At 39.3% G+C, this 144179-nt stretch overlaps 1 protein-coding gene and 1 pseudogene across 6 annotated transcripts; both read right to left on the bottom strand.

Annotated features, from left to right (window-relative positions):
- Positions 1-28716: 28716 nt before the first annotated feature.
- Positions 28717-120623, bottom strand: TAB3 (TGF-beta activated kinase 1 (MAP3K7) binding protein 3). 6 transcript variants are annotated; one of them, XM_047715522.1, is made up of 11 exons: positions 120111-120622; positions 86451-86553; positions 80204-80280; positions 79845-79962; positions 59705-59896; positions 54223-55678; positions 53207-53367; positions 47364-47457; positions 44435-44518; positions 37333-37434; positions 28717-32947 (listed from the first exon to the last, which is right to left on the bottom strand). In XM_047715522.1, exons 5-11 carry the CDS (start codon positions 59804-59806, stop codon positions 32799-32801), a joined length of 2148 nt encoding a protein of 715 aa, XP_047571478.1. In that variant the 5' UTR covers positions 59807-59896; positions 79845-79962; positions 80204-80280; positions 86451-86553; positions 120111-120622; the 3' UTR covers positions 28717-32798. The 6 variants fall into 6 exon arrangements, with proteins under 6 accessions (XP_047571478.1, XP_047571477.1, XP_047571481.1 ...); XM_047715521.1 differs by having other exon boundaries at positions 79848-79962; positions 120111-120621; XM_047715525.1 differs by lacking the exon at positions 37333-37434 and having other exon boundaries at positions 79848-79962.
- Positions 83173-83992, bottom strand: LOC125091527 (B-cell CLL/lymphoma 7 protein family member C-like; annotated as a pseudogene).
- Positions 120624-144179: the final 23556 nt, after the last annotated feature.

Here is a 144179-nt window from a genome sequence, read left to right as displayed (position 1 = left end):
GAAACCTCCTTAAATGCTGTTAAGAGGAAAACAGCTGAAATTTAAACATGGAAAATGACTGTCTGTCCCTGGATTTGAAGCAGGAGAAGTAAGGGTCACTTGTCAAGGGACAGCAAGGGGGCTGGTAGAGTAAGGATGTATGTAGAGGAACAGGAGAAAGTTAACAGGTGGCTGAAACTTACACTATACATCAGGCACTCTATCCTTCAGTCCCAGATGAGTAACTCGGCAGATGGAAGAGTTTCATTTTTATGGGAAACAATTTTTATCAGTTTTTTATACAAAGTATCTCACATTTAATGAAGTATTAAGAAATGTGAAAACATTACTATCATAATAATGCTATCAGTCCCAGAAATGCCCAGATGTTGGAATTATCAGAAATGGATTAAGGTAATTATGATTAACATGTTAAATAAGAAGTAAGCAACATGAGGGAATAAATAATGCTTTTCAATAAAGAGACAGAAATTTTCAAAAGCACTGAATGGAAATGCTATGATTAAAAAAAGCTCAGGGGCGCCTGGGTGGCTCAGTGGGTTAAGCCGCTGCCTTCGGCTCAGGTCATGATCTCAGGGTCTTGGGATCGAGCCCCGCATCGGGCTCTGTGCTCAGCAGGGAGCCTGCTTCCTCCTCTTTCTCTGCCTGCCTCTCTTCCTGCTTGTGATCTCTGTCAAATAAATGAATAAAATCTTTAAAGAAAAAAAAAAGCTCATATTAGGCATTAAATTTATTTTGGGGGGCTTTCAAGAGAACTGTAAATAGCAGATAAAGATCAATGAATGCATACATTTTAGACAAATGTGGAAGAATTTATCTCCAGCAGACCTGCTAAATAAAGTCTGTTAAAAGAATTTTAGACTGAAGAGAAAAGATGCGATATAGAAAACTAATTCTGGGGGCACCTGGGTGGTTCAGTGGGTTAAGTCTCTGCCTTCGGCTCAGGTCATGATCTCAGGGTCCTGGGATCTGGCCCCGCATCAGGCTCTCTGCTCAGCAGGGAGCCTGCTTCCTCCCACTCTCTCTGCCTGCCTCTCTGCCTACTTGGGATCTCTGTCAAATAAATAAATAAAATCTTAAAAAAAAAAGAAAACTAATTCTGAATAGATAGCAATGCCTGGAACAATAAATATATGGTAAATACAACAATCTAAAAAAAAAAAAAACTAAAAACCTCTTCATAAATTCGTAGCTGGCCTCATTAATAGCCTTCCTCCAGTCTTTAATTAGGCAAAGAAAGTCAGTAAAGATAAGCAGATTGGAAGAGTTGTACCATTTTGACTTAATTGATATTCTATAACATCACACCAAATATTGGTAAATACACATTTCTCTCAAATGTACTGGAAATACTCAGTGATAAAAGCCATATGCTGAGCCATAAAATAGGTCACATTTTGTTAGAATTTGTACAGAATTTGTTCTGTACTACAGGAGTATTCAATTCTAAGTCACTAAGTAGTATAAATCTAGAAAATTTCCACATGCTTGAAGATTATACAATCTATTTCTAATAGATCATGGGTCTAAAAATAAACTCAATAATTGATGAAAACACAACTTATTAAAAGTTGTCTCATAAGCTAATCAGTGCTTAGATTTATAACATTAAATGCAATAAAGAAAAAGGAAAAAGGAGTCCACTCTAGGACATAAACTTCCACATTAGTTGAGGAACGCCTAGCCGGTTCAGTGGGTGGAGCATGTGACACTTGTGAGTTCAAACCCCATAATGGCTGTTGAGATTACTTAAAAAAAAAAAAAATCTTAAAGAAGCTAGTTGAACAAAATAATCCCAAAGTCAAAGTTGTCAACATTAAAAAACCTCTTCTACATGTTTAATTTATTCCATTAAATTTAAAGGAGAAATATTATATGCTAAATGCAAAAGATGTGGCGAATGCACTTGAGAAAATGCAATATGCATTCATGATAAAATTGCTCAGTAAATTAAGAATACTAGTAAATTTTCTCAACCTCAAAAATTAAATCTCAAAAACAAAATTGAAACCAAAAGCTATGGCTGATACCACAATTAATGCTGAAATACAGACCACCTTATGCATGATCAGGAACAAGTCAACATGTTTCAGTCTTACCAGGGAAATTAAACAGTGTATCCAAGATCATATAGCTAGTTCAGTAAGTCAATAGTCCTCAAGTCAAATTATACCAGAAAATAATATTTGAATAGCTAAGAAAATAAGAACCAGAGTGGTATTTTGAAAATAAGATATTACAAGAACCAAACAACAACCACCACAATAAGCCACATAAGGAATAATCCTTTAAGGCTCTCATTCTCATGTTTTCCATATATATATAGATAAATACACACATACACACACACACACGTATCTCCAACTCTTGTCAATATCAATATTATCTGAGGTTTTCCAAAATTAAATGCAGCAGCTGATCTCCATTTTCAGTGTGATATCTCTACTATCAGGAAACTATGGTACATATGTGGGGTTTCTAATTCATCTGTAATGCTTTCTCAGAATTTTCAGTCACTGAAGAGAGGTGATTTCACAGTCTTGGCTTCAAAGAGGACCATAAAAATCGTTGTTGATCCATTTATTACAGTATGTTGTACTCTTTTAGAAATTGCTTAAGAAATTAAATGATATATTTCAAACTGCAATACTTGGAGAAAATAAGGAAACAATGTAACTCATAATGAAATTAAGTTTGGGGATATTATACAGATTTATAGATTATGGCTTTATATAAGACAATCAGATGGTTATTGGTAGCACATAAACATGAAAACTTTCTTATGTTGAGTAGTAACACTGTCATCTTTTAGTCACATAAAGCAAATATTTTCCCAACTCTGTTACATCTCTAACTTATAATAATTATTTGTTTCCATGCCTCCTTTCATATTCTTTTGTCCACTCCCAAGGAAAACTCATAGGGGACTGTTCTCTACTTGGCCTCAGAGCTGAACACAGTTTCTAACTCAATATAGGAGTTTTGAATTTAATTAAATTGGATTTTAAGGATAAAGCAGACATTCCTAAATTCTAGAGAGAGCAGAACAGGACTCTTAGGATCAAAGGTAAAAACATGGACCAACTAGAAAAGCCAATGCATGGGAAGGATTTGGACATGATAGTGTTTAAAGAAAAAAAACTCTGAAAAACACTGTAGTACCCAATTACAGAAAACAAAAACAAAACAAAAACAATTTGTTCAGCACAATGGAATATTTTAGTAGTGAAAACATAATGTTAACCTTTTGCACAACAACTATTTATATACACATAAATCCGTTATTCATTCTGAAGAAAAATTTGGAAAAAAATTGACTTAAATATCTATATAGATGTCTCCTTCTGCTGTTGAAAGCATGATTATTTTGATATTGCATGGAGTAAATCCTCAGGGGTTACTCAACAATCTTCAAGTGAACTATTACATTTTGGATTATAGGGGATAGGGGCAAATTACCTTCTCTTAGAATGGAACAATAGTATAGTAACTTGTAAATGGATTTAAGTAGCAATGGTGCAGCACTGAAGACTTATATAAAAGTTTCAAGTATGGATCAATATTTTTTGAAACTAAAAGGTAATATGTTGCCTCTTAAATTCTATGAAGTCTTACTTTTGTTAGTCTTAACCAGAAATATCAGTATTCAAAGCATAGACTGTACATTTCCAAATGTTGACATTAATTAGGCTGAAGACATTTTTTCACTGACAGGCTTGAACTTTTTGGATAACCATGAAATTAAATTTCATTAATATAAAGCAGAGTGAAATTATTTCCTTCTTGGAGAACTAATGAATTTTATAAATTTCCTTTAAAAGTTTTTATTAATAATACCAACCATCCACATACCCACCTTTTTACTAAAATCATTCTATAATGTAAGAAGTCTGAGGTTAGAACTGTGTTTTTATTTTTGTCTGATAGATACATACATACTATAGTAATAGGTAATCTCCAAAAAAGTCAATATAGAACACAAGAAGGGCTATTCATTTAGTATTCCTTAATCGGAAGAAAAATTCTCATGCATAGAAATCAATACAATTTAAGTTTAGCCCCTGCATATACTAGTACCATATTAACAAAATTAAACACTAATTTTGGCAAGAAAAGTGAAAGTTATATTTATTTGGTCACTTAATGAATCAAAAATTTTACACATCTACCATTTGTTCTTAAAGTCATGGTGAATGGGTGTGGTGCATAAACAATGAATCTTGGAACACTGAAAAAAAAACTAAAAAAAAAAAGTTTTTGTCCTCTAAAAGATTTTAATCTATATAAGGATATCAGAGGATATGTAAATCTTGGAGGTGAAAACAAATGAAAATAAAATCAATCGTCAGAATGTGTGATGCAGAGCAGAAGGAAACGTTAGTATTTCCTTTGTATCTTAAATGTCACAATACAAATCAGGAAGCCAGATGCAGTGATATTTTCTAAAATTCAAGGTGATCCACATGCTTTTTATGATTACACATAGTCTGGTTTCTGGATTTATTGTCTTCTCAAACTAATGAAGAAGTTAATAATAGTATTTCTTTGAGGAATGTTTTAATTTCTTGTATTGCTATTTGTGACTAATATAAGTATAAACCAGGTAAAATTACATAGTTAATGCATAATAAATTTCAAAATAATTAAGTGTAATAAAAAATACTAGCTGTATTATCCAAAGTCCTAGGTTTTTCTTCATCTTTTCTCGGAGCTAGAAAATTACTATAATTTTGAGTCTAGAAATTTGGTCTAACTTACATTATGAAGATCAGATGTGCCCAGTGTGATAGCACTTTTTAATGACAAAAAATGCACAGTGTACATAAAATATTGGGAAGGTTATATTTTCTATAGAGAAGTAACAGTTTTAATGGTTCTTTGTCCCTCATCCTGTATTACACAACTTCTTTTCTGCTGCAGAAATCAAGCAAATTCTCCATGAATTACAAAAATAACATTTATTTTTAACTCATGTTATGTGAACTCTGCTGGATGGTTGTAGCTCAGATAGTTGGTTCAATTTTTCTAGGCTCTGTTAATTTGACCAATTTATAGGAAATTTGAAATGGGATGCCCATATGAAAATATTCCTGGGCGCCTGGGTGGCTCAGTGGGTTAAGCCGCTGCCTTCGGCTCAGGTCATGATCTCAGGGTCCTGGGATCGAGCCCCACATTGGGCTCTGTGCTCAGCAGGGAGCCTGCTTCCTCCTCTCTCTCTGCCTGCCTCTCTGCCTGCTTGTGATCTCTCTCTGTCAAATAAATAAATAAATAAAATCTTTAAAAAAAAAAAGAAAATATTCCCTAAGAACTATATTAATGCACGTATATTATGAGTGAATTTTTATAAACATGCTTCCTTTTGTATTCTCTTTGCCCAAGAGAGCACTGTAAGTAGCAAAATGTTATTCACTGTCCTTCTCAAACTAATCTCTTATGATTTTATAAAGAAACAGTCACAAATTTCCATGCTGATTGTTTTAGAAAATGTGTTTTCTTTCAGTGAGTCCCTGATCACCAACAGTTAGACTCCTTTTTGAATTCAACTTCTTATAGTCATTAATAAGATGAAATTAGTAATATATCCCCTGCAGTATTAACATTCTGTCTCAAACTTGTTCTCCCAAAGCAGCTTCACTAGGTGTATTTTCTACCTCCTGCTTTAACCAGGTTAACAATTTTCACTTCGCCAAAACAAACTGTGGACCACTATTTTTTCAGTTTTCTTTAACAATAAAATTTATAAGCCTCTAGTCAGGTTACCAGATTTAAAAAAATTACAAGAGAGGACACAAATTACAAATATCAGAAGTTGGAAAGTGACCATCACTACTGATCCCATGAACATTGCAACATTAGTAAATGAATATTAACAACTCCATGCCCACAAATTTGATAACTTGATGAAATAAAACATTCCCTCAAAGTCAATATATAAAGAAACTCACACAAGAAGATGTAGAATCTGAATAGATCTCTACTAAAACAAATTCAGTGATTTACAACCTTCCTAAATGAAATTACCTGTTTCAGGTGGCTTCACTAGTGAATTCTGACAAACATTTCAATACTGATACCAGTTCTCTACAATCTACCCAAAAATAGCTATCAAACCCTTCCTAAGTCATCCCGTGAGGTCAGTATTACTCCAATAACAAAACTGGATGGCAACATGAAAAAAAAAAAAAACTACAAACCAAGATGTTTCATGAAAACAGATATAAAAGCCTACAACAAAACATTAGTAAATAAAATCCAATTGTCTGAAAACAATTATACACCATGAACAAGTGGGAGGGATTCCAGGTATATAAGGCTGCATCAACATTTTAAAATTAATTATTATCATCCATCACAACATGTTAGACATGAAAAATTGTATTGATACAGAAGCATTATTTGAAAAATGCAAAACAATTAATGATTAAAAAAACAAAAAACTTCCAACTAGAAATAGAGGGGAAAGTGATCAAGTTGATTTAAATTAAAATTAATATCCTATTTAGTGGTGAGAAATCAGATAATTTCTTCCTAAGTTCATCAACAAGGCAAGGTGATCTCCTTTTGCTACCCTTACTAAGCATTATACTGGAAGTCCTTGCTAACATAGTAAGAAAAAAAAAGTACATAAAAGGTGCTCAAGTTGAGAAGAAAAATAAAGGGCAAATGAAAGCACATGAGAAGCTGTTCAACATCTTAGGGCATTAGGGAATTGCAAATTAAAACAACAAGATACCATTGTGCATCTAGAATGATTAAAACCCAAGACACTGAGAAAACCAAAATACCGATGAGAATGTGGAGCAACAGAAACTCTCATTCATTGCTTGCATGAGAGAAAATGGTCTAACAGCTTACATGTAGAAAACAGTTTGGAAGTTTTTTGGTTTTTTTTTTTTTTTACAAAGTTCATCACAGTCTTATCACAATATCCATTAGTTACTATTCTAAATATTTACTCAAATGAATTGAAAACTTATGTTCACACAAAAAGCTGCACATAAAGGTTCTATCACTTCATGCATAATTATAAAATACGGGAAACAACCAAAATGTCAAACATTAGGTGAACAGATAAATTGGTACATCCTAACAATAGAAAATTATTCAGCAATAAAAAGAAACAAACCATCAAGTTTTAAAAAAAAAAGGAGAAACCCTAAATGTTTATTATGGAGAAGCCTGTCCAAAAAGACTACATACAATATCATTCCAACTAAATGACATTCTTAAAAGACAAATATATGGAGATAGTAAAAAGATAAGTGGTTGCTGGGGATTAGGGCTAAGAGTTAAAGATAAGTAGATAAAGCACAGGAAATTATAGGGTAGAAAATGTTCTGTAGCACATTGTAATGAAATATATATATATTATCCTATACATTTATCAAAACTTCCATAATACACAACACAAAGAGTGAACTCTAACATAAACTATGTACCTCAAGAAATGATAGCATATCAGTAAAGATTCAATTTTAACAAAGGGATCACACTAATGCAGGAAATTACTAACATAGGAAACTGTGGAGGAAGAGGATATGCACCAAATTTGCAGTTTCTGCTTCATTTTTCTAGAACCCAAAACTAGTCAAAAATATAATCTATTAATTTAAAAAAAAAAAAACCCTCATTTCCAGTCCCAGCTCCACATATAAAGAACTTGGAAATTCCCACTAAGTTAACAAACAAAAACACTAAACAGACTGAAAAATCAGTAACTCTTCACGGCTAAGAGAAGAGGACACAGGCAAGCAAATCAACTGCCCCCAACACTGGAGAGACAAACACAGGAAGACACAGGAATTATGACTTATCGCAGTAGAGACTCCAGCAGAAACCACCACAAGGAGAACTAGGGTAGGAAAACCCGAAGTGCAGTTGCTGAGTTTCTAGAAGCTCGACACAAACAACTCTTAACAGTTAAATACTCCTGGGAAGAAGAGTCATAAAATGGCCGCCACCAGATTTACCTTCAGGAGCTTGACCAGGTTTCCTCAATAAATAATGGAGAAAACTTATCCCACATGTGTTTTTGTCAGGGGCCGGGAAATATTTGAAGTTGGTAAATGTTACATAATTATTGAGGATGAAATGCTCATGGTTTTTGGAAGTTATTATACTATTCCTTCTACTTTAGTGAATGTTTGAAATTTTTCACAGTAATAAAAACAATGATAGAAAGCTAAAAAATTTTTCAATAAGAAAAAGAACTAACCAGAGCAAACTGATTTCCCCTTAAAGCCTGCCATCAAGGAAAACTAACCTGCTGGGGTGTTAGAAGATGTTCACCTGCTGAAAGAAAAATAACCAAGTCCAGCCAGTCTAATTTTCCATGGGAAAGAAGGGAAAAAGCCAAGCATAGACCATTCTAGCCATCCTGTACCACCTAAAGGAAAGGGAAAAAAGCAAACAAAACAAAACTGAGAAATGCTTATGAAGTTCATAGTTCAGAAGAGACATACATTAACTAAAAGACTCACTAAAATACCATGAGGCTTAATCATAGGACTATAGAATACTTCCCCTCTCCTCATACCTCATACTGCAACACCAAAGGTCTATTTATTTTTTTAAAAGATTTTATTTATTTATTTGACACACAAAGAGAGAATACAAGCGAGCAGAGCAGCAAGCAGAGGGAGAGGGAGAATCAGGCTCTCCACAGAACAGGGAGCCCCATGTGGGGCTCGACCCCAGGACCCTGGCATCATGACCTGAGCTGAAGGAAACCCCTTGACCCACTGAGCCACCCAGGCCCTGCAAAAGTCTATTTATAGCTGGTCTATTTGCCCAGTACATCATGTCTAGCTACCAGAAAAAAACAAAGCATACCAAAAGGGCAAAGAACACAATTTGAAGAGACAGAGCAAGCACCAGAAACAGACATGGTAAGGCTACTGGAATTATCAGACCAGGAATTTAAAACAACTGTAATTAATATTCTAAGGGTTATAATGGATGGAGCAGATAGCATGCAAGAATACATGGGCCATGTGAGCAGAGAAATGGAAATCCTAAGAACCCCAAAGAAATGTTAGAGATAGAAAACACTGATAGAAGTGAAGAACACCATTGATGGGCTTGTTAGTAGACTGGACACAGCTGAGGAAAAAAATCTCTGCCCTTGAGAATATCTCAATAGGAGCCTCCGAACCTGAGGGGGAAAAAATACCCCTCAAAACAGACACAGTATAATCAGTACCAATAGCATCATGTAGCTCAGTATTGCCTACTAATAAATTCTGTAATTTCCAAAAATTTGATGGAAAAGTTGTCCTCAACATACACACTGAAAAGGAAAGCTATTCAATTTGTTAATTTATAAGATGTTTTACTTGTTTTATTAAAACTGAATACTGAAATGCAACAGATGCAAACATAAAACAATCTTTGTTGTCTTAAAGATGGTGGTAAAGTACAAAAAAAGAAAGAAAACAGGAACTATTGGCCAATGGTGCATGTTTACTACATAATAACTTCATATTTTCAGTGGAACTAAAATTCTAGACAACCATAAAAAGAATGTGTGTGTGTGTGGTTTTTTTTTTTTTTAGATTTGATTTATTGGACAGGGAGAGACAGAGACAGTCAGAGAAGGAACACAAGCAGGAGGAGTGGGAAAGGGAGAAGTAGACTCCCCGCTGAGCAGGGAGTCCAATGCAGGGCTTCATCCCAGGACCCTGGGATCATGACCTGAGCAGAAGACAGACGCTTAATCAACTGAACCACCCAGGCACCCCTGTGTGTGGTTTTCTGTTGGTAGTAAAACATGTTAATTTACTGTTCAAAGGATGGGAAAATAACTTACGAATTTGGAATTGGGAAGAGATATTTATAGTTTAAATTTAAAAAATCACTATAAAAGAAATTTTCATAGAAAAATATAAAATATAAGCATATTAAAATCACTTATTTAAAAGAAGAGACTATTAGAATAGAATGAAAGAGGAAACCTGTCATATACAGAATATAATAAATATATTTAAGGCAAAATATTTTCAAAATTTTAAAATCAAAAGAATGTAAAAATATTTATTAACCAAATGAGAGGTGAATGGGGGAGAAATTTGATTATATAATACAAAATAGAATTAAGACATAAATCTTGACATTCAGTACTGCTTAATATTAACTGCAAAGTGAGGTTTGAGCAAGTTATATAGTAAGCAAATTATATCTCAATAAAACTGTTTAATAAGAAAGTTTCTTTTTGACATGACCATTAGAGGTAGCAAAGAAGAGCATTTCTTGACATCCAGCCACAGGCTGGCAATTGAAAGCCTACATAAATGTAACACAGTGTTTCCATTTTTCTCCCTATTCTTTTTTTTTTTTAAGATTTATATATTTATTTTAAAAGGAGAGAGAGAGAACACAAGTAGGGAGAGTAGCAGGGGGAAAGGGAGAGAGAGAATCTCAGACTCCAAGCCGAGTATGGAGACTGACTCAGGCCTCCCTCCCAAGATTCTGAGGTCATGACCAGAGCCAAAATCAAGAGTCACATGCTTAACCCGTTGAGCCACCAGGGTGCCCCCACTCCATTCTTCTTTAGCATCATGGGACTTCTTTTTCTCCAACTCAGGTTAAATGGGGAAGGATTTACGGTGCCTTTGAAGAGAGGCAGCCACCTGAGCTGGGATTCATTACCATTGTCATCTGGAGATTCTGTATCAACAGTATTTAAGAACAACAGTGCCAATTTCATTCTGATTTTCATCCTGTTCTTTATCCACCACCTGAACAGCTGACTCACCTAAACCATTTTTTTCCCATTTCTCTCATTATCATTTTTATGTTTCTGTTAGCCTTCTTTGTTCTTTGGAATGGCTTCTCATTACTAAAGCAATGCATGGCAGATATGTTAGCAAGAGGTTGTTTCCTATGTGGTTTATCGCCCCCTGAACATGAGGTTGAAATAAGGTGGCCCAGGCAGAAGGAACTGCCTATATCACAAGGTATATGGTTGAATGAACCAGAGGCACATTATTTTGTCTGGGTGATTGCTTGTTGTCATAAAATCAATCTGACCTTGCTTGTACATGTAACATTTTAAGGGCTTCAGGGGATATTTCATTATTTAAAGAAGGCAAGACAGTCAAGTGGTAAAATTTTCAGCATAAACTTGCTCAATTCATGACTTCATTCGTTCCAAATTGGTCAACTCAATTACATCTAAATTCTGGAGAATTTTATGTATGTTGAATTCTGCTGGGACTCAGCCAGAATAGTCCATTCTGTTCAATTATGTCTACCACGAAATTGTAAGTCTCTCGATCATTTAACTAACACATCTGAGAGAAAGAAGATTTATCAGGGACTTGCTAATATTTTCAAACAAAGTGTCACACTCCTTTGAACTATATTGACAGGCTTCTGTGGTGGCCTCTCTCCTGTGTCATGTACCTGGGACTATGGCTAGTGACTAATGACCATATCTGAATAAAATCATAACTGATTACAGTATTTCTCAAATTCCCAACAGAACCTTCCTTGTACAATAACCACTTTTTCAATTGTCTGTTTTACCTACTATGATTGACTCTTTTCTTATGTTTTCAGCAATTCTACTTACACTAAAAATCAATTAAGTATTAACCCAGTTATAGTCTTTCTCGGTCTCCTCTCAATTGCCCTTTCCTTATGAATTTATTTTGCCATCTCAACAGGAGTCAAAACTTTTCACTCATAAATAATAAGCAAGCAAACAAACAAATCTCTACCGCAGAAGTTTTGCTGCTTCGTACAAAGAGTGGGTCAGCAACTGTCCTGGCATTGAAACCTGATCTCTTTCTTCCCTTGACCTTGCCTGACCACGAAGTACCCTTGCCATACTGAGTTGTAGGTCTGAAAGTCAATCCTTCCTTTTCAAGATGCCAGCCTGTAAGATCTACAGTGATTAAATTGCAGCAGTGGCCTTGGGTTCTGATTGATAATCAAACTCATAAAGCACAATAGCCTCCACAAAGCACCAAGTTCATTAGCTTTCATGAAGGTTAAAGATCAGGGAACAGCATGCACAGTGGCTGAAGAGCAATTGTCTCTTGACTCTCAGAACCAGCTTCTGAATATTCCCTAAATTCCGTAATAAGATTATGGCTGAGATTTGATATTGGATTTTTTTTTTAAGATTTGTATTTATTTATTTATTTATTTCCGTGTGCACGCGTGAGAGAGAGAGAGAGAGTGAGCGCACAAGCCAGGGAAGAGGGAGAGGAAAACGGAGAAGCAGACTCCCTGTTCAGCAGGGAGCCTAACTCAGGGCTCCATCCAAGGACCCTGGGATCATCACCTGAGTGAAAGGCAGACGCTTAACCAACTGAGCTACCCAGGAGCCCCTGATATTGGATTAAGTAACATGGAGGCTGACCGGTTACATTGACAAAAAAGTTATAGTGTTATCATGGGGCAAAAATCTGATTAAAGAGGGCTAATGAGAAATAGAGGAGGCATTATAGGCAGAAACTATAGATAACACTGTCAATGAGATGAACAACAGAGGAATGGGCAGAGACTTGAAGCAAAGGTCAAGTCAGAAATGGCTTTCAAATGGAAACATTTGCTGATGGTAATAAACTAGTAGAGTAGGAAAAATAAAATATGCAGAAGGAAGAGGGAAGCATTGCTAGAATGTTGTACTTGTGTAGGCAAGAAGTGAGTACTGCACATTGTTGGAGTACTCGGAACATTTCCAGATTGTTCTCATGTATCATTATGCTACTTACTGTCATTGCAGGCTTCAGAAGAGATAAATATATGCTAGCAACTCTTTGCTTCATTGTTACTATTGTTGGTTCCTTTTTGAATATTTAGTGTTATAATTTCTTATTGAAATGCTTTAGGGTGAATTTTAATTCCGAGAAATGGGGAAATCAACTAATTGTGTCCCCATTCCATTGTCCTATGAAGAAATATTTCCCAAGATTTTAATTGCTCAGAGGAAACTAACAAAATAAAAATCAGTGTAAAGGATCCACACATAGCTGAGATTTTCTAGGCATTTAGGCAGGAAAAAAAATTGTAGCTCACACAGCAATGGCATTGTAATCAATGATTTCTGCTGAACTCTTTGCAGAGTGTTCACTGGGATTCCAGGTGTGTTTAATATGCAGGAGATGGAGCCAATCAGACAAAGAAGGAGAAGGCTTTGCAAATAGGAGGAATGCTCTTCTCTGTTCCAGTTTGCAGTCCCCACTGTACTGATTGTGTTGATAGAGTGTTATTTCTCCCATTTGTTCTTACCTTTATTGCTGATGACTTTAATATATTTTTAGGAGTCAAGCATCCAAGGATAACCAGAGAGATGTAGCTCATCTCATGCATTACTAGGATGACAGCAGAGATATTATTAGCTGAAAATCTGCTCTCTCAGTACAAGACCAATTGTATTGGGTATTAAAGAGTGCACATATTGCATGGAGTACTGGGTGTGGTGCATAAACAATGAATCTTGGAACACTGAAAAAAATAAAAATAAAGATGTTACAAAAATAAATAAATAAAATTAAAAAGATTAAAAAATAAAAATAAATGAAAAATAAAGCAACGCAAAACAAAACAAAAAACATGGAAGCCATTATTTTCCTTTTCTATTATTTGCTTACCAGCAGTCTTGTTCTTGCCACTAATCAGATTTCCTTAAGGCCAAAGCTATGTAATAAATAAATTTAAATAAATATTTAAATCAAAATTTCTTTATTTAAATTTATTTAAATAAATTTATTTAAATAAATATCTATTTAAATAAAAAAGAAGCAGCCATATTTCTTTTTTTATAATTTTCTTTTATTTTTTATTAACATATAATGTATTATTTGCCCCAGGGGTACAGATCTGTGAATTGTCAGGCTTACACACTTCACAGCACTCACCAGAGCACATATCCTCCCCAGTGTCCATAACTCAACCACCCTCTCCATACCCCCTCCCCCCAGCAACCCTCAGTTTGTTTTGTGAGATTAAGAATCTCTTATGGTTTTTCTCCCTCCCAAACCCATCTTGTTTCATTTTTTCCTTCCCCTCCCCCATACCCCCCACATTGACTCTCAAATTGCTCATCTCAGGGAGATCATATGACAATTGTCTTTCTCTGATTAACTTATTTCACCTAGCATAATACTCTCTAGTTCCATCCACATCATTGCAAATGTCAAGATTTCTTTTCTTTTGATGGCTGCATAGTATTCCATTGTGTGTGTGTGTGTGTGTGTGTGTGTGTGTGTGTGTGTGTATCACTTCTTCTTTATCCATTTATCTGTCGATGGACATCTAGGTTCTTTCCATAGTTTGGCTATTGTAGACATCGCTGCTATAAACATTCAGGTGCACGTGCCCGTTCAGATCATTACATTTTTATCTTTAGGGCAAATACCCAGTAGTGTGATTGCTGGGTGATAGGTTAGCTCTATTTTCAACTTTTTGAGGATCCTCCATGCTGTTTTCCAGAGTGGCTGCACCAGCTTGCATTCCCACCAACAGTGTAGGAGAGTTCCCCTTTCTCTGCATCCTCACCAGCATCTGTCTTTTCCTGACTTGTTATTTTTAGCCATTATGACTGGTGTGAGGTGGTAGCTCATTGTAGTTTTGATTTGTATTTCCCTGACGCCTAATGATATGCAGCACTTTTTCATGTGTCTTTTGGCCATCTGCATGTCTTCTTTGCAGAAATGTCTGTTCATGTCCTCTGCCCATTTCTTGACTGGATTATTTGTTCTTTGGGTGTTGAGTTTGGTAAGTTCTTTGTAGATTTTGGGTACTAGCCCTTTATCTGATATGTCATTTGCAAATATCTTCTCCCATTCTGTCAGTTGTCTTTTGGTTTTGTTAACTGTTTCCTTTGCTGTGCAAAAGCTTTTGATCTTGATGAACTCCCAGTAGTTCATTTTTGCCCTTGCTTTCCTTGCCTTTGGTGATGTTTCTAGGAAGAAGTTGCTGCAGCAGAGGTCTAAGAGGTTGCTGCCTGTGTTCTCCTCAAGGATTTGGATGGATTCCTTTCTCACATTGAGGTCTTTCATCCATTTTGAGTCTATTTTCGTGTGTGGTGTAAGGAAATGGTCCAGTTTCATTTTCCTGCATGTGGCTGTCCAATTTTCCCAACACCATTTGTTGAAGACACTATCTTTTTTCCACTGGACATTCTTTCCTGCCTTGTCAAAGATTAGTTGACCATAGATTTGAGGGTCCATTTCTGGATTCTCTATTCTGTTCCATTGATCTGTGTGTCTGTTTTTTGCCAGTACCATACTGTCTTGATGATGACAGCTTTGTAATAGAGCTTGAAGTCTGGAATTGTGATGCCACCAACTTTGGCGTTCTTTTTCAACATTCCTCTGGCTATTCGAGGTCTTTTCTGGTTCCATATAAATTTTAGGATTATTTGCTCCATTTCTTTGAAATAAAAATGGATGAGATTTTGATAGGGATTGCACTAAAAATGTAGATTGCATAAAAAATGTAGATAAAAATATGTAGGTAGCATAGACATTTTCACAATATTTGTTCTTCCAATCCATGAGCATGGAACATTTTTCCATTTCTTTGTATCTTCCTCAATTTCTTTCATGAGTACTTTATAGTTTTCTGAGAACTGATTCCTTACCTTGTTGGTGAGGTTTATTCCTAGGTATCTTATGGTTTTGGGTGCAGTTGTAAATGGGATCAACTCTTTAATTTCTCTTTCTTCTGTCTTGCTGCTGGTGTATAGAAATGTAACTGATTTCTGTGCATTGATTTTATATCCTGATACCTTACTGAATTCCTGTACAAGTTCTAGCAGTTTTAGAGCAGAGTCTTTTGGGTTTTCCACATAAAGTATCATATCATCTGCAAAGAATGATTGACTTCTTCTTTGCTGATTCGGATGCCTTTAATTTCTTTTTGTTGTCTGATTGCTGAGGCTAGGACTTCTAGTACTATGTTGAATAGCAGTGGCAATAATGGACATCCCTGCCGTGTTCCTGAACTTAGCGGACAAACTCTCAGTTTTCCCCATTGAGAATTATATTTGCAATAGGTTTTTCATAGATGGCTTTGATGATATTGAGTTATGTTCCCTCTATCCCTAAACTTTGAGGAGTTTTGATCAAGAAGGGATGCTGTACTTTGTCAAATGCATTTTCAGCATCTATTGAAAGTATCATATGGTTCTTGTCTTTTCTTTTATTTATGTATTGTATCACATTGATTGATTTGCAGATGTTGAACCAACCTTGCAGCCCTGGAATAAATCCCACTTGGCTGTGGCGAATAATCCTTTTAATGTACTGTTGGATCCTATTGGCTAGTATTTTGGTGAGAATTTTGCAAGTGTGTTCATCAAGGATATTGGTCTGTAATTCTCTTTTTTGATGGGGTCTTTGTCTGGCTTTGAGATCAAGGTAATGCTGGCCTCATAAAATGAGTTTGGAAGTTTTCCTTCCATTTCTATTTTTTGGAGCAGTTTCAGGAGAATAGGAACTAATTCTTCTTTAAATGTTTGGTAGAATTCCCCTGGGAAGCCATCTGGCCCTGGGCTCTTGTTTGTTGGGAGATTTTTAATGACTGCTTCAATCTCCTTACTGGTTATGGGTGTCTTCAGGTTTTCTATTTCTTCCTGGTTCAGTTTTGGTAGTTTATACGTGTCTGGGAATGCATCCATTTCTTCCAGATTGTCCAATTTGCTGGCGTATAGTTGCTCATAATATGTTCTTATAATTGTTTGTATTTCTTTGGTGTTGGTTGTGATCTCTCTGCTTTCATTCATGATTTTATTTATTTGGGTACTTTCTCTTTTCTCTGTGATTAGTCTGGCCAGGGGCTTATCAATCTTATTAATTCCTTCAAAGAACCAGCTCCTAATTTCATTGATTTGTTCTACTGTTCTTTTGGTTTCTATTTCATTGATTTCTGCTCTGATCTTTATGATTTCCCTTCTCCTCCTGGGTTTAGGCTTTCTTTGCTGTTCTTTCTCCAGCTCCTTTAGGTGTAGGGTTAGGTTGTGTACTTGAGACCTTTCTTGTTTCTTGAGAAAGTCTTGTACTGCTATATATTTTCCTCTCAGGACTGCCTTTGCTGTGTCCCACAGATTTTGAACCATTGTGTTTTCAATATCATTTGTTTCCATGAATTTTTTCAATTCTTCTTTAATTTCCTGGTTGACCCATTCATTCTTTAGAAGGATGCTGTTTAGTCTCCATGTATTTGGGTTCTTTCCAAATTTCCTCTTGTGATTGAGTTCTAGCTTCAGAGCATTGTGGTCTGAAAATATGCAGGGAATGATCCCAATCTTTTGGTACCAGTTGAGACCTGATTTGTGATCCAGGATGTGATCTATTCTGGAGAATGTTCCATGTGCACTAGAATGTGTATTCTGTTGCTTTGGGATGGAATGTTCTGAATGTATCTGTGATGTCCATCTGGTCCAGTGTGTCATTCAAGGCCTTGATTTCCTTGTTGATTTTTTGCTTGGATGATCTGTCCATTTCAGTGAGGGGGGGGTGTTAAAGTCCCCTACTAGTATTGTATCATTGTCAATGTGTTTCTTTGATTTTGTTATTAATTGGTTTATATAGTTGGCTGCTCCCATGTGAGGGGCATAGATATTTAAAATTGTTAGATCTTCTTGTTGGACAGACCCTTTGAGTATGATATAGTGTCCTTCCTCATCTCTTATTATAGTCTTTGGCTTAAAATCTAATTGATCTGATATAAGGATTGCCACCCCAGCTTTCTTCAATGTCCATTAGCATGGTAAATTGTTTTCCACCCCCTCACTTTAAATCCGGATGTGTCTTTGGGTCTAAAATGAGTTTCTTGTATGCAGCATATTGATAGGTTTTGTTTTTTTTTAATCCATTCTGATACCCTGTGTCTTTTGATTGGGGCATTTAGCCCATTTACTTTCAGGGTAACTTTTTTTTTTAAAGGTTTTATTTATTTATTTGACAGAGATCGCAAGCAGGCAGAGGCAGGCAGAGAGAGAGGAGAAAGCAGACTCCCCAAAGAGAGCCGGATGCGGGGCTTGATCCCAGGACCCTGGGATCATGACCTGAGCCGAAGGCAGAGGCTTTAACCACTGAGCCCCTCAGGGCTAACTTTTGAAAGATATAAATTTAGTTCTGTTGTATTGCCTGTAAGGTGACTCTTATTGTATATTGTCTCTGTTCCTTTCTGGTCTACTAGTTTTAGGCTCTCTCTTTGCTTAGAGGATCCTTTACAATATTTCCAGTAGGGGTAGTTTGGTGTTTGCAAATTCTTTTAGTTTTTGTTTGTCCTGGAAGCTTTTAATCTCTCCTTCTATTTTCAATGAGAGCCTAGCTGGATAGAGTATTCTTGGCTGCATGTTTTTCTCATTTAGTGCTCTGAATATATCATGCCAGTTCTTTCTGGCCTGCCAGGTCTCTGGATCAGGGTTCTGCCAATCTAATATTTTTACCATTGTATGTTGTAGACTTCTTGTCCCGAGCTGCTCTCAGGATTTTCTCTTTTTCATTAAGACTCGTAAGTTTTACAATTAGATAACAGTGTGGACCTATTTGTATTGATTTTGTGGGGGGGGGGTCTCTGCCTCCTGGATTTTGATGTTTGTTCTCTTTGCCATATTAGGGAAATTCTCTACAATAATTCGCTGCAATATACCTTCTTCTTCTTTTGGAATCCCAATTATTCTAATGTTGTTTCATCTTTTGGTATCACTTATCTCTTGAATTCTCCCCTTGTGGTCCAGTAGTTGTTTGTCTCTCTTTTGCTCAGCTTCTTTATTCTCTATAATTTGGTCTTCTATATCATTATTTCTCTCTTCTGCCTCATTTATCTGAGCAGTAAGAGTCTCCATTTTTTATTGTACCTCATTGATAGCTTTTTTGATTTCAGCTCAGTTAGATTTTCATTCTTTTATTCCCCCAGAAAGGGCTTTTATTTCCCCAGATAGGGTTTCTCTAATATCTTCCACGAATTTTTCAAGCCCAGCTAGCACCTTGAGAATCATGATTCTGAACTCCAGATATGACATATTACCAATGTCCATATTGATTAGGTCCCTAGCCTTCAGTACTGCCTCTTGTTCTTTTTTTTGTGGTGAGTTTTTCTGCCTTGTCATTTTGTCCAGATAAGAATATATGAAGGAGAGAATAAAATACTAAAAGGGTGGCAAAGACACCAGAAAAATGTATGCTAACCAAATCAGAAGAGACCCCAAATCAGGGGGGAAGAAAGGGGGTAGAAAAAATTGTTTTTTAATTAAAAAAAATCAAACAAATATATATATATATATATATATGTATATACATATATATATATCAGACTGGTGAATAGAACAGAGCCACCCACTTGATTTTGGGAGTATTTTGGTCTCTTAGAAAAAACTACTTTCCAAAATATTAAAGAAAGAAAAACATTATATATATATATATATATATATATATATATATATATATACACACACACACAACAATAAGGGTAAACACGATGAAGGGATGAAATATGACTGTAAAGATGAAAATTTTAAAAATAGTCTAAAAATGGAATTGATAAGTTGGTTAGAAAAAGAAAGAAAAAGAAAGTGGAGAGAATTTGTTCAGGCTGGAGACTAGAACAAAGTACTGTGCAAGTAAGTATTGTTACCCTTACTATTTTCTTCACTTCCATTTGTATGGTACACATTTTTCTAACCTTGTACTTTCAGTCTATGTGTCCTTAGGTATGTGGTAAGTCTCTTGTAACCAATATGTATATGAATTTTTTTATATGTTCAGTTTTTTTATTGGAGTATTTAGTCCCTTTACATTTAAAGTAATTGTTGGGGTGCCTGGGTGGCTCAGTTAAGCACCCAGCTCTTGGTTTCAGCTCAGGTCATGATCTCAGGGTCATGAGATTGAGCCCTGTGTCAGGAGTTGTGCCTGCTTGAGATTCTCTCTCTTCTGCTTACTCTGCCTTCCCTCCACCAACTCACTTGCTCTCTTTGTGTCTCAAAAAAATAAATGTAGACTTAAAAAATAATTATTGATAGGTTTTCCTTATTGCCATTTTGTTAATTATTTTTCTGAGGGGTGTGTGTGTGTGTGTGTGTGTGTGAGTTCCACACCCAGTGTTGGGCTTGAACTCATGACCCCAAGATCCAGAGTCATATGCTGTACTAACTGAGCCAGCCAGGTGCCCCTTTCTGGTTGTTTTTATAGTTCTTCTCTGCTAGTTTTTTTTTTCCTCTTGCTCTCTTCCCTTGTAGTTTGGTAGCTCTCTGTATTGCTATGTTTAGATTCATTTCTCTTCTTTTGTATGTATTGCAGGAGTTTGATTGTGGTTACCACTAGGGTCATATAATATCTTATATGTATAACACCCTGTATTAAGTTGACAGTCACTTACATTTGAACATGTTCTAAAAACACTACATTTTTAGACCCCTCTCCTCATTTTATGTAGATGGTATCATATTTTATATCTTTTTCTTTTGTGTATTCCTTGACCAGGTTTTGTAGTTAACACTGATTTTGCTATTTTGGTAGTTTATCCTCCACATTAGTTTTATAAGTGATTAATCTACTACTTTTACTGTATCTTTGCTTTTATCTGTGAAATTCTTTCCTTTCACAATTCTTTTCTTGTTATGGACTCTTAGTTCCACTTAAAGAATTTCCTTTAATATTTCTTGTAAGGCTGGACTAGTGGAGATAAACTACTTCAAATCTTTTTTTTTTTTTTTTTTGGTCTGGGAAATTTTTTATCTCTCTTTCAATTGGGAATGATAGCCTTGCTGGGAAAAGTATTCTTGGTTATAGGTATTTTCCTTTCAACACTTTGAATATATCCTGTGACTCCCTTCTGGCCTGCAAAGTTTTTGCTGAAATATCAGCTTATAGCCTTATGGGATTTCCCCTGTATGTAACTGAATTTTCATTTTCTCTTTCTACTTGTAAAGTTCTATCTTTATCATTTTTTTTTTGCCATTTTAATTATTGTGTCTTGGTGTGAATCTCCTTGGATTGATGCTGTTGAGGGCTCTCCCTGCCTCTTTGATCAGGTTGTGCTTTTCCTTCCCCAGAGATTAGTAAACTTTTCGGCTATTTTTTCTTCAAATAAGTTTTCTGCCCTCTTCTCTCTCCTCTTTCTGGGACCTCTATATTACAAATGTTATATGCTTGATGTTGCTGAGTTCATTTAACCTATTGCCATTTTTTATTCTTCTTTCCCCATTTGCTCTTTAGCTTGGTTGATTTCCATTACTTGGTCTTCCAGATTGCTGATCTCTTTTTCTGCATCCTCTAATTTGCTATTAATTATTTTCAGTGTATTTTTTATTTCATTTATTGAATTCTTCATCTCTGGTTCTTTTTTATACTTTCTATCTCCTAGTTGAAGTTCTCACTGAAGTCTCCTACCCTTTTCTCAAGTCCACTAAGTATCTTGATGACCATAACTCTGAACTTTATTGAGCATATCGTTTATCTCCATTCCATTTAGGTGTTCCACTCTGATTTTGCCTTGTTCTTTTATTTTGTAGAGATTCCTCTCTCTATTTTGTCTTAGTTTCTGTGTTGGTTTCTTGAAAGTAGTGGCCTCATGTAGTGGAAGTCCTGTGGCACCCTGTAGTAGAGTCCTGCCACCGCCCCCCTCTCGGTCACCAGATTTAGGTGCTCCAAGGGGTATTCACTCTGTGGGCTACATCAACACTAGTGTTGGAGCCAAGCCATGGGTTATCTTTAGCTGAGCCAGCTGCAATGAGCTCCTTTGCCTGCTGTGGGTACACAGGGCAGGGTTTGATCCCTGAACTATTGAGAGGTCTGAGGCCACTGTGCGCTCTTTGGTGGGCAGGACTGACAGTCAACCAAGATGCCTGTAACTAGCCTCTGGGCCATAACTGCAGGTGCACCCAAGATCAGGGTTTGCTTCCTGTGCAACCAGCTAAGAGACAATGTTGCTGAGACTTGGGTGTAGGGTTATCCCCACCTCCCCCCAGGGCAGGAGTCACTTTGGAGTGGCACTGCCTGTGGGGTGCAGCAAGGCAGAAGCTGCTCTGGGCGGTGGGGACAATCACCTGCTCTGGCAGGTGGGTTGGATGGAGGGAGTCTTCAGGGGAATCCTGGGGCAGGGCATGTGTTGCTAGAAAGACAGATGGGAGAGCTCTCTAGGCCGGGGAAGTGGAGGAGAATTGGTGTCCACCAGCTTTTTTCTCCCTGGGGACATCTGAAGATCCCTGCCCCTCTAGCACATGTTCTAAGATGAGTCACTAAACCTTCACAAGTACCCCGAGACAGTTTCAGCCCACAGCATATATGCTGTGTCTTGGGTGGAGTTATTTATTCAGACTCTTGAAGGGCAGGGTCTCCATTTCCTATTTGTCTACCTGTTCTCCTAGGAGGGAGCCCACTGGTGTTCAAAGCTCCCAAAATTAAACCCAAGAGGTTTTCAAAGCAAGCAGTCTCGTCTTCCCAGTGTGGGTCCCCAGTACAAGGGGTGCCCAGTGTGGGATCTCATCTTCCTGTTTCTGTGGACTTGCAGCGTTTCTCCTGTCTGTGGTTAGTCTTACCTGGGATTTGGTTCCCAGCTGCATCTCTCTGCCTTCCAGTTTTCTTGAGACAGTCTGCCAGTCTTCAGGTCATTTTCAGAGTTAGGGGCATGGACATATCTGTTCGCTTCACTGTGTCCATGGGATGAGATGAGCTTAGGATCCTCCTACTCTGGCATCTTCCCCCTTTGTCCAGGCTTTCTTATTGAGGAGATCAACAGTTTCTGTTGAGTTGAAGTTCTTCTACAGATAACCACCCAGTCATGATTTTCTTCTGTATGTTTTCTTAAGTGTGTGTGACGGGAAAACAAGAGGCTGCAAATGCGTGTTCATGGATATGACCCAATAAGACTTTCCTCCAACGTTCCTATGACCAGGATAGTTCAGTGTGCTGGCTTCTCTCTGCTGTGTGTCCCTGCATGAATTTTGAGATTGCCAGAAGTTGTAAATTGTAAATCACATACCTCATATTGGTAGTGGTTTTCCCACCAGAACGCTTGTGATTATGGATGAATAAGCAGCATTTTTGTGCAGACTTTATCACATAATGCATTTTGGTATGGCTTCTCACTTGTAGGGCTCAGTACCTGAGTTCTCAGCGGGTTGCGTGGGTGAACAGTTTTCCACTCACGTGACAGCTGTAAGGTTTGACTCCTGTATGTATTCTCGCAGACCTTCTCCAGCACTGGGCTTGTATAAACACTTTCCCGTAGGAGTTATACAGCCTGGCCTTGGAATACGGGTATCTGACCTTTCAAAACTTTGTGATACACCAATCGGCTTTTACAAAAGATCTACATTCATACGTATTTTTGATAACCAAAAGAAACCCGAAGAGGACTACTTTTTACCAAAAAAGGCAGAGAACAAAAGGTGTTCAGCAGCATCCAACCCTTTAAGCGGTGAGAGTGGCCCCACCCAGCGGCCGGCTCTGGGAACTGCACTGAGCGTCTCGGCATCAAGCTGTGCGAGCATCTGTGCTTCGTCCTGACTTGTGTGTGTGCGCGTATCTCCTAGCCACATGTGTCCTAAGGTGTCAGACAAACCCTAAAAGAGGTTATTTTGGGGGTCCAGGAGTGCTCAAAAAATGTCTCCTGTAAATGAATGGTGCCTGTTCCTTTCCTTTACGCCCTCTCAGTTTACACAAGCTTTGAAAAGGAATGCTCTGCTTCTGGACAGCCAGGGAACCTCGAGCTCTGATCCAGCTCTTCCCTGCAGCTCTCTACCTCACCAGGATTCTTTTTTTTTTTTTTTTTAAATATTTATTTATTTATTGGAGAGAGAGAGAGAGAGAAAGAAAGGGAGAGAGCATGAGAGGGGTAAGGGTCAGAGGGAGAAGCAGACTCCCTGCTGAGCAGGGAGCCTGATGTGGGACTCGATCCCTGGATGCCAGGATCATGACCTGAGCTGAAGGCAGATGCTCAACCAACTGAGCCACCCAGGTGCCCCCCTCACCAGGATTCTTGACACTGGCTGTATATTACATACAGCATGTTCTTTCAGCGAATAGCTGAGCTGTAATTTTCCACATTTCTCTTTCATTGTTTGAGCTGGCAAAAAGACATCCTGTGCTGGCAATGTATTTCATAGAGGTCTGAAGTGTCATTTCTTTGTGCAACTTGTTCTCTTACAGGTGTAGACACTTTATTTGCATGTAGAAATTTTTCAACAGATACATTCTTTTATTTATTTTTTTAAAAAAGATTTTAATTACTTATTTGACAGAGATCCCAAGTAGGCAGAGAGGCAGGCAGAGAGAGAGGGGGAAGCAGGCTCCCTGCTGAGCGGAGAGCCTGATGCGGGGCTCCATCCTAGGACCCTGGGATCATGACCTGAGCAGAAGGCAGAGGCTTTACCCCACTGAGCCACCCAGGTGCCCAGATACATTCTTTTAAACACAGAGTACTGTCTTACTCTGCTTCGTTTTCTGGGAATTGAAAGCATTTTTCGTGTCTGATAACAACATTTTTGCCAATGCCCCTTGTTAAGGATTTGCCTGAACTAAATCTGATTTTATTCTTAATTCCAGTTTTTGATCAAAAGTTATTTAGAAGAGTTTTTTCATTTTCTTTCTGGTGGCTTGATTTGTTTTTAGATTTAATGTTTCACAGTCAGAAAAATGTGGCCCATAAAATTGCTTTAAAAATTGCAGTTTTCCGGGTTTTTTTATTTTTGTAAATGTTTGGTAAACTTTTGAAAGAAGATTTAGGTCATGTGAGATATATAATTTTATTACATGGAGGTTTCAGTAAGCTGATTCTAATACTATTTGTCTGTTTTTACATTTCACACTCAGAATTCTGTTCAAGTTTAACATAAATGCTGGAGAATTCTGGTGTCACTTTTGTTTTTCTTTGTAGGTACTATTTTTTTAACCCTCCCACCATGTTCTATTTGTTGCTTCTCTCCCATTTGCTGTGTCATTTCTTTTTTTTTAATATTTTATTTATTTATTTGACAGACAGAGATCACAAGTAGGCAGAGAGGCAGGCAGAGAGGGGCGGGGGAAGCAGGCTCCCCGCTGAGCAGAGAGCCCGATGCGGGGCTCGATCCCAGGAACCTGAGATCACGACCTGAGCCGAAGGCAGAGGCTTTAACCCACTGAGCCACCCAGGCGCCCAAAACAGCCTCTTTTTTTTTTAAAGATTTTACTTATTTATTTGTCAGAGAGAGAGAGAGAGAGTGAGCACAGGCAGACAGAGTGGCAGGCAGAGGCAGAGGGAGAAGCAGGCTCCCCACAGAACAAGGAGCCCGATGTGGGACTCGATCCCAGGACGCTGGAATCATGACCTGAGCCGAAGGCAGCTGCTTAACCAACTGAGCCACCCGGGCGTCCCTGCATTTTAGGATTTTGTAAAAAACAGTTTTCATTGGAAGGAAACTGTTTTTGATCTGATTGATCCTTTCTGAAAGATAGCCCATTGCTATAAATTTTGTTTGGAATTAAAATTAGAAATAAAGTTTTCTGCACTGGTTCTGTAGGATGAGGTCCTTCTTTAAGAATGCTAAATCTTTCCATGAGTGTACTGATTTTTAAGGAGTCTTTAAAAAGATGATTTGGATCCCAGTGCTCAGAACTTGTAATCCTTAATGAAAAAGAAAGCTAAAGCTTTGTACTTTTTTCTGTGGATTTTCTTCAATGAAAAAAATCCTTGATGACAGAGCATAGGAAAGACAAGCAAGTTGCATGTACTGTGAAGCCTTGGTTTTTAGCCACTTGGTAAGCAAGCAACCATGAGTACTGCTTTAGGTATTTCCTGGACAGTTGAAAGTTGTTCCCTGGAATCCTCAGCTAGGCGATTCAAATTTTTCCTCTAGGTTCGTTGTAGCTGGAAGTTACTTGGTGCATCACACTCCTTATCTCAGTGGCCAAACTACTCCCTTAAATGCTTTGCTTATGTAATGAAACCCATGGCGGCAGTGAGACAAAAACAAAAGCTTCTGTATCAGTGCTTCCTGTCCAGCACACGTACCCTTGCATTTGTCTGCTGCCCTGAACTTGGGGGGCTTCAAAGCCTTTTGTGGGGAGTCCCATAGATGTGCTGTGCAGGTTTTCCTTGATGAGCTTCATTGGTGACTGCAGTTGTGGCCTGGCTGATCCTGGTTGCTACTGCCTTCAGTATGTCCCCATCTGTAATGGTCATTTCTGACCCCCGGAACATCATTTCCTGTTCTCCAACCATTAAAGATGTTTCCATTAGTTACTTTAGAACTTGGGAAGAGAAACTCAAATCGTAATCTTAAAATAGGAGTTCCCCTTCCACACCTGACCGTTAGATTCCTTGCCACAGTGTATAGGGAATGCGAGTGATTTCAATTATGCATAACCCAAAGATCTTTGTTTGAATTAAACCTAACCTACCCAGGGCAGACTATTCTTAGTGATTTAAAAGAAATCAAAATTGGAGGATGGGATTTTTAAAAGGCTATAAAAGTTAGTGGTTCTTGACCGCTGCAATAGTACTTCCTGAAAACCAGCTGGGTCCCCAAGAGAATCAAGGTACAAATAAGTCAAAACCAAGCAAAGTAATATAGAATAATGAGCACTTTGTTTCCAAACTACAACGCAAAACTTGAGGAAGCCAGGCTGTGTGAAAAGCACCTGATTTCCCCCACACTCTGTATTTCTTAACCACCAAAATGTCAAGAAAGGGTGGCCAGAAACATATCCATCAAATTCCAAGAGGCAGGAAAAGTGAGGTTGTCTGCCTGAGAGGAGAACCTGGAACTGGTGAACCATAACATCACCCACATACTCTATATCTCATTAAAACTTTTGAAACCCCTATCACAAAACATGGCCCGGGCAGCATCCTAGGAAAAGCCCAAGAGACCAAATTTAAGTAAAAAGTCTTTGGAGGAATGCAGGTGGGAGACAAACACCCTGCACCCAACAGTGAGCCAGACTTCTGTGGGAAACTGAGCTACTCAATACCTAGAGAGAAATTATGATAAAGATTGTGGGATTACAGGGAGATCATGTAGTTCTCACAGATGCCTCTTAACTACAAAAATGAGCACCATAATCAGTATTGTGTTAACAGATTTGATGTCATCTTCTATTTCAAAATCCATTATTGGAAAGGGACAACCTAGAATGTGGGAAATAAGAAAGGGAGCAGGGGAGTAAGAAAAATAGTCCACCTACTGTTTTTTAAAATTGTCTTGGATTTTCTGTGCATTACTTTACTTACTGTAAGACGTGGTGGGGAGGTAACCAAAGAGTAATGAGGGAAAGTTTATGATTTAAGGTAGAGAGAAAACACTTGTGCAGTTTCAAGATGTAAGGGACAACAAGTATTCTACTCAGATCCTAATTGAGAACTCTTGTTATTAAAAAAAAAAAAAAAAAAAAAGAGGCTACTTGGAAAATTTAACACAGGATATAGGATAGTATTTCGTAAGGTGCAATAAGAACATTTGGCGCTTTGGTTTAAAAAAAAAAAGTTGATAGGGCGCCTGGGTGGCTCAGTGGGTTAAGCCTCTGCCTTCAGCTCAGGTCATGATCTCAGGGTCCTGGGATCAAGCCCTGCATCCGGCTCTCTGCTCATCGGGGAGCCTGCTTCCCACCCCCACTCTGCCTGCCTCTCTGCCTAATTGTGATCTGTCAAATAAATAAATAATATCTTTTTTTTTTTAAAGTTGATAGATGATTGCTTTGATGCCTGGGATTTGTTTCATTTGAAAATAATCACGGGGAGGGAAGCCTGGGTGGCTCAGTCGTTAAGCATCCGCCTTTGGCTCAGATCATGATCCCAGGGTCCTGGGATTGAGCCCCACATCAAGTTCCCTGCTCAGCGGGAGGCCTGCTTCTCCCTCTCCTGCTCCCCCTGCTTGTGTTCCCTCTCTCCCTGTGTCTGTCAAATAAATAAAACCTTTTAAAAAACAAAAATAATGGGGGGGATCATAACGTAGATGAAATGCAATTGCTTACATAGGGATAATTTTGGAAGCTGGATAATGAGCAAATGAAGGATCATTCTACAATTCTTCTGTATTGGGGTGTGTGCATTAATTTTCATATAATATAAAAAGTAGTAGAAATTGTTTTGACTCCAAATATGCTTACTCACTGAAAAGGCTTCCTACTAGAATTCATCTGTGCTGATTGCTGTGCAAATGTTGGAAGGTGGACTATGACTCTAGCAAGAGGAGGGTCAAGGGCACTGGTGCCCTGCACAGGTGTAAATCTGCCGTGTGGAACTTCTGGGTCCCCAAAACGTAATAGTCTAATGTGGACTGGAAACCTTACAGAGACCATAGTCATTCACCGCGTATGTTGTATGTTTTATGTATCATAGACTATATTGCTATAATAAAGCATGCTAGAGAAAAGTATGGAGAAAAGGATAAGATGAAACACATTTGTAGTCCTGTATTGTTTTTAGCACAGTCCACACATAAGTGGACCTGTGCAGTTCAAACCCATATTGTTCAAGGGTCAACTGTAGCTACAAATGATGAAAAAACTAAGAAGAAAAGTACTCAATATTTAAGTTCCTAACCTAGTCCACCATTTTCATAAAATTTGCTTATCTATCCTCATGCCCAGGCTTTAAAGTTAATGTACACTTAATACCCCAAATCTAAAATTACGACGTGATCTAACAGAGGAACAGAAATATGGAAGATTGGTTTTTGAGACCGCATATTTCAGTCTAGAAAACTAGGTGTTGGACTAGTTTGATACAATAAATCATTTCTAACTACACAGAAAAGATGCAGAATGTAGTGTTTGTTTTTAGTTTATTAATTTATTTTGCAGGAATCTTCGACTTTCCGAGTATGTACTGTTTGGAAGTACGATGCATGCATAGCCTTTTAAGATGCCTTTGTACAATTTCACCTCAAAATAATGATTCACAGCATACACAGAAATCTAGAAGAAACATGGTATTTACAAGATTTAATAAGGTCTTGCTGTTTTAATGAAGAAACTGATCAATTCTTTTACAGTAGGGAAACATGGACATCGGGTGTCATTATAAATAAGAATTCAGAATTGTTCAGTCTCAAAGCAACTTTTCATGGCTTTAGAAACTAATATTGGGTCACCATCCTATTAATCTCTGAATGCCCAAGCCATGCAAAGTCTACTTGTATTAAATATTTGGGGATGCAAATAATAAAGAAAAAAATGCAGGTCTAGTGAATGTGAAAACACCATCAGAATTAACTTTTACAGTAAGAAAATACTGTTAATTCTTTTGAAAAGATACAGTAGTGGTGCAACAGACAGTGCCCAATTTATTCTGATTTTTTATAGTAACATTTCAATGGTCATTTTTCTTGCTCGATCGATATACACACACTGTAACATGGATTCATTCCAAGTCTGAACAGTGGTTACAATAGCAAAATAAATCAAATTTAACTATGAAGGGACATCTTCACATTCCAGGATACATCACTGATATTTTCAAAGGACAAATTTTCTATGCCTTATATCCTTGCTTTTTGTTTATACTGTCAAAGACATTACAGTTACCTTGTAAAATACTATAGAAAACGGAGTTGCCACAGAAAATTGGATACGAACCCTTGGTAACCAGGACAAAACAATGACAAAATTTACGGAAACAATAATTTTCTTAATAATTAAAAAGTACTAAAATCGAGACCAGCTCCTTAAAAATTAAACTGCTCATCACACTTCCCATTTCGTTCAGGGAAATAAACAAATTAGCAAGACTTTCCCCACCATCTGTTATATTCTCTAAAACTACCTTTTCTACAATGCAGTTCTTTAGTTTCTTTAAAGCCCCCTGCCTCTTTGCTCTCACATACAAGGTCATTATATCTGACAATGCGGAGAAAGTTTCTGGCTCTTCCATTCCCACTTTAAACTCCTCAGACCTACTCCAAAAGTTAAGGGGCAATGTACTTTTAACAAAACAGCAAACGTGCTTTCTAAAAACCCAGTTTACAAAACCATGAAATAATGTAACGTGTATCATCAGGCCTATGTGTTACCAGGTATATCAAACTAGGCGTGTTATAAGAAACCATACTTTTCACTAGAAAAACGAGTGCACCAACGGACCCCGAGAGCCAAAGTAGGGCAGCAGACAGGCACCTTCTCTCCTCCCACTCTGACGCAACTGCGTGTGCATGTCCATCTGACCAGGAGATCCTTTTGAAAAGACACCTAGAAGTGGACTGAATTCTTGTTTAAAGCGGTCACGGGCAAGAAGTATATACAGGGAACATGGTTAAACTGACCACATTTGTCAGCGTTAAGACAATTTTGCCTACTTGAAAAACTGAATATAGCCTATGTTGGCATATGAAACTTGTGCACAACCAGAAATGAACACAGACGAAATGACTTTAAAACCCAGCTCTGATGTCTCCTACCCCACCCTCTACACCTGAGAGACTGGTTGATTCTTTTTCCTGGCAGGTGAAAAGAATGATTTACTAGATAGATCACCAAAGGACTGGAACCATGCATCTATTGCGTGACAACAGCTTATTAACCAGGATGTGTGTTCATGCAGTAGTTGTAAAGTCACCTACAGGGTTTTAATAAAGCATCCGACTGTTTGCATACATGCTACTTTCATTCTCAACGGACATGTCCCAAGTTAACTGCTGCCCCTTCAGCAGATCTAAGAATACTGGTAAACCTTTAGCTAGAACACCAAGCAGTATATATATTTTTCCCCGAAATTGTTATCTAATACCGTGGGGGGGTTGATCGTCCCTAAAGAGATACGAAAACCACACAAAGGCAAAGGCATTGGCATATTACAGAATAGCAGGACTGAGAGATGGCTACTGGAGACGGACAGATACCAGTGTCACAGATACCTTTAAAGAATGCAGTTTTCAGGTCAATTCTTTTAAGCCCATCTGTTTTCTCACCATTATTTTCACAGTTTTGCCACAGTTTTATGAGAGATGTTTTATCAGTGTCATAACATAGCCATGCATATTTTTGTGAGACAAGTGGATTTGGCGGGGGGGGGATTTTCCACATAGGAAAAGAACATTTTCAAAGCTGTAGGTCAAGTGTGAAATTAGATGATTTTGATGGAAAATGATGATGGGTTATTAAGCCTTTGGTTTCATTATACTATTAAGTGCAGCTTGTTTTTCCAGGTCTGCCAGATAGCACTTCTAAAGTAGAATACAGTGACAGCTACAAGAGCGTGTGTGTGTGTGAGAGAGAGAGAGAGAGAGACAGACAGACAGAGAGAGTGTGTGAGTATGAGAGTAGCGGGGCACACAGTATGGGAGAATGGATGTTCCTCAAAAACTCTGGTAAAATCCTTTAGGATTACAAACATTACTAGTTTTATTGCTATATTTATTTTATATTCACCAAAATAACAGGAAGATTCCAAAATCCAATTCTGAGCTAGGAAGGAAATTCAACAGTGACAGAGACCTTAATTAAATGACCTATTAATAATTTTCCAGTGGTGCACCCTAGTGAGTCACATGACTTTATATCTCTTCAGTTATTCATACTTTAAAGCTGGGGTTTCATAAACAAGGAGTGCTTTAGTATCACCTGAACTACTTGAACAAACTCAGTATTATCTCGGAATACAATATGTTAAATTGAAACAGTTCTTAGTTTTAAAGTCCTTTGTATTCACCCTTCTCTTAAAATCCTGTTTCTCGACTAGCCTTCTCTTCCTCCCAGGTAATGCAGTGTACAACTTTATGATCTTGGCCAACTGTAATTTCCCTCACACCGGCTTACTAACATGTGCAAATCAATCCATACTGAACAGCTAATGTTGATTTTTTTTTTCAGCTAAGTAAGGATTCTGGCACAAAACACTGTGCTGTAAACATCGTGAATTCATCACAAAATTGGAAGGAGGATAAAAAAGTCCTATGGACTGCAAACATTTCTTACAGAACCACAGATGAGCTCAAGATTTCCGAATGGATTTTGGAATGGATTTACATTTGGCATACATTCACTGTGCTATTGGCAAAGCGCAGTTTTACAAGAAGGTCATTCATAAAATTCATAAAATCGTACTGGTAAGGACTTGTTATTTTTAAGGCCAGTGGCCCAATAAAAGCATGCAGTAACTTAAAAATTGTATCTACTATGTGGCATAATTAGGTCTTAGTTACCAGTGTTGATTTAGCTTGATGAATTATTGTACAAGTAAAAGGGATCTTCTCATCTGATTGTACTTCTGAATGAAAGGCACGATATGCCTCATTCTTTGACTGCTACAAATCACATTTTAAGCCACTTGTGTTTGTGTGTTTGAAATTACCTCTGAAAAAAGCAGCAATTACACATACCCTTATTACTTTGCGCCCCCCCCAAGTCATATTCTGAGTGCTTTCTCCTGTCCTTCTCTTCAGTAGGAAACAACGGGAAGAAGCATAGGGAACCTTGGTTTTCCAGAGAGCTGTGACCAGGTTAAGTCTGCTCTGAGAATTCACAGTTTGTCTGCATAAACTGTAACATGTCACACCATGATTTAAAGTTCTAGTTTATAAAGTAAGGGCCACTCAGCAGTAACTTTAACAACTGGGATTCCACAGAAGAGCTGTTGACTTCTCTGTGTATATTCTTTCAGGAGTGAATCCTTTCCCAGTTCCCAGTTTCAAGTATCCCTTTCTATCTCACTCTGCAATGAGTTAAGAAAGGAAAAAATGAAAACCCAAAACAAAGAGAACTCCCCATTTTTCTTGAATGAGCACGAGCCCTACAGGGGCGCTGCTCCTCCCCCAGTGGAATCGGAAATGAAAAGGCCGGGCAGATGCACACACTCCCAAGGCTCCTTTTCTTCTAGTGGGTACTCCCAGTTTCTCTCTCAGGTCGATGCAGACTCTTGGGCGTTCAAGTGTACCGTGGCATCTCGCACTGCTCACAGCGGTTCAGCGCAGGGTGGTTTAGGAAGGTGCAGCTATCACAATTCCACGGGGCCCCCTCATAGTCTTCATCACGGGGTTGTGTCCGAGGACTCTGTTTGGAGCCAGTCAGATGCTCTGAGGGAAGTTAGGATCAAGAGAAAAAAGAGATTGAATTCTTCCAAGTATAATCCAAACTGAAAAATTACCAAAAAAAAAAAAAAAAAAAAAAAAGAAAAAAAAAAAAGGTAGTTTCCTACTTGACCTAAGATAAAAGCCAATGAATGTCCGTAGCTACTAGAACAGGAAGTTCATGATACAAATTGTACTTGGTTTAAGAAGATAAACTGAAGTCCAGGATCGACTACCATTCCTCATTCAGTATTCATAGATAGTGGTTATGCTGTACGGTAGTCAAATGGACAGAGAACTATCCCCCAGCATGTGAAATTCTGCCCCCTCCCTTTCCCCCCTCACTTCAGCGCCCCCACTTCACAGCCCCTTGTAGTAGTGGCCATACTGTATTCAACATGTTCTGGGATGTCTGCCTCCTTCTGGGAGACCTGCAGCTTTACAGTATGCATATGTTAGTTAATAATAAGGGTTCACGACAGAGATGGTTCCTAACAAAGTTGCTCAAAATGGTTAAAAGAGAGAGACTTTACAGTTTTTCGTAAAAGCCAAATTCATTCCATGTGACTCTTTTTTTAAAAAGATTTTATTTATGGATTTGACAGAGATCACAAGTAGGCAGAGAGAGAGGAGGAAGCAGGCTCCCTGCTGAGCAGAGAGCCTGATGTGGGGCTCGATCCCAGGCCCCTGGGACCATGACCTGAGCTGAAGGCAGAGGCTTAACCCACTGAACCACCCAGGCACCCCTGAAAGACTCTTTTTTATTCTCAAATTTCTCCTATCTTTCTGGCTTACAAGGTTCTTCAGGTAGTTTTTTTAAAAGTCTATTATCTGGCAATATAAAATGCTCACAACCTTAGGTGGGTCCTCAGGACTTTTTTTTTTTAAGATTTTATTTACTAGAAAAAGAGCTCATGAGCCAGTGGGGGCAGAGGGAGAAGGAGAAGCACAGCGCCTGAGCCCTGCAAGATCCCAGGACCCTGGGATCATGACCTGAGCCAGAGCAGGCACTTAACCATTTGAGCCACCCAGTAACCCTGGTCCTCAGTTGTGTGTGTGTGTGTGTGTGTTTTACATTAGCCACCATACAGTTCTCATCATTAGTTTTTGATGTAGAGTTCCATGATTCATTGTTTACATATAACACCCAGTGCTCCATGCAATCGGTACCCATCACCAGGCTCATCCACTCCCCACCCCCTCCCTTCTAAAACCCTCCATTTGTTTCCCGGAGTCCATCGCCTCTCATGGTTGTTCTCCCACTACGATTTCTCTCCCTTCATTTTTCCCTTCTCCTAATGTCCTCAGGACTTTCTTTAAAAATACCTGAAACTTGGGAAGCCTGGGTGGCTCAGTCGGTTAAGTGTCTGCCTTTGGTTGGGTCATGATCCCAGGGTACCGGGATCGAGCCGAGCATCAGGGTCCCTGCTCAGCGGGGGGTATGCTTCTGCCTCTTCCTCTGCTCATGTACTCTCTTCATCAAATAAATAAATAAAATTTAAAAAAATACTTGAAACTTTGATTCCTCCTAGATCCTCATCTCTCAGCCTTGAGCTCAAAAAAGGCTCTTTGCTTCGGGAGTTAATCTGTAAATCCTGCTTTTGTGGATTAGCCCCTACTGCAGGTGGCAGCAGTGACTATGAAGGGAAAGATATCTGGGTAGAATTCCCCCCTGGAATCCAGATCATGGCCAGAGGCTGGGAAAATCTACCTGTTAAACCAGTGGAAATCATCACTGTGAACTGTAAATGAGATTAAGATCTAAGGTAGGCAACCTATCTAAGCAGGTCACAGAAGGAACTAAGATGGAAGGATTTAATCAGTTACCATTTGGGGCTAAGTCTATCTTCCACTGGAAATTAATGAGCTCACTTGTGGTTAGCAATTTGTATTTCATGACAAATGGCTGGTGTGAACGTTCTCCAAGAGGTAGAGAGAACTGAGCTTTAGACCTCGAACCTTACAACAGGCAATAATAAGACTCAGGCTGGGGGCGCCTGAGTGGCTCAGTGGGTTAAGTCTCGGCCTTCAGCTCAGGTCATGATCTCAGGGTCCTGGGAACAAGCCCCACATCGGGCTCTCTGCTCAACAGGGCTCTCTCTCTCTCTGCCTTCTGTTCTGCCTACTTGTGATCTCTCTCTGTCAAATAAATAAATAAAATCTTAAAGAAACAGTAAGACTCAGGCTGAAAAAGGAAGGAGATGTTAGCTTTACAACAAAATAGAAAACCACTGGGTCCATCAACCTATTCCTAGAACTATAAAAAGGAGAATGGGTTTGTTTATATGACCTTCACTGGCCATCTGAGTGGCCATTACCACCCACCTTGTATCTTTTGGCTCATGACTCCAAAACACAGAGACTTGGTAGTTTTCTTTTTTGTACAATATGGAAGAATAAAAAGCACATTTAATTGCTATAGCCTTCTGTTAGAGGAAAAATGTTCTGCACGCCATTTCCAGAAAAGGTCCTCTCTCATATGGTACTCTTTGGTTTTCAGGGCATTTTGTTCTCCAAAAAGGTAAACACTTAAACCATATTGCTGTTGGCTTTTAATAAACAGGCTCTGAAAACTCACTTTTATACTTTCCCAGAGCAGGCAACTTTTTACTTCATGAAGTATAATTCCAAACCTAGCCTAAAATGTTATTTTCTAAAGTCTATAAATAACTGCACAACCTCTTTTAGCATAACTAATACAGAATACTTGGGGCTCCTCTTCATAGTCTAATACTGTACACAAAGTAAAAATAATTTCCCTTCTATCCTTTGAGTTCTTGCCTGAGACCCTCCTGTAATAAAAGACAGACTAACAAGAAAAGAAACCAAGTTCATTAACATATGTACCTCACACAGACAGGGCAGAGACCTAGAAAACCTAACTTAAAATACCATCTACAGCTAAAGACAAAAGAAAGGTGTTGGGGGGAGGGCAGGGGAAGCCAATCAGGGAAGGTTACCTGACTGTTGCCTAGGTTACCTTCTCCACTGATCCACTTCTCTTTTGATTTAGTCACTAGGCTCTCTGGTAGGGGCAGGCAGACACATCTAGGTGGAGATTGCTTTTATCACTGTAGATGTTCCTTACAAAAGGGTAACTTCTACTCTGTTGTCAGAGCTTCTCCTGCCTTTGAAGTTTCTCAGAGTAATCCTTTTGGAAAAGAGGCATGTTTGGCGGTGGCATATTTTTCCCTTCAGTACCGTAATGATTTAATTTGGAATCAAGTCACTCTGAAGAAACTTATCAAAAGAATTTTAAAGGCACCTAATTTAGAATTATTGTGGGTAAGACGCTGCTCATTTCATCACAGGAAATACTGTTTAAATAGAAGTATTTAAAACCCAAAAGACATTTTAGATGTCCGTTTTCATTTGATTTACATTTGTAAAATCCTGTCTTTTTATGGACTGTTTCAAAAGAAAAATATTTCAGGTCTCATAGAAAAATTAATATGCATATGTATACACAAATGAAAAGTGAAATCAATATGTTTTTCCTTTAAGACTAATTATTTTTAGGGGTGCTTGGCAGGCTCAGTCAGAAAAGCATGCCGCTCTTGATCTCGGGGTCATTAGTTAAAGCCCCACATTGGGTGTAGAGATTCCTAAAAAAAATAATAATAATAAACTTTAAAAAAATACTACTTTTAAATGGGTTAATAGGCCAGATTTCCATAAAAATAACCATCCTCAAAAATATCACAAATCAAGTTTCACCAATATTGTTTATCTTACACAGCCATACTTGTATAAACCCAAACATAGACAGTATTTTTAGAATGCTTATTTCAACGGAATCCCAGGGTAAAATTCAAGAAGTATTAGAAAATTACAGTGAGAAGTTATAAAAGCCAGAACTTTCAAGTTATTTCCTTAATTACTTGGCCTTGCTTTCTAGACGCTATTATTAGAGCAATCTGTCCGATATGGTAACTGCCGGCCAACTGAAATGTGACCACTGTGAACTAAGATGTGCTCTAAGTGTAAAATGTACACCAGATTTCAAAGATATTGTATGAAATCAAGAATGTAAAATATCTCGCTAGTTTATATTGACTTCATATTGAAATAATACTTGGCATATACTAGATTAAATATTTTAAGTATTTGCCTTGTATTTTATTTCTGTTGGGCAGCACAGCCTTAGAAACTCAGCAGAGAGAATAGTTTTTTTTTTTAAGTAATCTCTGCACCCAACGTGAGCCTTGAACTCAAAATCCCAAGGTGAAGAGTCGCAAGCTCCACCAACTGAGCCATCCAGGCGCTTGGAGAGAGTAATTTTTTTATAAAGGGAGGGGGGGGGGGAAGGTGGACTTTACTTGTGGTTAACTACATGGGCGAACACGTGTCTTTGGACTTTGTGCACAAAATCCGGACACACAAGTACAAACCCTCAGCAGCTGCTGCCTGGGTGTCATGGACGTCTGCCTGTACTTTGGAGGTCACGCTAATTCTTCGGGCTTTCCTCTCAATTGTGCAAGGGTCTGACGAATCTGCATGAAAAGAAGCAAAGCCAGGAGAAAAGGGATTAAAGCCATCCATGAGAAGAGTGGACAGGCTCCCAAGGCTCTCCCATGGCACGTGGACGGTTGTGTGTTTGTCCTTTCTATTGCTTCATATTATCTTTAGTTCTCCTGTGAAGGTAAGTGCCATATTTAATATCACCTTTACAACCTATACAGAACAGTGCTCTTAGAACTTCTTCCATCCTCTACAATTACTTGGACGCAATGCCTAATTTCACCAGTTTCCCCCCTTCCTAGTGCAAACTCAGTGACGGTAATTAAATGTCAATGTAAGGGCAAAATGTGGAAGACGATACTTCAGCAACTGCCTTAGTAAGCAACAGTTATGAGAAAACCATGGGTTGAAAGTACACGATGTATAAGGCTAGCCAAAGAATCCATTAAATAATATAAAACTATAGTACATCATAATTAAAGAGTAGGATTAGCAATAACTGAAAAAAATCAGAACTCAAAATAATGAATTTATTTCTATTAATTTATATATGGTTAGTAAGAAGTCCTTTCTTTGTATTAAGACTTGGTATCATTTGCTCTTCAGAACCAAAGAAAGATCTTCTATTTTCTGATTAGTTCTGAGCCCATATAAGCAATCCTCTAATACAATCCGCCTTTGGAAATCACTGCTCCAGAATTCTAAGCTTGGTACCTAGGTACGTAAACACACCATTATCAGAGTAAACAAAAGCAGAGTAAATGGTCTCCTTAGGCTCCAAAGAATAGTGTCAAGTTCTATTTCTTAAATTTGTAAAGCACTTTCATAGTGTCACATACTTTACTCTCACAGACTCTTAGAACAGCCCTTTAAAATACACCAACTACTGGACTGATCACCTTTCTGGTGCACAGACTAGATCTGAACAAGGTCTGGAAGCCAAAACAACCCAGACATCAAGTTGTTGGACACCAAGGTCAATGCTCTCACCATTGTGTTACCAATGACAGCTTGGGGAGGCCTTGCTGGGTCAGCCGAGGAACTAACATGCACACTGCATTGCTTCAATACGAAGTTCGGTCCAAAAAGGTTTCTGGGTCTCCCTCTTTTTCCTTCTGTTTCTTTTTCTTACTCTCCCCTTTTCATTACCATACTTCAGACAAACATCCACATTCCACTTGGATTTGCAGTATACGTCTGTAATAACTCCAAGACATTTATTCTAACCAATAAATCAATCCTACCTGTTATTTATACTTTATCTTAAGTGATACTACAAGAAAATCTACATTAAACTACATTAACTTTTTTTAAGAAGAGGCCAATTTAGTTTAAAAATCTGCAAATGCTTAGAAGAAAACAAATTTGACTTCATAGAGAAAATCAAATAGCTTTTAGAAATGTAATGAAAAGCCTTCTTAAGGAATTGTAGCATTAAGTTCTATTCATAAATAATACTATTTTATACTCTCACCAACAGTATATAGAATGAAGGCTCAATTACATTGCTATGGTAGAGATTCATTTATACTTAAGATGTTAGTTCTCCACTCTACTCAAAACTGTTTATGTAGGGGCACCTGGGTGGCTCAGTGGGTTAAGCCTCTGCCTTCAGCTCAGGTCATGATCTCGGGGTCCTGGGATCGAGTCCCGCATCGGGCTCTCTGCTCAGCGGAGAGCCTGCTTCCTCCTCTATCTCTCTCTCTCTGCCTGCCTCTCTGCCTACTTGTGATCTCTTTCTGTGAAATAAATAAATAAAATCTTAAAAAAAAACTTTATCATATGATAGTTGTCTTTCTCCGATTGACTTATTTCGCTAAGCATGATACCCTCTAGTTCCATCCACGTCGTCGCAAATGGCAAGATTTCATTTCTTTTGATGGCTGCATAGTATTCCATTGTGTATATATACCACATCTTCTTTATCCATTCGTCTGTTGATGGACATCTAGGTTCTTTCCATAGTTTGGCTATTGTAGACATTGCTGCTATAAACATTCGGGTGCACTGTTTATATAGAAGATAAGCTACTTGGGGCAGGAGTCATGTCTCAACTTTGTAGCATCAAGCGTCTATGTACATAATCCATCTACACACTGAGCATTTGCTCTAAAATTTAAAAGTTGATTGCAACTGGAATTTAATTACAGCTAACTCTGAAGGACTAACCAATTATCAGCTTTAGCAAAATTTGTTTGAATTCAAAGTGCCTTTTTTTTTTTTGTATAAAACTATCTGTAGAGAGGGGCGCCTGGGTGGCTCAGTGGGTTAAATCCTCTGCCTTCAGCTCGGGTCATGATCCCAGGGTCCTGGGATCGAGCCCCACATCCGGCTCTCCGCTTGGTGGGGAGTCTGCTTCCCCCTCTCTCTCTCTGCCTGCCTCTCTGCCTACTTGTGATCTCTCTCTCTGTCAAATAAATAATAAAATCTTAAAAAAAAAAAAAAAAAAACTATCTGTAGAGAGCCCGATGAAGCTTGACATTACAGCATCCTAATGATGCAAACAAACCCTGTACTATTCCTAGCTGAGCTGAACACCAGCTCTCTATCTCAAACACGTGGTGCTGGTCTCAAAGACAGCAGGCAGAGTGACTGTCTGCCACACTGCTCTCTCCACTGCTAGAACATGGATTATATGGGCTCCTGGCAGCTGATCTATTCCATTACCTAAAAAAATTTTCCTTTTACTACTTTGTGAGTTTTCAAGGTAAAACTTATACAATGAAATACACAAACCATGTGTTGCCATATGGAGTTCTGACAAATGCATATATACCTGAATAATCCAAATCCTGATCCAGACATTATCATTAGCCTATAAAATCCTCCCATGCCCATTCCCAGTTAATCCCCAACCTCTACTCCCAGAGATAACAGCTGTCTTGTTTTTTTTGACAGAAATACAGCTTATGAAATGCATGTAAACAATCATACAGAACACATTCTTTGGTGTTTTTCTTTCAGCATTATGTCCTTGAGGTTGGCCCATGTTGAGTTTAAAATAGCTGATTTGCACCGCTCAGTGTATCAGTTTGCTTATCCATTCATCTGTTGATGGCCCCTTGGTATGTTCCCAAATTTTTGGTTATTTTGAATAAAAATGCTATGAATCTTCTAACACAAGTCATTTTGTGGACACAGGCTTTAAATTCTTTTGGATAAATTTTTAGAAGGAGAACTGATGAGCTACAGGGCAAGTGAATGAATGTTTGGTTTTGTAAGAAATGGTCACACCATCTTAAACTTTTACCAGAAATGTGTAAGAATTCCACCGTTCTATATCCTCATTAATGTTTCAAGCCATCGGCTATTCAGGAATCTCAGGATTTTAATTTGCATTTTCTTAATGTCTATTCAAGTTGAGTGTTTTCATGTGCTTATTGGCCATTTACATATATATTTCTTTGTCAAGTGTCGACTCAAATGTTTCAACCTTTTAAAAACTGGATTGTCCTTTTATTAGACCGTCCTTTTATTCCTGTGTTACAAAAGTTCTTTACACATTCTAAAGACCAGTTTTTGTTTTGTTTTGTTTTGACCATATATGTTTTCAAATATTTTTCCCCAGCCCCTGGCTTTCCTTTACACTTTCTTAACAGTGCCTCTTGATGAGCAGAAGAGCTAAATTTTAATGAAGGCTAAGGTACCAACTGTTCTGGATTCCAAAAATTCTAAGCTAAACCCAAGTTGCAAGGATATTTTATATTTTGCTCTGGAAGTTCTGTAATTTAGTTTCATACTTCAGTATGACCTACCTCAGATTTTTGTGTATAGTAGGAGGTAAGAATCAAAACTGGTAATTTTTCCATATGGTTATCTAGTTCTTCCAGCTCTGATTGCTACAATGACTTTCTCCATTGGTTACTTTAGTGGTTTTGTCAAGAATTTGGCGGTGTAAGTGAGGGTCTGTATCTGGGCTATTTATAAAGCTACAGTCGTTTCTCTATCTACTTTTTATCCCCATGCCAAAAACATACTGTGATGGCTACAGCTTTATAGTAAGTCCTAAGGTTAGTTAAGGCTAACACTTGCAACTTCATTCTTTTTACAGATGATTCTGGATACCCTATGTACAAATCAGGGGAAAAGTAAGTTTCCCAATTTTGATTTAACCGCAAACACGGTGCATTACTCTAAGTTATTTTGGCAACATTTTATAGTTTTCAGCAAATACAGCTGGTGAGATTTATTCGTAAGTAGAACATGTTTTTTTGATAGTTTTGTAATTCTCTTTTTAATTTCGTTCTTCAATTGTTTGCTAGTATATAAAAATATAGTTCTTGTATACCAACCTTCCATCCCAAGACCTTGTTAAGTTCTTATTTAGTATCCTTGGGTTATCTTTGCAAATAACCATTTTAGTTGGAATGGCTGCTGACTTTAGTCAGATGCTTTCCTTGCATCTAGTAAAATGATCATGAGCTTTTTCTCCTTGATTGATAGTGCATTCCTGAGCTAAAACAAACATGGTCATGATATATTATCCTTTCTATTTACCATGAATATTAAGGACTTTTTTTTGCTTTAAGTGCAGGATTATTGATCTGCAATTCTATTTTCTTTTGGGGGACAGGGTGAGTAGGTAATCCTTATCAGGTTTTGAAATCAGGACTCTTAGGGCGCCTGGGTGGCTCAGTGGGTTAAAGCCTCTGCCTTTGGCTCAATTCATGATCTCAGGGTCCTGGGATGGAGCCCCACATGGGGCTCTCTGCTCAGCAGGGAACCTGCTTCCCTTCTCTCTGTGCCCGTCTCTCTGCCTACTTGTGATTTCTGTCTGTCAAATAAATAAATAAAATCTTAAAAAAAAAAAAAAAGAAATCAGGGCTCTGCTGATTCCATAAGACCAAAAAAAGGGGGGGGGAGAGTTTTGTTCCTCCCCTATTTTCTCAAAGACTGTGTGTAAGATTGGTAGGATCTCTTCCTTAAATGTGTTATAGTATACACTCACCAGTGCAGTCATCTGGGTTTGGAGTTTCCTTTGTGGGACAACTTTTGAGATAATGGATTCAATTTCTTAAACAGATATATGACTATTATTAGGTCCTATATCATCTCATTTTCAGTTTTGAGTAGATGCGTCCATTTCACATAAAGTGCTGAGTTTACATAAAGATGTTCACCACATTTTCTTATTATTTTAACAGGTAACCCATCTTTTGGTTCCGATTTTGATAATTTATGAATTTGTGTTCTTTCTAGATAGACACAATCAATAAACTCTTAAGTTTTACTTATCTTTACATCTCTTTGACTTTGTTGTTCTTTCCTAGCTTAAGGCAGAATTTTAGGTCACTGATTATATTAATCTTCAGGTCTTGCATATTTACAAATTTCTTTGTACCCACTGCATAAACTCTGTGTAAGTGAAGAATCTGACCTTGCCTAAAGCAGGTCTAGTTTTAATCCCTAATTCCTAGGAGATAACCACTAAAATCTTGAAAATTTCCCAAATGACTGGAGTTGTCTCTTATTTACAGTGGGCCCTTTGGACCATACCTGAGAGTTTATGCTAATGAGATGGCTCATGGTGGACACACTGTCTGCCCATCAACTGGGTCGTCTATCCCCAGATTAACAACTTTTCAACATACTCCCCTAAACAGGGTGAATCTTTTATAACAGCCCTTGAATCAATTATCTGTTGGGTTAGTAATAGGAAATACTTCTTTAGTAGACATTCGGGCAACATCAAGTTTAAAATTCTATTTATTTATTTAAAATTTATTTAAATTTATTTATTTAAAATTTATTTATTATTTATTATTAAAATTTATTTAAAATTCTATTTATTCAAGTTTAAAACCCCATGTATTATTTTTTTTTATTTGACAGAGAGAGATCACGAGCAGGCACAGAGGCAGGCAGAGAGAGAGGGGGAAGCAGGCTCCCTGCTGAGCAGAGAGCCCGATGCGGGGCTCGAGCCCAGGACCCTGAGATCATGACCTGAGCAGAAGGCAGAGGCTTAACCCCCTGAGAAACCCAGGTGCCCCAAGCCCCATGTATTATTAATCCAAATGTTTAAAGTGGTCAATGATACATAACTCTGTGACTTTCAGCTTGAAACGGCATATAATGTTGCCACAGTGCCAAATCTAATACTTGGAAGTCATCCACTAAGATTCTTTCTTGTATTTTTAGGAATCACGCTATTTTAAACACAGATCTGATGAAACATCTATGGTGGTAGTATTACTGCACTGCAACCTATAAGTTAAATACTTAAAATACACAGAAAACTGTTCAACTAAAATTTAGGTGACGAAATTTATATCTTACCTAAGAAGTAGAAACTCTGACAAGATTTTAACTTGTTTCACCCTTAAATTGCTTAAAGCAAAATGGATTGAGATATGAAACGCATACTTCAGCTCAGTCTTGAAAACTATACAAAAGAACATGAGCCTTAAGTAAGAATGGGACAGAAAAAATTTACCTAAATCCAATGACTCAAGATGTAAACTTAATTCAAGTTAATTTTTTAAGATACTGAAATGCCAATTAAACACTGATACATAAATATAAAAGAGAACAGATCCAAAAGTGATTCCTCCAAATCTTGGTTATAGGGGATTTATTTTGACCTTCATGAAAAAACACCTAGTCCCTATCTAGTTATTATGTTCACTTGTTGGGCACACAAGGATTCTTCTGCAACCTGCTAGTCTCAGATCTACTACAGATACAATTTAACATTCTAACATAAGACCTTTAATGTTCTCATGATTTTATAAGAATTATCTTTTAGGATTACAGTTATTATAGAAGAAATTCTAATGTTTGCTATATAATATATTCTTTAAGTTCTTTTTAAAAGATTAAATTGTATGTCCCATTTAATTACCTATGACAGTAACTCCAGGAATTACTAATTCTGGTGCTTTTTAAAGTATGGGCACAGTAGTATCAATATGGTTAATTTTTTTATGCTGAACAAGTTAGCATCTCTAATAGAAATTTCTTCAGCTAAAGAGGTGAACTCTCAAAGAATTCTGATATTTATTTCTATGATGTTTATGGCATTTCCCTACTCACCTTTTTTAGATGGCTTGGGTGGTACAACTGGGCCAGGTTCTATGTTGTCATAAAAATTATTCATGGCTTTTGGATCAAAGTTTCCTATAAAGAAAATAAAATCACCATGCATTTAAGGCTTTCTCCTATTTGACTTTTTTGTTTAAAAATGTATAGAAATAAAATAGCTAAAATGGGAAACTGTGTTCTAGGGTTTCAAAACTCCTATCACCTTCCCACTAAAAATGTTTTTCTTGATCACTGTGAGAAAAGACTGCAAGCAAACTACCACATCAGTGTTGGTCTATAAACTATCACTTGAAGGAATATTTTTCTAACTGCAAAGCTAGTCTCTTTCAGCAGGATTATGTATGGGGCACACTTAGGTAGGTAAATGAGTAAGAGAAATTAAAGAAAGGCTAAACTATTTTCTAGTGTTTCCTTCATCTCATTCATAATTTACCTTAAAAAGTTATGCATTAAGAATTTAACAGTGGAAGAAGTCAAACATATAAATTTACAAAGACGAATGAAGTCATAATAGCAGCAGCTCAGAGATTTCAAGAAATGGAGAATACTGAATGTGGTCTACAGATTTAACAAAGATGATAAGGTGCCAATTTCAGAATAATAAGTACAAGGATCCCTCAGAGTTTTGTCTTGCCACAAAATTTTCAACTCTCTTAAAAAAGTTCACTCCCTGGCCTTGTGCCGATTTCAGTCCAAACTCCTGACATGACGGCTCCAAGGTGGATTCTGATACAGTGGTAACCTTAGGTCCTACCTTCACTTCTGTGAACCCATCACTGTAACTGGCTTGTTCTGCACAATTCCAATTAAGCATTGTAACTACGCATGCTTACTAACAGTTCAAATATATTAGATGTTTTGATTTCTAGACATTATTCCCCCCCCAAGTTTCCCTCACCAAAACCAACAATAAACCTGCATTTCAGCAATCCAAATAATGATCTGCATCTAGATCCATTCTCTCACTTCAAATTCACATTGGCATTCAGTATAAAATTTTTCCAGAGTGTGGAAGAGTAGAATTCAGTATAAAATGGACATATTTGGACCCCTTATGAAAGGAGATTTAGAAATACTTAAGCACCAAAAAGAGCTCTTTGTTGCCCAATGGAGACCAAAAACACAGCTCTTTGCTTATAAAACTTTAATAGTGGTTCCTGTCCAGGTCCTATTACAAATGCTTTTAACCATTTGGAAGATAATGAAAGCCACAATACTCTAAGATGTTGCATATGTATTTTTTCAATTACTTAAGTTACAGCTGATGTTTTAATTTCTAGATCTCCTAAGTCTTACTATAAATACTCTAACTGGTTGTTTGTGTGTTGTGCTTTAAAAAGCACCCAAGCAAAAACTGATGCAGTCTCCCAATACACTAACAATAATCTGTATCACCCGGATATAGCGCAGAGCTCCACTGCTTCAAGCTATGAGCCTGTGAAGGGACTACTTTGTGAAATGCCCAGGCTGCTCAATTTTCATATTCAAATTTGCTTCTTTCAGATTGTTGGGTATCTTTTAGGGTCCCAGGCTTCTACTATTAAAGTTAGCCCATTGCCATTTTTAGTCGAGATTTATTATATACTCTCAAAATAGAGCAGAAGCTCCTTTAGCTGCCATAATTGAAAACAATAAGTGGTGGTAACAGAGAGGCTGATTGAAACAGACCTTTTAAGAAAAATTACTTGTCAACTTCAAAGCTGGGCAAAGACTTTTATTTTCACCACGTGTCCACTGACGTTCTACACTGTCTTTCTTACATAAACATCCATGATGAGTTACAGAGGAAGTGGGAAACTTTTTCTTATGTAAAGTTGCAGAAAATCAGCATTTCACGTCATGTGGACCTGTAATTCAATCTGCTGCAAGCCCCCAATGGTGCTGGTGAAGCACAAAAGCAGCCCCAGATAATATGTGAACAAATGGGCGTGACTACACTTGACTACAGCTACAAAAAGAACCAGCAAGCTAGTTTGCTGAACCCTAAAGTTCTACAATTTTGTACTGTTTTGAGTAAGAAAACAGAATCCTCTTAGATTTTTGTGATTTATCCCCTGAACCCTTTGCTCAGACCACCCCGCAACCGTGCCTTTTTGTTGTTGTTTTTAAAGTAATTGGCCTTTGGGGTTTTTTTTGTAGAAAGAACAGGTCCTTCTGCATTCTTGTCAGATTAATAAACATTAAATTACAGAAGCAGAGTAACTGGCATGTGCAAGTTAGGGAACAGGTACAACAAACTCTCACTGAGCAGACCATTCAACCGCTAGGAGTGACAGTACTTGAACATGCCAGTACGTGGTCCCTAGTCAGCAGTGTGTAGCAGCTGAGGACAGTGTCGGAGTACTGTACAGCGGGAAATAAAGAACATCTCTAACCTACTGAGCTTGGTAAGTGAAAGCTAAGAGAGCTTCTACTGTAGTACAAGTCTATAAGAGAGCCAAAACAAAAACACAAAAAAAGCCAAAAAAATACTCCAAAAAGTCTGAGATACAGCTGGATGTTTTCATATGATAGATAGATAAAAATGGCATATGGAATTTACTTTAAAAGTGAGAAATCTGGTGTTCTGATATGTGATTCCCTATTTTAACAGATACTTCTGATGATTACCATAACATCACTCTAGGAAGTTTTATAATTAAGACACATCAATACAAAATATTTACAGTAAATGACTAGAACAAGAAAAATGCGGAGTAACCACTAAGAGCAGTCTAAATGACAAGAACTTAATGACGGAATTGCCAAAGTAAAACTGTTTTTGATCCCCCAAATCTATGACCATGGGGTGGAAGGATCTCTTGAGTAGAATTATAATGGATAAAAACTATCTCTTAAATCTGTAAAACCAAAAATGATGGCTATTTAGCAGCTTAAAACACACTATTACTTATGGTTTACCAAATAATCAAGTCTATACCTCTAGATTGAAGGAGGTCAACTTCTTTCAGTGTACAGTCAACATTTATCTGGAGTTGTCTGTTCATGCTTCTCAATCTTGTCATTTCCTCAGGCTAGTAAGAAAGGACCCAAAATAGCAATTGTGGGAAAGTCATTATCAAGCCCAACATTTAAGAACTGCTATTCATATTAATAGTTCTGATTGGTCATTACCAACAATATGGCCTAGTCCATAAGAGGGCATGTTAAGAAGTCCTAAACATTTAAAGGAACAGTCAGGTAAAATGGGGACATCGGTATGGCCACATAAACACAAAACTACGGTACTAAGACTATGTTTTATCATACAAAATACCATTTTAATCACAGAGCACTAAAAATAATTTACTTCTATGCTTTCATGGTAAGGGAAACTATGAGAATCAATCTGTAAGATAAGCAATGTCCATGACTTTAGTGCTGTCCAGGCTTGAAAAAACAACAATACTAAGTATCAGGCACTGTGTTTACCAGAGGTCTCATTCCTTCCTCAAAATATCTTTCAGGCAAGTACTAATATCATTGCTAATTTATACATGAGGAAGCTGATGCACCCACAGTGCATATAATTTTCCCAAGGTTATAAAACACAATGCTTGGTAAAACCAGGATTTACATCAAACAATCTATTACATGAAAATTTCACAAACAAATGGATCCCATTCTTCCTCCATATTTGTTTCCTTCTTCTTGACTTCCTCCATATTTGTTTCCTATTCTTCGGCCTTTGAGGGGCACACATGAGACATTGAAATGTACAGAATGCACTCTTCTTCAGTTAAATAAAGTTTTTTGGAAGTCTTTATATCCCCGGACCTTCTAGATTTACTATTTTTACACACACACACACACACACACACACACAGTAACAAACAAAATTCGAGTCTGAATTCCAGAGGCAGGGATACTGAAGCTTTCAGCACAGCCCAGATATTAACTCAGTTAGTTACTAATGTGCTTTCAACTACATGAAGTAAAAGATAAATATCTGCTGTGACAGAATAAAATCCTCTTCCATTAAAAACCTTTATTTTTCTACAAACTATGTTAGTATAAGAGCAAAGAAAAAGGAGTAAAAAGGTTCTTAATTCACAATAATACAAGCTCTTATGCTGTTAGGACATGTCATCAGAATAAATGGGACTGCCCCTTGTATTACTAAGTATGAGACATTTAAAATATGTGATAGAATACAGTAAGAGCTACAATTGCTTAGAATGCTATGAGAACACAAAAGTCATTTAGAACTATTTATTAGGGATTGCTTTCTTTTTCCCTATCTGCAAAAGTATGGGACGTTACCAAGTAAAATGCTTACACCTTGTCTACCAGGCAACATTAAAAGGGTTTAAAATATACCTGAGCATTTATACTAAAAATAAAACACTTGTCCGGGGTTTCAAAGACGGCTATTGTCTTCCTAGGAATATGTAAAAGAACTCATTCTTTGTAGAATCATAATGGAAAAATTCAGGACCTAAAGGAGTTGCTTCTTCCTATGTATGGGCGGGGGGAGGTTTGGCCACAGTGGTCATAAAGAGTGAAGCTCCATAACTAAGTATGGAAGTACTGTAATACACTTTATATATAGTCTAGAGGCTTCAGCACATTTGCTTATAACAGGAGATCTACTCAACAAAGTCATTTCCAAAGACAAGAGAACCACTCCAATTTACTAAAAGAATGGTATACCTTTAAGATTCTTACGTCCTTTTTCATAGTTTCTGATTAAACCAAGGTCAAAAAAAAATCTGAAAAGTCAGTACCATTCGCCAAAAAATACACTGTCTTTTCAGGGAGGTGGGGTTTCAAGATTGGCTGTAACTTAGAGCTGTTTGTAAAAGAGCTGACATTTCAAAGTGAAAAACTCTTAAGCTTTTTCCAAAAGGTGGCAAAACTACCTTAAGTCAACTGAGCACTTGAAGAAGTTGTATTACAGAGACCCAGTCGAAGATCACTGTTGATCGGTGGCTTGGCCCTAATTATGCATCTGAGACTAACAAACATCAGTTATTCCAGAAACCCATTTAGAACAAGACAAATGACAGGAAAAACTTGACTAAGGGGGTAAATGGCATCTCTTGCCTTAATCCAACCTTATTTATCTTTCAAGGTGTAACTTAAATTTCCCTCTCCGCCATGAAACTGTCTCATCTTTGAACCCTATCAGCAAAAAGCTAACATTTCTATCTCAAAACACTAAAAGTACTTAATATCCTTAAACTGGCCAACATTTCTGATTTAATGTCAATTTACATGATCATTTCTCTCTCTCACACACAAACACGTATCGGTTCACAGACACACATTTATCCTTTCACATAAAGATCTCTTTATGAGATGACCTCTTCGACAGCACTTAACAGTGCTTTGCAAACGGCAGATTAGGGCAATCTTCCACTTCTGCCCTCCTTAGATTACGGCACTGGTGCTCTGAGCTTCTACAGCTGGCAACAAATGTGCACTTCAGTTTCCTGAGGCTTGCACATTTCTTAATACACTGCTTGATAAAGAAATGTTAAAACCTGAAGGTAGAAATATGTGCTTAGTAGCAAAAAAAATAGTCCATTCTCTATCACATAATCCTACATGTGAGTGGGACAAAGATAAAGACAGCCATTTTACTGAGCACCTAACTCCATGCCAGGCACTTTACATATATTGTTTTTATCTTGACAACAATATTAAAATATATTTAACAGAATTCCCTTTTATAGATAGGGAAAATCGAATGCAGATAACTTAGATATAGTCAGTGATTGCCAGAACTATTCTGCCTCCAGAGCCTATGTGAGCACTTTTTTTTTTTTAAGATTTATTTATTTTGGGGGGCACCTGGGTGGCTCAGTGGGTTAAGCCTCTGCCTTTAGCTCAGGTCATGATCCCGGGGTCCTGAGCAGAGAGCATCAGGCTCTCTGCTCAGCGGGGAGCCTGCATCCCACTCTCTCTCTGCCTGCCTCTCTGCCTACTTGTGATTTCTCTCTCTGTCAAATAAATAAATAAAATCTTTAAAAAAAGATTTATTTATTTTAGAGAGCACAAGTGAGAGAGACTGGGGGAGAGGGGACAAGGAAGAAGAAGAAAGATAATCTCCAGCACACTCCTCAGTAAGCATGGAGCCCAATGTGGAGCTTGATTCCATGACCCTGAAATCATGACTTGAGCAGAAAGGAAAATTCGGCTGCTTAACTGACTGAGCCACCCAGGTGCCCCTTATATGGGCAGTCTTTACAAGGATGTCATGGTGACTCGAATAAGCCTCTTTCAACAAAAGGGAATTCTGACAAAATGCTCTACTTCTGGATTAATTTCCTACATAATATACATATGTTATGCATATTCCTGGAGTTAAATCAAAATTTTGCAAAATGGTTCAGGGGTGTGTATGTGTGTGTATCTTAAATAGGATTTTCCAGTGTTGTCCAACCAACACTGGTAAGAATACTTAGTATTTGTTGGGATTACATAAATTGATTATGTATAATATTATTTAATCCCATGAGATGGGCACTTGAAGATATTACAGGTAAGAAAACAAGCAGAGAAAGTTACTTCTCCAAGGATATATGAGTAGCAGGAGGAGGAGTCAAATTCACACCTGAGAGAGAGGCACTGTCTGAACCTCCACATAGAATTGTCCCTTGGCCATGCACTGCTAATAGTCCTTCACTTTACTCTAGGCCTGGCAGCAGAAACACAAGGCAATCACACAAATTTCTCATCTCTTAAATATTGTCAGCAATATGGGCTACCAATTTCTGAAGCTGGGTGATGGCTACACAGGGGGTTCATTCTACTCTTTTTCTCTTTTTAAGTAATTCATCAATAAAAATGCTCATCTAAAACCTGGATTTTTTTGAAGCACTAACCTATGTTACCTTTGACAGTTCTCTACTTTCCAAAACAACAACATAAACCAATAGGGTTCATTTCAGCAGGAATTACCACACAGCAAGAGGTTACTAAACAAAACTTATTTAGTTATGTTAGGGAAATGACTTTTATGTTAACAAAATCTGCTCATGCTCCATAAGTACCTAAAAGACTCCAAAGTGCCCAACCACCAGGATAGATTCCTCTGTGGGTTATGTTCTTCAATACCTCCCCCAATCAGAGAATTCAATTAAGATTTCAAGTGGAGAAAACACTAAGAAATTTATTACCTTTCAGTTAAAGAGAGCTTTATAATTTTCTAAGTGCTTTAAGTAAAACCCTCCCTCCTTCTTGATTCTAATACTGACTATACTTAGGAATTTGGTCAGTATTAGAAAAAATTTCATTAAATTACTAAATATGCCTCTGTATCAATAATCAATATCAATAATTTCCTTCTGAAAAATTCCACTGGTTCCCCATTACCAGCAGAATGAAGTTCAAACACCTCACCCTCAAGGTCTAAACCGCAATTGACAGATGCACATTTACCTGTTAGGACACCAGAAATCTCAACTTAAGTGTAAGACCTGTATTTGCTGCCTCCTGAAAGTTTGTCTCTGTCTTAACTTCACACTTTTGTTACCTCTATGTTCCTTCCCTCTTTTCTCTTTTGTTTCCCCTTCTAAAATGCACTCCCCTTTCCTCTCTCCCTCTACAGCAATACTATACTGTGTAGACCAGTGGGTCCTCACCCTTTTCCCCTCCATTCTATTAACCTTAACAAAAATCAGAAACTCCAGAAACTGGAGACATGCTTCCAGACTGCACATGACTTCAGGAGTTCACAGGTCGCCTTTGAAGCCATGACCTTCCATTAAAAACCTATCTATGAAGGCAGAGCTGCAGACATGCTGCTCTTCTCCAAACCTGTAAATGCTGAGAAATTACTCTCCGCTGAAAGAGATCAGGAAAATAAGGAATGGCTCCAAGGACAAAGTAAAGAGTAAGGTGAAGCCCTGAAGCATACACAGGACTTAGCCATGAAGAGCTTCAGAAGGGCACTCCAGCAGAAGTGCACTGAGTACATACACAGACCAGTTGACGTATGAGTCCTCTCATTACCCGTGAGCATTACCAGCACCTACCAGACCAAATTCTAAGTATCTGCCCACGAGTCTATTTCTCTTGCTAGCACATATGTACCAAGCACCTAGTTTGGTGCATACATACAGACCACATGCATAAACTCAACAAGTTGCTGCACAAATGAATGTCAGATCACAGAAAGCTTGTACTTCCGTCACAAGATTCTAGGAGACTGGTTTCAAAACGTTCTGAATAGTTTAACATTTTTTAGAACTCATAAACCGTACTTAAAATGTTAAGAATATATTATCCAAATCTTTTTATTAGGGCAGTTACTATTAGGACCGCTGTCAGTATGGTTACCTTAGTTCCTACCTTATTTACACTTAACAAAATTGCTCTGCCTTATAATGCTCTATGGTGCACACTTTCCCAGATTCATACTGACACTGTTCTAATGCATTTGAATCAACGTACTTAAGAAAATAACTTTTAAATCTTTGGAATTTATATGTATAGTATATACTTAAAAGAATAAAATGAACAGATGAGAAAAAAATATAAAATGCTTGGGGAGGGTGTACTTCTCTATTTTGACAGAGAGCAATTCATAGTGAGATGCCATACCTTTGTTAGAAAGTCAGTCATTTGAAAATACTGATGAACCTATGGAATTCACACATGTGAGAAGAAATAAAGGCACCGAATTATTCTGAAGAGAACAACTGAAGGCAAAAGTTTCTCATCCGTTGTTTAAAAAATGGAAAGGCCCTGTCAGGAACAGAACATCAAAGAAGAACACATGCCCCATACAGCCATCACGCCCATCTTCCTGGCCACACAGGCCAACAGAGGACTTACCGTGGGGATTGCAGTGGTGCAGCTGACCCTTCGGAGCCGTCTCTGCATCAGGTCATGCTCCATCCCGTTCACTTCAGCCTTCAACCGCTCTAGCTCCTCTTTCTCAAGTTTCAACTGCTTTGCTAACCTCTCCATCCTTGCTCGCTGATGTAACAGCAAGGCTATAGTGTTACAGATAGAGTCATTGCAGAGGGTAACATTGAACAAGTGACTGGGAAATTTCTATATGCACTGCTAGTGCATAAAATACTCAAAAGAAACCCTGTCCTCCATTCTGAGTTGGCATTTACTCTTGTGTCTTGCTAATGCTATTTGGCTTTAATTTGGCTCTTGGAACTCCTGCCAAGATGACCCCATCCATATGTCTGTCTTGCTCTGTTGACCTTCGTTTCCCTAAGATTGTCTTTTTAACTATACCTGTGTGGTTCTTAAACAGGTTCGATACCAGACATATCGAACTATAATCATAATTACTACTCCTCTTACACAATGAAAGAATATTAAATTCTCAGATACCTTGAAATCTGGATAGACTTTTTAAAAATTCTGTCCTCCCGTTAATTAGGTCCACTATTAACTAATCCAACATTAGTCTTCATCACCAATCCCACTTATAAATATATATCACTTATAAATATTACACCCTCTAGGCCAGTCTCGTTAGAAAAGATTCAAATTTCTTAACCTTGATAAACATTAGCCCACCCATTATGAATCTCCAATTCAGTAGTTTGTTTTTTGACAGTATCACTTTCACTTGTCTATGTTTTTGTCCCAATGAATGTTCTTCCTAAAACAGCCTTATTAGATCACTATTTTCAAATTTTAAAACAAAGCCTATAGAGAACTCTGAAGCACTGACACTATTTTTGTCTCAGCCTATTCTTGGTAGCAATGCTACTGTGAACTATTTAATAAATACTAACCATTTCATTAAAACTAAACAGCTAATATATATTTATTTTGAAAAAGCCACCTCACCACAAAGATTAATTTCATAAAAGGGCTAAAATTACCTTGTGTATAGGCATAGTCATCTGATCCAGAACTAGAACTCCTCTGGTATTTATGGCTTCCCTTTTCTCCCCCAGAGCCTGGTACCACTGAAATGGGCTGAATAGGTTCTGGGGCTGCAGAACGTTCTTCTTGGTCCACTAAATTTAAAAGATTTTCAGTCGTCGCTCGACCTACAGTAATTTTAAAAACTGTAGTTGGGTTTGGTATCACTCGAGGAGATGGTGACGGAGCACATGAAGGTCCAGTTGGCTGTGTATACGTAATATACACAGGATTAACATTAAATGGAGGTTTTGGTTGACTGGATATTCCTCTTGAAGGAGAACTTGAAGGTGGTGTGGTGGCTGTGTACAGTGAGTGCTGATTCCGTGGAGATGGTTGATTACTGATAGGTGAAGGACTCCTGTTCATTGCTGTCCCAGGTCTTTGAGAGGGTTCTACTGTAATTTCTATCTTCTTCATGGATCCTTTGGGTAAGCTAGATGTTGTGTATGGGAGATAAGCTACTGAATGGCTTCCCTGCTTCTGATAGCTGGGAGGTCCTTGTTGATACGGATGCGGTGGAGTAGTTGAAGGACTAGGGGGCATAAAGACGTGGGAACTTGGGTGGCCCAACTGGGAAGGCTGCACCTGATGCTGTGGAGAGCTGAAGGGTGAAGGACACTGAGAAGGAGGTGGCGAATGGTAAGCAGGTTGAGGAATCTGCTGTTGTTTGGGAGAATACTGAGAAGGTTGATAGTTCTGTTGATGTGGATAAACAGGTAAAGGACGTTGGCTATAATGAGGCACTGGGCCCTGTGGTGAGGACTGCCATGGTGTAGTCTGAGGAGTTTGTCTTCCTGATGAACTCTGAGATGTCTGTCTAATATAAATAGAACCAGGAGACCCATAGAGATTGCTTGGAATTTGTGGAAGAATTTGTAAAGCTCTTGGTACAGTTTGTCCAGAAGGGAGGTTCTGGGACACTGTAACAGTAATCGGATTTGTACTATACCGAGGTATGTGCATGTACGAAGGAGGTGGCGGCGGTGAAGGCCCTTGCATAGCAGATGGATTCATTCCTGTGGGCATGGAAGATGGCTGCTGAGGTGGTTGTGAGGGAGGAGTAGCTGCACTTCTGTTCTGTTCATTCATAAAAAATGGATTGTAGTTTGGAGTAGCAGCCACAACAGCTGGAGCGGAGTGTGGTTCCTGAACTAAACATATCAGCTGTTTACTCGCTGCATGCTGTGGATCAATATGTCCATCACTTGAGCTATGTACCAGTGTTCGACCCCCATTGAGTTGTGCCCCATCTCCTGGGTGGTAGCTACTCGGAGAATGGATACCCAGATTAATATGCAAAAGGCGATTTCTATTCATCCTGTTGTCATCTGGACTGTGGTATTCCATATATAAGTATTTGCTACTCTCCTGAGAGAGGGCTCGGCAACAGGCTTCAAGATTGTTGTTGTTCTAGGGGAGAAAAGTGGTAACATTAACAATGACAAAATGAACAAATCCTAAAAGAAGTCAAGCACTGCAGGTTATGCAAATACGACTGTCATAAAATAAGTAGAGAATGGCATTTTAAGCACAAACAGCTCCCAAACAATTCATACTGTTTCACAGACATTTAGTTCCTATGACTAGTACTCCCGCTACTGCTACAGAAATGGAAAGCACCCACTAATGAACACGGTGACTCAACTCCACGTTGTCTGAGTCCAAATTCAGGACTCACTTTAGGTCTGATGTTTCTCAACAAATTAACATGTTGGGCCAATCTTGGTTTCACCATAACTGCTCAGAACACACCAGTTTAAAGCCAGAAAACATGAAAATAGTCATGCTTTAGTTTTCGAAAGGTACTGGAACCACAAAAGGAGAAAAATTATAATAAAATTCCTAGAGTCAAAACAATAAAAATTCTAAAGCAGCCTTTTCTTTTCACCAAATTTATCCCTATATAACTTCAACTATCCTTAGCAAAGATGAAGCTAACCAAAGAAATCAGTAAAAACAAGCACACATTTTTGAACTACGGTTCCAGAACTGCCAAAGTTAAGGCTATTTAACAGAAAACCAAGTCTCGACTGCCTCAATGAAATTCATTCACACTCCCACAGACACAACATTTTCTACCCACTGAAAAGTAGCTTGGTCAACTTTCACAATCCTTGTAGGATCTGAATTTTTTGAGTCACTATATACACACTCAAAGATGGTATTACCAAAGTGACATTTTAGACATTCTGACTATAATGTAACTAATGAATGAGGTTCGTCTTTTTTTAATTTGAAAATATAAGGTAGTTTTCATTAAAATTCAAAATTCTCAACTATTTTATTAGCCTTAAACACTATTATCCATTGCCTTTGGAATAATAAAATTTCTCAATTTCTATGACTTTCTCTGTAGTTCATAAATATACAATATGCACATACATACCTACTACTGCATACTGATTTTAGGAAAAAGCACATTTTATACAAAAATGAAAGGAAACACTTTTACTTCTGCTGAGAAGCAAATAAGGTTAACCTAAAACAGAACATACAATGCTGTAATTTTAGAGCCAGAAACTTTTAGGGTTCATCTATTCCAAATCAACTCATTTACAGAAGAGGAAAGAGATACATGGCTTGAGAACAAGCACTTAACTAGTTAACAGGAGAGCCAGTTCTAGATTCTCAGTCTCCTAACTCTCTAATTTCAAGGGAGAGGATATTAGGCCAAAAGTAAATAACTATATTAAAGCTTCATGAAGTAAACAAAGATATAGTTAAACAAACCTCTGCAAAATGAATTCTTAGAAATTTAAAGAACTGGCTTCATCAAAAGTCCATACATAACTTGTATCTGTTTCCTTATATAAAGCTGTGATACTAAAATTCTGAGCCATAGAGAAAAGTAATTGTGGAATTTTAAGAAGAAAATTATTTTTAAAAAAAGAAGAAAATTATTAAAACTCGAGAGTATGGCCTTTTTAAAAATCCTGTTTGAAAATCACTTTGCTCAAGAGATGAGAAGCTCAGTATTAAACAAATTTGGATCCAAAGGATTCAAACTGTTTGCCTACTAGAAAATGTCACTGACAGGTATCTGAAAGAAAAGAATATGAAAAGTGAAAACAAAGTATGTCTGCAAATGGACTAAAAGGAGAACAAAAATTAGCCCATTTTAGGAGCGCCTGGGTTGCTCAGTGGGTTAAAGCCTCTGCCTTCGCCTCAGGTCATGAGGATCGAGCCTGCTTTCCCCCCTCTCTCTCTGCCTGCCTCAGGATCTTGGGATCGAGCCTGCTTCCCCCCTCTCTCCGCCTGCCACTCTGCCTACTTGTGATCTCTCTCTCTCTCTGTCAAATAAATAAATAAAATTTAAAAAAAATTAGCCCATTTATATGAAACCTAAACCAGTCGTGGATACTTCACTATTTGACAACTGTAGTAATGCTGCTGAAATTTCATGTTTTCTACAGTGAATTAAGGAGCCTGAACAGTATCCTCACAAAAGGACCCAAATTCACAATGATACAAAGTTGATTTGTCAGCCTATTCAAATGCATGTCTACAGTGACAAGGTAAGTAAGTTTTCCTACGAAGAAAAAATTTTAAAAAGGTTTCTTTACAATATCATTTTTAAGTACCACCAAAACAGATTCAAATGTGATCTTTAACCTGAAGAATGCCTTCAAAAGAAAAAAAAATGGATACAAAATTTATCAAATAGTAAATACAAATAAATAAAAATTACTTAATTGGATAAAGAGGTGAGAATTATTTTTTTCTTTCTTTTCCTTTTTTTTTTTTTTTAAAGTAGGCTCCATGTCCAATGTGGGGATTGAACTTATGACCCTGAGATCAAGAGCTGGATGCTCTATGGAGTGAGCCAGCCAGCCAGGTGCCCTAATAGGTCAGAATTAAAACAAATAAACAAACAAAAACCATATATAAACTCTTGAAAAGACCTAGGCAAAAAAGCATCATACTCCTAAAAAGTGACCCTAAACTGAGAGATGATAGCTAAGAGAGAGAGGCTTTAAAACTTGTATATTAAATGTCAACTACTGAGTCTTTAAATGCAAACAGCAAAACTTTTCAGTGACACTCAAAGGTAAGTCTCTGTGCCAACAGACTCTTATTAATTCCAAAGGAACAAGGAAGAGGAAGACCTGAGTCAATGTCAATTAGCAATAAATGTTCATTAAGCTGAATTTAAAGTTCATTCCTTCAGTAAAGTTCATTCCTTCAGTTTAGTGTGATAAAGACACTAAGCCATGAAAAAATACAGGTGATAAAAGGATAAATTAAATTTGAAAAAACAAAGAGTTGGGAGATAGGTGGTGAGGACAGGTAAGGAAGGTGATTGCTAGGAAATGGTTTTAACTAAAAGCCTCACTCATGCTTGGTTTTACTCCATTGGGAAGCACCTTTGCTCTACCAGAGACCAAAATGTGGCTAAAGTAAAGAATGGAAATTCACAGTGGGAATGTGTGTTGGAAAAAACAAAAGCAAGCTGTAATACAAAAACCGTAACCCCAAAGGCCTAAACGTAGAAGAGCTAGGAAGCACCTCTTTTACCACAATTGTTCTGTGAGTCTCTATTTGCAATTAAACTCCGCAGTATATAGGCTTAGGTGATAAGCTGAGCCACTCACGCTGCAGTAAGGTAGAGTCTGCATATGATGCAGTAAGGCAGAATTCAAACCGACAACGTGTGAGGAAGTCCAGTAGACAAAAGTACTGTACCAAAAGTGAACCAAACAGGGAAATGCTGTAACCCAAAACACATGGAGATCCTGTGAAGGATGATGCAAAATTCAACAAGGGGAGCATTAGGCCGGTTTCTCTCTTGTCCCTTGAATGGGAAAACACATTCTATCCAATATTAAAGATACATTTCAATATAAGACAACAAAATCAAAGAAATATGATTAAACTAGACAAAGTGGCCTTACACTTAAAATTACCTGTTAGTAAGCATTTATTAACTAGAAAAACAGTAAGAAAGGGAATGGACTCTCTATAGACTTTAAAAAACTGGCTCAAAAGTACAGCCAAAAAGTGATAATGATAAATCTGAGATTCAAAATTCAAATCTAAGAATTTGGGGACTGATCAACCAACTCCAAAACTGTAAAAGGTGGAATCTGAACATAATCAGTTTTTGTTTTGCTACAGGCCTTTTGTTCCCCTCTAAATCAGTGGTTCTCAGTAGGGTAGGTTTTGCCTCCCATAAGACATTTAGCAATGTGTGGAGACATTTTTGGTTGTCACAACTGCAAGAGTGCTATTGGCATCTAGTGGTAGAGACCAGGAATGCTGCTAAACAGCCTACAATGTACACGGCAGGGCCCCACAACAAAGATAACCCAGCCCAAAATGTCAATAGCACCAAGGCTGAGAATTCCTGCTCTAAATACCTCCCACGGCCCTCCACAAAGACAAGAAAACTTAAGGAGAACTGTAGCTTAATATCACTATCATTGCTGGGTAATCTACCTGTAACATGCACTGAGACACAACACCCTCTGGAATCTCCGGGAAACGCTGTCGGAGGTCATGGAGAACCTGCATGTCAAGCTGTGGAGTGCTCTGCGCCATGCCAGAACAAATAGTGGTCAAGTATCTCTTAGGAAATTGACGCTAACCAGCCTTCCGATTGTAGTGATCTTCCAACACCGCATTCATTTTCTATTAAAAGAAATCAAAGTTAATCACTGTGTTGTCCACCTAAAACTCTTGTAACATTGTGTGTCAACAATACTTCAATAAAATATGGTTGAATTTAATTACATATTTCACTTCATTCAAATAGCAATGGTCACTATGTTAAAATAGTGATTCATAAAATTGACAAACTCAATTTAGCCAGACTTTTCTGATATAATATAGCCAACCACTGGTTTAGAAACAAAAAAAGCCAAAAGACATCCCCAAAACTTCAGTTTCAGTTTAATGCTTAAAAAAAATAAAGCACCAGCTAGATTAAAACTACAGAGTATTCCTATTTTGGCAACCTTATCTCACTAGCCTTGAGAAATGCAACTTGTGTATAATCACTCAGGTTTTCCCAAGGGCTATCACATCACTCCCCAGAGCAGAGAAATCATTTTGACGTCTATAGTAATAAGAAAACAAGGACTTGATGATAACACCACAAAGCATTACCTGTCCTGTCTGTTTTACATTCTACTTGTATTTTGAGACAAAAAGATTTGGATTTGAAGTATGAGTAAAGGAAACCCAAAGTCTAAAGGAAATAACTTAGCAAACACAAATGGAAATGTAGACTCCTTTGTTTTTAATGATGATGCTTTGCGGGAGGGGTGGTGGGTGGGGGGTGGGCTAAATGAGTAAGGAAAGCACTTGTGATGAGCACTGGTGTTGTATGTAAGAGATGGATCACTAAATTCTACTCCTGAAACCAATACTACACAACATGTTAACTAACTTGAATTTAAATAAAATCATGGAAGAAAAAATTAACTAAAAAGACACTGCTGCTGGCCCATCATCAGCCAGACCTAAACAGCTGGGCTTTTACTTATTTCTAATGCTACTGGCAGAGGTGCTACAAGGGCAGGATTTAAGGGTACAGTTTGAGTGGAGAAAATTAACATCCAATCTCACTGGCACTACTCAAGCTGAGCACCCATATATAAAAAGGCAACTAGTGAAATAATAATTCATAAATTAACTGGCAACATCAAGAATCAATGAACTGATATACGTTTTAATACAGCTGACCTCTGAATGACACAGGGGTTATGGGCACCAACCCCAGGGCATTCAAAAATCCGTATTTAACTTTTTTTTATATTTTGTTTATTTATTTAACAGACAGACATCACAAGTAGGCAGAGAGGCAGGCAGAGAGAGAGGGGGAAGTAGGATCCCTGCCGAGCAGAGAGCCTGATGCAGGGCTCAATTCCAGGACCCTGGGATCATGACCTGAGCCAAAGGCAGAGGCTTAACCCACTGAGCCACCCAGGTGCCCCTGTATTTAACTTTTGACTCCCCCAAAAACTTAACTACTAATAGCCGACTGCTGATCTTACTGATAACATAAACAGTCATATTAATCATATTAGTCATTAATAACATATATTAATCAATATGCATTTTGTATTGGAAATGACATATTATATAGTGTACACTTACAATAGAGTAAAAACGAGAGAAAAAAATATTAAGAAAATCAAAGGAAGAAAAAAAAATTTATAGCACTGACTGTATTTATTTTAAAAAATCTGCATATAAGCGGCACCTGGGTGGCTCAGTGGGTTAAGCCTCCTCTGCCTCTGGCTCAGGTCATGATCTCAGGGTTCTGGGACTGGGTCCCCCATTGGGCTCTCTGCTCAGCGGGGAGCCTGCTTCCCCCTCTCTCTCTGTGCCTCCCTCTCTGCCTACTTGTGATCTCTGTCAAATAAATAAAAAAATATTTTTAAAAAATCTGCATGTAAGTAGACCCATACAGTTTCAACCTATGTTGCTCAAGGGTTCAACTACATATATTTCCCATTTTTTAAAGGGGAAAAACGTAGTGTATACCATACAATCCCATAATTTCTGCTGTGTTCACTCACTAGATGGTCAAATATTTTTAAGTATGCGAAGTAAACACCTGCATCATCTTAAGAGGCATGGAAACCATAATTTTAAGCTACATGGTCTAAAGCACACACATAAGGAAGGGCCATTCCACAGCAAATCTTCTTTATCTTGCAAATAAGCCCTGAAACTTTAAATCATGCCATTACTTGGGGGCAATGTAGAGAACTACAATCAGTATTTCAAAAATAAAAAATGTTCGGATGGGTCTAAGAAGGCAATATAGGAAGACCCTGAACTTATCTCCTCCCATGGACACACCAAATTTATGCCTATATATAGATCAATTCCCCCTGAAGAACGGGGGACTGACGGAACACCTTCTGCACAATACAAGGCTAGAGGGACCTCAATCAGAAAGGCAAGAGAAAGAGACACATGGTAACAAGGGCAACCCTACCTTGATGCCACAAACTACAATAATGGAAGGTATCACTGACAGATGCATGTGCAGATTCACCTGCCCAGGGCACAGAAAATAAGCTGCAGTTTAAAGGGTAACCAGAGAGGTGCCTGGACGGCTCAATCGTTGGGCGTCTGCTTTCGGGTCAGGCCATGATTCCAGGGTTCCTGGGATGGAGTTCCACATCAGGCTCCCTGCTCTGCAGGGAACCTGCCTGCTTCTCCCTCTCCCACTCCCCCTGCTCGTGCTTCCTCTCTCTGTCAAATAAATAAATAGTCTTTTTCTAAAAGTAAATAAATAAAATAAAGGGTAACTAGACTATAAGTGAAGGAAAACCATTTATTAACCCCAGAATATCCACCAAACAGTGGAGTAACTACAGGAACTCTCCCTGGGGTCAGAGGTGCTAGTGACTGCCACAGTTGACTTTCCCCCTCCCACGAGACAGGAGCAAGGACTGGTGTCCTAGCAGCCCACCACTTTGGCTAGTTCTGGGCTCAAAGCACATACCAGCTCCAGCCATCCAAGCAGGGTGGCCCCAGGATGGCGCACACCAGGGCACACCTCACCTATATCCAATACGGCTCCAGTAGTATCACAAAGGAGGTACAGGGCAAAGCCCCCTGAGACACCTACATCCACGCCAGGTTGTGCTTCAGTTTTCCATTAGGGCAGACGCAGTGCGGAGTGCCCCAGGACCTGGAGACCCATGGATTACAGCCCCACACAGCCAGCTACCCAAACGTGTGAGGAACACACAGTCTACATAGGGGATGTGCCTACACAAGGCCACTCTTCTAAGACTGGGAGAGGCAGCTCTTTTACCTCATTCATAGAAATAAACACAAAAAATCAAATTTTAAAAAGGGATAGAGGAATATGCTTGTAAGACAAAATTTCAAGAAAATAACTAAACCAAAATGACATAAGTCATCTACCTGACAAATATTTCAAAGTAACGATCATAAAGTTGCTTGCCAGACTTGAGAGAAGAGATGAATTCACTAAGAACTTCAACAAAAACACAATGTTTTTTGAAAAAAAATATGGGGCACCTGAGTGGCTCAGGCATTAAGCATCTCCCTTCAGCTCAGGTTATAATCCCAGGGATCGAGCCCTGTGTTGGGCTCCCTGCTCAGTGGGAAGTCTGTTCTCCTTCTCCCACTCCTCCTGCTTGTGTTCCCTCTCTGTCTCTGTCAAATAAATAAATAAATATTTTTTTTAAAAAATCAAAAAAAATTTTTAATCTGAGGTAAAGACTAAAATAACTGAAATAAAAAATATACCTGAAGTACTCAACAGGAGATTAAAGGATGCAGAAGAACAGAAGAGCACTCCAGAAAAGAGGGAAGAAAAAACATTCAAGCTAAACACCAAAAGGAAAAGGAATTTTTAAAAAATGAAGATGGTTAAGGGACCTCTGTGACAACATCACGCAAATTAACATTCCCAGGGTATGGATCTCAGAAGGAGCTAAGAGAGAAAGGGGAAGAAATAATAGAAAGAAATAATAGCTGAAAACTTCTCTAACCTAGGGAATGAAAGAGACACCCAGGTTCAAGAAGCAGAGAGGCCCAAATAAGATGAACCCAAAAAAGGCCCAAACTAAAACACGTAATAATTAAAATGTCAAAGATTAAAGATAATGAGAATGTCTTACAAGCAGCTAGAGGAAACCAAACAGTTATCCACAACAAAAAAACCCATGAGGATATCAGCTGATTTTTCAGCAGAAACTTTGCAGGCCAAAAGAAAGTGGCAAGATGTACTCAAAGTGCTGAAAGGACAAAACCAACAACCAACAATCCTCCGTGCTACAAGGTTATCACGTAAAATCAAAGGAAAGACAGAGTTACCCAGACAAACAAGTTAAAGGAGTTCATCACCAATGAACCAGCCTTATAAGAAATGCTAAAGGGACTTTTTAAGTGGAAAAGAAAAAGCCATGACGAGAGGTAAGAAAACGATGAAAGGAAAAAATTTCTAGGGTAAAGGCACACATAGTACATCAATCACTTACACTGTGAGTATGAAGGCTAAAAGGCAACAATAGTAAAAATCATTTGTATCTAAAAAATTAAGAGAGTCACAAAATAAAAAGATGTAAAACATATAAAAGACGGATGTGAAAGTAAAAATGCAATTCTTTAGAATGTGATAGAACTTTAACAATCATCAACTTAATATAAACTGCTATATACTTAGGATGTTTTATATGAACCTCAAGGTAACTACAACTCAAAAACCTCTAAGAGATACACCAAAAAATAAAAAGGAATCCAAGCATAAAACTAAAAGTCACTAATCATGAGGGAAGAGCAAGAGAATAAAGAAACAGACAACTACAAAAGCTATCAGAAAAAATTAACAAATGACAATAAGTACATATATATCAATAATTACCTTAAGTGTGAATGACCTAAATATTCTGATCAAAAGCCACAGGTTGACTGAATGCATTAAAAAAAAAAAAAGACCCATCTACATGCTGCCTATGAGAGACTTCAGACAAAAAGACACATACAGACCGAAAATGAAGAGCTAGAAAAATATTCCATGCAAATGAAAGCCCCCTCCCCCCCCAAAAAAAGCTTGGTTAGCAATATCAGACAAAATAAACTTTAAAACAAAGACTGTGAGGCATCTGGGTGGCTCAGTCAGTTAAGCGTCTGTTTTCGGCTCAGATCATGATCACGGGATCTTGGGATAGAGCCCCACATTGGGCTCCCTGCTCAGCAGGGAGTTCACTTCTGCCCCTCCCTCTGCCCCTCTCCTCACCTCCCTGCTTGTGCTCTCTGCTCTCTCTTGGGCTCTTTCTCTCTCTTTAAAATAGATAAAATATTTTAAAAGATCATAATAAAATAAAACAAAGACTGAAACAAAAGACAAAGAAGAACATTATGTAATAATAAAAGGATCACTCCAAGAGAATTTTACAGTTATAAATACATATCCAACATTAGGGCACCTAAATACATAAAAGAAATGTTAACAAACAAAAGGGGAGAAACAGAATAATACAATAATTCTAAGACACTTTAACATTCTACTTACATCAATGGATAGATCACTGACACAGAAAATCCATCAAGATACACAGGCTTTGGGGCACCTGGGTGGCTCAGTGTGTTAGGTCTCTGCCTTTGGCTCAGGTCATGATCCCAGGGTCCTGGCAACGAGTCCCACATCGGGCTCTCTGCTCGGCCAGGAGCCTGCTTCCCCCCCTCTCTCTGCCTGCCTCTCTGCCTACTTGTGATCTCTCTCTCTCTGTCAAATAAATAAATAAATCTCTTTTTAAAATTTTAATTTAAAAAATGACAGAGTGGGGCATTGGGCTGGCTTAGTCATTAAGTCATTAAGTGTCTGCCTTTGGCTCAGGTCATGATCCCGGGGGTCCTGGTATGGAGCCCCACGTCAGGCTCCCTGCTCAGTGGGAAGCCTGCTTCAACCTCTCCCACTCCCCACTGCTTGTGTTCCCTCCGTCGCTGTCTCTGTCAAATAAAAAAATAAAATCATTTTTTTAAAGATTTTTATTTATTTACTTGACAGGAAGATAGAGAGCACAAGCAGGGGAATCAGCTGGCAGAGGAGGAAGGAGAAGCAGGCTCCCTGCCGAGCAGGGAGCTCAATGTGAGCCTCGATCCCGGGACCCTGGGACCATGGCCTGAGCAGAAGGCAGACGCTTAACAGACTGAGCCACCCAGGTGTCCCCCCAAAAGAAAATATTTTAAAAATATATAAATAAATAATTTGAAAAATTAAAAAAATAAAAAATGACGGAGTAATATCCCTGATAAACCAAAAAGGCAAAAATCATCAACAAAATATAAGCAAACCAAATTCTATACACTGACAAAGTCATTCACCGCAATCAAGTGGGATTTATTCCAGGGATGTGAGGATGGTTCAACATCTAAGAATCAATGAACGTGATGTACCACATTAACAAAAGTATAAAAAGTATATGACCATTTCAATAGATGGAGAAAAAAAATGTGATGAAATCCAACATGCGTCCATGATAAAAACACTCAACAAAGTGGGTTCAGATGAAAGATAACTCAACATAATATAGGCCCTAGATGAAAAACAGTATACTCAATGGAGATTAAGTTGAGTTTTTCCCCTAAGGTCAGGAACAAGACAAGGATGTCCTCTCTCATGGGTTTTATTCAATATACTAGAAGGCCTAGTCGCAGCAATCAGACACTTGAAATAAAAGGCATCCAGGGCGCCTGGGTGGCTCAGTGGGTTAAGCCGCTGCCTTCAGCTCAGGTCATGATCTCAGGGTCCTGGGATCGAGTCCCACATCGGGCTCTCTGCTCAGCAGGGAGCCTGCTTCCCTCTCTCTCTTTCTCTGCCTGCCTCTCCGTCTACTTGTGATCTCTCTCTGTCAAATAAATAAATAAAATCTTTAAAAAAAAAAAAAAAGGCATCCAAGTGGTGAGGCAGAAATAAAATGGTCACTATTCACAGGTGACAAGACACTATATAGAAAAAAACCCCAAAGACGCCACCAAGAAACTGTTAGAATAAATGAATTCAGTAAACAAAATATGTAGAAGTCTGCTGCCTTTCTATACACTAACGACAAAGTGAGAGAATCCCATTTACAAGTGCATCAAAACAGAATAAAATATGTAACATAATCTTAATCAAGGAGATTAAAGACCTGTACTCTGAAAAACTATAAGACACTAATGAAAGAAACTGAAGATGACACAAAAAAATGGAAAGATACATCAGGCTCATGGAGTGGTATAATGATTATTGTTAAAATGTCCATACTACCCAAAGTAGTCTACAGATTCAGTGCAAGCCCTATCAAAACATCCACAACATTTTTCACAGAACTAGAACAAATAATACCAAAATTTGTACAAAACCACAAAAGACCTCAAACAGCCAAAGCACTCTACAGAAAAGAAGAACAAAGCTGAAAATATCACAATGCTAGATTTCAAGCTATATTACAAAGGTATAGTAATCAAAATAGTATAGTAATGTATAAAAATAGACGCTTAAGATAAATGAAACAGAACACAGATTCCCCCCAAAAAAAACCCAGGCTTACACGGTCAGTTAATCTACAATAAAGGAAGCAAGCATATACAATGGGGAAAAAACAGTCTCCTTAATAAACGGTGCTTAAAAAAAAAAAAAAAATCCAGAGAGCTACATGTCAAAAAAATGAAACTGTACTGCTTTCTTATACATGAAAATAAATTCAAAATAGATTAAAGACCTAAATGTGAGACCTGAAAGCATAAAAACCCTAAAAGAAAACATAGGCAGTCATGTCTTGGACATCAGCCTTAGCAACATTTTTCTTGATTTCCCTTTAGGGAAACAGAAGAAAAACTATGGGGAGTACGTCAAACTAAAAAGCTTTTACGCGGCAAAAGAAACCATCAACAAACCTAGGAGACAACCTACTGAAGGGGAGAAGACACTCGCTATTGAAGGCGAGAAAATATATAAAGAATGCATACACCACCAAAAACAAAACAAAATACCAAACATTCCAATTAAAACATGGGCAGAAGACCTGAATGGGCATATTTTGCAAAGACATGCAGATGACCAACAGACACATGAGAAGTCACTCAACATCACTCATCCTGAGAATGAAAATCAAAATCACAATGAGGGGGTATAGCTCAGTGGTAGAGCATTTGACTGCAAAATCACAATGAATTAGCATTTCACTCTTATCAAAATGTCTAATATCAAAAAGACAAAAATAAGTGTTGTGAGGATGTGGAAGGAAAAAAAAAAACCTTGTTCACTAATGATGAGAATGTAAAGTAGGGCAGCCACTATGGAAAACAGTATGGAGGTTCCCCCAAAATATTAAAAATAGAACTACCATACAATCCAGTGATTCTACTGCAGGGTATTTACCTGAAGAAAATGAAAACTCTAATTTGAAAAGATACATGCACCCCCACTTTTACTGCAGCATTACTTACAATTGCCAAGTTACAGAAATATCCCAAGTGTCCACTGACAGCTGAATGGTAAAAAACATGCGGTATATATACACAATGGAGTATTACTCAGGCCACAAAAAATAATAACATCTTGTCATTCACAACACTAACCTACAGGGTATTATGCTAAGTGAAATAAGCCAATCATAGACCTATACTATATGATTCCACTTGTAAGTAGAATCTAAAAAAAAAAAAAAAAAAAACCAAAATGAACAAGCAAGCAAGAAAACAGAAACAGACTCATAAACACAGAGAACAAACTAGTGACTGCCAGCAGGAAGGAGGGATGGGCGAAAAACATGAAGAGGATTAAGAGGTACCAACATCCAGTTATAAAATAAACAGGTCATGGGGATAAAAAGTACAGCATAGGAAATACAGTCAATAATATACTGTAATAATGATCTATCATGCAAATAGTAGCTACATTTATTGTAGTGAGCATTCCTGACGTACAGAATTGTTGAATCACTCTGTTGTCTGTTGTATACCTCTAACTGACATTGTAAGTCCACTATTCTTGGATTTAAAAAATTAAGAAAAGAAGGGCCATCTGTACCCCAATGTTCATAGCAGCAATGGCTACAATTGCCAAACTGTGGAAAGAGCTAAGATGCCCTTCAAGAGACGAATGGATAAAGAAGATATAGTGCATACATACAATGGAATATTGTGCCTCCATCAGAAAGGATGAATACCCAACTTTTGTAGCAACATGGACTGGACTGGAGGAGATTATGCTGAGTGAAATAAGTCAAGCAGAGAGAGTCAATTATCATATGGTTTCACTTACATGTGGGGCATAAGGAATAACATGGAGGACATTAGGAGAAGGAAAGGAAAAGTGAATTGTGGTAAATCAGAGGGGGAGACAAAGCATGAGAGACTGTGGACTCTGAAAAACAATCTGAGGGTTTTGGAGGGGCGGAGGGTGGGGGGTTAGGTGAGCCTGGTGGTGGGTATTATGGAGGGCACATATTGCATGGAACACTGGGTGTGGTGCATAAACAATGAATCTTGGAACAATGAAAAAATAAAATTTAAAAAAATTATTAAAAAATTAAATTTAAAAAACTGAACGGATCTTTGAAAAACAAATGAAGAAATAAAAATGTTTAAGGAAAATACTGAATTCAGTATTACTTTTGCTGGTTTATAATTAAGTAGATACTCGAAAAACAATCACCATGTAATCTCAAACTCGATGTTGATTATAGGCAGGGCATTTCACTTTGCACACAAACTGCTGGCTTTCACTGGGTGTCTGGCTTGCTCTCCTCTTCCTTCCAAGCTAAGATTGTCAAGGGTTATGGACACTCTTTCTGTCTACCAAGTGGCCACAAAGCCCATATCTATGAGATTCTGCCTAACCACAGATAAAAAGAGCCATTAGTGACTGCTTTAATGACCTCCAGCCACAACACGGAAGGTGTCTAATGAACATGAAGGAAAACTGAAATGTGGGGGAATATGCTTGGCACACATAGGGGCTTTCTGTCCACCCCGTACTCTTCTCCCTACAATTCATTCCTTAGTCTGCTTTAATCTGGCTCTTATCACTGCTCCACTAAAATACTTATCTCTCTGATGCTAAATCTAGATCATTTATTTTCTGGTCCCTATGTCCCCTTGATCTCTGCAGCCTCTGACAACATTGACTGATACTTCTTTTTTTAGCCTCTTTGACAACATACTATCCTGGTTTCTTCCCACCTCTTTTGTCCCATTAACCTCTGTCTGGTTTTTGTCCTAATTTGCTTCCTCTTTTCATTCTGCATCCTTTCAACCAGTGATTGTATCCACTACTAGGCATTCAGTAACATTTAAAGGCTGAGGATTCCCAAATCGGTATCTTGAACATCATGCTCTCTGCAAGACTCCAGACACATACAGCCACCTGCCTACTACAGAGCACCATCTGGATATGCCCAAAGATAATTGTTAATATGTTCAAAAAGGAAATCCTCACCACAACCCTTCCCCAAATGCTCTCTGTTCTCTCCATGAATGTTACCACTATTCACTCAGTAACAATACTAGAAACTAGGGTGTGATCCCTGACTTCCCATTCTTGCACAACCAACTAGAGGGTGAAAGGAAGTGATCATGGTTTCCACCCCATTTTTGCCATCTGTTAGTGTCTAAGAAATATACTCAATCCTCACACCTTTGAAATTTCACCTACAGAATGGAAATAATAGTAGGGCTGTAGTAAAATTTAAATGTCAACCGTTACTAAGTCAGAAAGCATTAGTTACTATTAAGGGCATTTTTTAATACTGTCATCAACATTAAGGCTCCAACTTCCTGCTGCTCTCTCACCTCTGGTCTTCCCTTCCTCCAACATCACAGCCAGAGTATTAGTGCTCTAAGATGCAGATCTGATCATGTCGCCTCCACTCTGCACCCCAACAGAACAGAGCCAGGTGTAATCCTGTGCATGGCTGTCCTGTGCTACCTCCTCCTAGGGCATGATACCATGATCATCCATCTGCCTGAGATGCTTTTCTTCCTTCCTCCCACTGCTTCTCAAAGCCACACTGATCCTGTACACATTGGTACTGATGGCACTTCCTCTCTGGAGGCTTCCACTGGCAACACCATTCCCCGAATCCTGGCCACCAAGCCTTTCCTGTACCCACACCATGCTAGAGGACCCTCCATATGCTGTAACTGCAGGTTGTGCTTATCCTCACAGGTGCACCAAACACATGACAATGAAGCCCCTAGGGTACCTAAAGGTCTCATATGAACTGTATGTCTACCCAGAACATGCTGTTACACCACCGAGTAGGGGAAGTACTCAAAAATGATGGGAGCTTGTGCTAAGGACCTGGGAGCTTAAAGCGGCTCCCACTGGCCAAATCTGTGACAATTTGAGTATCAAAATAATTAAGGACAGTAATGAATTACAGGCCTATAGAAAACAGGAACCCACGAGCTGCTATCAGTATTAAATACATACATAAATGGAGAAGGGAGGCCTTTTATGTATGGTAGAATCCAACCGGTAAACATTCAAGGAGTGCTAAAGCCTTAAAAAAAAACATCATTTTGCAGACATCACAGTACAGACTGCTTCAAGAAAAAAATCATCAAGGATGCCAAATCTAGGAGTAGATTTGGATGAAGAGTAGTATGTGTGAATGGTCTTCAAGTATACCCCCAAAGAACAGCTTATTAGTGGCAAGGGGGGGGATTACACAGTAGATAAATCAAACGACATCATGACTAGCTAATGAAAATTAACATCAATGAGGGAAAGATGGACAACATACACCTCCAGACAGGTCACCCTGAGAAAACATATTACTTTACAGTATTCCTGTCAGGAATGCAGAACCTGAGGGACACCTGCATGGCTCAGATGGTCAAGCATCTGGCTTCAGCTCAGGTCATGATCCGAGGGTCCTGGGATTGAGTCCCGTGTCAGGCTCCTTAGTCGGCAGGAAGCCTGCTTCTCCCTCTCCCTCTGCCTTCTACTCCCCCTGCTTGTGTTCTCTCTCTCAAATAAATAAAATCTTAAAAAAAAAAAAAGAAGGAATGCAGAACCTGAAACTTATGAGGAAAGAAACAAAGCCAAAACAATAAATGCTCTATTTAAAAAAAAAAAAGAGGGGTGGAGACAAGGTGAGCATGTCATCTTAAAAATGTCAATGTTATAAAAGAAAAAGGCAAGAAAAATATCACAGATTAAAAGAGACAAAGTATACAACAACTAGTCTAATAACTGATCCTAGACTGGGTCCTATACTAAGTGGGGAAAATGTTATAAAAGAATGATCAATTAACAAAAATGAGAGACAGATGGTAGATTATGAAAAGTATTCCATTATGTTTAATTTATTGAATTTACTAAATTTACTGAATTGATAACTGTGCTAGTTTTATGTGAGGCTACACTTAGTTTTAGGAAATTAGGCAATGAAATATTTAGGGGTAAAGCATATGCCAACTTAATCTCAAAAGATTCAGGAAAAAATACATAGTATGTATGTGTACATGTGTGCATGTACACAAACATACACACACACATACATGCACAGAGAGAGGGAACAAATAAAGCCAATGGAGGAAAATGTTAATAGGTGAATATGGATAAAGGATGTGCTCTTTGTATAATTTTTACTCTCACAACTTCTATACTTCTGGAATTATTTCCAAATAAAAAGTCAAAACAAAACAAAAAAACAAAAAGGTTGTAGTTCTATTCAGGGGCTATGCTTTGTTCACCCCTGCGTTTCCAGAGCCTGAGCCCACACTTGGTCAAATGTCTGTTAAATAATGAAGTCACTTTCACTATACCAAACCAATCTACCTAATAAGATAAAAGATATACACAAAACTTGTCCCCTACCTCCTAAACACACCCCCAGTAAAATACTGGGGGATCAGGGACCACCTATGTAAAACAATTTGTGAATGCTTAGGAAAAAGGGAAAACTGATTTAAGCTACTCAATCTGTGAGTATGTTTTTACAGTTTTCCATTCTTAAAATATCCCAAATCTGAAAAGCTAAAATAGTCTACCAGATTAACAATCCAGGCTTAATTTAAAATGCACCTTATTTCAAAGTCCTTAGTGTTAACTTTAGTCCTTAGGGTCAATTCAATCCTGTTCGGCGCCTGGGTATCTCAGTCAGTTAAGCAGCTGACTCTGGGTTTCGGCTCAGGCATATTTTATGGTTGTGAGATCAGGACCTGCGTCTGTGCTCAGTGAGTAGTCTGCTTTGGATTCTCTCTCCCTCTCCCTCTAGCCTGCACGTGCTCCCTCTCAAATAAATAAAATCTTTAAATGTGTTTGAATTACCCACCATTTTCATCAAAACAAACATTATCTGCCGTTTTCACAGGAAGATGATCTATAATTTGCACAGCCACAGGAGTCCTAACTAGATGAGTAACACTGCCAAGTCACTGGAGGTCAAAGACAGCACCAATAAAAATATACTGCAAGTTCTTTTAAATGTCCTAGTACCCACATGAAGGAAAAAGCAAAGGTGAAATTTTAATACATTTTATTTAATCTGATCAAAAATAATATTTTTAAAATATATGATCAATATAAAAATGATGAGCTATTTTACGTATTTCTCTCCAACTAGACCTTTGAAATCCATTGTGTATTTTATGCTAACAGCACAGGACAATTCAGACTAGCCACATTTCAAGTAGTCGGCAGCCACCTACAGTTAGCAGTGGCTGCCTTACTGGACAGCACAGCTCTAAGGCTTTAGGACTTTCATTCAATTAAAAGGCTAAGCCCTACAACTCTTAGATTCTATAATTCAATATCTCCTTTGAGGGTATTCAATTGATTAGGCACAGGGCCTGGCACAGACTAGATATTAAATGAATATTTGTTAGGTAAAATAGAAAAGAAAAAGGTAATTCACTGAATTTAATGGTAAAAATGACCTTAGTCATCAAATCTGCTTGTATTTACAGAAATGATGACAACCTTCCCACCAGGAAATGATACTTCACACTTGAGGGGCTAACCACATTCAGAATACTTGATAGCTACTTAACTGTTGTCCACAAAGAGCTTCTGAAGCACCCAAAAGCTTAACTCAAGCTTCCCTAGTGGCTCCAAAGAACTATTTTATTCATTTCTCAATCCTAATTTCAAGTCTTTAAAATATAAAGATAATTGCCTTTTTACAAAAAAAGAAAAGGCAACAAGGGTAAACAAAAACAAAGATGGATTAGGTGTCAAGCAAAAGCTTGGGTTCTGTCCAGTTCTGAGGTCTTGGAAGCTGCTAGCTCTCTGCCAGCTCTGTCTACCTTTAAAACCTCAGGTGCCACCAACACCAAAGTTACCATTAATTTCACCATTACTGCTATCATATACCATTTACTGAACAACTGTGTCCTCAAAGGTAGCTGTGATGATCTCTAGTTTACAAGTAAGAAAACAACCTAAAGAATGGGCATAGGGCAGAATCATGACTCAAATCCAAGTCTGCCTTCTCCAAAGGCTGTGCTCTTTCCACTACGTCACTGGTAGGTAACAAGGACATTGCCAGAAGGTGAGGATGAGTGCCTTTCTTTGGGGGAAAAAGACAAGAAACCCCCATCACTTTATCATCCAAAAATGGGGTGGGAGGCGACGGGCTGAGAGGGGAGCAAAGAATCCTTGTATAAACAAGCTGTTTTAGGATACAAACAAGGCAGAGCTAAAAGGGAAAAAATGTCCTTTTCTTAAGAGTTATAAATACTTGTCTTTGGAAAAAAATATTAAAAAGCATCTTTATAATCAAAGACAACAATTTACATACCCACAAAAATGGCAACCATCTGAAAAGATGAGTTTTTTACTTTATTTATTTGACAGAGAGATACAGCATAAGCAGGGGGATCAGCAGTCAGAGTGAGAGGGAGAAGCAGTCTCCCTACTGACCAAGTGACCAAGGAGCCCGATGCAGGGCTCAATCCCAGGATCTTGGGATCATGAGCGGAAGGCAAATGCTTAACCGACTGAGTCACCTAGGCATCCCTAGAAAGATGATTAATAGTAGGCCTACTTGTTACAGCAAATATGAAAATTTCTCTTTAAGGGATTATGTCCGTAATCTGAACAGTGGTTAGCACTCTGCCCTATACAAATGGCCATTCACATAAGCATGAACTGACATGGATTACTATTAAGTATTTCACAACCTATAACACTCTCAATAATTTCCTGCTAATTAAAAGAATGTTAAAATTCTTCCTTAAAAAAAAAAACAATTTCCTTTCTGATGAGAGGTTAAAACAACAGAGAGTTTACAAACTATTCTAGCCAGTAAGATGAGCCTGTTTACCTAAAAAACAACGTTTTAAAATAATGTATTACAGTACATTTCTGCATTCAATCCCACCGAATCCAACCAAAATGAAACACTGTCCTATAGTATCCTACATTATAGATTTTGATATGATACACATCAAAACACACCATCTAGTCTTGCCCAGATATTATCAATGTATGCAACAACTATGCAAAAGAGATACAGACTTTGTTTCTTCACATTTTAACGGGTTGCTTCTTTTTAGACAATTTTAAAGTGATGAGTGACGATGTGAAACCAACCAGAGAACTCAAGCAGTATCTGAACTATACTGGCTAGGTGAGGTTGTGGCCTAACTCCTGGGACACCCTTGAAACACCCCCACTAAAGCACAGATGGCCACAGCTGTGGACTGTGGAGCTGTGTAGGGTTCTAAAGCCACATAAACCAAGACGTTCTACAGGGTGGAACTCTGTTGTTTGTCAGCTTTGTGGGCAACTTCCAACCTTTGAGGGCAGGATGGAGAGTCAGGGGGCCCAGATGCTACACTTAGCAGTGGAATCACTCTGAGGCTTCTTCTGGTGGTGCAGCTGCCCTCACTCCCACTCAGGAGAGCCAGCACCACGAGGTGCAGTGGGCTCAAAAAGCAGCTACTAGGATTTCTCCCAATAGAATTCCTCCTCCCAAACAGACAAATGTCCCCCAAAGCTCTGCTGTGATGATGCCATTCTCCACACTCTAGAAAATGAGCTCACGCCCGGTGATTTATTTCCACAGCCTTCTCAGAGATCAGCAAATATTCAGGGTAGTGCAGTTATGGGCCTGAGTGTTCCCTTCTATCACATTTTAGCTCACTTCCTAAAATAATTATAGCAGAGATTACAAACCAATGGTCTGTAGGACAAATCCAGCCCCCTGATCTGTTTGCTTTGACCTCAATAATGTTAAAGAAAAAAGCTGAGCCACATTATTTTTTTTGGAAGATTCTTTACTTCTTTAAGTCATCTCTATACCCAAAGTGAGGCTCGAAATCACACAACCTGGAGATCAGGAGTCGCATGTTCCACTGACTGAGCCAGCCAGGTGCCCTGAGCCACACTTTAAAATAGAGAAATTTTATTTAACAATCTGGATACCCAACTTTTCTCTGAAAAAAATCAGAAGCTAGAGCAACAGCAGGCGACTGGTTAAAACTGAGGCACAGCTGCACCCTTTCAAAAGGTCCACATACTTTCCAGCTTGCCTACTTTCCACACTTCATAGGGCATCCCAGACACAGAGGCCTGAGGTCACTTCACTCACTGGCCTACCGAGGGGTCTGCGCCACCTGCACTATGTTCCATCAAAGGTTTAAAGCCAGTACTATATCAGTCAGGTCTAGTGTGTCTTCACAAAAGGCTACGGATACAGTAATTTGGCGTACAATAATTCTTCATCATGCATACTTGGCCCATGTATCACAAGGCGGTTAGCATCCTGGCCCCTTCTGTAAAACACCAAAGGCACTCCCAGGAGGCCCCTAGAAAGTCAAGAGCATCTCAGGCTGACAGCCACGGCTAGCACCTTAAGTTTGGTGAGGTGAAAACTGCTGAGATTTGAAGAAAAGTAAGACTTGTCTTGAGAGGACTTTTAAGTAAGGGAATCATTCATTTTTCTGATTAATCTGGCCCAGCCAATAACTGTTGAACAGAAACATATATACTCATATAAAACTTTGGAATTTTCACCCATTTTCTTGTTGCTTTGGAAGTTTTGGTTTTCAATGATATTTACTGAGCCATATGTACGTACCAGACACCAGGCTAAGTGCTTTGTCTCATTTAATCCCCCTTATCCCACAGGAGAGGCAATATCATCATCCACATTTTACCAATGAGGAAATGTGAGGCTCAGAGAGGGTAAATAATTTGCCTGTAGTCACACGGTCAACAAGCAGCAAATCTAGGAAACAAACTTATCTGGCTACATGGTAAGGCCCTGATGATGTCAAAACTCTTAAAGACAGTTTCAGTCAAAACCTGATAATAAAACAGAAGGGGTTTTTGTACTGGATAGTAAATTCTTTGAGGTAAACAACAATAAGAAGTGGGCAGTAGTGAAGCATAACAAATGACCTTTTATTAGTGGTACAGGTAAGGGTTCTAATTTCAAGACTTTTCATGCATATATATAAAGGTGCAACTAAATAACAAGGAAGAGATAAGAATTCAATACTTGTTATTTCCCCTAAATGAGCCTTCCAAATGATTTCTAAGATAATCATCCCACAGGATTTTAGAGATATACTACAGATCAATATAATACTTATATTAAAAGACTCAAAAAGCGGGGCGCCTGGGTGGCTCAGTGGGTTAAGCCTCTGCCTTCGGCTCAGGTCATGATCTCAGGGTCCTGGGATCAAGCCCCACATGGGGCTCTCTGCTCAGCAGGGAGTCTGCTTCCTCCTCTCTCTCTCTGCCTGCCTCTCTGCCTACTTGTGATCTCTGCCTGTCAAATAAATAAATACATAAAATCTTTTTTAAAAAATTTAAAAAAAATGAGCACCCATTCTCCCACTCCCAAGTGAGTATCTGCTTGCATACTGCCACCTCTACAGAACCCATCATATGTGCCACTCCTGCCGCCCCCCACTGACCTCCCCAACAAAAAATAAAAATAAAGGTACTTGGTATCGTCTCCCATTCTGAGTATGGTAACAAAAAAAGCAGGATATTATTATTTGTTTTTTTTTACTTATTTTTTTAAAAATTATTTATTGGAGAGAAAGAAAGGGGGGAGGGTGGGAGCTCAAGCCAGCAGGGGGAGGGGCAGACAGAGAAAATCCTGAAGCAGACCCCTAGCCCAGTGGGCCTGACCTGGGGCTCGATCCCATGAACTAGGAGATCACAACCTGAGCCGAAACCAAGAGCAGGATGCCCAACCAACTGAGCCACCCAAGTGGCCCAATTATTAGTTTTTAATTCAGCTCTATGCCCAACAGGGGGCTCAAACTCATGACCCCAAGATCAGGAGCCACATCCTCCACTGAATGAACCACCCAGGTGCTCCAAAGAAGTGGGATATTAAAAAATAAAGTAAAACAACCTTACAGAGTGGCATATGAAAAAAAAATGGGAAAGCATTGATTCTTATTAGAAATATTTTGTTCATTTAGGAATACTGAGTTGGTGGCAGGAAAAAATAGTATCTAGGTTAGAGAAATCAAAGGTTTCCTTTATAAAGTGACTTTAAAAATATCTCGAGAACATTCTGGAAAAAGCAAAATTAGAGAGACAATAAAAAGATAAGTGGTTACCAGGGGTTTGTGGGGCAGGTTCACAGATGGAGCATCGGCAATTTTAAGGGTGGTGATATTATTCTATATAATCCTCTAATAGTAAATACATGACATCATCTACTTGTCAAAACCCATAGAACTTTTAACACAAAGAGTGAACCCTTTTTCTTTTTGAGGAAGGGAGGAGCAAGGGAGAGGGAGAGAGAGACTCTTAAGAAGGCTCCACACCCAGCCCAGAGTCTGATGCAGGGCTCAATTTCACCACCCTGAGATCATGACCTGAACTGAAATCAAGAGTCAGACGCTTAACCAACTGAGCCACCCCAGCACCCCAAGAGTAAACCTTAAAGTATGCAAATTTAAGATCATTTAGTAGGTCAGGGGATCCCAGGAAGGAATAGACACCATACAATATAATCTAACTGTATTACAAACGTATGAAACAATGTCATCCCAGAGGGTTGGGGGGGGTGGAGTTGTTGACCTACATAATTTTGGAAAGACTAAAGACTTTGGTAAGACTAAAGTAAAGGCAAAAGGGAATATACATAAGCACCGTACTCTAGTTGATAAAGTGTTTCCCATGGAAGTAGGAGTGAACAATTAAGTACATGGATGGTGAACGGTGACAGCCAGGTTTTTCACTATTGGGAGAGGTTACAGATAAGCAAGCGGAGGAGGCTAGAATGATCCATGCCTTAATGAATTACATTGGAGACATCAGTAAAAACTCATGTTTAGCTTAATATTGATATAGGTATATAAAAATAGATACAGAGAAACATTTATAGACATGCATAAATACTCAAATAGTGTATACCTGGGATTTCAGCTAACAGAGCCTAGAAACACCACCACCCCAAAGTAGCAATGACCCTACCTTGCATTAGCATTCTCTAATAAAAGGAACCAGGGCTTTGTGGAGAAGAAATGGCTGATTCTAGAACTAAAACAGGGGATACACAGGACAAGTCTGGAGTATCTTACAATGCTCAAAAGTAAGGAAGTGCTCAAAAGGAACCCCACCCCACAACAATGGGGGCATGTTAAAGTAACACACGGGCTAACCAAAAGAGCTCATCAATGGCCAGGGCTAGAAAAATTTAAGGAACACAATAAAGCAGTAATGGATTATGACCTAAAATATAAAATAATTATCCATGAACACATAATAATACAAAGAAATGGCTAAATAAATAAGCAAATGGGGGAGAAGAGACAATCTTCCATTCAGAAGAATTCCCAATAATTTATGTAGAACACCCTAAAGGAGATGGAGTATAACTTCCCACTACTTAAGTGGTAACTACACAATGCCTTTATTCCAAAACAACACACTACAAAAGAAAATTTTTTAAAAACTAACATTTGAGTGGAGAAGGGAGAAAGTGAACATAAACCTCAGCCAGGTGACCAAACCAACATTAACAGTGATAAATCATGTTGACAGTATGTACTCTTGTGACAAGACTATAGGAATGGCACTTTACCTCTGTGGTCTTCCTCCCCAAAACGCAGAACACAAGTCTAACAATGAAAAAACATGGGACAAATCCCAGTTGAGGGACATTCTACAAAATACCTGATCAGTTCTCCTCACAGCTGACAGTGTCATCAAACCAATGAAAATCCAAGAAATTGTCACAGCAAGAGGAGCCTAAGAAGACATGACAACTAAACATTATCCCAGTGGGATCCTGAAAGAGAAAAAGTACATTAGTTAAAAAAGTAAGGAAAAGTGAGTGAACTATGGACTTTAGTTAATAACAGTGTTTCAATATTGGTTAATTAACTGTAACAAATATACCATATCAAGGTCATCTATTAATAATAAAAAAATTGAGTGCTGGGCATATGGGAACTCTGTATCATCCTCTCAATTTTTCTATAAAATTAAAACTGTACAAAATAATTGATCTAATTTTAAAAAAAAATTACCTCAAGATGATCTAGAATCTCCAGCACAGGAGTCTTATTCACATCTTCGGCTCTAAAAGCACCTTCTTTTCAGTAGTCTAGAAATGTGACAAAATGAGGAGTTAATTATCTTTTTTTTTTATCTTTTTGCTGAGTTTTCCTAACTCAGTATGGAAACCTGACAAAAACTCAGACGTCTGGTGCTTTTAAGTAATAGCACACAGAATGCTAGACCACACTTTTAGGGCAGGTGGCTATTTCCCAAGTAGCATCACAAGCTGAATCATCTTCCTTTCTTTTAGGTCACAAATATTTTCTACAGTAATTAAATTCTACATTATCCCAAGGAGAGAGCAACAGCAAAGAAAAACTAAAAAATAACCCACTTTTTTTTTAAAGTATAATAAGCAGGTTTTACTTTTAAGTAACTTTTTTTTTTTCTGAGCCAGATTAGATCGTCATTCATTCAGGAAATTTATTTTTTTGTATTACTGTTATGTTATTCACCATAGTACATCATTAGATTTTGATCCAGTGTTCCATAATTCACTTTCTGTGTTTAACACCCAGTGTTCCATGCAATCCGTGCCCTCCTTAATACCCACCACCAGGCTAACCCATCCCCGTACTCCCTCCCCTCTGAAACCCTCAGTTTGTTTCCCAGAGTCCATAGTCTCTCATGGTTTGTCTCCCCCTCCAATTTCCCCCTCTTCCTTTTTCCCTTCCTTCTCCTAATGTCCTCCATGCAATCCTTATGTTCCCAAATAAGTGAAACCATATAATTTACTTTCTTTGCTTGACTTATTTCACTCAGCATAATCTCCTCTAGTCCTGTCCATGTTGATACAAAACCTGGGTATATTCATCCTTTCTGATGCTGAGTAAGATTCCATTGTATATATAGACTTCACTCTCAGCAATAGACAGATCATCTAAGCAGAAGATCAACAAAGAAACAAGGGCTTTGAATGACACACTGGACCAGATGGACCTCATAGATATACACAGAACATTCCACCCTAAAAACCAGAATACTCACTCTTTTCGAGTGCACATGGACCTTTCTCCCTGGGCATTTGGGTCACAAAATCAGGGCTCAACAGGTAACAAAAGATTAAGATTATTCCCTGCATATTCTCAGACCACAATGCTTTGAAACTGGAACTCAACCACAAGAAAAAGTTTGGAAGAAATTCATACACTTGGAAGCTAAAGACCATCCTGCCCAAGAATGTTTGGGTCAACCACGAAACCAAAGAACAACAATTCATGGAAACCAATGAAAAACCAATGAGAACGAAAATACATCGGTCCAAAGCCTATGGGATACGGCAAAGGCAGTCCAAAGAGGAAAATACATAATCATTTGTTTTCTTAATGCTTTTGCAGCACACGTGGTTGTGATGTAACATCCCGAGGCCTCAGCTATTTATAGAAGAAAGGATGAAGTGCTGGCCCCACAGCATGTACAGAACTTTAAACTGCACGGCCAAAAGAATAAATGCCTTTTTAAAAAATGCTGACTATAATATAACCCATTTCTGTTCTATGAAGAGCAATTTATATAAGGACCAGCGGCCTTACTGGCTTATTTTGACAAATGAGCTTTCTCTTACCATGACTCAGAAACTACATGAGTCCCCTCTTAAATGTCATTTTGCCTCCTACAACTTCAGTTGCCCATGCTCAACTGCAGTCCAGCAGCAGATGACCCACCTGCCAACGTATCAGCAGAAGGTCAAGACTGGCCTAACACTACGTCACAGTGCCTACGCCATTCATCTCACTGTGCATCATGTAGGCATTTTATCATCTCATAAGAAGGGTGAGTACAAAAAAAAAAAAGCAATTTTAAGAGAGACACCACATTCACATAATTTCATTATGGTATACGGTCATAAATGTTCTATTTTATTATTATTAATCTTTTTCTGTCCCTAATATACAAACTTTACCACAGGTATCTATATACATACAGAAAAAAAAACACAGTAGAGGCAGCTGGGTGGCTCAGTCATTAAGTGGCTGCCTTCAGCTCAGGTCATGATCCCAGCCGTGGTGGGATCAAGCCTCCTGTAGAGCTAGCTCCCTGCTCAGTGGGAAGCCTGCTTCTCCCTCTCTAGCTCCCCACTGTTTGCGTTCCCTCTATCACTGTCTCTGTCAAATAAATATATAAAATCTTTTAGGAAAAAAAACCCACAGTATATATAGGGTTTGGTACTATCTGCAGTTTAGGGGATCCACTGGGTGTCTTCAAACATAATTCCCTGTGGATAAAGTGGGGGGGGGTTGCCATATCTTCATCCCAGTAATCCTATACTACAATGTTAACTTTATCATTTGGGGGCAAATAATGCCTTAGATCAGAGGGACCAGAGAGATATAAGTCTCCTGACTGAACCTCATTTTATTACCACAGGAGAGTTAACACACCCTGTTTATGCTGTATATATTCATATACGCTTTATACTGTGTATACACACACACACACACTACCATATTTTTACCAAATTTTTTAATTTCTTAATTACTTTATCTTTAACATTACCCCCAAAATGAGCAAAAGTCCTGGGCACCTACACGAATGCTGTTTTCTACCATATGTAATAGCTTTTTCAAATCTCTGATATGACAATGCAAAATCCACCCCACATTCATGTCAACTTTCTTCCAGTGACCTAAATCACCACAGCTTTTTCCCCCTCCTAAATGTCCAAAAAGTTGTGCATTTATTACCACTAAGAGCACTTGAAATAATGTTTTTTAACTTTTTATTGTCCTCTAGGTATTATCATTGTAAATCTTGAGAACAAAAACCAACAGTACCTTGTGCACACTAAATACTTAGTAAAAATGACAAAATACGGGATTTTACATTAATTGGAAATCAAGGTGTTTCAAGGTCGGTTTTTTTTCCCCCCAACAAAAGGGTCTTTATTTGTAAAAGGCCAGAAGAGCTCCTCAGGCGATGGGACAGGCAGGCCGGCTTCTCAGAGGTCAGGGGCATTTGTGCAGTAGTGCTTGAATAGGGGGAGAGGGTACCCTGAGTGCTCCGTGTTTCCCTGGGCTGCCTTGGGGACAGGCGGCACTAGCTCAAAGGTAGGGTTAACTCCAAAGGCCTCGGCCTCCAGCAGTTCTGAAACAGAATCCTCCTTGGTCAGCACTGGGGTTCGTCAGTGCTGCCTGCAGTAATGCTCCCGGGATGGCTCTCTTTAGACCAGCCATGGGGGCCAAGCACCCTCTGGGACCCCTTCTGGTAGTCTGGGAGGTGACAAAGGGCAGCTGGACTGGCAGATGCCCCCAGGGCTGGGATCAGTGCCCTTTTGCAGGGAGCCTTCCAAATGGAAACTGATTATGGTTCTCACGGAAATCCAACAGGATGAAAGGGCAACCCCGCCCCTGGGGACTGGTGCCCCCACCTTCCCACCCTAGGCCTTAGGATTCCTCTTCACCCCCACCTGCCCTCTGTCACTCTTCCTCCTTGGAGTCCACTACTAGCACCCACTTGAAGATATGAAGGGAAATGTCGCCCACAGTCACTCAGGACTTCTCCCATCTCCAGACTTTCCTGATGCTTGCCATCACTTTCTTGAAGTCATCCTTATCCCAGCTCTGGGTCTCAGTCCACATGGTCCAGCCAGCCATGCTGGCAGGTCTAAGGTTGAGGCTGTGGTTGGGCTGCCTCCCGTCCGGCAGGCTCACGTTCAGCACAGGACCCGGGTGCCGCTCTCTTGGCCTGCCGTCCCTCCCCACTCCAAGGCCTTTATTAGCTCAATTCTTAAATGGCATTATTTAAAAAGAAAGACATGACAATTGATGGGTAACACATGCTAAAGGCAGATCATCTCTACATTTTATTAAAGAGATTACTTAGAACAGTGTTTTTCAAATGGTAAGTTGTGGCCTATTAGTGAATTGTATAATAAATTTATTGGGTGATGACAAGCATTTTAGAAAAAGAAAAGAAGTATCATAGAAAGCATCAGAGTGCTTTATACGTAGTAATGATAAACAGTTACTCAAAAAAACTTATTTGAGGTATAGATATGTATTAAATCATGATTTAAATGTGTTTTTTGGGGTTTGTTTTGTTTTGTTTTTTTTACTGTGGGTTGTTATAAGAAATACTGACTTAGAATGAGGTATTATAGGTTATGTAATAAAGAATATTTACTACCTTTCCATTTTACTTTCATCTTAATAGATGGGTAGCTTTCTAATTAACCAAATGGAGTTGAGGAACATCTGGACATAAAAGCCGAAAAAACTCTTTATGTTATGAATTTTTCTGTGACTGTATCTTTCTCAAATGCAGCCTCAAAGTGTTTTATGTGGCTCCCTCACATACTACCAGAGGTTCCTACCTTCTAAAAAGTTTTTTTTTTTAAGTAATCAGTGTCCTAAGCCCAGAAATTCAAGATCACAAACCATGGGTATTTCCTACTGGAAAGGTATGAAAGATGAACAAAGTACCACTTATAATCATTTATTTAACAATGACAAATCTGACAATCCTCCCAAACCCACTGTTCATTCAACAAAATCTGAGCACACAGCTTAGAGGTAGACAAGACCCATGCCCCCTCAGAGAAACACACTGGCAGTTACAGTAGAGTGGGATTAAGTCCTATAATAAGCTGTCAGATACAGAAACAATTAAAGTAAGACAAGGAAAAAGAGTATGAATGAAAGCGTCATTGAAGAGATGACATTTAAGCTAAGTTGCAAAGAATAGGGTTCTTTGAAATAAGAACAACAGAAATAGAACATTAGAAGGAACTCTACACATCATGTAACCAAGTGGCTCCCAAATGGGGATGATTTTGCCCAAAAAGGCACATTTGGAAATGTTTGGAGACAATTTTAGTCGTCATACTGGAGAGGGATGCTACTGGCATTTGGTAGACAGAGGCCAAAGACACTGCTCAACATCCTACAGGCACAGGACAGGCCCGGACAACAAAGAATTATCTGGTCCCAAATATCAATAGTGCCAAGGTTGAGAAACTCTGAATCCAACTCAGTACAATCCCCTTGTTTTACACAAGGAGGTAACTAAAGGCCGCAGGGATTTTTAAATTTGCTAAAAAAGCTAAGTTTATAAAACAGGCCTCATAAATCTTGTCCAGTGTTCAATTCACAACACACGCCATACATGTTATTATACTAGGAAACAGATGTTTTATTTTTTTAAAGGTGTTAATTATTTATTTGACAGAGGAAGACAGTGAGAGAGGGAACACAAGCAGGGGGAGTAGAAGTGGGAGAAGCAGGCTTCTCACCCAGCAGGGAGCCCGATGTAGGGCTCGATCCCAGAACTCTGGGATCATGACCTGCACAGAAGGCAGACGCTTAGTGACTGAGCCACCCAGGTGTCCCAGGAAACAGATGTTTTAAAAGAGTGGGAATGTGGGGCACCTGGGTGGCTCAGTGGGTTAAAGCCTCTGCCTTCGTCTCAGGTCATGATCTCAGGGTCCTGGGATCGAGTCCTGAATTAGGCTCTCTGCTCAGCAGGGAGACTGCTTCCTCCTCTCTCTCTGCCTGCCTCTCTGCCTACTTGGGATCTCTGTCTGTCAAATAAATAAATAAATAAAATCTTTTTTTAAAAAAAGAGTGGGAACGTTTGTGTAAGGTGGAAAAACAAACTAGATAGAAATCAAAGGTGATATTATTATACAGTCTTAAAACAGATCTATCAATGGCTCAAAGCAAAAAGGATACTACAATACCATTTAAAAAATTATACCCATATTTGTTTTAATACTAGATTTATCATCTCTACAACTCGGTTACTAAACATGGACCTCTAAGAAAAATTACAATAAAAACTAGAGAATTGGAAGGTCAGCATACACACACACCACACTCAGTTACTCCTGAGGGCAGGGCTTCAAAGCTTTCCCAGCTCCAGCCACAATCACTGGGTGTCTGGAACCTGGGCGGGATTTGCCCCTTTAATTCAAAATCAAATTCTAAGTTACCCTTCCCGTCAGCTGGTGAGGTTTCTAATAAAAAAAAAAAAAAAGATGAGATGTACATATACCTCCTCAAGGTCCTGAATTAGGGCCTGGACACCTGAGGTTACCTAGACATCTTTTATTTTTTCATCCTTGCTCTTCAATGAACAAAAAGGATGGGAGTGAGGGGTAAGATAAACAACGATGCTAAGAGCAATACAGATTAGATTTCAAAAAAAGGTTTTTGCTCTAATAACTACAGAAATAAAGACATATATATATATATATATATATATATATATACTCCTTACCTCCAATTTTTCAAAATGATGAAGCTTCAACTAAGATAACTTGTCCAGTTTGACACACAACAGTTCACGGTGAAAAACTTGAGAAAAGGCTGCAGACACTATCCTAAAAAAAATGAAAGACCAAACATGTAAGATTTCAACTATGAAAGGTTTAAAGAAAAGAGCATAAGCAAGTTATACAGCAAATAAATACAAGGTCATGAAACAGAAAGCATTTGTTTGTACACCTTTACTACCTGAAATTTCAGTAAATAAGGTTGATGTTCCATCAACACTAACAGGAAGTTCACCTGAGTAAATCAGTCACCTTGCTCCCCTTCCCACTAAGTCACTTTTAGTACCTAAGGGAGATCTATCAACAGCAGAGGGTTAGGGTTAGGGGAAAGATTTTCTGAGGTTTTGTCTTCCCAGAAAACTAGCAAGAAGAACTTTAATTGCAGCCCTGGCAAACCATCAGGGGTCCCGGTAGCTTCCCATTTATACTAGCCATTAAAATTTAATGGGTTTCAGGTTCCTTAAGAGCCATAGAGGTCTTAAAATTTAAATGACTCCATACCATGTCTAAGTTATTCTCTGGTAAAGGAATTTTTTAGATTTCCACACCCCAAATGAGCACCACACCCTTACGGCAAAGCCCAACAGCAAAGAGGGTATATGGTTCTTTGTCACTTGATATGCCTTCTCAATAGAATTACAACTGCTCAGTGTGCCGGGGTGGCTCAGTGGGTTGGGCCTCTGCCTTCAGCTCAGGTCATGATCTCAGGGTCCTGGGATCGAGCCCCACATCTGGTTCTCTGCTCGGCAGGGAGCCTGCTTCTCCTTCTCTCTCTCTCTGCCTGCCTCTCTACTTGCTATCCCTGTCAAATAAATAAATAAAATCTTAAAAAAAAAAAAAGAGGTGCCCCTGGGTGGCTCAGTGGGTTAAGTCTCTGCCTTCAGCTCAGGTCATGATCTCAGGGTTCTGGGATCGAGCCCCACATTGGGCTCTCTGTTCAGTGGGGAGCCTGCTTCCCCCCTCTATCTCTGCCTGCCTCTCTGCCTACTTGTGATCTTTGTCAGGTAAATAAATAAAATCTTAAAAAATAATTAAAAAATAAAATTAAAAAAAGAAAAAGAAAGAATTACAACTGCTCACTAAAGACTGGGAAGCCCTCCCCATAACCCAACTCACAAAGTCAATCACCTATCACTCAAAAATACAAAAAAAGAAAAATACCTGATCATAAATGCCAGTGAATATATATAAATATGCATAAAGAAGAAAGCAGAAATAAGTACATACCTATCAATAATTACTTTAAATGCAAATGGACTAAAGCACCAATAAAAAGATACAAGGTAAGGGGCACCTGGATGGCTCAGTCTGCACAGCATGCAACTCCTGATCTCAGGGTCATGAGTTCAAACCTCATGTTGGGTGTGGGGCCTACTTAATTAAAAAAAAAAACAGATACCAGGTCAATGAATTAAAAAAACAGGATCCATCTATATGCAGTCTACAAGACACTCACTTCAGAACTAAAGACACATGTGGACTGAAAGTAAAGGGATGGAAAAGCATTTATCATACAAATCAAGTGAGAAAATAAACAAACAAACAAAAAAAGCCAGGGTATGGGGGACTTGGGTGGCTCAGTAGGTTAAGGCTCTGACCTTCTCATTTCAGCTCAGGTCTTGATCTCAGGCCATGGTTTCAGGCCCCGTGTTGTGCTCCACACTGGGTGTGGAGCCTATGAAAAAAACAAAACAAAACAAAACAAACAAACAAAAACTTATTATGTACAAGAGCCAGGGTAGCAATACCTGTAGCAGACAAAATAGACTTTAAATGAAAACTGTAGCAAGAGACAAAGAAAAGCCCTACATAATTATAAAGGAAACAATGCAGTAAGAGGATATAAAAGTTGTACATATCTATGCACCCAGCATAGAAGAACCAAAATTCGTAAACCAATTATTAACAGACAGAAAGGGAGAAACAGACAGTAATAATAGTAGTGAACTTTAACACCCCACTTACATCAACAGATAGATCATTCAGTCAGAAAATGAAAAGGAAAGAATGGCTTTAGGCAGCACATTAGACCAGATGGACCTAACAGATATACACAGAACATTCCATCCCAAAACAGAATACACATTCTCAAGTGCACATGGAACATTCTCCAGAATAGATCATGTAAGGTCACAAAACAAGTCTCAATGAAAACTGAAAACACATCAACCATCTTTTCCAACCAAAACAGTATGAAACTACAAATCAATTACAAGAAAAAATTCCAGAAAAACACAAATACATATAGGCTAAAACAACATGGTACTAAAAAAATGGGTCAACCAAGAAATCAAATGGGAAATCAAAAAATACATAGAGACATATGAAAATGAAAATATGCTGATCCAAAATCTTTGGGATGCAGCAAAAACACTTCTACGAGCGAAATTTATAGCAATACAGGCCTTCCTCAAGAAATGAGAAAAATGTCAGATAAACAATCTAACCTTACTCCTAAGGAAGCTAGAAAAAACAAGGCCCAAAACTAGTAGAAAGAAGGAAATAGTAAAGACTACAGGAAAAAGAAATGACATAGAGACTACAAATACAATAAAAAATGATCAATAAAAAAAAATGATCAATAAAACGAGGAGCTGGTTCTTAAAAAAGATAAAATTGATAAATCATTAGCCAGATTCATCAAGAAAAAAAGAGAGCTCAAATAAATCAGAAATGAAAGAGAAGTAACAAACTGACACCACAAAAACACAAAGACTGTAACAGACTACTACCAAAGGGCGCCTGGGTGGCTCAGTGGGTTAAAACCTCTGCCTTCAGCCCAGATCATGATCCCAGGTTCCTGGGATCGAGCCTCACATCGGGCTCTCTGCTCAGCGGGGAGCCTGCTTCCTCTCTCTCTCTGCCTGTCTCTCTGTCTACTTGTGATCTCTCTGTGTCAAATAAATAAATAAAATCTTTAAAAAAAAGAGAGAGAGACTACTACCAAAAACTATGCAGCATGAAAATGGACAACCTAGAAGAGATGGCTAAATTCCTAGAAACATATAATTTTCTAAAACTGAATCAGGAAGAAATAGAATATTTGAACAGAATGATTACTGTAATAGATAAAACTGAATCAGTAATCAAGAAACTTACAAAAAGCAAAAGTCTAGGTCCACATAGCTTCACAGGTGAATTCTACCAATTATTTAAAGAGTTAATACCTATCCTGAACAAAGAATTCCAAAAAATAGGAAGGAAAAATGCCCTAATCATTCTATGAGACCAGCACTACCCTGATACCAAAACCAGACAAAGATACTAGAATAAAAGAAAATTACAGAGAAATATCCCTGATGAAAAGAAATGAAAAATCTTCAAAAAAATATGAGCACACCAATTCATTATTACATTAAAAGAATCATTCACTGTGATCAAGTAGGATTTATTCCAGGGATGCAAAGGTGGTACAATACTCACAAATCAATGAGACATCAACTAATCAAGAGAAAGGATAAAAAACCTTATGATTATCTCAACAGTTGCAGAAAAAGCACTTGACAGAGTACCACAACCACTCACGATAAAAACTCCCAACGAAGTAGGATGAGAGAGAACATACCATAACACAATAAAACCCACATATAAAAACCCACAGCTAACAGCATACTCAATGATGAAAAAGTGAGAACTTTTCCTCTAAGATCAGGAAGAAGACAAGGATGTCCACACTCACCGCTTTTGTTCAACATAGATCTGGAAGTCCTAGTCAGAGTAATCAGACAAGAAAAAGAAAAAAAAGGGGGGGGCAGAAAGTTGTAGAGAACAAGTAAACCTATTTGCAGTTGATGTGATACTATATAGAAAAATCCCTAAAGCCTCCACCAAAAAATTATTAGAACTGATCAATGAACTCAGTAAGTTGCAGGATATAAAATTATATACAGAAATGTTGCATTTCTACACATTAATAATGAAATAGTAGGAACAGAAATTAAAACAATTCCATTTACAATATCACCAAAGAGGATAAAAATTCCTACAAATAAACTTAACCAAGAATGTGAAAGACCTGTATTCTGAAAACTATAAAACACCAATGAAAGAAACTGAAGAGACACAAATGGAAGGATACTTTGTGCTCATGGATTAGAATAATTAATATTTTTAAATATCCATAATACCCAAAGAAATCTATACATTCACTGTAACCCCTATTGAAACACCAAGAGCGTTTTTCACAGAACTAGAACAAATAATACTAAAATCTATATGGAAACACAGAACACTTTGACAAGCCAAAGCAATCTTGAGAAAGAACAAACCTGGAGGTACCACAATCCCAGATATCAGGACATACTATAAAGCTGTAATAATTAACACTATGCTACTGGCACAAAAACAGACACATAGATCAAAGAAACAAAATAGAAGGCACAGAAATAAAGCCACACTTAGTCAATTAATCTATGACAAAGGAGGTAAGAGTATACAATGGGGAAAGGAGTCTTTTTAATAAATGATGGTGGGAAAACCAAACAAGCTACATGCTAAACAACGAAAATGGACCACTTTCTTACACCATACACAAAAATAAACTCAAAATGGATTGAAGACATAAATCTAAAACCTGAAAATACAAAACTCCTTGAAGAAAACATAGCTAGCAATTTCGGTGACATCAGGCTTAGCAACATTTTTCTAGATATGTCCCCCAGGCAAGGGAAACAAAAGCAAAATTAAACTATTGGAACTACACCAAAATAAAAGGCTTTTACACAACAAAGAAAAGCATCAACAAAATGAAAAGGCAACCTACAGAATGGAAAAAGATACTTGCAAATATATTAACTGAGAAGGGGCTAATATCCAAAATATAAAAAGAACATCTAATAACTCAAGGCCAAAAAAACCCCTCAAGTAATCTGATTAAAAAATGAGAAGACCTGAATGGACATTTTTCCAAAGAAGACATACAAATGGACGACACATAAAAAGATGTTCAGGGGCTGGGACGCCTGGGCGGCTCAGTTGGTTAAGCAGCTGCCTTCGGCTCAGGTCATGATCCCAGCGTCCTGGGATCGAGTCCCACATCGGGCTCCTTGCTCAGCAGGAAGCCTGCTTCTCCCTCTGCCTCTGCCTGCCATTCTGTCTGCCTGTGCTTGCTCTCTCTCCCTCTCTCTCTCTGACAAATAAATAAATAAAATCTTTAAAAAAAAAAAAAAAAAAGATGTTCAGGGGTACCTGGGTGGCTCAGTTGGTTAAGCCTCTGCCTTTGGCCCGGGTCATGGTCTCAGGGTCCTGGGATCAAGCCCTGCATCAGACTCCCCGCTCGCTCGGCAGGGAGCCTGCTTCCCCGCCTCTCTCTCTGCCTGCTGCTGCTCTGCCTACTTGTGATCTCTCTCTCTCTCTCTCTCTCTCTCTGTCAAATAGATAAAATCTTTAAAAAAAAATATGTTCAGTCATTAGGGAAATGCCAATCACAATGAGATACCACCTTAAACCTGTCAGAACGGCTATTATCAAAAAGACAAGAAATACCAAGTGTTGGAAAGGATGTAGAGAAAAGGGAATCTTCACTCATTGTTGGTGGAAATATAAATGAGTATAGCCACTGTGGAAAACAGTATGGAGGTTCCCCAAAAAATTAAAAATAGAAATATTATATAATACAGTAGTCCACTACTGGGTATTTACCCAAAGAAAATGAAAACATTAATTTGATATCTGCACCCTTATGTTTACTGCAGCATTATTTACAATAGCCAAGATATGGAAACAACCCAAGTGCCCATCCATAGATAAATGAACCACTGAAGATGTAGCATGTATGTATGTGTGTGCATGTAATGGAGTATTACTCAACCATAAAAAATTGTATCTTGCCATTTGAGACAACATAGATGGGGACCTAGAAGGTATTGTGCTAAGTGAAGTAAGTCAGAGAAAGACAAATACCATATGATTTCACTTACATGTAGAATCTAAAAAGCAAAACACAGTAAAACAGACTCTTAAATGCAGAGAACAAGCTGATGGTTGCCATACGGGAGGTGGGTGGGGAATGGATGAAACAAAAGGGAGTAAGATGTGCAAACTTCTAGTTATAAAATAAGTAAGTCACTGAAATGAAAAGTAACATAGGGAATATAGTCAGTTATATTGTAATAATGTTGTTTGGTGACAGATGGTGACTACACTTATGGTGAGCACGGAGTAACACACAGAATTGTTGAATCAGTGTATTGTACACCTGAAACTAATATAACATTGTACACTACTTATATAGCAATTTTAAAAAGAAGAAAGCAGTCTTTAGTTTAGTTTAGTTTAGTTTTAGTTTAGTTTAGTTTAGTTCCCTAAGAGGCATTAACAGCTCAAGAACTGATTAGATATTTCAGGTTAACCAAGTAGCCCTATTAAAATGAGGAAAAATCTTCTACAGAGAAAAAGTATAGCTAATAATGGCAGAAGTGACCAAATTAGAAAAATCACTACTTTGTTTTATTTATTTATTTATGTATTTCTTTATTTAGTAAACTCTACCCCCAATGTGGGACTTGAACACATAACCCCAAGATCAAGAGTCACATGCTCTACCAACTCAGCCAGCCAGGCACCCCACAATTTCCTAACTTAATTAAATAACTAATCCATGAACTGGTAACCAATGGATGATAAAAGAATGAGGTAAAAAGTGGGGTTCCATGAGGGGATTAGGATGTTATCACCTGAACCTGCAACAAATCAAACAAACTACATAGAAAAGTTTTTTAGAGAACCGGGAAACTTGAACATGGACTAAATATCATATAAGCTATTAAGAAATCATTATCAGGGGCGTCTGGGTGGTTCAGTGGGTTAAAGCCTCTACCTTCTGCTCAGGTCATGATCCCAGGATCCTGGGATCGAGCCCCACATCAGGCTCTCTGCTCAGCAGGGAGCCTGCTTCCTCCTCTCTCTCTGCCTACTTGTGATCTCTGTCTGTCAAATAAATCTTTTTAAAAAAAGAAATCATTATCAGGTGTGTTGTATATGATCATAAATTGCAGTAATGCAAGATAATGTGCTGCTTTAGAGACATATTATTTAGGAATAAAATAATGTCTTAGATATGCTATAAATCCTCAGCAAAATAGTGGGGTGGGGGATGAGGAAACAAGTATGGCGAAATGTTGATGACCACAGCACAGAGGTTCACTAAATTTTGTGTACATTTCAAAATGTTTACAAAAAGGGTTAAAATAAAAGCAATCAACTAGAGTCACTGCAGAGTCTAAGGAGAAAACAACAATTAATTCAAATTAACATTTAAAAGACCACTTTCATTACTTTTTACAGAGACTGCAGAAAAAGCCTCTGATATAAAACGACTGCAAGAGTTCTTAAGGCAGTCCACAGTCCAAAGACAAAATCCTTAAAGAGCCAACACTATTTATTTTAACTATCAATTTAATACTAATGTTAGTAACCATATGATTAATTATAATGATCACATTATCATTTATAACTGATTATACTGCACATATTAATTTAAGTATTTATTGAAAAGTTACTATATGCAGGCTCTGCAGTAAGTGCTAAAGCAAGACTGGGAGGCCTGTTCCTGGTTTTAAAGCTTCCACCTGAGCTGGTGAAAAAGAACATACTCCATACACTAATAACAGAGTTCAGAGAAAGGAGAGATGGGTTCAGGTAAAGCAAGTTAACAGAAGAAAAATAATCAAAGCAGACAACAAAACAGATACAAGATTTTAAAAAAGGAAGGGGAAAAATGCAAAAGTTCTGATGAGGATATCCAAAAGATGATGGCACCAGTCACAGTTCTATCAAAATTTTAGTTCTGTTTTTAAAGATCTGAGAGAGAGCTCGCGAGAGCTCACGTGAATGAACAGGGATAGAGGGGTAGGGGGTGAGGGAGAAGAGGAGACTCCCCAGAGAGTGCAGAGCCTCACAGGGGGACTCAATCTCAGGACCCTGAGACGATGACCTGAGCCGAAATCAAGAGTCAGATGCCTAACCAACTGAGCCACCCAGATCTATCAATATTTCAATGAATGACAGATTTGTCAGTGGGACAGGAGGCAAAACTAATAAATGGACTTTCAAGAAAAGAATCCTTAGACAGGGATCTAAAAAAATAGTTCTTGAAAGAAAATGGAGTAATACTGAATGAGGCCACATCCTCATACCCTTAAACATGGAGTAAATGAACACTATGTAACTGAATATACTCCAAGTAAACAAGAACATTTGACATTCACAGACCTAATAAAAGATAACTGTTCAAGGTTACCCTAACAAGAGCATTGAAAGTGAGATGTGAGCACCATGCAGAAGCACCATACTTCTGGTGAAGCAGTGACACTATTGCTGCAAAAAAGGTCCAAGGGAGAACAGCTTTTTGTTCTCCCTAAGGTTCATATGATCAGAGCAAACAAGATTTTTACTAGGATCTTAATCAAGAGTGATTAGAGAAGCAAGAAAAAAAGCCTTACAGAAGATGTCCAGTAAGGGAGTTACAGAGTTTGATTTTTACCATAAGAATAATAAGGATGGCAAATGTGTTAGAAAAGAAGAAAGGTATCTCTCAGAAGTGGAAAAACAGAAGCATGTCTAAAGAGAGGGAAAAGGACTGACTATACACATGGGGATGAGAAAAGACGAGTAACAAAAGCAAGCTTTCCAACAGGGCAGAAGAGTTGGCAAATTCCAGAGCTAGTGGAACCATGTTCTAGAAATGGCAGGGGGCGGGGCAGGGGTGGGGGAGTCAGTGAGGCTCGGATATGAAGGCATAATCTCCCAATTGTCTCAATCCTTAGGACATGAATTATGAAGTCATTCTACCATTTAGTTTACAGAAAGAAAAAAGCATTAACACGACAAAACTGGGCAATCAGTGAGTATCTATAGGCAAGTTTTAACGGGTCACAAGAGATGAAAAAAAATGCCCTAGTGGTCACAGGCAAAGGACATATGCCCTTAACCAGGTATAAGGCAACAGACAAGTCACTTAATTTCTCTTAGGCCCTGTTTCCTAACCCTTTGTGTAATATACATAACTATCACCACCTCACCAGGCTATTATGAAAACTACACAAAGAAGGAAAATGGTCCTCACTTGCATAACTATATTAATTTATGAGGCTGTTTGAGATCTCTCACAGGACAGCAAAAAGGCATCTCTGCAGAATGGCATCTTTCTTTCTATTTTCAAAAGGACAGATATATATCATACCTACAAAGAGATAAACTAAGAAAGATGTAATGATGATAAAAGTATAGCTAGGAAAGCATTCTTTTCCACGACATAAAAAAAAAAATAGTTGATACTGCACATCCCATTTTCAAGAGCAATTAAGAGGGATTCACGTTCTGAGACTCATTCCAGACACTATTTTTAGCTGAAACTTAAATACAACAAATGTGTCCATTGTCAAGGTCTAGAACTGCCCAACATTGAAGAGACTTAAAACACTGAGTATTCTGGTAAAAGTTTCTTTATAATTTATACACACACACACACACACACAGAGAACATAACCTTTTAATACAAATGTACAAAATTATCCAAGTGAGTATAATTACATAAAACAAAACTTAAAAGAGAACTAGGGGCTGAGTCTGAACTCTTAGAGAAACATAACAAAACCATATTCTGTCATAAAGAGCCAACAGAAGGACCTCCTCTCTTGGTTATGGCACATTACGTGACTTAAACCAATCTTCATGCTGAAGACATGTAAACAGAACGGCACAAAATAGAAGAAATGACTCTTACAGGGGCACCTGGGTGGCTCAGTCAGTTAGGCATCCGCGTTTGGCCCAGGTCATGATCCCAGGGTCCTGGGATTGAGCCCCATATCTGGCTCCCTCCTCAGCGGAGAGTCTGCTTCTCCCTCTCCCACTGCCTCTTCCTGCCTCTCATGTGTTCTCTTTCTCTCACACACAAATAAATACATAAAATCTTAAAAAAAAAAAAAGAATGAGGGCGCCTGGGTGGCTCAGTGGGTTAAGCCGCTGCCTTCGGCTCAGGTCATGATCTCAGGGTCCTGGGATCGAGTCCCACATCGGGCTCTCTGCTCAGCAGGGAGCTTGCTTCCCTCTCTCTCTCTCTGCCTGCCTCTCTGTCTACTCGTGATCTCTATCAAATAAATAAATAAAATCTTTAAAAAAAAAAAGAATGAGTTTTGTAAAAGATTGAACCAACAGGACTTGTGGTTGTGGACTGATTAAAGGATCAGAAGATTCTAAGAAGTTACCCAACAACTCAGAGGAAACTGAGGTTAAACTGTATCTGACAGCCTGACAGGCTGAGAAGGACAGAAGGAAAATCCTCTTCTCCCACCTTCAGGTCAGGAAACTGAAGAGCAGTACCATATCATAAGGGTGAACAAGAAATGAATCAATCCATACACTGAATGGAATTTGGCCCTGAGTCAACTGGTTGGCTGAGAAAAAGTCTTAAAAGTTGAGATGAGACTAAGTAATCCTGGATTCTCTCAAGCAGATGTCACAAAAATATGGGGCACCTGGGTGGCTCAAGTGGTTAAGCATCTAACTCTTGATTTTGGCTCAGATCATGCTCTCAGGGTTGTAAGATCCAGCCCTCTGTGGGGCTCTGCACATGTAGAGCCTACTTATGATTCTCTCCCTCTGCTCCTTCTCTCTCTCTCTCCCAAAAAAAAAAAAAAAAAAACCCAGATGCCACAAAAAATAAATCCTTTCTGGAAGACATCCTTGGTCTCAAATAATTTCTAAAATGATCTTTCAAATCCAGTGCCCAGCATACAGTTGAGAACTAGACACTTGAGACAAGAGATAAAGATCAAATGCCATAGAAATAGCAAACAAAACAACAAAAAGTGACTCAGAGGGACTCCAAATATTGGAATTACCAAATAGAGATTTTTAAATTACAACTTGAACCCATCAATGAACTAAAATACTGTAAAAATTGACATAGAAGATTTTTAAAAGAAAAAGTAATTGTGATACTGAAAAATGCAAAACCAAAATTAAGAATTCAATAAACAGGTTTAACAGCCGGTGGGATAGTAAATCAAAAGACAGATTAGGAAGAAAAAAAGCTTATAGTAGAAGGTCTACCATACAATGTAGTTAATTGGAATCCCAGGAGAAAAAAACAGTATGGGGCAAAAGCAATATATGAATAGCTGAAATTTTCCAAAAATGATAGATGATGTCAGACCACAAACTAAAGATTCTCAATGAGAACACCGGGGGCTTCAGTCAGGTAAGCATCTGGGTTCCGCTCAGATCATGATCCTGGGGTTCTGGGATCAAGCCCCATGTCAGGCTCCCTGTTAGGCAGGGAGTCTGCTTCTCCCTCTCCCTCTGTACCTCCACATGCTCCTGCACTTCCTCACTCTCTCTCTCTCTCTCTCAAATAAATAAGACCTTCTAAAAAATTCTCAATGACAAGCTCACAATCAACAAAGAAAAACTTAAATGCATGAGGGGGGAGGAGATTACTTTCAAAGAAGCAACACTTCAGATAGCTTAATTTGTAACAACAAACATGGAAGCTAAAACAATCTCTGAGGAGCAGAAAGAAAAACAACTGCCAACCTAGTATTTCACTGCAGAGAAAATATCCATCGAGAACGGAAATGAAATATATTTTCAGACAAGTAAAAACAGAATTCACTTCCAGCAAACCCAAAAAAATCATAAAGCAAAAGAAAACTGATCCAAATTGAAAGGTCAGAGATGCAGAAAAGAATGAAAACCATGAAAGTTTAAGTAAGCAGTTTAAAACCTAACAAAACACTGTATAAAATATTGTCTTGTGGAATTTAAGATACACGCAGAAACTTATCTCTGAACTAAGTTATATATATTAAATATGTATACCTTTTATTAAAAAATATATACAGAAAGTGAAATTACAGGACAAAAACATGTATGTCAGGAGGTGGTTAAATGGAACTAAGGAGTTTTAATATTCTTGCTTCAACCAAGAGGAAAGTAAAAGTATCACTTAACACTAAACTTTGATAAGTGAAATATACATGCTGTAAGCCCTGGGTAATCACAAAAAGAATTAAAGTGAATAGGTGATATCTGAACCAATAATGGAAAAAGTAATATAAAAGATAATCAAACTAAAGGAAGAGACAAAGAAAATACCTAACAGGTGAAACAGAAATGTGACGCTGGAAGTAATCCCAAAATACCAGTAATCATATTAAATGTGAATCAATTAAATGTTCTCCAAAAAATTAAAGATTATCAGATTGGATTTAAAAAAAAAAAAAAAAACCTAGAGGGGCGCCTGGGTGGCTCAGTGGGTTAAGCTTCTGCCTTTGGCTTGGGTCATGATGTCAGGGTCCTGGGATGGAGCCCCGCATCAGGCTCTCTGCTCAGAGGGGAGACTGCTTCCCCCTCTCTCTCTGCCTGCCTCTCTGACTACTTGTGATCCCTCTCTGTCAAATAAATAGTCTTTAAAAATTAAAAAAAAAACAACCCTACAAATAGACGTTGCTTTCAAGAGACCCATCCAAAACATAATACAAAAAGATTAAAAGTAGGGGCACCTGGGTGGCTCAGTTGGTTAAGAGTCTGCCTTTGGCTCGGGTCATGATCCCAGGGTCCTGGGATCAAGCACAGCATCCGGCTCCCTGCTCAGCAAGAAGCCTGCTTCTCCCTCTCCATCTGCCACTCCCCCTGCTTGTGCACATGCTCACTGTCTCTGTCTCTGTCTCTCTCTCTCTTTCTCTCTGTCAAATGGATAAATAAAATCTCTTTAAAAAAAAAAATTAAAAGGATAAAAAAATACATCATGCAAACATTAACCAAAGTAAAGATGCAATACCTAAATTAGTTTCAGACAAAACAGACATCAAAGAAAAATCATCACCAGACTTAAAAGAGTCACTTCAAAAACAATAAAACGTTTAACTCACCACAACAATATAACTAACTAAATTTGTATGCAACTAGTAACATGGCCTCAAATTATATACATAGGTAAAGTGGATACAATTACTAGGAGAAACAGACACAGGTCAGTATCACAGTGGCAGTTTTAAAAATTGCTCTCCCAGTCCCTGGGTGGCTCAGCTGGTTAAGCGTCTACCTACAGCTCAGGTAATGATCCCAGGGTCCTAGGATCAAGCCCCACCTTGGGCTCTCTGCTGGGTAGGGAGCCTGCTTCTCCCTCTCCCTCTGCCACTCTCCCAGCTTGTTCTCTTTATCAAATAAATAAAATCTTTATATAAAAAAAGATCTCTCTCGGTAGTTAAAAGAGTAAGATGACAAAAAATCTGTAATAATACTGATACAACACAGTTAACAAACTTCACCAATGGGCACACACAGAACACTGAATCCAAGACCTACAGAACATACACTTGCCAAGCACTTTCATTACAGAAAATGACCGCAGGTTGACCATAAAGTAAATCTAAAGAATCTTGAAGTCACTCAAAGGAAGTTCTCTAAGAAAAATGTGATAAAGGCAGAAACCAATTACAAAATACACATACTTAGAAAATTCTCTTATTACTAGAACTTAAGAAATACAATTTTATTAAAAAACCCACGGATCAAAGAAGACATAACAATGGAAATCAGAAAATGATATGAAATAATGAAAATATTACCCCCCAAAATTATGGGATTTGTGTAAATACTTGAAAGTGAAATGATAATTTTTTGTTTTAAGTTTTTATTATGTTCAGTTAGCCACCATATAGTACATCATTAGTTTTTGAAAGATAGTGTTCAACAAATTCATTAGTTGCATATAACAACACCCAGTGCTCACCACAACACGTGCACTCCTTAATACCCATCACCCGGTTACCCCATCCCCCTAACCCCCCTTTCTGTAACACTCAGTTTGTTTCCAGGAGTCCAGAGTCTCTTACAGTTTGTCTCCCTTGAAATGACAGTTTTAAATCCATGTGTTAGGAAGGATAGAAGGTTGCAAATTTATACCTAACTACCCCTGTTAAGAAGTTAGAATAAGAAAAGCAAAGTAAATTCTAAATAAGTAAAAGGAAATAATGAACATAAAAGCAGATAATAACAAGACAGAAAAACACCCCAAATGGGTGTTTTGTTGTTGTTGCTGTTTTTTAAAAATTACTCTAATTGCTAAACCTCCACAGAAATTATTTTATTTTATTTTATTTTGAAAGAGAGAGAGAGAGCACAGAAGAATGCCACGGAAATTATTTTTTTTAAAAGATTTTATTTATTTATTTCTCAGAGATCACAAGTAGGCAAAGAGGCAGGTAGAGAGAGAGAGGAGAAAGCAGGCTCCCCGTGGAGCAGAGAGCCTGATGTGGGGCTCGATCCCAGGACTCTGGGATCATGACCTGAGCCGAAGGCAGAGGCTTTAAACCACTGAGCCACCCAGGCGCCCCCGGAAATTATTTTTAAAAGGGGGGGGGGAGATACATATATCCAGTAACAAATGAAAAAGGCCCAAGAGAAATAAAAATAGACATCCGCATGAAAAGTTGTACATGAATGATTAAGGTAGCTTTATCCACGGTAGCCAGAAAATAAAAATCACCCAAATGTCCGTCAATTGATAAATGAATAAATAAAATGATATATCCATAAAATGTAGTATTTTCTGGCAATAAAATATAAAAAACTGATAAATGTTACAATACAAGTAAACCTTAACATTATGAAAAGTGAAAGAAGCCATTCACAAAAGACCAAATATCATATGATTCCATTTATATGAAAATTGCAGAATAAACAACTCTGTAAGGGGAAAAAGGACTTGGGATTACCTAAGGCTGATGAAGAGGGAAGAGAGTTTGGGAGATAATGGGGAGTGACTGCTAATGGGAGCAGGATTTCTTTCTGGGGTGATGAAAATGTTCTAAAATTGATTATGATGATGGTGGACAACTCTATGAATGTATTAAAAACCACTAAATTGAGTGGCACCTGGGTGGCTCAGTCAGCTAAGCATCTGCCTTCAGCTCACATCATGATCCCAGGGTCCTGGGATGGAGCCCCTTGTTGGGCTCTCTGCTCAGCCGGAGCCTTGTTCCTCCTGCTTGTGCCCGCTCTCTCTTTCTGTCAAATTAAAAAAAAAATTAAATTGTACACTCAAAGCTATTTAAAAAAGGAACAGAAGGGAGGACTATCACTAAGAAATCTATACACATTAAATGACAAAAAAGTGTAACTGTAATGCCAATACATTTGAAACTTCAGACGAAACAAAGTTTTACAAATATATGCTTTACCAAATGGTCATGAGAAAAAATAAAGACACATATTTAGCATCTTCTCCCAACTACAATAGTATGAAACTGAAATCAATTAAAAGAAGAAAAACAGAAAATTCACAAATATGTGGAGATTAAGCAACATGCTACCAAACGTCAAATGGGTCAACAAAGAAATTAAAAAGAGAAATCAAGAAGTACATTAAGACAGGAATCTACACATTTCATGCAATCCCTACCATAATACCAACAGGGTTTTTTTTCCACAGACTAGAACAATCCTAAAATTTGTATAGAACCACGAAGGACCTCCAATAGCCAAAACAATCTTGAAAAAGAAAAGCAAGGGGGCACCTGGGTGGCTCAGTGGGTTAAGCCGCTGCCTTCGGCTCAGGTCATGATCTCAGGGTCCTGGGATCGAGTCCCGCATCGGGCTCTCTGCTCGGCAGGGAGCTTGCTTCCCTCTCTCTCTCTCTGCCTGCCTCTCTGTCTACTTGTGATCTCTCTCTGTCATATAAATAAATAAAATCTTTAAAAAAAAAAAAAAAAGAAAAGCAAAGTTGGAGACATCACAATTCCAGACTTCAAGTTATATTACAAAGGTACAGTAATCAAAACAGTATGGTACTGACACAAAAACAGACCGGTCCATAGATCCATGTCACAGAATGGAAAACCCAGAGATGAACTCCCAATTATATGGTCAATTAACCTTCAACAAATCAAGAAAGAATATCAAATGGGAAAGACAGTCTCTTCAACAAATGTTCTTGGGAAAACTGGATGGCGACATGCAAAAGAAGGAAAGTGGACAACTTTCTTACACCATACACGCAAATAAACTCAAAATGGATATAAGACCTCAATGTAACACTTGAAACCATAAAAATCCTAGAAGAGAACACAGGCAGTAACTTCTTTGACATCAGCTATAGCAACTTCTTTCTAGTTATGTCACCAGAGGCAAGGGAAACAAAAGCAAAAATAAACTACTGGGACTACATCAAAATAAAAGCTTGGAAGTAATCCCAAAATACCAGTAATAAATAAATAAAAATAAATAAATAAAAAGCTTTTGCACAGTGAAGGAAACAATAAAACAAAAAGGTGACCTATGGAATGGGAGAAGATTTTGCAAATAACATCTGATGAAGAGTTAGTATCCAAAATATATAAAGTACTTATCAAACTCAACCCCCCAAAATTGAATAATCCAGTTAAAAAACGGGCAGAAGACATGAATAGACAGTTCGCCGAAGAAGACGTCCAGACAGCCAACAGACACATGAAAAGATGCTCTACATCACTCATCATCAGGGAAATGCAATTCAAAACTGCAATGAGCGATCATTGCATACCTGTCAGAATGGCTGAAATCAACACAGGAAAACAGCAGGTGCTGGTGAGGCTGTTAAAAAAAAGGGAAACTGTCAAGATGCCTGAGTGGCTCAGTCGTTGAGCATCTGCCTTCAGCTCTGGTCATGATCCCAGGGTCCTGGGATCGAGCTCTGAGTCGGGCTCCCTGCTCAGCAGGGAGTCTGCTTCTCCCTCTCCCATTCCCCCTGCTTGTGTTCCCTCTCTTGCTGTGTCTCTGTCAGATAAATAAATAAAATCTTTAATAAAAAGAGGGGGGAACAGTCTTACACCATTGGTGGGAATGCAAACTGGTGCAGCCACTCTGGAAACCAGTATAGAGGTTCCTAGAATATATAATGAAATACTACTCAGCCATAAAAAAGAATGAAATACCGCCATTTGCAATGATGTGAATGAAGCTAGAGAATATTATGCTAAGCAAAAAAAGTCAGAGAAAGATAAATGATATAATTTCACTCAAGTGGAATTTAAGAAACAAAACAAATGAGCAAAGGAAAAAAAATAGAGGCAAACCAAGAAACAGAATCTTAACTACAAAGAACAAATTGATGGTTACCAGAGGGGAGGGGTGGGGGGTGAAACAGGTGAAGGGGATTGAGAAGTGCACCTATGATGAGCACCAAGTGATGGATGCAAGTGCTTCATCACTGTATTGTACACCTGAAACTACTATTACATTGTAAGTTAACTAACTGGAATTAAAAACTATTTTTTAAAGATTTTATTTATTTATTTGACAGAGAGAGAGAGACAATGTGAGAGGGAACACAAGCAGGGAGAGCAGGAGAACAAGAAGCAGCCTCCCCACTGAGCAGGGAGCCCGACAGGGGACTTGATTGCAACCTGACACAGGGCTCGATCCCAGGACCCTGGGATCATGACCTGAGCCAAAGGCAGACACTTAACAACTGAGCCACCCAGGCACCCCTTAAATAAAAACTTTAAAGAAATACCTTGAGGGGTGCCTGGGTGGCTCAGTGGGTTAAGCCTCTGCCTTCAGCTCAGGTCATGATCTCAGGGTCCTGGGATCAATCCCTGCATCAGGCTCTCTGCTCAGCAGGGAGCTTGCTTCTCCCTCTCTCTCTGCCTACCTCTTTGCCTACTTGTGATCTCTCTCTCTGTCAAATAAATAAATAAAATCTTTAAAAATGTTTTTAAAAATTTTAAAAATAAATAAAAGAAATACCTTGAGTCAAATGAAAATGTAAATATGCCAAGATTTATGCAATGCAGAAAAAGCAGTTCTAACAGAAAAGTTCAAAGCAACAAATGCCTATATAAAAAGGCAAGAAAGATCTCAAACCACTTAACATTACACCCCAAGGAACTGAGATGGGGAGGAAGCCTAGAGTTCGTAAACTGAAGGAAATGACAAAGAACGGAATAGAAATAAGTGAAATAAAGATGAAAAAGACAACAGAAAAGATCAATAAAATGAAGAGCTAGTTATCTGAAAAGATAACAAAATTGAGAACTTTTAGCTACACTCAACAAGAAAAAAAGAGGGCTCAAATACATAAAAACAGAATCAAAGAGGATGCAAGAGATCCCACATAAATACAAAGGATCGGTTGTGGGGGGTGCCTGGGTGGCTCAGTGGATTAAAGCCTCTGCCTTCAGCTCAGGTCATGATCCCAGGGTCCTGGGATCAAGCCCCACATGCGGCTCTCTGCTTGGCGGGGGAGCCTGCTTCCTCCTCTCTCTCTGCCTGCCTCTCTGCCTACTTGTGATCTCTGTCTGTCAAATAAATAAATAATACAAAGGATCATAAGAGATCACAATAAACAATTATATGTAAACTGAAAAACCTGGAAGAAATGAATTAATTCCTAGAAACATACAACCTTCCAAGACTAAATTATTGCAGAATAGAGTATGTGAATAGAACAATTACTAGTGTAACACCTGGGTGGCTCAGCTGGTTAAGTGGCTGCCTTTGGCTCTGGTCATGATCCCAGGGTCCTGGGATCAAGTCCTACATCTGCCTCCTTGCTCAATGGGGAGCCTGCTTCTCCCTCTGCTTGCAGCTTCCCCTGCTTGTGCATGCACGTGCACTCTCTCCCTCTTGAACAAAGAAATTAATAAAATCTTTTTTTTTTAAAGATTTTATTTATTTGCCAGAGAGAGAGAGATCACAAGCAGGCAGAGAGGCAGGCAGAGAGAGAGAGAGAGAGGAGGAAGCAGGCTCCCTGCTGAGCAGAGAGCTGGATGTAGGGCTCGATCCCAGGACCCTGGGATCATGACCTGAGCCGAAGGCAGAGGCTTTAACCCACTGAGCCACCCAGGTGCCCCAAAGAAATAAATAAGATCTTAAAAAAAAAGAACTATTACTAGTAAGGAGATTGCATCAATAATCAAATACCTTCCAATGAGCAAAACACCAGGACAGGCAGTGACACTAGTGAATTCTACTAAACATTCAAACAAGAGTATCAATCATTCTCAAATTCTTCCCAAAAAAATGGAAGAGAAGGGAACACTTACAAACTCATTTTACAAGACCAGCATTACTCTGATACCAAAACTAAACAAGGGCACCACAATCAAAGAAAATTATAGGCCAGTATCACTGATGAACGTAGATGCAAAATCCTCAAAAAAATAGTAACAAACCAAGTTCAACAATACATTAAAAGAATCATACACCAGAATCGAGTGAGATTTATTCCAGAGATACAAGCATGCAAATCAATGTTACAGACCACATTAACAAAATAAAGGATAAAAATCATATGATCATCTCAATAGATGCAAAAAAAATCAGTTATCTTTTTATGATAAAACATCTGAACAAAGTTAGGTATAGAGGAAACATAACTCAATATAATAAAGACCATCTATAACAAGCTCTCACATAACAGCACACTCCAACAGTAAAAAGCTGAAAGCATTTCCTCTAAGATCAGGAACAAACACAAGGATGCCCACAATCTCACCACTTTGATTCAACATAGTACTGGAAATCTCAGCAGACCAATTAAGCAAGAAAAAGAAGTAGGCATTCAAATTGGTAAGGGAAAAGTAAAACTCTTACTATCTGCAAATGACATGATATTATGTAATGGGATTAAGACAGTGATGAAAGAAATTGAAGACACAAATAAATGGTAAGAAATACCATGCTCGGGGCGCCTGGGTGGCTCAGTGGGTTAGGCCGCTGCCTTCAGCTCAGGTCATGATCTCAGGGTCCTGGGATCGAGTCCCGCGTCGGGCTCTCTGCTCAGCAGGGAGCCTGCTTCCCTCCCTCTCTCTCTCTCTCTCTCTCTCTCTGCCTGCCTCTCTGTCTACTTGTGATCTCTCTCTGTCAAATAAATAAATAAAATCTTTAAAAAAAAAAAAGAAAAAAAAAAGAAATACCATGCTCATGGATTGGAAGAACTAATATTGTTAAAATATTCATAACCACCCAAAGCAATCCACAGAGTCAATACAATCCCTACCAAAATACCAGTGATGGTTTGGTATTTCACATAAACAATACTAAAATGTGTAGGATTGACCTCCAAAAGACCCTAAAAAATGGCCAAAGCAATCTTAAGAAAAAAACAGGGATGAAGGCATCATACTCGCTGATTTCAAGCTGTCTTACAAAGCTATCTATAGCCATTAAAAGAGTATGGTATTGGCATAGAAACAAACACACAGACCAAGAGAACAGGACAGACAGCCCAGAAATACATTCAAGCTTATACAGTCAATCAATTTATGACAAAGAAGCCAAAAACATACAGTGAGGAAAGCAGAGTCTCTTCAATAAAGTCTGTCAGGAAAACTGAAGAGCTACTTGGAAAAGAATGAAACTGGATCATGATCTTACCCCATACCCAAAAATTAAGTCAAAATGGATTAAACACTTGAATGTTTAAGACATGAAACCATACAACTATAAGAGAACACAGGCTATAACAAGCTTGACATCGGTCTTGGTGAAGATTTTTCTCGATCTGACTCCAAAACCAAAGGCAACAAAAGCAAAACAAACAAGTGGGACTACATCAAACTAAAGGCTCTGCACAGCAAAGGAAATCATCAACAAACTTGAAAAGGCAACCTACTGAATGGGAGAAATATCTGCAAATCATATCTCTGGTAAGTAGTTAATATCCAAAATATATAAAGAACTCATACAACTCAATAGCAACAAACAAACAAACAAAAAACCACAAACCCAAACAACCCAATTTATAAATGGGCAGAAGTTCTGAATAGGCACTTTTCTAAGCAAGGCATGCAGAAGGCCTACAGCTGCATGAAAAGATGCTCAACATCATTAATGATCAGGGAAATACAAATCAAAAGCACAAGGAGGCGGCACCTGTGTGGCTCAGGTCATGATCCCGGTCCTGGGATCCAGCCCCACATCAGAGCAGGGAGCCTGCTTCTCCCTCTGGCTCTGCCTCTCCTCCTGCATGTGTACTAACACAGGCACTCTGTCAAATAAATAAATCTTTTTTTAAAGATTTTTTAAATTTATGACAGAGAGAGATAGCGAGAGAGGGAACACAAGCTGGGAGTGGCAGGCAGAGGGGGAAGCAGGATCCCCGCTAAACAGGGAGCCTGATATGGGGCTTAATTCCAGGACCCTGGGATCATGGCCAGAGCTGAAGGCAGATGCTTAATGAATGAGCCACCCAGGCACCCCTCAAATAAATAAAATCTTAAAAAAAAAAACGTATAACAAGAGGCTCCAGGTTGGCTCAGTTGGTAGAGCATGCAACTCTCAATGTCAGGGTCGTGAATTTGAGCCCCACATTGGGTGTAGAGCTTACTTTTTTAAAAAAGTGAAAAAAAAACACCCCACAATGAGCTATTATCTCACACCTGTCAGAATGGTTAATACCAAGAAACAAAAAATAACAAGTGCTGGTGAGGATGTGGAGAAAAAGGAACCCTTGTCCACTGTTGGTAGGAATGCAAATGGAGCCACCTCCATGGAAAACAGTAAGGAAGTTTCTCAACAGATTAAAAAAGAACTACCATATGATCCAGCAATTCCACTTCTGGGTATTTACCCAAAACAACCCCCAAAACACTAACTCCCATATTCACTGCAGCATTATTTATAATAAAAAAGACAAATACTGGGTGCCCGGGTGGCTCAGTGGGTTAAGCCGCTGCCTTCGGCTCAGGTCATGATCTCGGGGTCCTGGGATCGAGTCCCGCATCGGGCTCTCTGCTCGGCAGGGAGCCTGCTTCCCTCTCTCTCTCTTTCTCTCTCTGCCTGCCTCTCCGTCTACTTGTGATCTCTCTGTCAAATAAATAAATAAAATCTTAAAAAAAAGACAAATACCGTATGATCTCATTTATATGTAGAATCCCCCCCCCAAAAAAAAAGCTCATAGATACAGAGAACAGACTAGATTAGTGGCTGCCAAAGGCAGCAAGTAATGATGGGCAAAATGGATGAAGGAGGTCAAAAAGGATCAACTTCCAATTATAAAGTAAGTCCTGGGGATGTAATGTATATCATGGTGACTATAGTTAATAATAGAGTATTGCACACTTGAAAGCTTCTAAGACAGTAAATCTTAAAAGTCTTCATCAAAAGAAAAAAAACTGGGGTAGTAACTATGTATGGTGAAAGATGTTAGCTAGACCTATTGTGGTCATCATCTTGCAATACATACAAATATGGAATCACTGTGTTGTAAGGCTGATACAATGTTATATGTTACAATGTTTGTACTTCAATTAAAAAAAAGAAACAAACCTGAAGTATACTACTATTCTTACTTTAAAACTTGAATCTGTAATTAAAACCTTTCTTGCCTGGGACAACTGGGTGGCTCAGTGGGTTAAGCCGCTGCCTTCAGCTCAGGTCATGGTCTCAGGGTCCTGGGATTGAGCCCCACATTGGGCTCTCTGCTCAGCAGGGAGCCTGCTTCCCCACCCCCACCTGCCTCTCTGCCTACTTGTGATCTCTGTCAAATAAATAAATAAAATATTTTTTAAAAATAAAAAAATAAAAGCTTTCCTGCAAAGAAAACTCTAGGTCTAAATGGCTTCAGGGCTCAATTCTGTCATACCTTTAAAAAAGAAGTAAAACCAATCTTAACACACTCTCTTCCAGAGAATAGAAAGAGCAGGTATATTCCTTAACTCATTTTACAAGACCACCAAAACCTGACAAGGGCAGTACAAGGAAACAAAATTAGATGCCAACTTCACAAAGACCCAGGGGCGCCTGGGTGGCTCAGTGGGTTAAGCCGCTGCCTTCGGCTCAGGTCATGATCCCAGGTCCTGGGTTCGAGCCCCACATCGGGCTTTCTGCTCAGCAGGGAGCCTGCTTCCTCCTCTCTCTCTGCCTGCCTCTCTGCCTACCTGTGATTTCTCTCTGTCAAATAAATAAATAAAATCTTAAAAAAAAAAAAAAGAACAAAGACCCAAAATTCCTCAGGAAAATGTGATGCTAACTGTAACTAACTGGGTTTATTCCATGGAAAGTTGATTTATCATTAGGAAATCAATAGATATAATCTGATTTAAGGAGCAAATTCATAATTCCTTTTTAACAATAAATATTTGATAAAAATCCAGTATCACTCATGAATAAGCCCTTAGCAAACTAAGAAGAGAATAAAGTTCCTTTATTTGAAGGTAATTGGGAAAAAATTAAAGCAAATACATATTTAATGAAGAAATATTGAAAGTTTCCCATTTGCAAAAAGGAACAAGACAATGGTACCCTGTATTTCCACTTCTATTCAATAATATAATCTTAGTACTAGTCAGCACTAAGAAACAAAAGTAGAGCAATTTGAAAGGAAGAAACAAAACACCTGAAGATAAATTACTAAAGTAATAAGCATTTAGCACAATTGTTACATATAAGGTTGATATAAAAGTCAACCGTATTTTGATAAGCAACAAAATGATCTCTTTAAAAACTACAATATCAAAAAATATCAAATATCTAGGAATAAAAATCTTTTTTTAAAATTTCTTTTCAGCATAACAGAATTCATTGTTTATGCACCACACTCAGTGCTCCATGCAATACAAGCCCTCCATAATACCCACCACCTGGCTCCCCCAACCTCTCACCCCCCCACCCCTTCAAAACCCTCATATTGTTTTTCAGAGTCCATAGTCTCTCACGGTTCATCTCCCCTTCCAATTTCCCTCAACTCCCTTCTCCTCTCCATCTCCCTATGTCCTCCGTGTTATTTGTTATGCTCCACAAATAAGTGAAACCATATGATAATTGACTCTCTCTGCTTGACTTGTTTCACTCAGCATAATCTCTTCCAGTCCTGTCCATGTTGCTACAAAAGTTGGGTATTCATCCTTTCTGATGGAGGCATAATACTCCATAATGTATATGGACCACATCTTCCTTATCCATTCGTCTGTTGAAGGGCATCTTGGTTCTTTCCACAGTTTGGCGCCCGTGGCCATTGCTGCGATGAACATTGGGGTACAGATGGCCCTTCTTTTCACTACATCGGTATCTTTGGGGTAAATACCCAGTAGTGCAACTGCAGAGTCATAGGGAAGCTCTATTTTTAATTTCTTAAGGAATCTCCACACTGTTCTCCAAAGTGGCTGCACCAACTTGCATAAGAATAAAAATCTTGAAGATCTCTCTGAAGAAAATTACAAACATTACTGAGAGAAATTAAAGAGGGCCTAAATAAACAGAGCCGATCATGATCATGAATTAGAAAATAAAAAGATAAAGATGTCAATTCTAAATTGTTCTACAGATTTCACAGAAATCCAATTTCCAAATACAACAGATTTTTTTGTGTGCATACATGTGATGTGTGGAAAGTGACAAGATATTAAAACACATTATATATGTGCAAAGGGCCAAAAATACCCAAGATGCTCGGAAAAGACAAGCAGGTGGAAGAACTTGTTCTAATGATCATCAAGACTTAGAATAAAGTTTTAGTGAAGAACACAGTGTGGTATCAGTACAGTGAGCAATGGTACAGAATAGACAGCTGTGAAACAGAACCACAAACATAGGGATATTTGATTTCCAACAAAAGTAGGAAAAACACTGTGCTGGGACAATTAAGTAGCCATGTAGAAAACAATGATATTGGGGCACCGAGGTGGCTCAGTGGGTTAAGCCTCTGCCTTGGGCTCAGGTCATGATCTTAGGGTCCTGGGATCGAGCCCCGCATTGGGCTCTCTGCTCAGTGGGGAGCCTGCTTCCCCTCTCTCTCTGCCTACTTGTGATCTCTCTCTGTCAAATAAATAAATAAAAACTTTAAATAAAGAAAACAACGATATTGTCCCCTTTCTCACACAATGCACAATAATCAATTTCAGGTACAAAGCCAAAGTAATATAGCTTCTGGAAGATGAATGAGAATATCTTCAAGACCTTGAGATAGGGAAAGATATTTTTAAACTGAACCTGGTATCTAATTTAAATACAAAGGAAACTATTTCTAAATTAGACTTTAAAAAATTTTGATTTATCAAAAGACACACCAAAAATGAAAAAACATGCTCATGAAACCAGCAAGGGCTCATTTCTAGCACATAATAAAGAACTTCTACAAATCAGCAAGTCAAAACAGTCAACGAAGTACAAGACACATTCTTGAAAGAATTCAGCCCAAAATAGTTAAAAAACACAAACTTCAGCCACCTGGAAAATTTAGTTGTAAATACTGACACTTTCCCTGAGATTTAAAGTATGATTTTACTATTTATTAACATTTAAAAAAATGTTTCAGATGTCCAGTTCTCTCTTCTTTCTCCAGTGGGAACTCCTCAAGAAATACTTATTGAAAAGTCTTGTTTAAGAAATCTTTGCCTACTCCAAGGTTAGAAACACATTCTCCAAAAACTGAGACCTACCTACATATCCATCAATAACAGAATAATAGTGATATAGCCACACAAAGGAATATACCCTAATGAGAAGAAACAGCCTACAATTATACACAATATATAAATAAATCTCATTCAGAATGTCACCCAAGACTACAGGAGGATCACATTTACATAAACACAAAAGTAGAAAAACCATGTGATGTTAAATGTCAGGAAAATGGTGAAGGAGATGAAGAGGTACAAACTTCCAGTTATTTTTTTAAAAAAAGGGAAATGGGGGGATGGGTACGGTAGTAAATGATCAGAAAGGCACAAAAAGGGGTTTCTAAGTGGCTGGTAATGTTCACTTTCTTGATCTGGGTGCTGGCACAAAAGTGTGTTCAGTTGTGAAAATTCACTGAGCTGTTTACTACTGATGTATGCTTTCTGCATATTTAATAAAATTTTAATAAATTCTTTTTTAAGTATGAAGGAGTACTTATTGTTCAAAATTTGTTAGGGAATAGGAGAGCAAAAAAAGTTTGATTGGTTCAGGTCAAATCACAGAAATCAAGTAACTAACTAAAACTTAAAAAGCAGGTATTAGACGACATGCTAACTACCAAAAAAAAAAAAGAAAAGAAAAGAAAAAATTCATAGAGGTGCCAAACCAACTAGAAACTCTCAAACTTACAGTAAAATTGGTCTGAAACTATTCAAACCCAAAAAGGTAAACTGATTTATATTAGATCTAATGACTAGTATTGATTCATAAAACTCTAACACAAGCCACTTGATCTTATGTTTTTATTAAGTAACAAGGTCTTTCAAATCTACGAAGTGAACTAATAGATTAACATATCTAGTCAAATATCCTAATTTTATAAGGAATCCAAGGTCTTCTGAATTGGCTGATTTGTCCAAGGTCATAAGCAACTCTCCATAAATAGAAACAAAATTATTTAGTCAAATTCATCACTTTTCCAATTTTCTTTAAGTTCTAGAGGATTCCCACCCAGCAAGAGAATCTGTCTACTGGCAGTGACTCTCAGTACATGCTATATTCAATTGAAACATTTTCATCCAAGTGTTACCAAGTCAAAATTAATTTCTTTGCCAACCATGACTAATAGCCAAAAGCTATTTCTGGAGCAGAAAAGATAAAGACTTTCTAAAAGTATAGTTCATGATGAGCAACCTAACAGATCACGTTCTGTTTACACTAAATGATGACTCTGACAACAAACTTAAAGCATGTGTGGTAATTTACAATGACAATGGCACCTATAGCATATGGTAACCCCGAAAAAGACCAAAAAAAAATCATGACCACAACCTGAAATCAGTCCATAGTAAAAAAAAAAAAAAAAAAAAAAAAAAACTCAATTAATGACAATAAAATCATAGTACTAACATAATATTAATTTCTTATTAAATCAGTAGGTTCAAAAAAATTAATTTCTCCAATCATTCCAGTTAGCTTCTACATCTAATATGAAGAAAGTATGCTTTCTATGTTACTTTAACATTTTTATTTCTCTTTTAAGGTTTTATTTATAGGAGGGAGAGAAAGCATGAGTGGGGAGGAGGGGCAGAGGCAGCTCAGGAGCCCCACGTGGGACTCGATCCCAGGACCCTGTGATCATGACTTGAACTGAAGGCAGACTCTTAACAGACTGAGCCACCCAGGTGCCCCAACTTTAACATTTTTAAAAGGAAAAATGACTTGTCATTCTGAAGCTAACTCCATCAAAAGTATACAGTACATAAAACAACCCATTTAATCCTGTGAAACATTTTTACAATATAAAAATGCTTTACTCTCCATTGCATCCCCACAGCATTCTTTCTATCAGAGGACTCTCATTTTTTAAAGATTTTATTTATTTGAGGGGGGAGGAGGAGGGGGGGGGAGGGAGAGAGAGAGAGAGAGCGCGCACGCGCGCGAACAGTCATGAGAAGCAGAGGGAGAGGGGCAACCAGACTTCCAGTGGAGCATGGAGCCTGCGGAGCATGGAGCCTGTTGCCGGGCTGTAGGGCTTAATCGAATGAGCCCCAGGGAGAGGGGGGTATTCTAGCTGTCCTAATGGTAACACTTAATAATAAATATGTGTATAATGTTACTTACGCACTCAACTACGGGCTTGCTGCTGTTTTAAGTGCTTTACATATATTAACACATTCAACCCTCCCAAGAACCTATAAGGTAGGCAGTACAGTACTAATATCTGCATTTTACAGATAAGTTCTGTAAGTGATGGAACGGAGATCTGAGGACAACCACCATACTAAACAGCCTTTTGAGGATCCACACCAGGAAAAAACGTCTGCTTTCTAGAGACCAGGTCTCACTACTCATCCTGTCCTCAGCATCCACTTAGAGAACAAGCTCTCTGCCCAAGACCTGGGAGTCCTTACTAGGATTGTGAAGGAATGTGCCTCCCCATTCCATCGTCAAGATTGTGTTCATAATCTTGCAGTACCTGAGGCACTCAGTGCATATTCTTGTTGAGACACTGTTATACATACATGTTAGTTTATATAGCACTATCAGTCTTCAAATTCAGTTACGTGGGACTGGCTTGGGAATCTGAAGGTCATATGTGACATTATTTCTATGGGAAAATGGTGGTGAATTTCAAAAGGAAAGTCTTACAGGGTCCCTGGGTGGCTCAGTTGATTGAAAACTGACTTCGGCTCAGGTCGTGATCCTGAAACCCCAGGATCGAGTCCCTCATCGGGCTCCCTGCTCACTGGGGAGTCTGCTTCTCCCTCTGACCCTCCCCCTTCTTCTGCTCTCTCTCTCTCATTCTCTCTCTCAAATAAATAAATAAAATCTTCAAAAAAAAAAAGAAAGTCTTACAAATGGACCACTTAAAAATTGAGGCTCCCTCTACACAGAATTCGGCCTTATAGACGCCAAGATAACTAAACAAATTTAAATAAAAGACACCGCAATTACTCACATAATCCAGTTTTGCTCATATATCAAAGTGGCACAGTTTCTTATAATAGGAATGGTGTTACTGAAAAAAATTATCTTAATATTTTATGTATTTCCTGCACTACAACCCATTTTGGATGTATCCAACAGTTAATACACTGCTCTCCCTGGCCCCCCATAAGCTTTACATGAAAAATTACTACGAAATAAACAATGTTATCTTTCTCTCACAGTCTCTCTCTCTCTCTCTCTCTCTCACACACACACACACACACACACACACACACACACATACCCAGAACAGAAGGGGTGTCATCTGAGAATGTAGTAATAGCATAAGTAACAATAATGATGACAACATAATAAAATTTTAAAAACTAACTCTTTTTGAGCATTTACCATCACTAGTTATGTTCTAAAAATATACTATACATCTTCTGGCTCACTTAATCCTAACAAAAATCCTGTGAGTTAAGTATTACACTACCCCAATTTCAAAAATGAGGAAACAGGTCAGTGATTAAGCAACTTGCCCAAGATCACAGAGCTAGTGTCAAAAGTAAGATTTGAACATTTAAGCATTTTTACCCTGAGAAATATTTTTAACCATTGCACTCTGTGTATCATTAAATAATTTGGCAAACTCTTAAAATAAATAAAGGGTGCTTACTCTACTTTTGAAACAAGAGTGATTTGGAGACAAAAAAAAGAGAGAGAGACCCATCTTGCCTTTTATTAAGAATCTATCTTTCCACCAAGTAAAGACTGAGCACATTTACAGAGAATAAATTTAAAATGTATTTTGCTTGAAATCCCTCACTTAACATGTTTGAACACTACTAACAGTAGTAAAGGCATGTAGCTTCAACAACAGACTAATAAAACTTTTTCAAAATCTTCAACATAAACACATTGTCGCTGTTTACCATTAAAGTAAACTAGGATAAAGTAACTGCTAGAGTTCAAATACCCTTGAAAAGTTTCAAAACAGTAACAAGAAATAGTGGGAACAAGATATTCTTTTTATGACAAAATAAAACTCTGTTCTTTCCACAACACTGTAACAAGTGCTTTAAGGACAAATATTAACCTGAGACAGACGGAAGAACAACATTTCAAAACATGTGCCTAAATTCAGAAATTCTTCCCTGACAATCTAAAAAGGCTATCAGTTTATCTCCCAAAAGAGCCACCTGATCCACATAACATATCTAATTTTGGACAGCTAAAAGGTGTGCTCCATACCATCTCACTGAGTAATTAACAAAAAGCATGCAACTCCCAACAACTTCTGGAGCACAGGCTGATTTTTTTTTAAATCATCTATTTGAAGCTCAGAACTTGCCTTCCCAGCAAACAAAGGTCTATGTGGCAGGCTTCCAAAGGAGTCCACAAAAGCTAAAACACCCATAAGGTTACAGAAGTATAACAAATTCCAAACCTGCATGGGCAATGTTTCTATGGGAAAACTCATCTAGCAATCAACCTAGAATAAATCCAAGTACCCCTGCCCCACTGAGCCCTGGAGTAGAACTGTTCCCTCCCCTAGGACCACAGGCCTAGGATTCCACGACTGAGGCCGAGCAGGAGAAACCGCAGGAAAGACGGCATTTGGTACTGCATGAGGCTTCAGAGTTAGGACAAAAAGGCAGAGCAGCAGTGGGAGGAGACCCTGGGATAAGGCAGGCAAGACCTATTTGGGAGAGAAGGATGAAAGGCGGGATGGCAGCTGAAAGGAGCTGCGGAAAGGTGTAGGGGTCAGGGTGGGCTCCAGGAAAGGAGAAGGGAGCAGGGCCTGCTACTGGAGCAGAAAGATTTTTACAAACTTTCCTCCTGAATGCTTAGGAGAGGGGAGGAAAAGAAAAAGAAACCGTGGCAAGGATCTTAACACAGCCTCTCTCACTCTGGCTACTCTCATTCTCCTTTTCAATAAAGAGAGAAGTGGGTGAAGCGATCTTGTCCAGATCCTTCTTGATCTCCTAGAGCACAGGGTCTCGGAGAACGGGAGAATGGGAACGGACTTAAGAGGAGTATTGTTTCCCCTCCCAGTCAGCATCCACTCTGCTAAAGACTTCGGTGTCAGTTCGAACTAAGGGAAGTAAGGGCTCCAGGTACGAGCAGGAACAACCCATGGGAGAAAGGGAGGAAGGAACCTAAGGAAATTTGAAGCAGGAAGTGGGACGGTGGAGGGCCAGACAAATAAGTCAATAGAACTGCCAACAATTTAAACTATAATAACTGTTCTTAAGTTAGTTAATTTAGGATTAACTCATCTTGACAGTTACCAGTATTTCCTCAGGTCCATTTCACTTTTAAACAAATGAGTATTTGTGGCCACGGCAATATATTGAGGTTTATTACGTGGAAGATATGAAAACATACATCTAAATACATGTGAGATAATTTCCCGCTGCCTTTTCTTTATACAGTGGCAATATAAATCATTTCAGAAAGGCTTTTTTTATTTACAGAGTGAGCACTCAGTTACATTATCATCTGTCAATTTTTTTCACCCCAATAGCCCAAATATCATGAGTTATTACCTTCACAAAGAACGATATTTAACTCTTTCTTGGAAGTATAATTATAATGAAAAACTTGCTCACTGAGACCAAACACTGCCTGTCAGGCCTCCAAGTTAGTATTTCAAGCAAAGTTCCAAACTCAAACACACACAAATGCATCTGAGGAGTACAGGACATCTTTTACCTCCAGCCCCTAAGGCCCAGGTTTCCATAAGACATAGCTACTTAACCAAGGGCCCCCGCAAACAATTTACAGCTTAAAAGATGGCACAGTAAATCCCAAATTCCCTAATAACGTTTCCACAACTCACAGCCAGGGATAATTAATTCAACAGGTAAACCTAACCAAACATCAAGCTAGAGGATGAGTGCCAGACACTTAGCATCCATTTTTTCCCCTATTATTTAAGCTACTACTCTTCCAGTGCAACTCTCTCCTCAGCAGAGATAATGGCCAGGAGGCAAGCTCAGCAACACATCAAAGACACAAGAGCAGAGACCATTAAGGGACAACAGTGTCTATCAGCCATGCGCTGGCAAGATTTTCCTGCTGTTTTCACTGACATATCCCACACTGCCTGGGAACCTGGAAGATCTTTTACTCCAAGCCCCACAGATTATGCTGGATCCCGGAATAGCTGCCGTATTTTCTGCAAACGATAAAGTGGATCCATAAACCTCTGTACTAAATTAAAGAGAAGAAAAACAGCATCTGTTATCAAGTACTCCACTTGTTGGAGAAAGTGGGGGGTGGGTGAGTAGGTGGGTGGGTATGTGTGTATACCTCCAAGCTATGATAAAGCAAATTCAGACCCTTAGAAATAGCTGCTATTTTATTTTAGTAATATAATTTGAAAACTATTCAGGACCAAAATAAACAAAATATCTAATCTCTGAATTACCCTGGGCATGCTGAAACTGGAGGCAAAGTTACTGAAAACATCTGAATTTCACATAGGTCACTACAGGCTGCTAAGAATCCTTACTAATCAGCAGACTTCTGTTAAAATGTTACCTCTAGCTAGAAAATGAACACATGAGAAAGAAAAGAAAAACCTTAAGATTATCTTCAACCAAGAACACTGAAATCTTTCAAGATTACCAAAAGAACTGAAAGGTTTCTTTGTAACAAAGATTTTCATTTTCTGAAATTTTTATCAGTACACACACTTATGCAGAATATAGTAGAAAAAGCACATATTCTAAAATCAGACACACATGAGTTTGGGTTCTAGCTCTGCAATTTACCAGCTATATAAACTCCTCAGGAAAATTACTTACGAATACAGGAGGTTAGTGTGGTTATCTGTACAGCAGGAATAAAATTACCCGCACAAGGATTATGGGGATTAAATTAAAGGACTATGAGGGTTAAATGCAAACATACATAACCCACCAAAACCAGTGACTGAACATACACAATGCTAGCTCCCTTCGCTCCAACACAAACTGTACAGAATTTGCTAATGAAAAATCTATATAATTGAGAAGATTGTGTCAAATCCACACATGGAATAAAATTCAGAGTGAAAGAACATAGGTTCTGTTCAATTTAAAGATGAAAGTCATATATTTAATATTTATCTTCACTAAAGTCTTTCCTTTGATTAAACCAGTCACAAGCGAACGAAGAGGGGGGTAGGGTAGGTTGAAAAACTTCATAGGACACAAGGCTTTAAAGTATGTATGTGCATTTGCTCGCACTCTTGACACCATCACAAAATTTACTATGAGGGATGATGCCCTTTAAAACACGGTAAAAAACCAAACTCTCACCTCGAAAACCTTTTCTTTTGATCGAAATATTTCTTCCTTCTTACAAATGTTCTGATATACGACTGGAAAACATTTACAAGGAAAAGGAAAAAAATCCCTTCACTCTTCCAAAATGAAAAAGTGAGCAAAAGAAGCTACGTTTGTCAAATTGTTCTTCTTTCCCACATTTTTTCTTTTACAAACCAAAAATAAACACATCAGATGCCGAAATTATTGTCAAATTGACAAATGTCACTGAAGAACACATGGAATTGACATGCCCTGTCTGGACCAAAGGTGACAAGTGTCCTTAAGCAATTTAAATAAATTACGTTTCACTAAGGACAAAAATGCTTTTGTCCTTACTTTGACTTTATATGCACCCTACTTTATATATAACCCACCTTGTACCCCTCTCCCATCCCCCCAAATCCTGTTTTTATGCACTTTAATGAGCTGGCACACAGTACTAAACTACACAACTCCAACTGGGAATAACTCTAATCTGTCACTGGACCTCAGAGGACTGCTTGTGTGATCTTTGTTAAAGAACGGAGACAATGTTTTCGCCTTACTCCACACCCGCCACCAATTTACAAACCCCTTATAGAACAATTACTATTACTACTAACCTTCCCCCGCATATCTCAACACCATTAACAGACCGAACCTTGATGCTGATTAGCCCTCATCCCCAAACGCCTTGCTGGGGGCTTGAAGCCCTCCACCGAGGTTCACTCTCCGCAATGTCCAGGGTGCGGCGAGGAAGGACATCATCCCCTCACCCCCGTTCTAGGGGAGAGGGCCAACCGAGGCCCCCGGCCACTCCCTCTCTACTCGGCCTCCCGGGGCGTCTGGGGCGGGCGCGCCAGGCCCTGCGCAGACCTCCAGCAGTCCCGCAGTTCCTAGTGTCCGCCGCAACCCCAGGCCGAGCCGAGCCCCCAGGACCCCCGCAGTAGCGCGCACGCCCACCGCCCTGGCGCTGGGTCACCGAGACGACCCCGGCGCCACCCCCGACGCCCAGAATCGGGCAGGTGCCGGGCCCTCCTCAGAGACACTCACCCGGCAGCCGCTGCTCCCGGTCTGCCGATGCCGCTGCCTCACCTTCTCTCCCGCCGCTTGCTCCCGCGGGGGGGTCCGGGCCGGCGCCGCTTCCCCGCCCGACCCCCCTCGGGTGCGCGCCGCACGGGGACCGGATCCGGTGAGAGGAGGAGGAGCCGCAGCCGCCGCCGCCACCGCCGCCGCTGCTGCTGCTGCTGCCGCCGCCGCCGCCGCCCCCTTTCCTTTTCTCCCTCCTCCCTCAATGCGTCCCTCCCACCGAGGCCCGCCTCGTATTTCCTGGATCCGGTCTCGGCTGGAGCTTGGCAAGCGAACCGACGGCTTCAGGACTCCGTCGGGCGCCGTCGCTCGCCAGACACAAAGATGGCGCCGCCGGAGACAGCCAAAGGCGATGTCGCGAAACTTCCCCCTCCCTAGCTCCTCTACACACACACACCCCACCGTAACTAGAAGGCGGGGGCCAACTGGGAAAGTGGTCAATTAGGGCAGCCTTAGCTGGCGGGAGCAAACGCTCCCGCAAAGTGAAAATGGGTTGTACCAATTACAGCGGAAGTTATTGCGCTTGCGCAGGGGCAGGGATTGACGCATGCCCAGAACGGCTCCTGAAGTGAGACCCAGTTCTCCGTGTTTTACCAGTTTCCTTCTAGAGGCGCGGGGCGGGGAAGGAGTGGGCGGAGGAACCAGAACTGAAACCCGGGAAAGGGTTGGGCAGGCCTGGTTGAGAAAAGAGGGGCGTGCCCTAAGGCTGGGTCATCCCTCTAAAGCCTGAACTGCCAATTTGGCGTCCTCGGGAGTCCTCTAACCCTATCCTCCTCCCTCTCTCCCTCCCAGTCACGGAGTATTCTTTGCAAAGTCTCAGCTGTCCTTTCATCCTGCTGGCGATTCGCTTTTTTTTATTGAGAGCTTGCTGACTGCTCGGAGCTGGGCTTGTTGCTGGGAGCCACAGCCCTCCTGTTTCTCACATCACCATCTAAGTTTCTCTTTCATTTTGGCGCTACGTGAGCTTTCCAAATCGCATACTATTAACAGCTTCCGTTCCTGTTTTATTTTCCTTACTGGAAAAATGCAGTGAATTTATTCATTCATTGAAGCGTGTGTTGTTCAGAGTTTCCTGTGGTACTAAGGAAAGGTACATGTGCTCTGTCCTCAAGTGGGTATGGGCCTGGGATGGCTATGGCGGAGAAAAAAAAAACGATGGCAGTTGAGCAGAGTAAATTCTATAACGAAAATAAGTGCAGAGAGGAGTAGCAGGTGCTGGGAAAGGACTGTCATGAAACATGCCAAAGAGAAGATTCTTTTTAAAGATTTTATTTATTTGACACAGAGAGAGATCGTAAGTAGGGAGAGAGGCAGGCGGGGCGGGGCGGGGGGGGGGGGGGCAAGCAGGATCCCTGCTGAGCAGAGAGAGCCCAATGTTGCCGGGCTCCATCCCAGGACCCTGAGATCGTGACCTGAGCCAAAGGCAGAGGCTTTAACCCACTGAGCCACCCAGGCGCCCCCAAAGAGAAAATTCTTGAGGGTAGTCTAACAGGCAGAGGATTTACTCCATGGAATCAGTCAGGGGAATGTCAGGAAACAAACCACCCGATTATTGTAACAAAATTTAATACAAAGAAATGATAATTAGGTAACTGAAAATGCAAGAAGAAAACTCAATATGTGGCAGAGATAGCAACCGTGCTCTAGTGGCCTAGCAGCTACTATGTCTGGAGCTAGGGGGACCAAGGGAAGAGGTTGGGATTGTTAAAATTTAGAGAACTAGAAGAGGAGCTGTGTGGAGCTGAAAGTCAGACCTCTGAGAAGCGAACCAGTGTAGGTGTCTCTGATGGATCAGGGCTCAAGATGCTGTGTCTGCAAGTGTGGGAAAAACTGCAAACTGGATCCAGCTGCTGCTACGGGAAAGAACTTGCACGGTCCTGAGAGCTGCAATCTCCCTGTGACCTGGGAATGAGAGACATTAGAGTGGAGCTGAACTTGACCCACATCCACCAGCAGAGCAGCTCCCTGTGGAGAGCCACTCATTTTAGAAGCTGGATGTGGTCAGAAAGGAGGCCTTCCACTCCCGTCACCCAACCCACTGTCGTGTTAGCAGGCACAGTCGTGTTAAAACACTGGTTAAAAAAAAAAAAAAAAAACAACTGTTTTGAGTTCAGGGTTTCATATAAAACAGAGCTGCCTCAGCCCACTCCCAGAGCCATGAGTGAGAAATGTGCATATGTAGTATGGCCTTGAGACTTTCACTTATTAGATGGCAAAAATAGACAAATAACAGCAGCTCTGTTCCACAGAGTGAGCTGGAGTTTGTCTTCTGTCTTCTTTCTCCAGCATCTCTAGAGAACTGTCCTACCATATTTGGTCCAAAATGGTTCAGGTTCAGTACCACAGTACATTCCAGTTATCAGGAAGGGGAAGATGTACCCATTTCCTTTAAGGGTACAACCCAGAAGTTGTTAACATCATTTATGTTGACAACCTGTTAGCCAGAACCTATTCACATTAATGTATTTACCTGCAAGGGAGACTGAGAAATGTGTTCTTATTTTCAGTAGTCTCATACTTAACTAAAAATTCCCTGACTTCAGAAAAATGGGTGAGGGGGAGGTGTTGGGAGGTGAAGGTGGGAAACGAGCAGCTTGATAAAATAATCAAAACTCAGAATTTGATTTATAGTTACTTCTTATCCTCTCTCCCAGTTGAGTTCTGCAAGGGCCTTAAAGTCAAAGAAGCGATTATAATCCTCTTTTCTGTTCCTTACACTTCCAGGTCTCCCTCCCCATTTTTCTAACCACAGTTTCTTCTCCAAGGATGAAGAGGGTGGGAAAGGAGGTAGATAATTTCCTGCTTTATAGGCTACAGTCAGAAGATTTTTTTTTTTTTTTTGTCCTTTCTGGACATAAAGTTGGCTCCTTCTCTGCTGGTTGCTTTTGGAGGTTCTTCTTAGGCACCCAGTGGGAAGATTTGATAGCACATCCTAGGACACATAAGATGCTCTTTCCTCTATCTGGCCTCTCTCTCTCCTCCATCCCACTCTCTTTTACTTTCTGATGTTGCTAAAAGTCCTCTCTTGGTTGTCCATATCTTCTGTGTGACTGGCATCCAAATGCTGACGCTCCATGAAGTGAGTGTGATTCTTCAACCTCCTGGCATAGTTCTTTGATACAGACTGCCCTTGTGGAATGCCCACAGATTCTTACTGCCAGGATCCCCTCACCCATTGGCAGGGTCTTTGGCAGGGCACAAGCAAGAGGCTCAAGCTCTTTTGCTTTCTGTGACCATCACTCGATCCATACGAAACACACGTATCTTTGCCATGCTGAGTAAGATAGGCTGTCCTTTCATTGCTGCTTCAGCAAGCTTCCTGTCTTCAAAATTCTTCTAGCAAAAGACAGGCAGCAGTGTCCATGCTGATTCTGCTCTCCAAACTCCAAGGATATGTGGCCACCTCTCCCTAAAATTCTCTGTCTTCAGGGATGCTTGGGTGGCTCAGTTGATTAAGAGTCTGCCTTTGGCTCAGGTCATGATCCCAGGGTCCTGGGATGGAGTCCCACATGGGGCTCCCTGCTCAGAAGGGAGTCTGCTTCTACCTCTTCCTTTGCCTGCTGTTCTTCCTGCTTGTGCTCTCTCTCTCTCTCTCTCTGACAAGTAAATAAATAAATAAAATCTCTTACAAAAAAGAAGCTAAAATTCTCTTTCTCCCCTAAAATTCTCAGGTAGCTACAGTTCAGTCAAGCCATTGGAGTGTCATACATCTTTAAGACATGCCTAACTCAGCTCTCACTTGGCTTTGCCTTCTCAGTGGAAGAGAAAATCTACAATAATCCCTGGGTGATAATAACTAATCAAAATCTCCCTTTTAGTCTTCTTTTATTTCAGCTGGAGGAAGTATTTTGGTTATAGTTCTAGACCCAGTTTTGCTGCCTCTTGGTGAGTTTTTAGGGAAGGGCCTAAAGCTCTCTTTGGAATGTGAGAGAACTTACACGTGTTTTCTTCTGATGCATCAGATCCATCTATGTATGTTTTCAGATATTTTTGGCCTCATTTGTGTCAATAATCTGTTGCCACATCACAAACCATTCCAAAACACAATAGTCTAAACTAATAACCATTTTATTTGTTCATTATACAGTGGGTCAGTAATTTAAGGATTTTTTTAAAGATTTTATCTTTTTGAGTCGGCTCAACTGACTGAGCCACCCAGGCATCCCAATTTAAGGATTTTTGATTTTTTTATTTACTTTTTTTCTGTAATCTCTATACCTGACGTGGACCTTGAATTTACAACCCGGAGATCAAGAGTCACACACTCCACCGGCTGAGTCAGCCAGGTACCCCAGAAGGTCAGCAATTTCGATGGCCTCAGCTGGGCTGCTCTTCTTCTGATCTCACCCAGGGTTACTCATGGTGACAAGAAGAGTGGCTCTTCATGGGACTAAAAAGGCCCTCTCTCACCAAGTCACCCCAACTCCACATGGTATGGTCTAAAAGCTAAAAAGTTGTGCTTACTTTGCAGCACATAAACCAAGACCTAAAATGTTACCTGGACCTTGAATGGGCCCATTCCATTAAGCTGTCTGCTTCTGAGTGAGGAAGCATTAACACCACCACTGGTTCTCATGGTCACGTGCAACTCCTTTGCAGTAACACAATCTGTTGGTTTTAGGCAACACTGTATGGGATACCATGTCAATGGACGACCATTTTGCAAACTCTTGAATGGTAGTCCTGCTGGGGGACCTGGGGATAGGAAAGGCAAACTCATAACTAGAGTATGAATCAGTCCTGGAAAGAATGAATTGCTGCCCCACAGTCACACCCACCCCATGTGGAAGAGATCCAAAGTAATCATTTTGCTCAAGGGACCGGCTGGTCTCCTTTGAGAAATGGTGCCATACTGCGATTCAGTGTTGGTTTCTGCAGGTGGTGGGTTGGGCCAGTAGCAGCTAATTGAGCCTTAGCAAGAGGGAACCCATGTTGGACCTGAAGAGTGAGCCTGGCTTCCATTGACAAGATCCCTTCTTATGGAGCAAGCCTACGAGGAACCTTGTTGGTGATGGACTACTTGGTCTGCCGGTAATCTGGATTTGGGGGTGCCTGCTGTTTATAGGCATTTTCCGGGACCTTGAAGCTGATGGGATGTTGTAGTCCCCTTGTGAGAGGATGAGGTCCCATGTGAGGCTAGGCTGGAGTGCAACCGATCCCTCTGGGAGAAAGGCACGTCTCTGGTTCTAGTTAGCTTTTTGCCTGCAAACCAGCATCATAATTTCTTGGAATCACTTTCAGACAAGTGTGCTCTTTGTACTAAAATACTCTCTTTAAATTATGTTAATGTTCACTTTAGACCCCTTGATTGATTTTTACCTTGTGATTTGGTGATTTTCAGTGGGAAGGAGGTTCCTCACAACCTAAATTGTTCCCTTGGTTCTACCTCATCATTTTGCTTCCCTCCTAACCTTCAATTTAGCCCTTGTCCCTATACTGGCCAGTACCCTAAGTAATGAGCATGTCAAAATGCCTTCTGAGCTTGCTGAAAGATGTAAAGGCAGCCAGTTCTAATTGTCCTTATCCTAACCACCAAGAACGATAAGATTTAGCCCTCTTATACCAAGATATCTAAAGAAGAAAAATAAAAGTATGAATTAAGCGCAAAGGACCAAGGAGATAAAGACACCCGTTGCCCAGCACCAGCACCCTTTCACCACCACCACCAACCCCCGCCCCCCTTCCAGGGCAGAGCACACTCACTGTCTCATGTTTCAGCATTCTCTGAGTTGGGAGTTGTGATCTGGTGATGGATAATGGGATAGTGCTCTTTCTGGAACATGACTCATCTATACTCACCAGCACTCATTTTAGAACAAGCCAGAGAAATAGGATTGGTCTCAGGCCATCACCTGAACTGGAAGGATAGTACACCAATCTCAGCAACTCCAGCTGCTGACTGGAATCAACCCTTTCACATCCCTCCCTTTCCTTGCTAGCCCACATTCCTAACCACCAATACCCGCATCCAGTGGTCACCTCCCATTGGTTCATCTCTACCAAGGCTGCTGTCATCTCAGGAGTGGAAACTTATCTCTCTTAATATAGCATAATCAAAACTGGTTCAAAATCTTTTTCTTGGTTAAAGTCAAAGGTTAATTAAGAATTGGAATAAAAGGTTGCCTGGGTGGATCAGTTGGTTGAGCAACTGCCTTCGGCTCAGGTCATGATCCTGGAGTCCCGGAATCGAGTCCCACATCGGGCTCCCTGCTCAGCAGGGAGTCTGCTTCTCCTGCTAACTTCTCTACTCTCATGCTCTCTCTCTCTCAAATAAATAAATAAAATCTTTAAAAAAAAAAGAATTGGAATAAAAACATTTAGGGTTCCAGTTTTCTTGACTAGTACAAAGTAATCTCTAATCCCTTTTCCCCCAAAAAAGTACATTTCAAATAGAAAACATTCTCAGTATCTACTTTTTTTTTAAAGATTTATTTAAGTAGGCAGAGAGAGAGAGGGGAGGAAGCAGGCTCCCTGCTGAGCAGAGAGCCCGATGCGGGGCTCGATTCCAGGACCCTGGGATCATGACCTGAGCCGAAGGCAGAGGCTTTAACCCACTGAGCCACCCAGGCGCCCCTCAGTATCTACTTTTAAATAAACTCACTGCAACTCTCATTGTATCTTTCCTTAATGCTACATAAGCTCAGCAATGCTCTGAGGGACTCCTAATGCACAGGCTGCCACTTGCCCACCTTCCTCAGCTCTCAAGTTGAGAGAATCATAAATAGAGTAATTTTAAAAAATCTATTCTTTAGGGATGCCTGGCTGGCTAAGTCAGTACAGCATGCATTTTCATCTCAGGGATTGTAAGTTCGAGCCCTATGTTAGGCAGAGAGGTTAGTTTAAAAAAAATGTTTAGGGGTACCTGGGTGGCTCAGTCGGTTCATTGTCTGCCTTCAACTCAAGTCATGACCTTGGAGTCCTAGGATCAAATCCCACATCAGGCTCCCTGCTCAGTGGGGAGCCTGCTTCTCCTTCTCCCTCTGCCTGACACCATCCCCACCCCCCCGCTCATGCTCTCTCTCTGTCAAATAAATGAATAAATAAAATATTTTTTTAAAGTTTAAAATAAGTGCAGGGGCACCTGGGTGGTTCAGTGGGTTGAAGCCTCTGCCTTTGGCTCAGGTCATGATCCCAGGGTCCTGGGATCGAGCCCCACATCGGGCTCTCTGCTAGGCGGGGAGCCTGCTTCCCCCTTTCTCTCTTTGCCTGCTGCTCTGCCTACTTATGATCTCTGTCTGTCAAATAAATAAATAAAATATTTTTTAAAAAGTTTAAAATAAGTACATACATAAATAAAAATCTCTTCTGTAATGAGCCAGCTATGTACATTTGCACAGATACAGTGGGTGGGTAACAGTGCTTGGGGAAGACAGGAGAGGTAAACACCATTTTTGGCTAGGCAGGTAGAGGAGAATGAGTGGGTAGGAGAATTAGAAGTTCTTATGGAGTGACATTACTGAGATTACAGCATTGGTAGAGAGCATTTGTCTCTGCGGTCATTCACTGAGATCCCCTGTTCAGAGCATTGCGCCTATCCCCAGGTGACTGGAGGTATTGATTTCTGACAGGTGTCATATATGTAACTCACTGGGAATTGCCTTTGCTTCAGGGATTTGCCTCACAAAGATTATGCACTTTCCTAGCGGGTGACCCACAGCCAATGACTGACTGAGGAGGAAATACAAAGACCTGGCAACCTTTCATTAATTTGGGATACTCTGAAGGACCATTCCAGCTTCAGAGCTCCTTGTGACAGAGGCTGAAGTCTTGGTTGCATTGTCATCATGGGTCAGTGTTTCCTTCTGCCCCATTTTGTTTTCCTTCCTTACTGGTGTATTTCCCAAGAGAATTTCTCAATAAACCTCCTGTACTCAGTTATTCACCTCAAAATCTCTTTCCGGAGAAGCCCACCTAAGCCCTCTGTATAGTAAATGAATGTATATCCCACTGAGTTGTTTTATTGTCTGGCACTTACCAACCCTGCTAGTAATCATGCCAGATTTCCCTTGGTGAGGGATGGAAGAGACTACCCCCCTTTTTTAGTTTATGTGCCTCTGATGAAGTTCCTCTACCATCAGCTCCCAGGGTGATCACATTACTCAGTTTTGGCTAATCAGAGCTGCATAATCCTTAAGCCTCAGTAATTGGTTCAGGGGTGGGCATGTGACTCAGGCAGAAAAACTCAGATGCAATAAGACTTTTGTGAGACATCCAGGGAAAACATTCTCACTTTTTCTAGAGGATGCAAGATCTGGAGTTACAATAGTCATCTCGTGACTACAGAGGGAACTTGTCTAAAGAATGGTAACAACCCAGGGCACCGGGGTGGCTCAGTCGTTAAGTTTCTGCCTTCAGCTCAGATCATGACCCCAGGGTCCTGGGATAGAGCCCTGCATTGGGCTCCCTGCTTCTCCCACTCCAGCTCCCCTCCTTGTGTGCTCTCTCTGTCAGTCAAATAAATAAATAAATTCTTAAAAAAAAAAAAAAAAAGAACGGTAACAACCCAAAGGAAAGGAAATGAGAGATGAAGAGTGCACGTGAGAGAGAAGGAACCTAGGTTTGGGGATATCATTTGAACTCCTGTATCATACAGTACTTAAAGCCAGCACAGGGGGCCTGGGTGGCTCACTCGGCTGAGCATCTGACTCTTGATATTGACTTAGTTCATGATCTCAGAGTTATGGCATTGTGTTCTATGCTCAGCATGGAGTCTGCATTAGATTCTCTCTCTCTGTCTACCTCTGCCATCCCCCTGCTCATACTCGCTTGCTCTCTAAATAAATAAATAAATAAATAAAATCTTTAAAATAATTTAAAAAATTAAAAAAAAAAAAAAAACCAGCCCTGTGTCCTATACCATTCAGTTACATGAACTAATACCTTTTCTTTTCTGCATAAGCCTGTTTAAGGTAAATTTTCTACTGCTTGCAAACAAAAGATTCTAAACTGACATACCATAAGTGAATGAGTATAAGAAATGAATAGTTGGGGGATGCCTGGGTGGCTCAGTGTGTTAAAGCCTCTGCCTTTGGCTCAGGTCACGATCCCAGGGTCCTGGGATCAAGCCCTGCATCAGGGTCTCTGCTCAGCAGGGAGCCTGCTTCCCTTCCTCTCTCTCTGCCTACGTGTGATCTCTGTCTGTCAAATAAATAAATAAAATCTTTTAAAAAAAGGAAATGAGTAGTTGGAACACTCAAGACTATGATTGAGATGGGGAAGGCAAATTAACCAAAAATATTTATATTCTGTGTTGATAAAATGAATCCTATCTTTTCTTAGAACTTTCATGTTTCAACATATAACCTCTTGAGACCTAAGTGCTCCAGAGACATCTGTTAAATTAAATATAATTCTACAAAAGGAAACAGACCTGGAGTACCAAGGTGGCACAGTGAGTTTGGACAGAGACAAGATTTAAACCCCTCCTCACCAAATATTAATGATTTATGAATTAATACAGTTTACAAAATATGGTAACTGAGAATTTTCTTTGCTCTTGCGAGGACAAGGCCAACCCCACAAGACAGCTAAACAATGGCTTCTGGATGGTCTTGAGGACTTTCTGAACCACAGAATTTCCTCTTCATAATAAACATGTGTAGGGAAGGAATAATTTTATTCTACTCATCAAGCTTCTTCTAGCTGGCCCAAGAATTAAATTGACATAACAGAGTAATAGGGGGGAAATTGAATTTTAATTACATGTCCATGGAGGACCAATAATAAAATTGAGACCTCAAAAGAATGACCAAGGCAGGGAGTTTTCATACCTTTTTTTTAAGGGTTTGTTTATTTAAGTACTTTCTATACCTGATGTGGGACTTGAACTCAGAACACGGAGATCAAGAATCACACAATCTCCCAACTGAGCCAGCCAGACGCCCCAGTTTTTATGCTTTTTAAACAAAGAAACAATCAATTTGAGAGAAATTGACCAGACAAAGAAAACATGTTTGGGAGTTTCAGTTAATAAGGAATCTTCAACAGGTTTTGGGCTGGGGTAGAAAATTAGTGGAAGTAACCAAGTTTCTTTAGACAGTCTTCTTGGCTCTGAATTCCCTGTCTCTGGTGATAAGGGTGTTGCTTTACCTCCTGGTACCGGAAGGGTATCTGTCATGTCAGAGATTTACTTTCTGCTGTCTGGCAACAAAGGTCAGGGTGTTCGTACACTGGCTGTTTCTCAAGTAACTTTATTTTTATTTATTTCTGTATTTTTTAAGATTTTATTTATTTATTTGACAGAGAGAAAGACAGCAAGAGAGGGAATGCAAGAAGGGGGAGTGGGAGAGGGAGTGGGAGAGTGCTCCCGCTAAGTAGGGAGCCCCATGACACAGGGCTTGATCCCAGGATCCTGGATCCATGCTGAAGACAGAGGCTTAACGACTGAGCCACCCAGGAGCCCCTCAAGTAACTTTAATTCATAGATTTAAAAAAATTGTTTTAAGTAATCTGTACACCCAATGTGGGGCTTGAACTCTGGACCCCAAGATCAAGAGTCACATGCTCTATTGACTGAGCCAGAGAGGCACCATTTAAGTAACTTTAATTCAAAATAATCAATATGCCAGGGGCGCCTGGGTAGCTCAATGGGTTAAATCTTCTGCCTTCAGGTCAGGTCATGATCCCAAGATCCTGGGATGGAGCCCCACTTCGGGGTCTCTATACGGCGGGGAGCCTGCTTCTCCCTCTCTCTCTGTCTGCCTCTATGCCTACTTGTTATGTCTGTCTAATAAATAAATAAAATCTAAAAAAAAATCAATATGCCAAAATGGCACATTTTGGGGCAGACAGCCTTTGGTATCACAGATGGACTAGTACCAAGAAATATTTGACAGATGGAAATTGAAGTTAAGAGAATTGCCCAAGGTAATAAGTAACTGGACCAGTCAATATGGGACTTTGAACGTCTCTTCCCAAATGTAATAACCTATCTGCCAGAAACAGCAAGTGTCATTTACTCATGTCTTAGGAATTCATTCATTGTTTGACATACATTTATTGAGTCAGATTCTGAGGATACAGAGACGAATAAGACAAAGTCCTTGGCTTCAAGGTATTTCTAGTCTATTTGAGAAAAATGTCACATAAACAAATAAGCATAATAGAATGACGCAAATGAACCTATAGTTCATACCTTTGATGTTCTAGAAGCTATGGTCTAGAGGAAGTGTTTGGCATAGTGGCGACTGGGAAAAGTTGCAAGAAGGAGACAATTGTCTGGGGAGAGTGTCCCCAAAGAGGTCATGTGTAAAACTCATAATGAAAATGAGTAAATATATGTTCAGTTATTATAAATGAAATAATAAATATACAAAATTAAAGTTTATCGTTATTTCAATTTTACCAGGGTGAAATTTTGTATTGTTTTTAAAAACTTCTTTCGTATCCAAAAAGGTCGCTTGTTTCTTCTCAAGTCTCCTCCCAATCAGCGAGTAGTGATGTCACAAGAATTCTTTTTTAAACTTCTCATTCTGTAATTTTCTGACCGACTATCGACTATCACGAGTTCAGAGGTGTGGGAGGGACTATCTGGGAGATGGTAAATCAGGGTGCATGGGAGTAGATCCTTGTTATATTGTGATTTGTAATAAGAGATACATATTTGGTCTATATTCCCATTCCTGGCATAAAAAGCCTAAAATCCTTGGAATTCCTAAGCTAGAAGAGCTATGAAAGTGCCTTTTGTTATTCATAACAAGCTCCTTTCAACCACACCTGAGTTTGTGTCAACAAGGTAACTTTTGGAAAACCCCTAAGGATAGGAGCTGGTTGCCTAGGGAACCAACCTTGTTATTAAAGGGCTGGCACTTTCAGCCTCACCCCCAAACCTCTGGGGAGGGAAAAAGGGCTGGAGGTTGAAATAATCACCAATGGCCAATGATTTAATCAATCATGCCTTTTTAATGAACCCTCCATAAAAACCCCAAAGGAGAGGACTTAGAGAGCTTCTGGGTTGGTGAACATGTGGGGGTGCCACAAGGGGATGAATTGCAGAGAGGCCATACAAGCTCTGTGCTTCTTCCCCATACCATGCCCTACACATATCTTCCCTCCGGCTGTTCCTGAGTTACAGCCTTTTATAATAATCTGGTGATCCAGTAAGTAAACTGTTTCCCTAAATTCTGTGAGTTGCTTTAGCAAATTAGTTGAATCTGAGAAGGGGGTGATGAGAGCCTCTCATCTCAAGCTGGTTGGTCAGAAGCACAGATAGCTAACTGGGTCTGTGACTGGTGTCTCCAGGGTAGAAGGGGTAGTCCTGTGGGATTGAGCCCAGAACCTGTGGAATCTGCTGCTATTTCCAGGAAGATAGTGTCATTGATTAGAACTTAATCATATGATTACATCTAATTCCACATGCCCAGGAAACAGGTTAGATAGAATGTATTGTGTCAGACAGCTGGTAGACTCCACCACAATAGTGTATATAAAACCTTTTTGTAGATTTTGCTTAGTTATTATAATAAACATTTTCAATATTTCTTCATAGCATTCATTATTGTAGATTTTATTATTGTTCAAAAATATCTGCTGCCCGGGATGCATGGGAGGCTCAGTCAGTTAAGCATTCGCCTTTGGCTCAGGTCATAGTCTCAGGGTCCTGGGATTGAGTCCCTCACTGGGCTCCTTGCTTGGTGGAGAGTCTGCTTCTCCCTCTGCCTGCTGCTCCCTTTCCTTGTGATCTCTCTCTCACTCTTGCTCTCTCTGACAAGTAAATAAACAAAAGCTTTAAAAAAAATTTGCTGCCCCTTTTCTGGGGAACTCTTTGTACAGAGCCACTTCCTGGTGGGCCTCACTGTAACAGCAGTTTTCTGCATCCATGAGAGAAGCTTGGTCATATGACTTGCTTTGGCCAGTGGAATCTGAGCAGAAATGACATAACCCACATCTGACCTTAAGCTTTAAGAGCCATTACATTAACCTGTCTTGCTTTTTTTCTACCGCCTTGACCCCAACACAAGCTCTTTCCAACTGGGACCTGGGATGAAACAGAGCTGCAGTGAACTGAGTGACAAACCCGAGATAAATCAGAGATTTGGGGATCATCTGTTACTGGGGGATAATCAAGCAAAAGCTGACTGATGCAATGATTATAATGGCTGCATAATACTCCACTGGGTTATAGATTCTGATTTTTTAGTCCATTTTCCTAATCTTGAACATTTAGATGGTTTCCAATGTTCTGCCATTATAAGTCATGCTACAATGGACATCTTTGTGCACATTTTTGTTATTGTTTCTAATAAATTATTTCTTTAGGCTACATTTTCAAGGACAGAAAACTGGGTCAGCATGTACGATCATCAAGTTTCCTCTTATTCTGGGAAGCCTGGGTGGCTCAGTTGGTGCTGCCTTGGGCTCAGGTCAAGATCCTGGGGTCCTGGGATCGAGTCCCACATCAGGCTCCTTGCTCAGTGGAGAGCCTGCTTCTCCCTCTGCCTCCTGCTCCTCTTGCTTATGTTCTCTTTCCCTCTCTCTCTCTGACAAATAAAGAAAATCTTTAAAAAAAATAATAAAAAGATTGCTCTTATTCCCAAAAGGGTGTTTGTCTGTAGTTAAGTCAGGTTCCAGCAAAACCCCACAAAAAACACTTTAGTACTCTTGACAGAGGGAAAATAAAAGAGGTAATTGACTTTATAATAATGGAGAAGCTGAAAAGTCTATGGTGAATTAACTCAAAGGTTAGCAATAGTAGAAAGATGCAGCTACCACTAGGGATGGAGGGACACTTGGATGAGGTAGTATTACCAAAGCTCAGAGGTGCCTGGGTGGCTCAGTCAGTTAAGCGTCTGCCTTTGGCTCAGGTCAGGATCCCAGGGTCCTGGGATCAAGCCCTGCATGGAGCTCCCTGCTCAGTGGGGAGTCTGCTTCTCTCTCATACTCTCCCTCTACCCATTCATGCTCTCTCGCTCCCTCTCACTCTCAAATAAATAAAAAAATCTTTAAAAAAAATTACCAAAGCTCAGAAACCAGGGCCATCTGAAGAGAACTAGAACCACAGCTAGGTAGGCATGGTCAGAACTGTCCATTATTATTATTTTTGGCAGGAAGCCTGCTTCTCCCTCTGCCTGTCCATTATTTTTCATTTTACATTTCATATTGCTTGAAGCTACGGAAGTTATCATTCCAACACAAAAGTGAAAAATATTCCATTCTATTTTCTAGAACTAGATTATGATACATAATTGCCTATGAATAAGTTAATACGTTTGGCTGTGTATAACAGATAAGTAAAATCTCTTCTGTAAAAGTCTAGGCTAGTATGGTGCTTTCTACTGTCAGGAAACCAGATTCCTTCTATCTTGTTCTGCCATCTACAGAATGCTGCCACAGTCTCCTGATCCCAGAGGGCTCTCTACCACCTTCATACTCCAGCTAATTGGAAGTGGGAGAGGGAAAGACCCGCGCCTTCCCTTTAAGGGCACCACCTGAAAGTTACCTACCGCATGCCCTCTCACATCCCATTGGCTACAAGTTTTCATGACCACATCTAATTACAAGGAAGGCTGTAAATGAAGTTCTTATTTTAGGGAGCTACACACTCAGCTCAAAATTCTATTATGATACAAGGGGAAAGCAAATTTGGGGGGAAACTCTTGGCCCTTGTCGTTCTGATTTTCTGGACACACAAACATTTCTGTGTACACTTCTTCCCACACACCAGAGCACGCGCATTGCTAAGGGAGCGAACTCCCCCGTACAATCCCATTGCTATCGAAGGGGGGCAGATTATGCCATCCTAAAAGAGGCCTCTTTGTCACTGATCATCTTGAGAGCTAGTTATTTTTAAGAAACTGCAGATAACTGGAGACGCTCTGAAACCTAGTAGAGGTTACTCTTTTGTAAGGGACGTTTACCTTTGGGGGCAGTTGGGCGGCTCAGTGGGTTAAGCGACTGCTTTTGGCTCAGGTCAGGATCTCAAGGTCCTGGGATTGAACTCTGTGTCTGGCTCCCTGCTTGGGGGAGAGTCTGCTTCTCCCACTCCCACTGCACTGGCACCACTCCCTCCAGCTCGTGCTCTCTCTCTCAAATAAAATCTTTTTTAAAAAGGAGAGAGAGACATTTACCTTTATAAGGGAAATCTCTGTAGGCATGGATCCTTCTGTCCCAGAAAGAGGAGGATGACTAAAACCAGAAACTCGTGGGTGCCTGGGTGGCTCAGATGGTTAAGTGTTTCCTTTGGTTCAGGTCATGATCCCAGGGTCCTGGGATCAAGCCCCGTTTTGGGCTCCCTGCTCTACGAGCCTCTCCCTCTGACCCTCTCTTCACCTCTCCCTCTGCTTCTTCTCTCCCTCAAATAAATAAATAAAAAAATCTTTAGGAAAATAAAATAAATCCAGAAACTCTTAGCAGTGGTGAAGGGGAAGACTTCAATCTGCCTAATTACCTTACCTGCATTTACTGTGTTTTTTCCAGTCTCCTCCCATAAATGGCATCCCCTCTCCCCCAATGTCTGAAGGTATTTAAGCACGTAGTTTGGGCCATTTCAGGGAGTTACTCAGTCTTCCTGGGTCTCTCCTATGTGTACAGGAAGTACATGTTATTAAACTTATGTTTGTTTTTCTCCCGTTAATCTCTCTTTTATTACAGTGGGGGTCTCAGCCAAGAACTGAGACGAGTAGAGAGAAAATGATTTTTCCTTCCACACTTGCATACGTTTCGAAATTCAGGATCTCTGAGAGATGTGTGATCCCCTGTGTGAGGTTCAAATTGTATCTTCTTGTGATCCTGCAATATGTAAGAAATAAGACAAGTGATGTGTGCCATCCACAGCATCACGGTAGAGCAGGTGCAGGGTGACAGAAGAAAAGGTGCTACTGGAAAGACCAATGTGACAACACTTGGCTGCTGGCCATTCCTGGTGATTATGGATGGAGACTAACTGGCTTGGAAATGCAAAAGCTCCATGCCCGAGCACTGGGTCACCTTCCTCAGTTAGCTCGTCTGATAGCCCTTAGCTCTGCTCCCTTCAAGAAAACCCTTGTCCGTGTCCTCTCTGGCCCTCCAGAAGCTTCATTTCCATTGATTGTTTATGGCCACATTCGCAGTGGGTCTCTCTCGGGGATGGGTTCACTTTCACAATCCGTTCTTTGCTGAGCAGTTTGGGGGCCCTGAAACTGCCTGAAGGTGGAGGGGAACAAAATTTGCCACCCCCAAACATGCCTCTGCGGCATAAGGATTATTTGGGGCCGGGTATTTTCAAAATACTGCAGACCCGGGAAAAGCTCGAAACACCAAGTAGAAGTTACACTTTTGTGAGAGACCTTTACACGCCTTAGGGGAATCTGGATTTCTAAGGGTGGCTCCCTCCCCGTTCCAGGAAGCGGTGGTTGACTCCATATCTCTACAAACTGTCATCCCAGGAGAAAGCAGGGATTTAAGTAATGCATAACGGCTACACCCTTGTTTACCGAGCCTGGTCTGATAGCCTCCCAGAACAGACTCCCCACCCCCAACATATTTTGTCTTTTGCTGAAGCTGGTATTTAAAGTGATGGCTGCAGCCATTTCGGGGAGTTACTCACTTTTCCTGGGTCTCTGCCATGTATACAGGAGGTATGTATGTCATTAAACTTGTTTGTCTCTCCTATTAATCTGGGTTTTATTATAGGGGGAGGGGGATCTCAGCCAAGAACCTCAAAGGATAAAGGGAAAATTATTTTTCCTTTCCTGTGCAGGAGCTCATCATCACAGGCATTTGCACACCAGCCTTTTGGTTTCTTTGGCTTTCAGATTCTCTCTAACATTTAATTGACTTCTGGTCTGTGTGCTGCTTGTCAATTACATATAGAAGAAACCATCCCAGGGGGTCAGTCTCAGGGCAGTAAAAATCTGTCTTGGCCCTTAAATCCTCTGGAAGAAGGAGGCAGAAAGCCGCAGGGCCTAGGGGTTGAAGGGCTCACAGGCTTCGGGAACTTGACGGAGATAGTGCAATTGCCTAAGACTGTCCCGTTCCCAGCACCCCTGCGTGCCCTCCTGCCCCTGCCCTACTTCCGCAGAAGCTGGGCAGCTAGTGGGGGCGATTTGCTCCCCGGCGTCTGACTAGTTCTGGCTGGGGTCCATCCCTCTATAAGATGTCGCTAGAAGCAGCAAAATGCAGCAGACAGTGTTCAACATTACAAATGTTTCTTTTTTACCCCAGTGCTATTCTTCCGTGGCCTGTGAGCTGCTTTCCAAGATCTTGCTGACCTTTGTTAACGCTGTGCCTAGCTGAAATTTCTACTTCCTTAGAAGAAAGAGAAAATGGATGTTCAGACAACTAGCACTGGCTGCCACAAATGCCTATTGATTCAGACAGGTTCTTAATTCCGCTTCATAACGTGAGTCAGCAACTTGTAGGAGACGTGGGGCCAGCGAAATAGAAACCTGGCTCCCTCAGATAGAGTGTGTAGTGTCTTAGGGCTCACTAGGAGAAAGGAAACCCAGACAGCCCCAGCCCTCCCCGCCCCCAAAAGTTGCAGCTAAACTTTTGCTAGTTTTGATACATTGGATATAAGTGCTCAAAGATGATGTTTTAACTAGCAATAAGGCTGATTTCCTGGGCTCTGTCAAAAACTTGACTTTGAAAATCTGGTAAAACAGCTACACAGTGACTTTAGAAACTCAAGTTGAGAAAACCCATGTACTGTTAGAATTTTTCAGTAGGGTTGATACGTTAAGTTACTTCTGCAATTCTTTTATTCTCTTTTAGATACATTGAACGTGGATCTGTAACTTGTAACATAGTCTAAATACTTCATGATGTTTCCTCCCTTCTTGTAATGTAAAATAAACCTTTATAGAGAATGAAAAATGAAGGATTGTCACAAAGTAATTTTTCTTCCTCCTCCCAGCATGTTGATTTTCTCTATATATCATTTTCTCAATGTTCATTTCATGTAATAAATGTACTCCAGATTCCTTTATCTCTAGCACTAGAGATAGCTTCGTTAGTTTGCACTGTCAAAATACAAATTAAATACCAATTTTATTTGAGAATGGATTTGATGACCATTCTAAACAGAAGTTCTGGAACAAGGTCAAGAGACTTTGAGAAGTTTATATCATTATAGTTATTTATATTGGCGTGAAATGTGAGGGACTTTGATGTATTTTGTTCACTGCTGTATGGCTGATACCTAGACCAGTACTTGGTGGAAACTCAATAAATATTGGGTTAATAAATTAATGGATTTTTCTTTTTCATCATCCTAAAATACATTGGAAAATATTTAACCAAAGTTGTTGGAATAGAGTTGGGTCTTTTCCATTCCTTACAAGGAGAAGGCATGGTGGGGCTATATAATTCGACTATTGAAATTGATGAAAGCATTCAGACTGCGTGAGAAGATACTTAACCTCAATTTGATGTCTCTAAATATTCATATCAGGAGAGAGGAGGAGGGGCACAAATCGTGTCCCGTGGGAACACGATTATGTGATACAGTGTCTCAGATGTGTGTCTCTGGTGGGAGATAATGGCTGAGAAGACACCCAAATGATTGGCAACATAATATTGGAATAAATATTTTCAAGTGTTCTCCAGATAGTCTTCTGGTCTCACAACAAATTTGAGAGTGGTTTCTATTACTCTTCTCATTTTACAAATGTAGAAATTGAGCTTCCAAGATAGAACCTGTCCAAAGTCCCACAGCCGATGATTGGAGGAGCCCAGGCTTCAAGGTCACATTGGATAAAAAGTCTAGCTTTTGTTCTATCGGCTCTGCTGTTCTTCGTCTGCCCTTCATCCCCTTCTGCAGCATATCTCCCTTTTTGTTACATACTTTGTACTAATGCTGTAATGTCATGAGCCCTGAGTTAATAAAGGCTTCTTTTCTCTTGTAGTGTCCAAAACAATGCATAATATTTGCTGGGTCTTCAAGGAAGAGATAAAGATGACTGGAACCAAAGTCCCAGAATTCTCCACAAGCAACCTGCCGTATTGCAGATTTCTGGGAGAGCTATTTTAGCTCTCTACTATGGATTGAAGATTTGTGCCCTCCCCCATTTATATGTTGAAGCCCTAATGGGATGGTATTTGGAGAGGCCTTTGAGAGGAGGTTGGGTTAGACAAAGTCCTGAGAGTAGGGCCCTCATGATGGGATTTGTGGCTTTATAAGGGCAAGAAGAGAGATCTCTCTAGATTTCTATGCCCTTGCCCCGAGGAAGGGCCATGGGAGGACATAGAATTTGGCCATCTGCAATCCAACAAGTGCCTCTCAAAAGGAGCTGAGTCGGCTGGCACCTTGGTCTTGGACTTCCCACGAAAATCATGAGCAAATAAATTTTTGCTGTTTAAGTGACCCAGCCCATCCCATTTTTTTTTAATAGCAGCCCAAGCAGACTAATATACATTCTGTGTTTCTTTGTCCCCCAAACCTCTGTGTGGAGATCTTGGCTTAGGTGAGGCAAATTATATCACTAATGTTGAATGAGCACTGTTTTCACCTAGACTAGAAAATGGCCTCAAGGGTCTTTCCCATGCATTCTTAAACAATTTTTTTTAAGATTTATTTATTTTATTTATTTGAAAAAGAGAGAGAGCATAAGCAGGGAGAGTGGGAGAGGGAGAAACAGGCTCCCCCACTCAGCGGGGAGCCCAACGCCAGGCTCTATCCCATGACTCTGGGGTCATGACCTGAGTGGAAAGCAGCTGCTTAACCAACTGAGCCACCCAGGCGCCCCTCCCCCTGCCCCCGCAGGTGTTCTTTCTCCTGAATCTAGTTTCTGCTCAGGCTTCTAAGGTGATGGAAGTGGGGATGTGGAACTTCTTTCTAGCTGAAAGGTAAGTGAGAATACGAAGGGATGTGGCCCATTTGTTATTACCAGTTACCGAAAGAGACCAAGAATAAGAATCTCAAAAAAGAGCATCTATGTCCAGAGAATCGCTCTACATGGCTTATATAGTCTTTTAACTTCCCAGCTAATCCTAGAAACAGGTCTTTGAATTCAGACTTTTCTTCTTTTGTGATACAGGTTTTTAGTGCAATAACTTTCCCTTTAAGCACTGTTTTAGGTGCACCTTGCAAATTCTAATATGTCATGTTTCATTTTCATACAGTTAAAAATACTTCCTAATTTTTCTAGATTCCTTCTTTGTCCAGGAATTAAAGTTCCGTCATTTGGGAATTTTCCAGAGATCTTTCTGTTTGATATCTAATTCCGTTGTGATCCTGTAATACACTTTGCCTAATTTGAATCCTTTTTAATTTATTGAGACTTGCATTACGGCCTACACTATGATTTATATTGCCAGATATTCTACATATATTTGAAAAGATTGCATATTCTGCTCTTGGTGTATGGAATATTTTATAGATGTTAACTGGGTCATGTGAATTGATAAGTGCTTACCTCTCCATATACTTGCTGGTTTTTGGTTTACTTGTTCTGTTAGTTACTGAGAGGGGAATATTTAAGTATCTGACTGATTATGGTACTCTGCTTTTCAGTTCTATCGGTTTTTGCTTATTTTTTAAAAAAGATTTATTCATTTATTTATTTTAGAGAGAGAGCAGGAGCACATGGAGAGGCAGAGGGACAGAGAGAATCCCGAGCAGACCCCTGCTGAGCACGGAGTCAGAGTCAGGGCTCCATCCCAGGACCCTGAGATCATGACCTGAGACGGAATCAAGAGTTGGACGCTTAACCGACTGAGCCATGCAGGTGTCCCTGCTTGAGGTATTTTAAAGTTGTGTTAATAAGTTCATAAACATTTATGATTTATATATTATTGATGAATGGACTGCTTTATCATTAGGAAATGACCCTCTTTATCCCTGGTTTTATTTTTTGCTCTGAAATCTAATTTGATAGTAATGTAACCACTCCAGCTTTATTTTGATTAGTATTGGCACAGTATATAGTTTCCCATGCTTTCACTTTTAGCCTGTATGCATTTTTTTTAAAGACTTACTTATTTTAGGGATGCCTGGGTGGGTCAGTGGGTTAAATCCTCTGCCTTCGGCTCAGGTCGTGATTCCCAGGGTCTTGGGATCGAGCCCCATGTCAGTATTCAGGCTCTCTGCTTGGCAGAAAGCCTGCTTCCCCTTCTCTCTCTCTCTACCTGCCTCTCTGCCTACTTGTGATCTCTGTCTGTCAAATAAATAAATAAATAAATCTTTAAAAAACTTACTTATTTTAGAGAGGGGGGTAGGGGCAGAGGGAGAGGAAGAGGTAGAAGTGCTATACATATTTATTTTGTATATTAAACTTAATAAAATTAGTGTGTGAGTGTGTTGACACATGTATGTATTTCATAAATAAAGGTATGTTTATATATTGGAGATTGTGATAGAAAATCTTACTACTAATGGGGTAGACAATCAAAAAAAGCCCAGGGAAACAAAAGCATAGAAACAGTGACTTTAAGGGCATTATGAACAAATGACCAATCCTCCTTCCACGAGAACAGAAATAGAACTGGAGGGAGCAACAGGGCCTAGACATCACACAACTCTAGTTGACCAGCTCCCCTTGGATCATGTATGTGCATGGTGCGCCCCACAACGGTGTTATGCTATGGTTTTTGCTAGAGAAGGATTAGAGTCACATGTGGAAAAGGCTGAGAGGCATCTCTTCCCAGGTGGACACAAGGAGAAATGAACTGTTCTAATACACATCATTGCCCAGGTATGTGAGGAAAAATACCTTCTACCTCTGTTCCTTCTGCATTCTTGGCTGAGGAACCACCTCCTGCCCAAATAAAAGACAGAGTAATGGGATAAAAAGAGAAGTTTAATAACATATATATCTCCTGTATACATGGGAGAGACCCAGGAAAACTGAGTAACTCTCCCAAATGATCTAAGCTACCACTTTAAATACCATCTCCAGCTGAAAACAAAAAACGATGAGACTCCTGGCTGGCTCAGTAGGTAAAGCATATGACTCTTGATGTTGGGGTCATGAGTTCAGGCCCCATGTTGGGGGTAGAGTTTACTTAAAAAAGAAAAGATGTTGGAGCACAGAGTCAGTTATGGGAGGTTACCAGGAAAGCACAATAAACAAGGCTATGTTTGTAGGGCAGCTTCTGGGTTCCCTGGCTGGTTCTGTTGGTGGAACATGGAACATGTGACTCTTGATCTTGGGGGGTGGTGAGTTTGATAGCCCCATGTTGGGTATAGAGATCACTTCAAAATAAAATCTTTAAAAACAAAACAAAAAAACAAAAGGGTAACTTATCTGTTTTTAGAACTTTCTCTTGTGTCTTAAGCCTCTCAAAAATAATCAGCCCAAAATAATCAATCTGCCAAAGAGGCTTATTTTGGGATGGCAAATTCTGTTCTCCTTCACCGATGAAGTCCAGAAAGATGGTCCAGTGAAGGGAAATGTGTATGCTGGGTGAGGGGACTAGATAGAAAAGATCCAAAAACCTGCCTAGGAGTCCCTTTCAGGGCTGTAGCTGAATAGTAAGCCATGCATGTGTGGAGTTTAAACACATAGTGTGCCCAAAAGTCATGAAGGAGAAAGTTCAAAGTACTGCCTCTGAGAAGAAGATACTTTATAAAAGCTAATACTTAAAAAATGTGCTATTCAAATAGTTCACTCTGGTAAACAAGTACATTTTACTAAAGAATACTGGTAATCACCCCTGTTAAAAGGATAGTTTTAGAGCCACCTGGCTGGCTCAGTTGGTAGAGCATAATTCTTGATCTTGGGTTCATGAGTTCGAGGCCCATATTGGGTGTAGAGATTACCTTAAAAAATAAAGTAGTTTTAAAAGACTAAACGTGTATGTGGACTGTCTAAAGACCACCTCACTCAGTATCAGGCTTCTTGAATTTAATTTGTAAACTTCCAAAGGTAATCTAAAGCCTGATACTTTCCAGATTGTGGATTGAAGGTGCAGATTTCCTTCAGCTCTTGTGAGGAAGTCCTTCTGAATTAATTCCCTGACATGAGATTGCTCTATCCAAAGCAATTTTGGAGGGAACATTAAGTGTTTTTAATCAGAGCTGCGTGAGAGCCCATTTAATCACTATGTAATGGAAGACATTAAAGGAACAACATTTTGTTTGTTGTTCTGTTTGTTGTTTTGTTTGTTGTTTTTGTTTGTTGACTGAGAGAAGTTCATTTAAACTGGGTCTTCTCTTCTCTGGCTTCCCATTTTGGACGTGTCCAACCAAGATTGAATTCAGTATTTCCGTTAGGTAGCTATCCTGCACAATACTCCTACCATCCACCCCCCTCCCCAGCATCTTCAGGCTTCATCCTATAAATGGAAATTAACATGTTTTGGGTTTTGTCCTTGCAAGTTACAGTTGTCTCTGACAATTCCCTTTCTGTTTGAGAAAAGCCAGGGTGGTGCTGTGTATTTTCAGTCATATTCTCTCTGGTATCAAATGTCACAGCTGGGTTGCATGAGGTTTATTTATATTATAATAGCATTTCCTTTAGATCTCAAGGGGCCTCTATCTCTAAAATCACTTGTCTACAGGAACTACAGGGAGAATAACTTGACCTTTTTAAAAGTAAACTTTCCAACCGAATGGCTCCCTCTGGATCTAGGTTCGGATGGTTCTGTGTGTATGCGCATGTGACTTATGCTGTTAGGTTAATGTAGATTCTGACTTTTCAAAGTCTTTGATTTTTCAAATAGAGATCTTTCACTGATTGTGATGAGGAGTAAACAGTAAGCATTGTATAATTTATGGAGATTATGATGTATGGTCTTCTTCCTCCCACTCCAGAAAGTTAGTCAATTCTTTTTAGTTAGTTTAGTTACTCTAGCTAATAATCTCTTCCCCAAATTCTGTTATATTTATTGGCAGAAGTAGGGTGACCAACTGACCTTTCCATACAAAAACCAGGAAAGGGGGTGCATGGGAGGCTCGGTTGGGTCCAACTCTTTATCTCGGCTCAGGTCTTGATCTCAGGGTCATAAGTTTAAGTTCTGCATGGGATTCCACACTCGATGTGCCGCCTACTTGAAACAAACAAACAAATTAAAAAAAAATAAACAACCCAGAAAACTCCCAGGCCAGCTGGGATAAGTTGGTTACCCTTGGCAGAAGTGAAATACAAAACAGTTCCCAACCTGGAATTTTTTCTTTTT

This window comes from Lutra lutra, chromosome X (assembly GCF_902655055.1).
Source record: "Lutra lutra chromosome X, mLutLut1.2, whole genome shotgun sequence".
Classification (NCBI taxonomy): Eukaryota; Metazoa; Chordata; class Mammalia; order Carnivora; family Mustelidae; genus Lutra; species Lutra lutra.
This window is presented reverse-complemented; position numbering and strand designations above follow the sequence as displayed.

What these genes read in the sequence shown, in the direction of transcription:
- TAB3 (XM_047715522.1), bottom strand. Translation starts at nt 59,806, where the DNA reads ATGGCGCAGAGCACTCCACAGCTTGACATGCAGGTTCTCCATGACCTC. An exon ending in TGTCTCAGTGCATGTTACAG is followed by an intron (nt 55,679 to 59,704) that starts GTAGATTACCCA and finishes TTTCTCCCCTAG; the next exon opens with AACAACAACAATCTTGAAGC. An exon ending in GCACCACTGCAATCCCCACG is followed by an intron (nt 47,458 to 53,206) that starts GTAAGTCCTCTG and finishes CTTTCTTACTAG; the next exon opens with CCTGAGGAAATGACAAGATT.